General features: G+C 40.0%; 1 protein-coding gene across 2 annotated transcripts; it reads left to right on the top strand.

Annotated features, from left to right (window-relative positions):
- The first annotated feature begins 4,074 nt into the window (after window positions 1–4,074).
- LOC115781172 (chemokine-like protein TAFA-5) lies at window positions 4,075–99,099 on the top strand. 2 transcript variants are annotated; one of them, XM_030730667.1, is made up of 4 exons: window positions 4,075–4,604; window positions 38,635–38,784; window positions 60,878–61,005; window positions 99,024–99,099. In XM_030730667.1, the coding sequence occupies exons 1-4, from the start codon at window positions 4,514–4,516 to the stop codon at window positions 99,030–99,032; spliced, it is 378 nt and encodes a 125-aa protein (XP_030586527.1). In that variant the 5' UTR covers window positions 4,075–4,513; the 3' UTR covers window positions 99,033–99,099. The 2 variants fall into 2 exon arrangements, with proteins under 2 accessions (XP_030586527.1, XP_030586526.1); XM_030730666.1 differs by lacking the exon at window positions 99,024–99,099 and adding an exon at window positions 87,025–87,097.
- Window positions 99,100–104,821: the final 5,722 nt, after the last annotated feature.

The following is a 104,821-nucleotide window of genomic DNA, read 5'->3' as shown; positions in this document are numbered from 1 at the left end:
CAATTGAGTGTGTAATATTTTATTCTTTTTCTCTTACATTTTTAACAAATGTTATAGGCCATTATAGTTGTATATGCACCACTCCAAAATTTTAATACAACACTTTTTAATCGGGAACATTATGTTTCAGTCCATCCGACACTGCCAGGTTGCACCACAAACTATCTAGGACCTCAGTGATGCCCTGGTCCAGATCTGAGATCCTGCAGTACACCATCCCTCATTTAATGATCCAGCCCTGACTATAAGCTTTATCAAAAAGGAAAGTTTTAAGCCTAATCTTAAAAATATAGAGTGTCTCTTTTCCAAACCCAAACTGGGAGCTGGTTCCACAGAAGAGGGCCCTGAAAGCTGAAGGTGCTGCCTTCTATTCAACTTTTAAACACCCTAGGAATCACTAGTAAGCCAGCAGTCTGAGAGCTCTATTGGGGTAATATGGTACCTGAGGTATTTAGGATAAGATGGGGCCTGATTATTCAAGACCTTGAATGTTACCTTGTGTTCAAAATAATAGCAGTCCAACATGACTAACCAGATCAATCAATATTTTTGGTAGAAATCATATTACTACATGGCAAATAATTTACCAGTAAGTGTAGTAGAGTCATAGAAAACTGACAGACCCAACATTCATGAGATGCATGCTCGTGAGTCTGTGTAATTGAATAATTAATTGAAAGGGGCATGTTAAAAAAAATAGCAGTATAGAGTCCAATCAGTGAGGTCATTAATTCTCTGAAAAAACAGGTGTCAAGCAGGTGGCCCTTATTTAAGGATGATGCCAACACATGTTATACATGCATTTCTCACTGAAAACCTGAGAAAAATGGGCCGTTCCAGACATCGTTCAAAAGAAAAGTGTTGTTTAAAATGTTGATTAAAAAGGAGAAAACATATAAAGAAGTGCAGAAAACGATAGGCTGCTCGGCTAAAATGATCTCCAATGCTCTAAAATGGAAAGCAAAGCCAGAGAGAATGGAAGACTACCATTCAAATGGATCGAAGAATAGCCAGGATGGGAAAGACTCAGCCAATGATCAGCTCCAGGGTGATCAGAGACAGTCTGAAGTTACCTGTGAGTACTGTGACAATTAGAAGACGCCTGTGTGAAGCTAATCTGTCAGCAAGAAGCCCCCATAAAGTCCCACTGTTAAAAAAAAGGCATGTGCTGAAGAGGCGGCAAATTGCCAAAGAACACATCGACTGGCCTGTAGAGAAATGTAGAAACATTTTGTGGACTGATGAAAGTAAGATTGTTCTTTTTGGGTCCAAGGGCCCCAGACAGTTCGTCAGATGACCCCCAAGCACTGAATTCAAGCCACAGTACACAGTGAAGCGTGGTGGTGCAAGCGTCATGATATGGGGATGTTTCTATTACTATGGTGTCGGGCCTATTTATTGCATACCAGGGATCGTGGATCAGTTTGCATATATCAAAATCCTTGAAGAGGTCATGTTGCCTTATGCTGAAGAGGAAATACCCTTGAAATGGGTGTTTCAACAAGACAAAGACCCCAAACACACCAGTAAGCGAGCAGCATCTTGGTTCCAGACCAACAAAATTGAAGTTATGGAGTGGTCAGCCCAATCCCCGGACCTTAATCCAACAGAAAACCTGCGGGGTGACATCAAAAATGCTGTTTCTGACGAAAAACCAACAAATGCAGAGGAATTGTGGAAATTTGTCAAATCATCCTTGGCTGGAATACCTGTTCACAGGTGCCAGAAGTTGGTTGACTCCATACAACACAGATGTGAAAGAGTTCTCAGAAACAGTGGTTATGGTGCTAAATATTAGTTTAGTGATTCACAGGAATGCTAATTTCTAAACATTTTTCATAAAGTGAATATTTGAGCTTATAAAGAAAAATGCAGACACTGCTATTTTTTTTTTTGAATAGCCCAACATTAATTTTTCTTCATTTCCTGTAAAGTAATTGGAAAATGTATACATTTTTCTACATGTTTTGATTTAGAATATAATGTGCAGTGTCCCCAATGCCTGTAAATAAAAACTATTATAGGGATACTGAGCTTTATTCATGTTTTTGAATGCACTGCTATTATTTTGAACACAACTGTATATGTTTTTGTTTTTTTTACCCATTCTTCCAGAAGTGCATTTGTGAGGTCAGACAATGATGTTGGACGAAAAGGCCTGGCTACAGTCTCTGCTTTAATTCATCCCAAAGGTGTTCTATCAGGTTAAGGTCAGGCCAGTCAAGTTCTTCCACACCAGTCTCACTCATCCATGTCTTTATAGACTGTGCTTTCAGCACTGGTGTGCAGTCATGTTGGAACAGGAAGAGGCCATCCCCAAACTGTCCCCACAAAATTTTGAGAATTAAATTGTCCAAAATGTCTTGGTATCCTGAAGCATTAAGAGTTCCCTTCACTGTACAAAGGGGCCGAGCCCATCTCCTGAAAAGCAACCCCACACCATAATACCCCCTCCCCCAAACATTACACTTGGCACAGTGCAGTCAGACAAGTACCGCTCTCCTGGCAACTACCAAACCCAGACTTGTCTATCGGACTGCCAGATGGAGAAGCGTGATTTATCATCCCAGAGAACACGTCTCCACTGTCCTAGACTCCAGTGATGCTGTGCTTTACACCACTGCATCCGATGCTTTGCATTGTGTTTGGTGACGTAAGACTTGGATGCAGCTGCTCAGCCATAGAAACCCATTCCATGAAGTTCTCTGTGCACTGTTCTTGAGCTAATTTGAAGGCCACATGAAGTTTGGAGGTCGACTGACTCTGCAGCAAGTTGACCTCTGTGCGCCATGTGCCTCAGATTCCATTGACCCCGTTCTGTGATTTACATGGCCTACCTCTTCGTGGCTGAGTTGCTGTTGTTTCCAGGCACTTCCACTTTGTTAAAATACCACTAACAGTTGACTGTTGAATATAGCAACAAAAGCAGGAATAAAAAAAAAAAAAAAATAATAATAAACTGCCTAATTTTGGAAGTTTGGCTGTATACTCATCCTGCATGCTTGTCTCCTTCCTCTTTTGAGCACCACTTTTTGGATAATCTGTCCACTTTAATACAACAGTGTTAAAGTATATCTGTTCCATATAACATGGAGAGCCCCATTTGATAGTCATGTCACCTGGGCCTTTCCCACCTTTGGGACACCAATGTACTACCCCATAACAAACCAATGAATATAGGAAAAATTATCTTAAGTTATAAAATATCACAAATTGAAATGGTAGCCATCTTTGAATGACAAGAAAGATGGAAGGTTACATATTATAACTATTATCACTGTATAAAACTGAAATACATTATATAATTATTTTGCTTATTCAATAATGATATTGTAAATAAAACAAATTAAAACAAATACAGACATGCCAACTTTAACAGAAATTAGGCTTGCAAACAGTCCACTTGAAATGGACATATCTGTTAATTTTCCTGAATACATGAGTTTTTGTTATTTAAATGAAAGTAAATTTAAAAATTTTAATAAACCAATAATTAAAAATGATCAGTTATCATTTGGTTATCAGATTAATCAATAATAAATCAAGTTGAAGCCCAGTTGCCAGGTTGTATTTCAGTGCTGTAGAAACTATGGCTTATCCAGGTAATAAGAGTCTTGCTTGTATATACTAATAGCTCAATTATTTAATTTAAAAACAATCTTTTACAAGTGATGAGACTATTCAAACAAACAAAAAAGACATAAAGTCATTTGCAACTAAAATACATAAAATCTTTCTCATAAATTAGTTAGAATTTATTAAAGACGGATTGGTAGGCCTAGAGCCTGATGTAGCCTACTGTACTACACCGCTCTCAGTCTTTCTGTCTTAAATACTGTGGATGTTTTTTCTCCGATACACGCGTTAATGTAACTGGTGTGACGTCAGTCCGTATTTGACACAGAGAGAGAGAGAGAGAGAGAGAGAGAGAGAGAGAGAGAGAGAGAATGGTATTTACTCAGACCTGCACACAGTACCTGCTCCTCTTCTTCCTCTACACGCCTCACTTACCGCCAGGCAAACGAGGCACCGACCAGGACCACAGACCCAGCGGGGATACGTGCAGAATGCCTGCTGAGGCAGTTCCAGCTTGTTTCAGCTCTGGCAGGATTTACGCGGAGTTGCGGACCAATGGATCCAAAGGGCAAAGAGTCGTAAGTTGCAGGCGTAAAGCGGGAAAACTTATAGTTTGAAGCATATTTTGGATTTTAATCCTGAGGGGACTTCCTGCATCTAAAGCTGCTGCGCACAGCGACGCGCCGGGGAGAGCTGTGAGGACCCCGTGATTTTCCGTGTCCAAGAAAGGAGAAGAAAATTATCTTTTCTACCCCAGACCTCCTCCACTCAGGATTTTTCACTTCGGGCCCGTTTGTGGTTACATATCCCGGAGATGACACCTGTCTCCTCCCGCCGTCCTTCTCCGGGTCGGATAGGGATGGATGTGGCATCGTGAGGTGGCACCGACCTGAGGATAGTCACAGTTTGGACTTTTTACCCCACGCATCTTTACCTCATGCAGCTCCTTCGGCTGGTCTGGGCTCTGACTGTCGGTGCGGTCTGCTTACTGCTCCTCCTGCTCCTCCACAGCCAGATCTTGAGAGAAGGTACTATTCTCTATTCTGATCACAAAGTCTGGGATGATGTGCCTGTGTATATTTGTGTTCAAACTTACGGCCCAGAATGTCTCAACAGGTCAGAAAAAATGTGCAAAACGTTTTTGTTTGTTTGACTTACCCGGCACAGACTGACAAGGATAAAATACCCTGTGCTTATGTGCATGTAGTCCTATTTTGGGGGCATCTGTGCAGCACTTGTGGAGCAATGAAGTGGTGATGATATGGTGATTTAAGTCCAGAGATGGAAAACAGATGAAGCAACAGCAATAGAAACATGGGCTAAGTCGAGGTGCTCAGGAGGTTCAGCAAAGCTCTTTCTTTCTTTCTTATTTATTATGTTGAAATTCCTGTAAGCAGTGAGGTGGCTCCTCCATTAATCTGACTTGTTCTTCCGACACATCCGAGGTGCAGACTGAGATATGGGGAATTTGAAGTCAGCACCAATACCTCTGTGATGTCCCTCAAACAAGATATTAAAAAAATTAAATTCAAGTACAGAAACTGTTGTATAGAACATAAAAATAAACTTATTTCCATTTATGCTTATAAAAAGTTAGGAAAATTGCTTTCAAATGAAATGTAGGATATACCTGTTGGATGTCCTGACACAATTATGTAAAATATTTATTTTACTAATGTTTTGGATTATTTTTATTCCCTGTAAAAAAGTAGTTTTGATATGCTGAACTCTGATGTGTTAAGAAAATATAAGTTAATACAAGCCCACTGATAGACAGGCTTGTGTAAACCTCCACTCTTTTAATGCAGGGGCATTAAATTTGTATTAGAATTAAGATTAGAAATTACACTGGACCAGAATTAGACTAGATTCATCCTGGAGCCAGAAAAGTCTATTTGAAATTCTAAACGAGAACACACAAGAAAAGGAATTTATTGCTGGTACTTATTATATTATATATTACTTACAATAAAAATAATTACTTTAATGATCTTTTCTGAAGAAGGGAGTACTACTTATTTAGTCAGGGTAGAATTGTAACCAAACTCCAGAAGAACCAGTAACTACCATGTTTCACTGTGTTTTCATTCTCTCTCCTCTTTATCTCCTTACATACATACATTCTGTGCTGTTACTGCACCTAACCTCTAACTAGAATTCATCAGTAAGTAGAACTATTTCCCATCATCAGCTGTGAAAAGCTGATATATTTTCTTAGTGTATCCTAAGTGTTTGGACCTGTTTCCCCACCTGAGAAGCAGGGTTATAATAGTTTGGATTTTAAAAAAATTTACATCATTTTTTAATTAGTTTTTAGAGTGGTTTTGCTAGTTTTTATTTTTGATTTAGCTTTAGTTTAGTTTTCATTAGTTTTAGTTTTCATACTTTATTTGTCAGGCGCAAGATTCAAGGTGCAAGAGTAACTATTGTGTAATAAGACCCTAACACATTATATTATAAAAAAATTGCATTCAAAAACAAGATAGCAGCATTATGTGCTAAATGTGTGTAATATTAAGGACACACATGAACATCATGAGACACCAACATGAATTAGTCTGCTGCGCTGGGTCTTGGGCTATGTACTCAAGTGGGCAACGTCTGTTGTGTGTGTTAATTACCTTGTGGTCATTTCCCAGTGTTTTAACTGCGGTGCCAGCTGACAAAAACAAAAAATGCCAGGACTTTTTTCCCTCCTGTGGACCCCACAGACATAGACGCTGCATTGAGCCCTGAATCATACATCAACATTGCCACAATACTGGATGTGACAAACATAAACATAGAGGTGCATCACTGTGATGCTGTGTGGAATGGTTCAAACTGTCTTACAGTACAGTTATAACTGGATCACATGGGCTTACCTTTCACAGGTAAGAGGGAACACTTATTTTTTTAAATGAATTTGGCCATTACAACATTTTGAAAACAGAATTTGCAGACATTGCGGTAATAGTATGTCGTCCTGCAGTGAAACCAGCCTCCAAACAATGAAGTCAGTCTTACTTTACTACATTGCCCTGAAGTAATTACTCGGAGACCTTCTGTTTGCTGCTGTCTGCTCATCAATCTATTTTTGCATTTGTGTTTCTTGGCCCCTTGTTTCTGTGTAATAATAATAATAATAATACATTTAATTTATGAAGCACTTTACAAAAGTTGGAAATAGCTCTTTTTTGTTTTGCCTTTTTTAACCATAAAATTTTATTGCATGCATAAAACATGGATCTATAATTTTAGTATAGTTTTACTGTTAAAAGAAAATGAAGTAGATCACTGTATATTGCAATGTCTTATTTTAATTTGTAAAATTTGTTCATTTTTTGTCACTAATAATACTTAAATTGATAAAAATCACTGAATATAAAAATGCCTGCAGAAACCTGCAGATGTGATTTCTACATGCCATGATTTTGTTATTGTAAACATTTATTATCACATTAACAGCGTTACAAACATTGATAGCTGCAAACACTCATAAAAAAATTAAAAATACATACGCTGGTTTGATGCCTGCACCCTAATTATCAGAGAAAGTTATGTTATTTTTGGTGCCTCTCAGTTCCCCATTATATACTAGTGTATGTGTCAATGAGGCACATTAACTCCAAGAACTTCGTAGAAAGGCACTTTATGAAGTTCAGTCCATTTACTTGTATTAGTTTACAGCGCAGATCTAAATATGGCGGATGCGCTGACCTGCTCAGTGGTTTCCATAGGGTTCCAGGTGGACTCTGAGGTTGGTAGGGTTTTCCCCTTGAGAAAAGTGCTGCACATCTTGCCATCATCCACAAGACACTTGCTTCTGTCTGTCTCGCTATAGTACTCAAAGAAAGAAAGAAATACTGCCATTATTTTGCAGAATGGCGCGGGGAGCACACACACACACACACACACACACACACACACACACACACACACACACACACACACACTGAGGTGCCGGATGGCGCTCCCAGCTAAAACTGATAGAGTGGAAAAAATGATTTCATATCAATCCACAAGGTTTTTAAATAAACTGACAAACACAAAAACAAAGGTCATATTATCTATAATTTCAGTTTGTTTTAGTAAGTTTGGTAAACACACAATTCAGTTTCAGTTAGTTATAGTTTTTCTCCTTTTAATTATTATTTTATTTTTATTTTTTATTTATTTCAGTTAACAAAAATGTTTTTTTTTTTTCAATTTCAGTTTTCATTATTTGTTAGTGATAATAACCTTGCTGAGAACTAGTTTAAAAGCTGCTTCTCATCCTGTGAGACTGCTGCCTTTTCTCAACATGGGTCGCTGCTGATTAGTGCTTTATATGCTTAATTTAGCAAATTCTTTATCTGTGATGTTCCTTTTCTAGAATCCTGCATACTCTAAGAACTTTTACTTTAAGCAAATCTTCAGCTATTGTAGACTAAAAAGTCAGAATAATCTGTCTCATGTCAGCAGTATCACTATTTGTACCACTAAAACATTTGGACACACCAACACCAAGGTGTTTGTTTGTTTTTTTCACTGATATAACAGGCTACACAGTCTAACTGTCTTTTGTTTGGATACCAGCTTGACACACGTTTCATTCTTTTAATAAAGTTGTTATCTGGAGTTTCAAAGGAGTTCCATCATATTTATATCAGGGCTGTGTCATATCACATTGTCCACAATAATATAAAGTATATATTTTATGTGATATAAAAGTGTCATGTAATTATATTAATGATACAGCAACACCATGTGTTTACTTCTGTAATGCACATAACAAAAGATAAGCCCAAACAGTAAGAGTATAAACAGATGACTGCACAAATGCAAGAAAGCAGTCCTACAGATTTACTTAATGTGCTATGAAGGAAATGCCCTAGTCACAAATGACTTCAATATTACTCAGTGTTACTGGAGGCCAAGGTAATGTCACCCAGAGTAAGTATCTGGTTAGGCACAATGTTTCTAAGATTTTTAGGTCTGAGTACAATAACTTCAGAAAGTCCAGTGGTGTAATTTGTATGTGACAAAACGCCATCTTGTTGCCATCTCTACGCCGTGCTCGAACGCTCTAATAAAGAGTCTACATTCCAAAGGATCTCCTTTGAAGATGGGAATGTTTTGTGTGTTTTTGTTGCTTTATCAACAATTATGTAATATAATTTTGTGTATCATTGTGTTAGCCCTGCGACAGCCTGTACAGGGTGTACCCTGCCTCTTGCTCTATGACAGCTGGGATAGGCTCCAGCTGCCCCCCCCACAACCCTGAACCGGATAAGCGGAAGAGAATGGAATGAATTTTGATGTTGCATGACAGTGGGCATAGCCTCTGAACCTGCTGAACTTTTTGCAAAACTGTTGCTGGAAGAAGAGGCCACCTCATATAGCATTACTAGCTCCTTGATGTGACTGTGTGGCATTACTTATTATTAGTGGTACTGAGTTAGATGTATTTCTTGTGTTCCCATGATACTCAGTGGCCACGTTAAGGTTTGCCACAGGCTCTGGCCTAGACTGTTCATTATCCTTTTGTGAAACATCTGCTCTCCCAAACCTGTCCAAAACCTTACAACCTTACGTAAGTTTAGCATCTGTTGCCCCAAAGCTGTCTGAATCTCAAGATCTTCCTGCTCTGCCTTTAGCCTTGCTTCTTGCATAGCCAAATCTTCCTTCCTTTTCAATGTTGCTGCCTTTGCTGTATGTGCAGCCCTTTCCAATTTAGCCTTCAAATATGCTGAAGAGGCAGAGGAAGCTGAAGATTGAAGCTTACCTTTGACCTTTTAGACTTCCTAGATGATGCTTTTGATACATTATCTGACAGGTTAACATTTTCATTGGCTTTCCTTCCTCCATGCATCTGTGGACATCAGATATCAAGTATCAACTTGATCAGTGAAGTCCTTGAATGAATCAGCCATTGTTTAAACCAATTCTGTTGGTCACTGTTTACTTTCTGATGTAACTTGCTGAAACGACGCTTTAACAGAGGTCTTCAGCTCAAAAAACTCTCCAAAGAGCTTATTAAACTCCCCAACTAACTTGGTCTTCACCTTCTCCAAACTGCCTTCATCATCCATTAAATGGAGCATCTCATTCATTTCTTGCTGTAAGCTGAGTCAATATAGCTTTCTTTGACCCTATTTTCTTTTGTAAAGCATCCTCCAGAGCTTTGGCTGTAGGCTTCACTTACCATTTTTCCAAATTGGCTAAATCTTTATCCTCCTCCATGAGCCCGTATACAAGATTAGAACTTTCTACTTGCTAGCTGCTGTTAGTTTAATACAGCAAAATGCCCCAGTGTCTTTCAGACTGACTCACAAAGGATAACCTCCTATGAGTCATGAGTGGATTGTTAGATGCTAATTAGCATGACTACAGGCTGCATGCACTTACATGAGCTGTTATGGGAGCTTCTCAATAAGTGAATCATTTCCCAAATCCAGGAGGTCCAAAATATCTTCAGTCCACAAGCAAAAAACAAGAGGAGAGGGTTTATCCTATGTTGCTGCAAGATGTTAACTAGCTGATAGTCTTGGTTTACACATGTCCAGTTGATATAGTTTTCCAAAAAATCCACTTGACATTCAGGCAAATTTGGTAAAAGACAGTGTCATAAAATCCATTGACATGACTTTGCTAATGAAAAAATAAACAGAGCAGAGTTTGGCTGAAACTAGGGCTGAAAATGAACAATTTTTCTAATTTAAAATTCAAATATAAGTTGTAATTTCAAAAACATATGTACAAATTTAGCAAACAACAAATTTATATACAACTATTTACATTAGAATGCAGGCAATGTCTTAGGTATTTTTGTACAACTATTTAGAGAACAATCAGATGTCACAATAAAGGCTTTAACACACTAAACATGTTGCAAAAAGAGCAAAATGCAATTCCAAATTTTTCTCATCCAAACTTTTTAAAAGTATATACACACTGAACGGGTTATGTTTTTCTGAATAATTTAATCATAATAATAATTACACTGTGAGAAAAATGAAATCGATATCGAACGATGATGAATAGGTGAGTCGTTTTTAACGCATGAAAAATTTGCTCAAATTTTAAGTATCCAGTGTTTAAAGGCCTTAAAATGCCATACAACTTATTTGTGCCACCCAAAAAACAGTTCCTGTCCACCAGAAGACAGAGGGACGCATCACAGGCCCAACACTTCCAGAGTGTCACTCCTCCTGTTGTACACCTGGAGACAGCTTTCACATTTGAGTATGCCTTTGATGGCTTTTTTTTGGCTAGCATCTGCCTTGTCCATGACTACACAACACACTATACACACTAACAATACACTCCAAACACACTAAATGTCACAAATCTCTCAAATTCCAAAACTCACTGTCATTACTGTCTGTCTTTCACTGTCTGTCTTGTCTGTCTTTTTGATTGGTTAATGTGGTGCATTTTTCTAAGGGGTTGTCTTTTGTTGTTGTTGTTGTTGTTGTTTTTGTTATTGGGGTTTTGTTTGTTTGTTTTGCTGGCAAGCATTTTCTGCTGGCAAATATCCAGTTTGTACCATGCGTCAAACATGAGGACAATATACAGGAAAATGCAGTAAACTATTAATCGTAACTCTGGCTTTACTTGGCCTTTCAACATATTTTAAAAACTGGTACACAGTTTCAAGATCACACTTTCACCACAAGTTGAAATGGAGACTCACTGAGGCTGCTGCTGTTATGTCATCTTAAATTGACGATGTCATTTAGATGCTCTGGCACATCAGTGAACTGCAGAGGGTTCATAATACTTTTTAACCCACTATAACTTGGAGGCAAGGAACTAAATATGGTAACATCATTGGCCATGATTTTATACTTGAAAATGAAACATTTTGAAAAATGTCACAAAAGTAATTAAGTCTTGTGCATTAAGCTTGTTAGCTGGGTGAACCACCAGTGCACCTACAGTAACTCAAACCCTTTTTCTTGCTACAAGTGCATACTACAAATCATGCTACAGTTAACTGGTGGATTCTTCGTTTTCAGTGCAGCTAGCCAGCGATAAAGAACCACTTGCTGTTTAAGAGGCAGGGAATAAAAGTGGAGAGATCTTTCCTTGGCTTTTAACTGTATAAAATTTATTGCTACAGCTGAAAAACTAGCTCATGTATTTATTACTTCTAGCACAGAATATTGTAATTCATTAATCAGGTTGCCCTAAAAGCTCCCTGAAAAGCCTTCTGCTGATCCAAAATGCTGCAGCAAGAGTGCTGACAGGGATTAGAAAGAGAGGGCATGTCTTTACAATATAAAGCCCTTTAAGGCAATTATTTGGCATTATATAAATAAAATTGAATTGAATGCCCACTTTTGGCTATCAGGCCTCTCTCCTGTGAAACCAGACAGACACCCTTTCTCCTTTAAACACTTTCCCCACCAAATTATTGTTTTGAACTGTTGCTGGAATACTTCACCATTGGCAGGGAGCGTGTCACGATTATACACTGCTCAAAAAAAATAAAGGGAACACTTAAACAACACAATATAACTCCAAGTAAATCAAACTTCTGTGAAATCAAACTTAGGTAGCTTCCACTTAGGAAGCTACACTGATTGACAATTAATTTCACATGCTGTTGTGCAAACACCATGAAAACCAAAGAGATCATCATCGACTTCAGGAAGCACAGGACTGACCCAGCTCCCCTCTACATCAACGGCGAGCGTGTGGAGAGGGTCCACACCTTCAGGTTTCTCGGTGTCCTCATCTCTGCTGATCTCTCTTGGTCAGATAACATCACAGCTGTTATCAAGAAGGCTCAGCAGCGACTTCACTTCCTGAGGGTCCTCAGGAAGAACAACTTGGACTCAAACCTGCTGCTGACCTTCTACCGCTCCATCCATTGAGAGCCTGCTGATGTACTGTATCACAGTATGGTACGGCAGCTGCACTGAGGCAGACAGGGTCAGGCTTCAGAGGGTAGTCAAGACAGCACAAAGAATCGTTGGCTGCCCTCTCCCCTCCCTGATGGACATCTACACCTCCCGCTGCATCAGCAGAGCCAGGAACATCATCAAGGACAGCTCACACCCTGGCTTTGACCTGTTTGACCTGCTGCCCTCTGGCAGGCGCTACAGGTGCATCAAAGCCAGAACAAACAGACTCAGGAACAGTTTCTTCGCCAGAGCAATCACCACCCTGAACTCACACACTCACCCACTGTAACTGTGCAACACCCACATCTCTGTGCAATATTATATTATTCATACTGAACAATATCTAACATTCCTATATTGGGTAATATCCAGTATTCATTCACTAGTGCAATATTCATTCACCAAGTGCAATATTCATCATCTTCATTATTATATGTATACACGCATTTACTTTCTTACAATGTACAGATGCACCAATGTAGGTATGTATGTATATATTTTTATTAGGGGTGGGACTTTAACGCGTTAATTTCGATTAATTAATTACGGGGAAATTAACGCGTTAAAAATTTTAACGCATTTTAATCGCACTTTGCACCGTGGAACGTTTCTCAGTGCGCGAGTTCCCGGCATACAGATTATATCGACGCACAATGTCCAAATTAGGGGCCGCATCCTGCGAAGGACCCGGCCCACGTCTTTCGCAGCCCACGAACACCACAAAGGCCGGAAGTGAGCGGCTAGCCTTCATATCAGCTGTCGTCACCTCTGCGTAGCTCATGTCGCCTAGCAACCGTGAGTGTGAAGCACAGCTGTGTAAAAGCAGCTGGTTAAACGGAGAACGAACTTTTTCTCCTTTTTGTGGTTTAATTTTAAGTCTTTAATTCAAAATAAGCTGTTAAAACAAGCAGAACATATTTCAACATCAAGGAATACAGCTGAGCGAATGATTAATTTCCAACTATAACAAGTGAGACATTAATGTTGAATAAAACTATCCAGTTATGATGCTTAACTTTAATTTCAGGAGTTTGCTTATCACAGGAGCACTTCCACCCTTCATTGGTCTGTGTAGCAGACTGGTGGGAAAATAAACAAGATTTTGAAGTTTAAGCTTATGTATATTGATTTATTCATCAACTAAACTTAAATTAATATTTATCATGTTAAATATTGAAATGCGATTAAAATGCGATTAATTTCGATTAATTAATTACAAAGCTTGTAATTAATTCGATTAATTTTTTTAATCGAGTCCCACCCCTAATTTTTATACATTCTATTTTTTGTATATTTTACACATTGTTTATTTTCTGTATATCTCTTGATCATATTGATTGTACTAGATTATAATATTTTTATAATATTTTTATTTTCATTTTAGAGAGTTTGATTTTCTGTTACATGGCACTGAACAGGAGTGGCCCTCCAATCTCATTGTACATCCTGTATAATGACAATAAAGGCATTCTATTCTATTCTAAATGGAACAGACAACAGGTGGAAATTATTGGCAATTAGCAAGACACACTCAATAAAGGTGTGGTTCTACAGGTGGGGACCACAGACCACTTCTCAGTACCTATGCTTTCTGGCTGATGTTTTGGTCACTTTTGAATGTTGGTGGTGCTTTCACACTCGTGGTAGCATGAGACGGACTCTACAACCCACACAAGTGGCTCAGGTAGTGCAGCTCATCCAGGATGGCATATCAATGCGAGCTGTGGCAAGAAGGTTTGATGTGTCTGTCAGCTTAGTGTCCAGAGGCTGGAGGCGCTACCAGGAGACAGGCCAGTACACCAAGAAACGTGGAGGAGGCCGTAGGAGGGCAACAACCCAGCAGCAGGACCGCTACGTCCGCCTTTGTGCAAGGAGGAACAGGAGGAGCACTGCCAGAGCCCTGCAAAATGACCTCCAGCAGGCCACAAATGTGCATGTGTCTGCACAAACGGTTAGAAACCGACTCCATGAGGATGGTATGAGGGCCCGACGTCCACAGATGGGGGTTGTGCTCACAGCCCAACTCCGTGCAGGGCGCTTGGCATTTGCCAGAGAACACCAGGATTGGCAAATTCGCCACTGGCGCCCTGTGCTCTTCACAGATGAAAGCCGGTTCACACTGAGCACATGTGACAGACGTGACAGAGTCTGGAGACGCAGTGGAGAGCGATCTGCTGCCTGCAACATCCTGCAACATGACCGGTTTGGCAGTGGGTCAGTAATGGCGTGGGGTGGCATTTCTTTGGAGGGCCGCACAGCCCTCCATGTGCTCGCCAGAGGTAGTATGACTGCCATTAGGTACCGAGAAGAGATCCTCAGACCCCTTGTGAGACCATATGCTGGTGCGGTTGGCCCTGGGTTCCTCCTGATGCAGGACAATGCTAGACCTCATGTGGCTGGAGTGTGTCAGCAATTCCTGCAAGATGAAGGCATTGAAGCTATGGACTGGCCCGCCTGTTCCCCAGACCTGAATCCAATTGAGCACATATGGGACATCATGTCTCGCTCCATCCACCAACATCACGTTGCACCACAGACTGTCCAGGAGTTGGCGGATGCTTTAGTCCAGGTCTGGGAGGAGATCCCTCAGGAGACCATCTGCTACCTCATCAAGAGCATGCCCAGGCGTTGTAGGGAGGTCATACAGTCACGTGGAGGCCACACACAATACTGAGCCTCATTTTGACTTGTTTTAAGGACATTACATCAAAGTTGGATCAGCCTGTAGTGTGTTTTTCCACTTTAATTTTGTGTGTGACTCCAAATCCAGGCCTCCATTGGTTAATAAATTTGATTTCCACTGATGAGTTTTGTGTGATTTTGTTGTCAGCACATTCAACTTTGTACAGAACAAAGTATTCAATGAGAATATTTAATTCATTCAGATCTAAGATGTGTTATTTGAGTGTTCCCTTTATTTTTTTTGAGCAGTGTACTTAAAACTTTTCTTGTTGCTGTTGTAGGCTCAGGCTACTGGGGGATGTCCCATGATACACTGAGGACTTGTCCTCCACTTCTCTCTTTTGTGCTGCTTTTGCACATTAACTTTTCTGTTCTCTCCTGTAATTTATGTTTGTCCTGTTTGTTTTTGTGTTCCTTCATACAGTCCTTTGGATGTTTCATCCTATTAAAAAGGAGTTCTTTCTTCGCACCATCACTAAGTGCTTGTTTATAGGAGGTTGTTATGGTTCTGTTTAATATATATATATATATATATATATTTTTTTTTTTTTAACCACACAATGAATTGAGATAACTAGTTGTTAGCTGTGGTCTGCACATTGATGGCCACCCCATGCACATGCTATATAGAACTCATAGTACCATATCACCCCAACAGAGCACTTCGCTCTCAGACTGCTGGCTTACTTGTGGTTCCTAGGATACTTAAGAGTAGAATGGGAGGCAGAGCCTTCAGCTTTCAGGCCCCTCTTCTGTGGAACCAGCTTCCAGCTTGGATTCGGGAGACAGACACCCTCTCTATTTTTAAGATTAGGCTTAAAACTTTCCTTTATGATAAAGCTTATAGTTAGGGCTGGATCAGGTGACCCTGAACCATCCCTTAGTTATGCTGCTATAGGCCTAGTCTCCTGGGGGGTTCACATAATGCACTGTTTCTCATTCACCTTATTTACTTTGTTTATACTCCACTCTGCATTTAATCATTAATTGATATTAATCTCTGGCTCTCTTCCACAGCATGTCTTTCTCTCCCCTCAGCCCAACCGGTCGCGGCAGATGACTGCCCCTCCCTGAGCCTGGTTCTGCTGGAGGTTTCTTCCTGTTAAAAGGGAGTTTTTCCTTTCCACTGTCGCCAAGTGCTTGCTCATAGGGGGTCGTTTTGACTGTTGGGTTTTCTCTGTATTATTGTAGGGTCTTTACCCACAATACAAAGCGCCTTGAGGCGACAGTTTGTTGTGATTTGGCGCTATATAAATAAAATTGAATTGAATTGAATTGAATATTAAACAGACAGACAGGCATGCAAGCACATCTCTTTAATGTGAATGCACAAGGAAAAGCCTTGGTTAACATAGCGAGTAAACAGCTTCATGTGACTTCTTATCCTGATTCCTTGTGTTCAGGTAAGTGAATGCAGATAACAGAAAGACCCTGGGATGCTGAACTCGCTTCATAGTGTAGGCATCAAATTGTACATGAGACACTGCCCTTGATTTGTCATATCCACTCTGGCTCTTTGTAAAAGTGATTTTTAACCTCCCTGATTTGAACCTAGACTTCACAGTGTTGAAAACACCTAGAATTAGTCTGGTTTCACAGATGTTTAGTAAAATTAAGAGTTTGTCTAAGGTGTTATATGCTTCATGTATTATTGCAGCTTCCTTTGAAACCTGGTTTTGTCGGGTAAAATATGACACTTCTGAGGCAGCCAGATGCCACATAACACTGGAACATTTAAAGCTCTCCTTAGTCTCTGATGTATGTTGAACAACAATAAAATCCCTTCTGCTCTCCATGAAGCAGAAATTCCATTTTTTTGTGTTTTTGTTCAGCAGCTGCTTCTGAGTCTCATCATATGCAGATGTTTCAGATAATCAGTGCTGCTGCAAAAAGAGGAAAATCATAAAGTCCAGCAGCTGCTCATTGAAATTCATTAGTCATAGCTCAAACAGATTCAACTGAGCAGCTGCAGGTTTACAGCTGCAGAAACTCTTATTTTGTAAAGAGGTTTGTCAGTTACATGACATCAAATCATCAGAAAAAAAAAGCTTAATATAAAGAATTGTTTCAGAAGGTTGTGTTGTGGATTGATCATTGATCATCACAGTGTGAAAAGCTTTAATGAAGACAAACTACAGACCAACTTAAATTTCCTTATGCTCGTGTTTACTTTGTTTTTCCTTTCTTTTATCTGCCTGCTCATAAAACTCATTTAGATCCTGGAAACAAACCTGTTACACAACACACACTGTTGTGCCCACGGTGTTGAAAGCCTAACTAAGGAACCTTCAGAGCCCAAATTAATTTTCAACACTCCATTAAGTTGAGCATATATTCATGGGAATTATAAACACACTGCATCTGAATGAAAAAACACACAAATAGAAATTAAGGAAGCAAAATGCTGCAGAGGGTGTAATTGGATTTGAATAAATGCGTCAGGAGGAGAAACATCAGCGAGTGATTCAATGATGAGTGTGAAAGTATGACAAAAAGAGATGGGATCTGCACAAACATTTATTTGCAGCATAAGAGTCTTTGCAGCAGAAAATAAGAGCTCGAGCACTAAACTAAAAACTTAAGTTAACAAAATAACTCATGTTTATGCAAAACATAATGAGGAGGAAAATGCCCTAACAAATGCTGAAAAGACACCCAGTTGACCTATGAGAAGATTAGCAACATGATATGATACAGAGAGAAGCTAAACAATGAGACAAAGGACAAAGTTGATCTATATGAACACAAAGAATAGTCACTTTTTTTGTTCAGTTTGTGGTCAGAGCCCATTCAGGCCTGTGGGACTCAGGCACTCTCAGCCACTGAGCCATGGCTCTGTGATATGTGCAAACAAACATTTTTTTGCATTTCTTGCCCTCAAAGAATACTTTGTATACACTTTATTTTATTAAATATTTAATACATAAATATTTTGTAATTTTTCAACTATATATTGCAATTTATATTTTACATCTCATAGTACTGAATACACAATTATAAAGTATAGTTTTACTTGATAGTTAATGTATCGTAATTATGCAACACTTTGTTGCAAAATTTCAAAATGGTTTCTGAAAGCTGAGAAATTGCACTTCACACCCAACATAGGGTTATTATGGTAATTGTTGCCAGAAGTCTGCCAACGGCGGGACATTTGAAATATGTTGTATTGACAACAACACAGTCGATGTTAAAGGGTTAAAGACCTATAGTGCCATAACACCCAAGTAAAGCACTTCACTCTCAGGCCACTATCTTACTTGTGGTTTTTAGATTTTTTTTTTTCAAAAGAACAGGAAGCAGAGCCTTCAGCTTTCAGGCCCCTCTTCTGTGGAACCACTCTACAACTAGAACTTCTGTCTATAAAATTTATGAATGTAATCATTGACAAAGGGCAGCCCCGGAGAAGTCCAGCACACACAGGGAACTAGTCTGATATATTGCCAGAAATGCAGACTATTTGTTTAATTACCTCAGTAACCTCCCGCCCCACCCATACTATACACCATGTGAGTAGAGCACCGCTTTCCTCTACTGAGTCATCTGACAGTTTGCCAGAATTGCTCTGAGACTATCCAAAAGGCCCTCACTGAACTCCTCAAACCAAAATTTTTGCTTCAGTCACCATTTCAGCTGTGTTCCACTTGGCCTGCCGTTACCCAGCCCCACCCTGGAGCCAGGCCTGGGGTCCTATCCCAGGCAGGGTAAACTGTCCCCTTGATGTCTTTTCAATAAGGATCGTTGGAATCGCTCTTTGTCTGGCCCTTCATCCAGGATCAGTTTGCCTTGGTAGACCCTAGAAGGGCGCAAAAGCCTATGGACAAAATGACTTAACACAATTGAGTTTAAAGAAATACTTGGCTCAACGGAACTCTGACTCTAACAGTGCTAGAGAGCTTAGCTAACAGTGGCTAAGCTACAAGACTAACCACAGGGGCAGGCTAGGAAAGGATTTTCAAGTGTGTGAACCCAAGTCTCCAATTCACTGAGCTTGGCCTCCAAAGCTACAAACAGGCTACAGTTTTTACAAGTATAGTTATTGCTAAAGAAGGCCAAGAAGCAGCTAAACATTTCAATTCAATTCAATTGAATTCAACTCAATTTTATTTGTATAGTGCCAAATCACAACAAACAGTCACCTCAAGGCGCTTTGTATTGTAGGTAAAGACCCTACAATAATACAGAGAAAACCCAACAGTAATAACAACCCCCAATGAGCAAGCAGTTGGTGACAGAGGAAAGGAAAAACTCCCTTTTAACAGGAAGAAACCTCCAGCAGAACCAGGCTCAGGGAGGGGCAGTCATTTGCCACAACCAGTTGGGGCTGAGGGGAGAGAGAAAGGACAAAAGACTGTGGAAGAGAGACAGAGATTAATAATAACTTGATTAAATACAGAGTGAAGTATAGAATAAAAAAAGGTGAATGAAAAGAAACAGTGCATTATGGGAACCCCACAGCAGCCTAGGCCTATAGTAGCATAACTAAGGGGTGGTTCAGGGTCACCTGATCCAGCCTTAAATATAAGCTTGATTATAAAGGAAAGTTTTAAGCCTAATCTTAAAAATAGAGAGTCCCGAATCCAAGCTGGAAGCTGGTTCCACAGAAGAGGGGCCTGAAAGCTGAAGACTCTGCCTCCCATTCTACTCTTAAGTATCCTAGGAACCACAAGTAAGCCAGCAATCTTAAAGCGAAGTGCTCTATTTGGGTGATATGGTACTATAAGGTCTTTGAGATAAGATGGGGCCTGATTATTCAAGACCTTGTATGTGAGGAGAAGGATTTTAAATTCTATTCTAGATTTAACAGGGAGCCAATGAAGAGAAGCCAATATGGGAGAAATAGGCTCTCTCTTTCTAGTCCCTGTCAGTACTCTAGCTGCAGCATTTTGGATCAGCTGAAGGCTTTTCAGGGAGCTTTTAGGACAGCCTGATAATAACGAATTACAGTAGTCCACCCTAGAAGTGATAAATGCATGAATTAGCTTTTCAGCATCACTCTGAGAAAGGATGTTTCTAATTTTAGAAATATTGCGCAAATGCAAAAAAGCGGTCCTACATATTTGTTTAATATGTGCATTGAAGGACATATCCTGGTCAAAAATGACTCCAAGATTTCTCACAGTGTTACTGGAGGCCAAAGTAATGCCATCCAGAGTAAGTATCTGGTTTGACACCATGTTTCTAAGATTTGTGGGGCCGAGTACAAGAATTTCAGTTTTATCTGAATTTAGAAGCAGGAAATTAGAGGTCATCCAGGCCTTAATATCTTTAAGACATTCCTGCAGTTTTACTAATTGATGTGCGTCATCTGGCTTCATTGATAGGTAAAGCTGAGTATCATCTGCATAACAATGAAAATTGATGCAATGCTTTCTAATAATACTGTCTAAGTATGTATAATGTAAATAAAATTGGTCCTAGCACAGAACCCTGTGGAACTCCATAATTAACCTTAGTGTCTGAAGAAGACTCCCCATTTACATGAACAAATTGGAGTCTTTTAGATAAATATGATTCAAACCACTGCAGTGCAGTACCTTTAATACCTATAGTATGCTCTAATCTCTGTAATAAAATGTTATGGTCAACAGTATCAAAAGCTGCACTGAGGTCCAACAGGACAAGAACAGAGATGAGTCCACTGTCAGAGGCTGTAAGAAGATCATTTGTAACCTTCACTAATGCTGTTTCTGTACTGTGATGAATTCTGAAACCTGACTGAAACTCTTCAAATAAACCGTTCCTCTGCAGATGATCAGTTAGCTGTTTTACAACTACTCTTTCTATCTCTTTTGAGATAAAAAGAAGGTTGGAGATTGGCCTATAATTAGCTAATACAGCTGGGTCAAATGATGGCTTTTTAAGTAGTGGTTTAATAACAGCCACCTTGAAGGTCTGTGGTACATAGCCAACTAATAAAGACAGATTGATCATTTTTAAGATTGAAGCATCAATAATTGGAAAGACTTCTTTGAACAGTCTAGTAGGAATGGGATCTAACAAACATGTTGCTGGTTTGGAGGAAGTAACTATTGAAGTTAACAGATCAACTGGAGCGAAAGAGTCTAAACAAGTACCAGCAGTGCTGAAAGCAGCCGAACATGAAGATAAATCTTTTAGATGTTATGAATAATTTTTTCTCTAATGTCTAAAATTTTATTTGTAAAGAAATCCATGAAGACACTACTAGTTAAAGTGAAAGGAATACTCGGCTCTACAGAGCTCTGACTCTTTGTCAGCCTGGCTACAGTGCTGAAAAGAAACCTGGGGTTGTTCTTATTTTCTTCAATTAATGATGAATAGTAAGATGTCCTAGCTTTACGGAGGGCTTTTTTATAGAGCAACAAACTCTTTTTCCAGGCTAAATGAGCATCTTCTAATTTAGTGAGACGCCATTCCCTCTCCAGCTTTTGGGTTATCTGCTTTAAGCTGTGCGTTTGCGAATTATACCACGGAGTCAGGCACTTCTGATTTGAAGCTTTCCTTTTCAGAGGAGCCACAGTATCCAAAGTCGTACGCAGTGAGGATGTAAAACTATTGACGAGATAATCTACCTCAATGCTGACACACTGACCAAGAAAGTGCTGGAAGGTGAAGAAACAGGTATTTTTAGCCTGATGTAGAGCGTGGCACATTTAATGAAGGGCCCACAAATTATTGATAAGACTAAAACAGATGTGGCGTTGTGGTGCTTCATTTTTGTTGCATCAAATTTGGTGGAGTTGAGTAGTGGTTCATTAATATTAGTGTTCAATTCTTTTCTCTCTCTGTTCTCCTTTCACCCCACCCAGCTTTGTGCTTGGTTTGCATTTAAAATATGTGAATTACAAAAAGTTCCCTGAGATGGCTTTTTGCATTGTTTGGTGGTGTATGTTGTAATGGAATTGTAATTTATTTTCTAATTAGAAGTTTTTAGGTAAAAAGGTAAAAATTGAGTTTTTCTAATCTTGCTGTGACCTGGTAATGGGGGCTATGGTCACATTTATTTAAAACTAAACTAAAAACTAAAACTAGATGTGAAAAAACATTTTAATTAAATTAGCCAGACAATCCTGCATCTCCCAACTGATCAACAATAATCAGTCTAATTCTGCTTTTCTATTTTTATCCATTGATAATTTACTTAATCATTCCAAAATCCTACCAAGTGAATTTCTTTCAACAAATACGTGTGATGAAATTGCTTCTTTCTACAAGAACAAATTTTCTAATATGAGAGGTAATATCTTAGCCTCTCATAGTAATTTATCTAGTGCTGATTCTTATTTTGATCAAGGAAGAAGTTAATCATCAGTTAAAGTCTTGCACTTATTTACTTGGACCCCATCCTCACCAAACTATTAAAATCTGTATCTAATTATTTTCCAAATTATTTAGTAAATACTGTCAACAGCTCTTGACAGTCTGGCATTTTCCCAGTTTTGCTCAAATCCACTGTGATTACACTGCTGCTCAAGAAAATAATTTAGATCCAGTGGTAATTAATCATTTTAGACCTATTTGTAATCTCTCATACCTCAGTAACTGAATGAATCCCTTTCTTCTTACAGTCTTTACAATAAGTACCAATTAGTGTTCAGATCCAATAATAGCACAGAAACAGCTCTTACTAAAGTCATCAATGACCTAAAGATCAACAGTGACTCACAGAGTTTCAGTTTTAGTTCTTATTGTTCTCACTCCTGCTTTTGACACTGTTGATCATGACATTTTAATTCAAAGGCTTCATGACTCAGTTGGTTTAAGTGGTCAGGCTCTCAGCATATCTAAAGGGTGGAAATATTTATGTTACACTTAGTAGATTTACATCTGCACAAATAAAAAATAAATCAGGGGCTCCTCGAGGGTCTGTCCTTGGTTCATTACTCTTTAAACTTCATATGATCCTAGTTAGTACTGTCATTAAGAATCATAACATATCCTACCATTCTTATGATACACAGTTGTACTTGTGATTTTCGTCTAATGAGCTAACCTCTGTTCACAAAGTGAGTTGCATTGATGACATTAATTGCTGGATGTCTCAAAACCTTTTTAGAACTGAGCAGAAACGAGACATAAATATTTTTTGTTGGTCATAAAAGTTGAAAATTTGTTCATTTTTATCATTCCTCTGAAATGCCCCAAGCAAGTCAGGAATCTTGGCATTGTTCTGGACAGTGATTTCAGTTTTGATAATCACATCATCAAGGATATCAGCTTTCTACCTGCTTTCTACCACTTAAAATATGTCCAAGGTTAGAAAATTCCTATCTTAACCTGACTAAGAAATTGGTTCATGCATTCATATTAAGTAGTTATATTATTGTAATGCTCTGTTTGCTCGATTATCCATATCAGAATCAGAATCAGAATCAGAATCAGAAGGTTTTTATTGCCATATGGGTGAACAGGTTCACAGCATTAGGAAATTGCTGCGGTACTTCGTGCTTACAGAAAAAAAACAAATAAGTATAAAAACTATAAGACAATATACAAGTATACAAATTGCAAATATACAGAGATATTAGAGCTATAACTATAGCACAATATTACAAAATTACAAAATATACAGTGCAGAGACTAATTAAAAGATAAAAGAATGTAGACTATATTCCACTAATATGTACATCAGTGCAATCAGACAGGTGCATAGACATAGGGTCATCAGCGTTTGTGGAGGGTGGTGGTAACAGTCTTAGGGTAATTGTTCATGAGTCCAACAGCAGAGGGGAAGAAACTGTTCTTATGGCGGGAGGTTCTGGTCCGTATGGACCGTAGCCTCCTGCCTGAGGGGAGAGGGTCAAAAAGTCTGTGCCCAGGGTGAGAGTGGTCGGCTGTGATCCGACCTGCACGCCCCAGTGTCCTGGAGGTGTACAGGTCCTGGAGAGATGGGAGGTTACAGCCAATCACCTTCTCAGCAGAGTGCACAACGCGCTGTAGTCTCTGTTTGTCCCTAGTGGTGGCTCCAGCGTACCACACAGTGATGGAGGAGGTGAGGATGGACTCAATGATGGCAGTATAGAACTGCACCATGGTCCTTGCTGGCAAGTTGAATTTCTTCAACTGCCGCAGGAAGTACATCCTCTGCTGGGCCTTTTTGACGACAGAGGTGATGGTGGGCTCCCACTTGAGGTCCTGGGTGATGGTAGTTCCCAGGAAGCGAAATGAGTCCACTGTGGTGATGGGGGTGCCAGTCAGGATGATGGAGGGTAGAGGGGCTGTGTGCTTCCTAAAGTCCACTATAATCTCCACTGTCTTCTGGGCGTTCAGTACCAGGTTATTGTGGCTGCACCAGGACACCAGACGTTTGACCTCCATCCTGTAGGCCGACTCGTCCCCGTCTGAGATGAGTCCGATGAGAGTCATGTCGTCTGAAAACTTAATAAGCTTGACAGACTGGTGGTCAGAGGTGCAGCAGTTGGTATACAGGGAGAAGAGCAGAGGAGAGAGGACACAGCCCTGAGGAGTGCCAGTGCTGATGGTCCGGGAGTCCGAGACATTCTTCCCCAGCCTCACGTGCTGCTTCCTGTTCATCAGGAAGTCAATGATCCACCTGCAGATGGGATCTGGCACGTTCATCTGGGACAGCTTGTCTTGGAGGAGATCAGGGATGATGGTGTTGAAGGCAGAGCTGAAGTCCACAAACAGGATCCTGGCGTAGGTTCCCTGGGAGTCCAGATGCTGTAGGATGAAGTGCAGAGTCAGGTTGATGGCGTCGTCCACAGACCTGTTGGCTCTGTAGGCAAACTGCAGGGGGTCCAGAAGGGGGGCTGTGAGGGACTTGAGGTGGGACAGCACCAGACGCTCAAATGACTTCATGACCACAGAAGTCAGTGCCACAGGTCTGTAGTCATTTAGTCCAGTGATCCTTGGCTTCTTGGGGACAGGAACAATGGTAGCGGTTTTAAAGCAGACAGGCACGTGGCAAGCCTCCAGTGAGGAGTTGAAGATGTTCGTGAACAATGGGGCAAGCTCGTTAGCACAGTGATGTGATCTAGCAGTGGCCACTTCCTTGCTAAACCTGTACTTGGCCTCTTTGTAGCAGTCTTTGTCCCCACTTTTAAAAGCCTCCCTCTTCTCTATCCACAGCTGCTTCAGTTTGGGGGTAAACCAGGGTTTGTCATCAGTAGGACAACTTCAGCTCATTTAAAATGCAGCGACCAGAGTCCTTACAGGTACATGATAAAGTTCAATATAGAAATAACTTTAAAATACTTTTATTTGTTCATAAAGCGCTCAGTGGTTTGGCTCCCTAGTATGTCTCTGATTTGATGACTGTCTACAACCCAATTAGATCTCTCAGGTTATCAGGTGCAGATCTTTTAAATGTTCCAAGAATTAGCTCTAAGTGTGCTGAAGGTGCTTTTGTTATTGTGGTCCTGTTCTTTGGAACAAGCTGCCTGCTGTCCTGAGATCAATTACAACTAACCCACCTACGTGGGTTTTTGTGTTTTTTATCTTTGGTGTTAAGCGCATTGAGTTTGCATGTAATGAAATGTGCTATATAAATAAAATTGCTTTTGCCATCACTTGTTTCCTGTCTGAGAACAAACTGCTTCAGAGACTTTGAATCTCACCCAATGTTGGATTCTGAATTTGTCTCCTGCTGCACAATAATAGGCTCATTAACTGTCATCAGAAGATCAGCAGACAGCTGCTGCATCACGTCAAAATCAATTTCAGCCTCATCATTAATCCTCTGTCCTTGCTCTCACTGCAAACAATGTGACTTTTCAATTTGCAGGAAAATGGGAAACAAACTGTAGATAATAAAAGCTCATATCCCCTAGGTGTCAGTTTATCTTTCTTCTTGTCAACTCCCACTGGTTAAGAAGCAGCAGTACAAGTGGAGAAAATGATGTCCTGTAATTGTTATTATTTTTCTGTAATCTGAGCTGATGTGCTGCCACAGTTGGAATGCTGGGTTTAAATTAATTCATTTGGCCGAGTAATGGAGTAAAAATCATACAAGAGTTTCACCGCAGAGAGAAACTGCAGGGTTTAGAGGAAGGACCTTGCAGGTAGGAAGTCTGCACATAAAGTATACTGCTATAAAACAAAGGGTGATAATAATTATGAATGAATTATACAAAGATATAAAATTTATAAAATTTTAATATGGAATCATTTGTGAGGGAGACCTCATTATGAAGGTTCGAAAGATTTTCCTGACTGTAGTCCTGAGCAGGAAAATGGGACACAGATCCAGCTATTTATTGAAATGTGTAAATGTACATGGCAATACAGTATATAAGGGAAAAACAGAGATTGTTGCCAATCAGACATGTAGATAGAGCAACTGAAGGGCCAGATGTATTTTTTAGGTCTTGTGTTAGATGTTTGTGTTTTTTTTTTCCTATTTATTACAGAAATTACTTTCAGATACTGTTCATTTGTTGTATAGTTTTTTTAAGCCTGCCTGAGCAGCAACATATCTCAGCAACATGCTGAGATATGCCAAGTTTTCAGCTTTGGTGATAACTTGGCGATGGTGGAATGATTATACAACATACACCTTTACTGACTTTAGAAAAGAAGAATTGGGTGCATAAGTTTGAATTTTTGGTTATTCTTTAATCCACAAAGGGTTGGACACATTCACTTAAATCTGATTATTATTGTGGTTTCCTCTGTATTATTCTAGGGTCCATATCTTACAATATAAAGCACATTGCGGCAACTATTGTTTTTTTGTTTTGGTTTTTTAAACCTTGAGAACCAGTTACAAACATGACCTGGCCGAGAGGGCCCAATAGAAATAGGTCCCCGACACATACACATAAACATAAGCATATAAACATAGCAAGGATAAAAGAAAAACACATTATGTTAATCACAGATTAACATGGAGCAAGCATGTAAATCATGAGAACTGAATACATGTATGAATATATGTATGCTTAGGTAAATGGACTAGTTCTTGTATAGCACTTTTCTACTCTGTCTGAGCACTCAAAGTGCTTATACAACATGTTTACATTTACTCATCCACACAAGCATTTCCATATGAAACTAAGCTAAGTGCTTACTGTCTAACATTCACACACATTCATGATCCATTCATACTCCGACCAGCTTGTTTTGGAGAGCACCTTGGGGTTCAGTATCTTGCCCAAGGATACTTTGGCACGCAGCCCAGAGCAGCCAGGAGTCGAACCACCAACCTTCCAATTAGTAGATGACCTGCTCTACCTCCTGAGCCACAGCCGTGTGTATGAATTATTGGGGAAAGTGTGTGTGTGTGTGTGTGTGTGTGTGTGTGTGTGTGTGTGTGTGTGTGTGTGTGTGTGTGTGTGTGTACGTTAGTGTAATTTGTTGTGATGAGCAAGAGCAACAGTCAACTATAATCTATTCAATTTTAAGCCTGAAAGTAGTACGAGGTGTTAAAGTTGCAAATTTGAGGGTGCTTTGCAAAGTGTTCCAGTCATTTGGTGCTGCAAAGCGAAAGGAGTTGCAGCCAAAAATCCTAGAGGTATTGGGGATGGTGAGCTTGATGTATTCACTTGACCTTGTAGGCTACATGAAGAAGAGACAACAGATAAGGTGGTGTCTTGCCCAGGATTGTCTTATAGTGAAACCCGTGATGGAGCCGCCAGGTATGAAAGGAGGGCCAGTCCACCAGTTTATAGAGGTCACAGTGATGAATGAATGAATGAATGAATGAATGAAGTTTATTGCCATGTGGGTGAACAAGTTCACACATTGGAAATTGCAGTTACAGAACACCATCCAAGAATACACAAAACACAACACACACGGGGGGATATGTGTCCTGGGGTCATGCAGCCGACTTGCAGCGCTACCTTTGGCAGGAGGAGAAAACAACACATCATGGGGAAGTTAGGTTAAAAAAAAGTCATCTGGTACAGTGCTCAAAAAGAGCACTATACCAGGGTCCAAAAAAACTTGCACATGTAAAGCTAGGACAGCGGCGGTAGATGAGGTCAGGTCAGGAGGGAATGCAGACGGAGACGAGAGGTGGGGGCATTGTGGAGCCAGATGCCAGGTTCCAGCCAAAACAGTTCGCTGATAGTGATGGAATTTCATCAGTGGCTGTGGTACACCAGACCGAGCTTCACAAATCACAACGCGGAGTGGGGGGAAGAGCAGCCGCACACAGAGCCCTGGAGAGAGATATGGTTGCCAACCCAAGGCCGGCAGGGGATGAGTGTAGAAATGTGCATTAGTGGAAAAGCGGGTGGCTGAGTAATGAAGAGTGTCCAATTTTCCGAGAGCAGTGCTTGATGCCATTTTGTAGATGATGTCGCCATAGTCCAGAATTGGGAGAGTTGTCATTTTGACGAGAGTGTGCTTGTCAGCATGAGTGAAGGAGGCTTTATTGCGGAAGAGGAAAGCTAGTCTGGTTTTGACTTTTGTCTGAAGATTTTTGATGTGTGTGGTGAAAGGCAGAGATGAATATAGCCCGATGCCTAGGTGTTTGTAAGATTTAACATATTCCAAAGCAGTGTCATTGGCATGGCTTATCTTGGGGGGTTAGAGGCCTCATTTTTTGACCAAAGATGATGCATTTGGTTTTATTGGTGTCTTTTTGGTCTTAAGGCAGTGATGGAGGTTGTGAAAGGACTGTAGAGTTGAGGCTGAGTTGAAGAGTAGATGCTGCAGAATGGAGTGAAGGGCCGACTGAATATAGGATGGTGTCATCAGCATATAGATGGATTTTGGAACTGCCAGCAGCTTTGGCTACATAATTAATATAGATGAAGAACAAGGCTGGCCCCCAGATGGAGCCCTGAGGCACACCTTTGGAGATGGTTAATGGTTCTGACAAGATATTTTCTGTTTTCAGCTGCTGGACACAGTGAGCTAGATAGCTGGCAAACCAAATCAATCTTTACTGGCCAAGTATGCTACGCATACAAGTAATTTAGTTTTCGTTACAGGACCTCACAGTGCACAGTATCAGAATAAAAAAATAAACAAATAAACACCAGGTGGTGGACAGACCAATGCTGGAAAACCAACATAAGAGGATCCTATGATTGACTGAATCAAAGGCAAGGTCAATGAAGGCAGCTATGCAGATCTACTTGCTGTCTAATGCTGTAATTTCATCAAGGACCTTTGTGATGGCAGTCATACATCCATGTTCAGCACAAAAACTAGAATCAAGGTCAGACAGGATATCGTTTTAAACACGGAAGTGGCTTAGCTGTTTATAAACCAGCAATCTCCAGGACTTTGGCTAGTCGTGGTAAAATGGAAATGGGTCGATAGTAGTTGGGGTCTGAGCCAGAGCCACCTTTGAAGAGGGTAAAGATCATAGCCGATTTCCAGTCACAAGGGAAGACAGAGCTGTAGAGAGTTACATATTCTTGTGATGGGAGCAGCGAAGATTTGAGCAGATGCTTTTAAGGACATGGGATCAAGTCCATCAAAGCCAGCAGATTTGTTTGGGTCCGGTTTAGTGAGTTCATCCAGCACCTGTGAAATAGAGAGAGATTTGAAGGAGAAACCAATATTGCTGGAAGGGGAAGGCTGAGCAATAGACAAGGCAGTGACTGGTCTGGAATAGTAAATGTTTTGTTTGAATTAACAAAGTGATGGTTGAGGAGTGAGGCTTATCAGTACAAACAATGTTGTTGAATACCTTAAAACAGGGGTGACAAACTCAATCACAGGATGGGCCAAAACTGAAAACATAGTCTAAGGCAAACAAGATTAACATTTCTTGAACAGTCTAAAACTGAAAATATTTTAACCAGCAATATGAATTTGAATGGTCAGAATACAGCAAATTTTTCCTTAACACATTAATTGAAATATAAAATTTATATTTTTCTTCAAAAATAACATCAGGGAAAAGGAGAGGAGGAAAATGAGAATATTTCAAACTGATGAAAATGTGCAATTTTTTCCAGGTGAAAACTGAATTTTTGCGCTTCAATGTCAGAAAAAATGTGTCCAGTTTCTCAGCAAAAAGAGCAGCTGCAAACATACTGGTGGAGACCTAGTCTGATTTTTTTTTGGCACCATTGAAAGTGATATAAATTCCCCTTTTGCATCTGCGCCTCTTGCAAGCTGCAAGTTTAATGCATTAAGATGCTTCATTATGTCGCTCAGAATTTCCGACTCACACAGCCACCATTCATCCCGGAGCCCTGCTGAGTCTTTTCCTTTACTTTCCATGAACTTGACAGACTTCATCAGGCAGCTCATTGCACCTGTGTGGTAAGGCATGTCACCAAATTCAGAAGCTATTTCCTCCAGAAAAGACCAAAACTGCTGGTGATTTAAACCTTTGCCTCTGTCTTCAGTACTTTGCTGCCCAGTGTTTCCTGGTGTGTCGCGCAGTGATGCACTGTCAGCTCACCTCTGCAGGTCTCCCTCTGCATCTTTTAACGCATCTGTCCCACCAATACACTCTTTTCCCCGCCTATTGCAGGTGGGGAAAAGAGACAAACGTGTTTACCTCCGATATCAGTGATCAGGTCCTCTGCCTCCCACCTGTTTTGAAAATCTCTGTTTTCCACTTTTTGTTTGGTCATTTTTGGGGGACAGGCTAGCTTAAATGTCACTGTAACGAGTGCTGACCGATGTTTTTATCTGCTGATCACTGTGTAATTGGCAATGTGGGAAAATGGGTTAGTGCACAGGTCTTGGCCTGCTGTTGCAGTGCATAGTGGGATTTGTAGTATAAGTGGTGGGAGCATTATTTACCAGCGTGCCATTAATAATAGCCATATAAAATTATCTCATGGGCTGAATATTGAGTATATGTTGGGCCTTGAGTTTGACACACGTGGCTTACAGATTGGCAGGTGGGGAGAAATAAGTTTGTTTTCCATGGACATGACTGTTTTCCAGAACTTCCTTGCATCAGAGCCACAGGTGGTGAATTTCTCCTTAAAGTGGGATATTTTGGCATTGATCACCTGTGTAGCTTTATTCCGACAGGCAAGCCAGACAATGGGAGACTGAGAGAAACGGGCTTTTCACCAAAGGTTGTTCTTTTTATGGATAAGCTCTGCCAAATCATGGGAGAACCAGGGGCTGTAACAATTTTTAGTCCTAAATCTTTTCATAGGGGCATGTTTATCGATGATCAGACTAAATTTATTCTTAAAATAGGACCAGGCATCATCTAAGGAGTAGATAGAATTGATTGCATCCCAAGGCACTGCCACAACATCAAGAAGAAAGGCCTGTAAGTTTCTTCAGAGAGCGCTTTGTCACAATCACTGGTTATTATTTAACAAAGCAGCCAGAGCGTTTACATGCAATGATCACTCATTTGGCTGAAAACTCCAGATTGGTCATTAGATGGGGTATTAGTGAAAATGAGAGCTATCAGTGTGGAGGATGAGCGAGATTTGGGGTTGGGTCTGGCAGGCACAGAAATAATTTGGGAACGGTTTAGAGCATCAAATTGCTGCTGAACTATGTCTGTGTGGTTGATCATATCCCAATTTAGATCACCCAAAAGAACAAATTCAAAGGCGATAAATGGTGCTAGGACTTCACTAAAGGCTGTTTGTGAATGGGTTGGGGCAGAGAGTGTTCTGTAGCAGACACCAATAATGAGAAAGAAACTTGTTGAGAGTTTACTACCAGTAACTCAAATTGCTTGGGGACTGACTTCAAAAGAGCAACAGTGCAATGGAGATGGTCTTTAACATACATAGCTACACCACCTCCCCTGGGGGCTCTGTCCTGATTAAATATCTTGATACCAGGCTACAAAATCAGTGTTACTTTTCTTAAGCCAGGATTCAGAGATAGCTAAGACATCAAGGTTAGAAGTATGTACCAGTGTTTTTTAAATGATCAAAGTCCCTAGAATTCAACAGACTACAGATGTTTACATTTTAAAAAACCCAAAGATTTACAATCACAGAAGTCACTAAATATCAAATGAGATGCAGTGGGCTTACCTGAATCAGACCCAGGATTTGGGTGAACATTACCAAGGATAGCAAGTAGCATGAATGTGATTAATATGTGCCTGAGAGCAATATCAGAACAATCCAGTTGATTATCTTTTACAGGGCCATTTCACAGGGTGTGAACACAAGCAAACAGTGAGAACCAAACAGCTGCTGCAGTAACATGAGTGGATAATGTTGTGTTAGATGAGACACCTGAATGGTAAGAAGTCTAAGAATTTTGGTGATCCAGCAGGATGAGACATTTCTGAGGAGTAGACTGAAGTCCAGTGTGCTGCTGCTATGGGATACAGTAGCAGCTCTAGATAAAAGCTTACCGAGAGGCTTGGGAGCATGGGTCTGAGTGTGTAGCCAAATGACTAACAGCAATTTACAGAAAGCCAGCAAAGTTTTTGTTTATCTGTGCGTGTTTATCTGTGCGTGTGCATGATGATGTCATTTGGCACACACACATACACACACACACACACACACACACACACACACACACACACACACACACACACACACACACACACACACACACACACACACACACACACACACACACAAAGGAAAAAAAAAGGGCTAATGTTGTGTCAGAAGAATACCAGGTGACAGGTATCTCAACCTCTAGCTGGTGGTGCATATGGCATCTCTGCTGTTCCATCTACAGGATCAGGGCACCTCTCAGTATTTCCCCGAGGCCCTTAAAATAAGAGAAAAAAAAAGTACAGACTAACATCACTAATGTCACATAACTTTGCTGACATGTAGCCAGATTTAATGTTTTTATGTTCTTCATTATTGTAACATTTGTACCTTTAAATAAATAAGTGAGATAAAACCCAATACTTACCTATGTGAGGCTGAGGGACTGTACATCTGAGACTGTGATCAGCAGTGCTGGTGCACCACAGGGGACTGTCCTCTCTCCTTTCTTGTTCACGCTGTTCACAGAGTTGTACTTCCAGTACAACTCTGAGATGTGTCATATGCAGACATTCTCAGATGACACAGTCGTCGTCGGGTATGTCAGGAGTGGACAGGAGGATGAGTATAGGAGATTGGTGGATGACTTTGTGGATTGGTGCTAACTGAACCAACTGGTGCTGAACACTACCAAGACTAAGGAGATGGTAGTGGACTTCCGTAGATCTGGACCACTCCCACAGCCAGTCTCCATTGGGGGGATTGATGGGGAGATGCTGAGGACCTACAAGTACCTTGGTCTGCAGCTGGACAACAAACTGGACTGGTCGGTGTGCACAGACACACTGTACAGGAAGGGGCAGAGGTGGCTTTATTTCCTGAGGAGATTGGGGTCCATCAGACTCTTTAATGCTTCACTTGGGGGACGATAACATACATCATAACATCATTACATATGTTGATATTTGGCACTCTATAAATCAGACACTTTATCACTTTACTGCTGTATATTACTGCACTGCATTGTTTGCACATCTGCCTCTGCATATTTATTTGTATATTGCACTACCCGTCTCATTCATATCCCTGTGTTCTTTGTTTTGTTTCCTTGTCTCAAAGCACTAAGCCCCTGTACAGCTTAGTATAGTATAGTATAGTATAGTATAGTATAGTATAGTATAGTATAGTATAGTATAGTATAGTATATTATAGTATAGTTAGTATTATTTGTTAGTCTGTATTGTTAATATTGTTTGTGTAATTTTTTTTACCTCAATTGTTTGGATTCTATTTATTGTACGTATTAAGCTGCTGGATGCCCCAATTTCCTTCAGGATCAATAAAGTATTTATCTATCTATCTTTAAAAGTTTTTCCTTGGCTCCTTTGTTGGAGCTGTCTTCCATTTTTGGGAAAAAAAACAAAAAACAAAACATATCTTGGGATAGGGATAGACCTCGAAGGATACACCTGGTGTGTCTTTTGAATCTGGGCGAAAAGAGGATGCATTTGTGGGTTGCATTTTGAGGAGCCTTCAAACTGGAACAGCCTTTGTCACCTTGCTGTGACATAATCAGCTTTCAAAGAATGCAGCATATATTGTAAACAGCACTTTAAATAACGTACAGGATTGAGTAGAAAAAAGACCTAATGGGTAACCAACCAATCATATGCGCCCAGTGTACCTATCCACCATTCCACTTGTGTCATTGCACTGAAAAAAAAACACAGAAAAAAAAAAAAATTAAACACCCAGTTGTCTACATCCAGCATGCCCTGGGCTGGGCATATAGTCATGTGACATAAGGTCAACTGGGGAGTAATGTCAAACCTAGGTATGTTTAGTACTTAAACAGGAAGATTATATATTTGTCTTTTGACCACTCAAAGTTGAAACTACAGCCAATATGAAAGAACGAGAAACTTGCTGTGAAGCAACAGTGCTGTCCCCTAATGTACTAATTCCACTGGGCCATTCATTTGCCTTCTTAACAACTTAGCCAAATTGCAAAGGGTCGCGGAGGGTTGGCGACTATCCTAGCTGTTATAGATGGGGTAAGCCCTGGAGAGGTCACTAGTCTGTCACAGGGCGAACCCAGAGAGATAAGTATTAATGCTCACATCCATACCTACAGCCAATCCTAACATGTATGGCTTTGGACTCGGGGAGGAAATAAGAGCACAGGGAGCAGAACATGCAAACTCCATGCAGAAAGGCCCCAGCTGACCAGGTTGTGGTGTGCTATTAATGTAGTAGATTTATGTTTTAAAATGAGCAAAAAGCAGCAAAATACTAAGTAACTGAAGCTTTAAAATAAGTAGTCGTAGAATTAGAAAGTAGCACTACACAACACAGAAATGGTTTTACTAACCAAACTTGCTATAGCATTAGCTGATAACTTAGCACTCTACCCTTTCATCCAGATATTGTCACTTTATGTGTTGCAGCCAGCCAGAGATCAGGCAGACACTCTGGTACTGTGCAAGTGGGATGAAGGTTGATCTGTCATCGGCCCGGGATGATCTTTGGCCCTTCGAAAATTGAAAGTAAATCAGTAATTTGACATATCTTACAGACTACCTGAATTCATACACAGAAGCAGAAATAAAGAAGCAGTGATAACCCCTATCATAACAACTTTCAGGCAGTGATCAGAGTTTATCAGCTTCCATGCTGCCCTGAGGCTAAGACAAGTGGGAGGACATATCAGACGGAGAGCTGGAGTAGTATTAATACAGGCTGTCAGATGTAATTATGAACTTCATTAAAACTGTAGAGTCTCAACACAAAGCTCTGTGCAGTGTTAGTGTTGTACTCTAGCAGTGTAACATACATTTAATGATAAAACAATCACATCAAGCTCCTGTCAGATTAAAAGTTGAGGAGAGATTCTGTTTTGTTTTTAGACCTAACAAACGTCCTCTGGAGCTACTGGCTTGTGTACAAGGATTTAATGTGTAAATAAAGTTGAAGTAATACAGCAGGCCTCCTCTATACCAGAGGGGTAATTTGTTTGCATACTGACATTTTTTACAGCCTATTTTATGTTTTCATACATTGTTTTGATTATGCCATTTTCCTGGATGTGAAGGAACCTGTGTGTTTTGAAGAGAAGGTATGCCTTGTTACAAAGACTCCTGAGCGATTACTTACCTGACAGACAGCAGCAATGACTCTGAGCTGATAGAAACAACAGCACTGAGCCTTTATTCATGTTTCATAAAAGCTTTGCTGACAGCAAACACTGCTTGCTGCCTCAAAACCTCTGAGCTCCCAAATGCTTCTGAGACTCATTCTGAGCTCATGTTTCAGTCTGACAGACTTTTCACCCCAACAGCCAGCATTTTAAACAGCTCCAACTACAGAAATGACAGACTGAATACAAAAGCAACTGAAGGACAGAGTGGCCTATGGGAGAAGCTGTAAAAATGCTATAGAGTTATTTATACTTAACAAAATACTGCATTAAAACCATAGACTGTTTAGAGAAAAGGGATCACCAAAATCTTGGAACTGATCCCTAAATTTTATGGGAGAGCGAGTGTAAAGAGGACCTTTTAGATGATGAGGCACAGGAATAAGCAATTAGAATAATTGTGCTGTGATGAAATGAAAGGATGCATGATTATTTCCATGTCAGATTGAGACAACATATTTAAAATGGTCAGTGTTCCACAGATGATAAAAACAGGATTGTACAAGAAAACTAACATGGTTATTAAACTGAACACCTGATCAAATCTAACACCTCAGTTCTGGGCAGCTGGGAGAACTGAAGGTGAGATGGGTCCAAGATTCTCATTCACCATGGGGATAAAATTATTAGGGGCACAAATAAGTACTTCAGTTTTAATTGGCTAATTGTCTGCCATTCTGTAATTCCAAAGGACAGATAATTTGTACATTCTAGGGTTTGAATGACATATACAACTGAATATCATCTGCATAACAATTGTATGAAATGTCTTCAAAAGTGGAAGCATATCTAAAGCAAACAAGATAGGTCCCAAGACTGAACCTTGGGAATGGAAGAAGAGGAGAGATGGAAAGCGAACCATTCTAGTTCTGACCCAGAGATGCCCACCCACATTCTAAGTCTGTCAGTCTGGATATTATGGTCAACTGTTTTAAAGGGAGCAGAAATTAATTTAATATTTGGAAGCACTTGGTAAAATGGATAGTATTTATCATTATGTTTTGGTTCATTTTTGATAAAATAGGTGTATGTACAGAAAAACACACAAAAAAGAACCATAAACAAAAGGTAATACTTAAAAAAATATACTGGGGTTAGCACACATGAATCAATTATTACATTGCAGAAGGCCCTTCAAAAATTGCTATATTGTATGGAAATCTGATCCACTTCTCTATCCCCCACTGTTAAAACCTCATAGAGAAGGAAAAACTTCTCCTTCCTCCGTTTTCTCTTTTCTACTGCTGGTCGACTGCTTCTGTCGACAAAAGATTTTTCCTGGCAGACAGAAAAGGCCAACTGCCCATTAATGCTGCTGAACCTGTGGAGTATGTGCACTTTTGAGAATGCTTTATCCTTAATGAGCTTCTGCCATTGTTATTGTTGTTGTTGTGGTTGCTGCTGCTTTTCTGTTTTTGTTTTTCATACTCCGACCCCACTGACCCCCTCTCTCAACTGAGCCTTGTGTTTTCTCTTCTCTGAGCTTCTGGCTGTTGTGAGTCAGGACCTCTCTGGAGAGGGGATGGTCCATCCATAGCCCTATTGATGACAGTTCATCAGCATGCAGGGGGGGCCTGCAGCTGTCACCACAGAAAGCAAATATAGTGAGCCTCCCCAACTCCCCAGGCTTTAATCTTCTCCTGTGATTCAAACTCCTGTTTTCTCCTTTCTTGAGAAAAAATAGATGTCAATAACAAACAGACCATGTTATCATAATAAAGGAAGTATAGTTTTATTATCAGGATTAATTATTTATATGCATATATGAATAGGGTTCAGGTGTTCTCTTTGAGATTGTATAGTTCCTGAGAATTTTCTTTAGGGCTTTGATGTTAACGTAGGTGCTTGAAAGCTCATTTCTCATATAGCAAGTGTACCTAACAAAGAGTCACTTTGTTAGGTACACTTGCTAGTACCAGGTTGGGCCCCCTTTTGCCTGCAGAACTGCCTTAATTCTTTGTGGCATAGATACAACAAGGTGTCGGCTGCACATCTAATCTCCCATTCCACCACATCCCAAAGATGCTCTCTTGGACTGAGATCTTGTGGAGGCCCTTTTTGATCATCAGCACAGAAACTCAGAGAGAGAAACTTTGTAGCAAACTTCAGACTCTTGCGCTAAACCCATGAGAGCAGGTTAAAAAACCTTGGGTTACTATTTGACTCAGAACTTACATTTGAATCTCACATCAAAAACATTACAATTGCATTTTATCATTTAAAGAACATTGCAAGAGTCTGACCCTTTCTCTCATGGTACATCATGGTCATAAAGGGATGAACACGGTCAGCAGCAATACTCAGGCGATACTCTAGCTAAAGCTAAACATTCAAACATTCTTAGCTGACAGTACTGTGGTCTTCTCCTTCTGTAGCCCATGTGCTTGAAGGTTTGACGTGTGGTGTGTTCAGAGATGCTCTTCTATGTACCTTGGTTCTAATGAATGATTATTTGAGTTACTGTTGCCTTCCTATCAGCTCAAAGCAGTCTGGCCATTCTTTTCTGACTTCTGGCCTCAACAAGACATTTTAGCACAGAGAACTGCTGCTCACTGGATATTCTCTCTTTGTCAGACCATTCTCTGTAAACCCTAAAGATGGTTGTGTGAAAAAATCCCAGTAGATGAGCACTTTCTGAAATACTCAGACCAACCTATCTGGTGCCAGCAATCATATCACATTCATAGTCACTTAAGTTCCCATTCCCATGCTTGGTTTGAACTTCAGTAGGTTTTCCAGATAATATCTACATGCCTAAATGTTTTTAGTTGCTGCCAAGTGATTGATTAAATATTTGCATTAATAAGCAGTTGAAAAAATATACCTAATAAAGTGACCTGTGAGTATATTTGGACAGTAACTTCATTCCGTGAAAATAAACTGGCATATCATTAAAGATGTAAAGAGTAAATGTAAAATTGTCTTTATAGTAAATAGAATATAAAACACTCTCATCAAAATAAAACTGATTAAAATTAAGTTTGTGATTTTGCCTGCTCGTCTCCCTCAGGCCAGCTGGTAGCAGGAAGCTGTGAGATTGTTACTCTGGACCGTGACAGCAGCCAGCCCAGGAGGACCATTGCCCGGCAGACGGCTCGCTGCGCCTGCAGGAAGGGACAGATCGCTGGGACAACAAGAGCCAGACCGGCTTGTGTTGACCGTAAGATGCTCGCTGTCTTTTGAGGGCTGCAGCTGAATAATGCAAAATAAATGAGTTTAAAGCTTTGAGTTTGAATAGCAACCTGTAAAATAGGTAGAAATGTTGGCCTGGTTTCATTTGACACCTTTGTGGATATGAAAAATTCACCTAAAAAACTTGTTTCTCTCATCTTTCCAGTTTATTTTAGTCATGTTTAAGGAAGTATACTATGAACATAACTCCTTGTTTAAACCAGCATTCCTCTCTGTCCAGGATGTGCACATCCTCGTCATTGAAAGAGCGGCAACTTTAGGTGTAAAAAGACTGTCAAGTCCTGGCCTGACGAGGTAGCTTTTATGTGTTGTGCCATCTGCTTACCCAGTGGTTGTTTGGTTTCCCCAATGTATTATTTTACAGCAATCCTCTTGGCACTTAACTGTGTAAACTCTACTATATAAACTATATTTTGTTTGTACCGGGGGGACCTGATCTTTGGGACAGACCAATTTTTGATGTAGCATATTTTGGGGTTTCAAAGCCATAGAAACTCATGGCCATTGATCAGTGGTCATGACAATTTGCATATTAATGATCATGCAAATGACTCAATGGGCTATTGTTAGTCAACGGTGCTTGTTTCAGTGATCATGCAAATGTACTGTTTATAAGGTTGGGGAAACCTGCAGACAGTTGAGACTGAAGAAGTCACTTGGATGAGTGATGGAATGTTTCTTCCATTGATAATGTTATATCCGGATGAACAGGATCAACTTTCTGGGATATACAATGAATAGTTCATGGGAATACATTTTTCCCGTGTTCAGATGATAATAGGTGTATCGGTGTAGTCTTTAAGATCTGGTCCCCTTTCCTACAAATATTTGTATTAGATTGACAGCGATTAGGATTAGGTGTGGTAGATCACAGTTGGAGAACTTCACAAGGTTAGCATTCTTTAATAGGAAAGCAAAGTTGTGATGGTATGAGTGATCTCACCTACTTTATTTTATTCACTTTATCTATAATCTTTGATTTCTTTTTCTCTGTTTTTATGTTAAATGGTCAGCCCTCTGATTTGTTTGTCATTTCCTTTTTTTTGTATTGGTTCATACTGGTGTTCATAATGAAGTGTTGTGCATCTTGTACTGCACAAATGAAAGTGCAAAACTTTGGTGCTTACTTTGTGTGTCGGGTGTGACTACATTTTGCCATGTGTGCAGTGTGCATTGAGACGCTGTTTAAAAATAACTTTACGAGTTTTATTTACAGATCACTAAAATAATTTCCTAAACTATAGTTTTTATTACAACTGGCTGTAACTGTTTGATAAAATAGACAATACCACGGAAAGTACAGTTGTGCTCAGAAGTTTACATACACTCATTTTAATTATTTCTTTTGCCAGGGTGGAATGATTGTGACTTTAGGAAACAAGAATTGGGTGCACAAGGTTGAATTTATTTTGGATTTTCCTAACCCACACAGGGTCAAATGTATATATATACATAAACGTAAATTTAAAGGTACACTTTTTAATCAGAGTATAGCATCAAGTCAATTAAACCTCCAGGATATTGATCTGGTTAGTTAAGTAGAACAGGGGGTTGTTAATCAGTTTCAGCTGCTTTGGTGTTAATGAAAAGGTGGTGAGGGGCAACAATGAGACAACCCCCAAAACAGGAATGGTTTTATAGGTGAAGGCCACTTTTCACTGGTTTTGCATTTGCACTGCTCTGCACCATGGCATTTACCATAGAACACCAGAACTGGCAGCTCCACCACTGTGCCCTGTGCTTTTCACAGACAAAATCAGGTTCACCCTGAGCACATGTGACAGATGTGAAAGGGTCTGGAGTTTACTAGTGGGTCAGTGATGGTCTGGGAGGCAGATCCATGGAGGGACGCACAGCCTTCTGCAGGATAGGCAATGGCATCCTGACTACCATTAGGTATGAAATCCTTGGATCTGAGACCCTATGCTGGTGCAGTGGGTCCTGGGTTCCTCCTGATGCATGACAATGTCCGGTCTCATGTGGTAAGTGTATGCAGGCAGTTCCTGGAGAATGATGGGATTGCTACAACTGACTGGCCTCCTGAGAGTCTTAAGCAAAGACTTAAATGTAGAAACAGCGTGGGCATTTCTAATATGAAATGGTAAGGCATTCCAGAGACTCAGTGCAACAAAACTCAGTCACCTCTATTTTTAAGTCTAGATCTAGCTGTGCTCACATGTGCTCAGACCTCAAAGCTCTGACAGGAGTATGAACATGAATAAGATCTGGCAAATGGTGCCAGCCCATATAAAATCTTTAAAACAATCAATATATTCTTAAAATGAATCCTAAAATTGACAAAAAGCCAATGAAGTGAAGCTAAAACTGTAAAAACTGAGTAATATGTTCACACTTTCTCATCCCGAGCAGCAGCATTTTGGACAAGCTGAAACCAACAAAGAGATGACTGTGGTAAACCTACATACAAAGAATTACAATAATCCAGTCTTGTCATAATAAGATCACGTATGACTCTTTGAAAGTCATTATAAGAAAGATAGGTCTTTACTTTTGGGCAACAATGGCCAAAAAATAATTTTTACCACAGAACTAAACTGTCTATCAAAGTTGTCAGTGATCACATCAAGATTTTTAACAGACTGATGCATGACCCAAGGTGGCCAAAAGATGCAGCATTGTCCTTCAACTGTTCAGCACAACCAAACAAAACAATTCTGTTGTGCTTTCATTAAGATAAAGACAATTTGTAGTTAATCAATTCTTTAGGTCATTAAGGCAGTTTAATAAGATCTACAATGAATTGGCATCAGCAAATTTCATGAGAAAAATGAATCTGAACATCATCAGCAAAACAATGAAAAGAGAGCTTATACTTCCTAAAAATTGACGTTGAGGTAAAATATGTAAAGAAAACGGTACAGGGCCTAAAATAGATCCTTGAAGTACACCAGGGGAAATTCACCCATTTTTACAGAGAAACTTTTGTCACTCAGATAAGATTTAAACCAATCAAGCGCGATACCTCTAATGCTCACACACTGTTCAAGATAAGACAGAAGAATAAAACTAGCAACAGTGTCAAAAGCTGCTGTTAAATCTAAAAGCACTAACATAGCAGGGTTTCCTGATCGACAGCTAGGAGAAGATCATTAAGAACTCTTAAAAAGGCAGTTTCAGTACTATGGCGAGACTTAAAACCAGGCTGAAAATCTTCATAAATGTCAAACTCAGCTAAAATGTGAGATTGAGAGAAGCGTTGACCAGAGTTAAAATAATAGATCCAATAGTGCTAAAAACATCATTAAATAAAGGAGCAGGGATACTGTCAAGAGAGCAATTTCCAGGATGTAGTTGCTTGACTATGTCTGATAAATAAGGGAATGTAATTGGCTCAAATACAAACAGCAGGACAAAAAGTGGATATTAAGGGGTCAACAGCAGCAGGTGCTGAATGCACAAGGCCAGAAATTTTATCTATAAAAGCCTTAGAAAGTTTCACACAACATATTAGATGATGACACTCGATGTGTGTGGCCAGAGGGTTAATAAGAGAATTAAATACCCTAAAAAGAACTTGAGGCCTATGGCTTTTAATAGCAGTGTGGTTCGATAAAAACTCAAATTTTGCCTGCTTTATAACACTCTGATAAATAATGTGTCCAGAAGAATTTTATAAGAGACTTGGAGTTTGTCCTTTTTTCCATTTTCTCCGTGCTTGTGTGCAGTTACGTCTGAGAGCAAAAATATTCTCATTTCACCAAGATTCAAAACATGCTTTAGAGTGTTTCTCTCTCAGAGGAGCAATGCAATTGAGAATCTCCTGACAAGTGCAGTCAAACATAGTGGATAACTCATTGACACCGTATTCATAGTGATCAGGGCACACAAATTAGTGTCCTTAAAAGCAGCAGAAAACCTGGAGGCAGTGGAAGAGTTAAGTGTGTGTTGCCAGTGTGCAGGAGGGAGTAAAATCTCAGAGCAGATGACGGTAAACAACACAGGGAAGTGGTCTGAAATACAGGAATTACAAATTTCACTGATGTCCACACATGGGCACTAAAATGACACAAGGTTCAATGTGTGTGCTTTTTCATGCGTGGGACCGTCGGCAGACTGAATTAAGTTAAATGAATCCAAAAGATTCAAAAACTCTCTTACCAGAGGTCTAGACTCACAACATACATGTATATTAAAATTACCAACAATTAAGACATTTTTCTGTGCAATTCCAGTGATAAACTTTAACAAAGTTTTTGTTAAATCTTGGAGGACTATACAGAACAGCACACAGCACAGTCAGAGAAAATCTTTTCCTCAAAAAGATACAGGTTTTAACTTCATTTTTTTTAGAACAGGTCTCAATTTTATATTCACTAAGGTAATATTACAGACAATCGTTAAGTCATGTCAGAACATCAGTTTTACCATAGATTGTATCCATAGTGTTGTATTGTGTCAGACATTCCAGCATGCTTTTTCAGACGCTATTAGCACAAATGTCTGCAATTTTTCATTACTAATAGTCTTTTCTGTCTCAGCTTTTATTACATGTTCAGCAGTTTCAGATTCTTTTTTGCTTTTGTAGGAGTATAAAAAAATTAATTAACAATTCTGTGAGCGATTGTTGTTTCACAGATTGTACCCAGGATGCAGACCCTTCTAAGAGTACAGATCACTTCATAGCCCAGTACTTCTAGTTTGTGGGACAAACATGTAACTGCAGCTTCCTTCTAAGTTCTTCAAGTCTGTTCTTGAATATGACATTCAGAGAGTCGCAGCCTAGACAGAGCAGAATTGCATTTTATCACCAGATGTATCCTCTTTCTTTTTCTGTCTTTGCCATCTGGAAACTATGACAACAGCTGGAGGGACTCTGTCTGCTCTGCAGGAATTACAGGCTCTCCTGGTGATTTTGTGAACAGCTGTTTTTGCAGACTTAAAGAAATTTTCCAGTGTCTCCTTCAGAAGGAGAACATTTGCCTAAAAGAACTTAAAATAATTTCTCATTCATAGTTTTACTTACTTAAGCACCAATTTCATGCAGTCGAGATAATCACACTTAGGAGAAACTATTCAAAATTATCACATCTGCAAGATGTTTCCAAAATAATACTTTCAGTGAATAAGCATTAAACCTTGTTTTTTGTTCCAGTGGATCCTAGTGGGTGCTTCAGTTAATTGCAATCTGGGGAATGTGGAGGATGGGTTAGAGAATTGGGCTCTTTGTCTTGTTCCTTAAGCAATTCTTGAGCAGTTTTTGTCGTGTGGTAAGGGGGTATTGTTTAAAAATTCCTTCAAATTATTTAAGTCTGGAGAGACTGTAAAAGTTGATGGATTAGTGAATACACAGACCAGCGGTGTGTTGATTCTAGTTATGCAATGAAATCCTGGCAAAGATTTCGACATGTCCCATTTTACTTTGCTAGGCCAGCAGTTGCAATTTGTCAGCTAGCGACAGCTAATGTGTCATATGTACGCTGTGTGGCAGACAGGAAAGGACCCAAATGCAGATATAAGGAAACAGGACGTTACTTGACCCTCAGCTTTATTTGCAGGCAAACATCTGACTTAAATACTCAGCAGGTCAGGAGCCAATTACACTGAGAACTACAACGCAAAATGATTCACACAGCAGGTGGGGTGCCAACAACGCAAAAAAGAACAGGAGGAGGAACCAGACTAAATGGAGATAAGGACATACACAATCCAAAAATGTAAAAAACTGGGTGCCCTAACAAACAACTAAAAATTAGAGTCCGCACACCAGTGAAAGCTCCTGAATAATTTTTAATACAAAACCATACTACGTTTCAGGCCACAGCTGAGGAAGAGCAGCTGTCGACTGAAACGTCACACATATTATGGTTTTGGTCTTTTGACATGGAAACAAACAGCAAGGAGGCAGGTACACTCAGAAAATAATGTAAACAGAACCAAAATTTGGGAATATAAAGAAACAAACCAGGAATTACAATACATACAAAACCCATGACAAATGGGCAGCAGATTTAAGTTTGTGTTTTTGGAGTTCAACTACTTAAAATTTGTGCTTTCTGTATTCAATGTGAGAGCACTCCTGAGCAGGGCAACCCTGTTTTCTAAACATATATTCTGGATATCTGTTAAAATCTTAGACCAAACCTGACTAATTTTATAGGATTGCTGCTGGTGCTGACACCCCAGCAAAATCACCATTTTTGAAAGCACAGATAAAGCTTTCCTAAAGTACTCAAAGCAAAGTCAATAGTATTTATCTGAGCATCTTTATAACCTGCATATAAGTTTGTATTTTCTGCAGCAAACACAGGTTTTCAAAGACTCTTGAGACCATTAACAAAGATTCTTCAACACCAGACACTGTCCATCACCTGCCAATAGTATCCCTGTAGTAAATGTTGGAAATACCATCATGTTATGGGAATACTTCTCAGCAACAAGAATGGGAGGAATGGCTAGACCTGAGGAACAATGAATGCAGCCAAATGCAAAGAGGTCTTTAAAGAAAACCTGCTCCACAGCGCAGAAACTTGGGTGATGATACACCTTTCAGCACCACAGTAACACAAAGCATAAAGCCCCAACAATTCTAAAGAGGCTTCAGGACACATCGACTCAAGTACCCTCGACTGACCCACAGTCATGATTTAATCATCAGATATGGAGGGACCTGAAGATGACAGTTCACAGACATTTCCCATGTAGTCTGACAGAACTTTTGAGAGGATCTGTCAGGAGGAAGGGTATAAAGTGCATAAATCCAGGTGTGCAATGCTTGTAGAGACTGACCCAAGAAGACTCACAGCTGTTTGTGATTCTAATGGAGCTCCTAGAAAATACTGCATTTTGATTTCTAATAAATGTAAAAAACACACAAAGACTTTTTCAATTTACTGTTGATGAGAGCAAACTAAAAAAAAAAAATGCCCATTTTAACCTTTTGAAATAAAATCTGCAGCAGTCAGTGTGCAAAAATTTGAAGGAGTCGCAATGCTTTCTCAAGCAAATTGCAATTAATGACATTTGAATATCCTTTCTGTTAACTTATAGAAATGAAGCAGACTAGTTTGTTCAAGAACTTGTTCAGAAAAATATATAAAGTAGTAGCTCACCCTGGCTCTTAGTGACCTTTACTCTGCTGGTGCATGTTGAATTTTGTCAGTTTGTATCTAAAGCAGCCACTTGCTTTTTATTTTGTTTTCTGCTGCTGAAATTCACCAGCAGAGCACAGAGGGGAAATCAGACCGCAGTCTGTTTTTCTCTGTCCTATCACATCTCATAGCTCCAGCTCAACTATCGAACATCAGCCCGAGTCCTGATTCATGAGCAAAGGTCACACTCTGTTCCAGGGAAAGATCAACCTCCAGAGAGAGCTTTCATATTTACACATATACAAACTTCATCAGAATGTAAAAATCCAAATGTAAAATGCAGGAGTTAAAAAGTCTGTGTGAGTTTGATTTTACAAAGATGTTTTCTGACTTGGGAGTTTCACTGAAATCATAAAAAAGTAAGCAGGCAACAGTTGTTGCTAATTCCTCTAATTTTCAGACATGTTCTAAGTTATAAAATGAAAAGATGTTACTTTTTGAGAATAACACTTGCTGCTGCTTTGTTATAATGAACTTTAGACTAATACCGATGAATAAAAAACAAATCATGTGGCTCTGAGCCATGCTGCAAAATGCAAACATATGAGAGAGAAGCCTTCTTTTGGAGACAAACTGAAAAGGGCAGACAGGCAGTGTTTTCAGTGACTCCAAAAACAAGTCCTGGACTCTGAGATGTTGAAACCTGAACTAACCTCGGACCTGAAGACAAAAGAAAGCATATAGAAGAAACAGTGAGAAAGAAAAAACTTTTGCTGGAACATTTGCTGGAATTCACGGGGTTGTTTGCAACTGAAAAACAAGAACATGTAACATTGGTGTCTGTGTCCACTTAAAAGTTTAGCACATTTTTTAATTTTTTTCTCCTCATTTGCACTTCATTCCTACCTCGTTCTTTCCAGTCCGATTATTTCATTCTCTAGAGACGAAGGAGCAACCCTCCTTCCGGTTGCAGTCTTTGATGAATGATGCCATTACAAAATGGCCTCCACTTTTTCTGGATAAATGAACTGTGCTCGGTGGTGGTGGATGGATCTGCATTGCAGTCATTAATTTGTCAGAGTAGTGATGCAGCACTCACAGGTGTTCAGGTACTTACTGATACATGCTATTAATCCACTGCATCTCCATTACGTAGTATTGGTTCAAAGTCTCTTTTCTGTTTTCTACATTCTGCAACATGCTTCACCTTGAAAGAGTTTCATCCATCCTGTGTTGTTATTGGTCAAACATTAAGATAATTTCAGGTGAATGAGGTTTACATGATCCCTAAAAAATCTTCAACTATTCCCAAGTCTGTGTAGGTTCTTAATCATCCAGGTCATGGTAATCTTAAGAGCTTAAAAAAGGCAACTGGACTTCTTTAAGTTTTTTTGAAGATGTTTCACCTCCTACTAACACGCACTGAGATAGTGAAACCGTTAAAGCGCCACCTGTAACTGGTGTGAAGGCTGAAAAGCTCTGTTTTTTCTGTCACAATCAGAATCAGAAGGTTTTATTGCCATATGGGTGAACAGGTTCACAGCATTAGGAAATTGCTGCAGTACTTCGTGCTTACATAAAAAACAATAAGTATAAAAAGTCAAGTCAAGTCAAGTCAAGTTTATTTATAAAGCACATTTAAAACAACGACGTTGACCAAAGTGCTGTACAAGATCTGTAACCCCAAGGACTATACTAAATAAAAATAAAAATATATAAATAAATAAATAAAATAATAAAATAAAAATAAAATAAAAATAAATAAATAAAAACATTAAGAACAATAAATAACATAAGAAAATTAAAAATTAAAACGTTTAAAACAAGTACCATAAAATACCATAAAACAATCATCTAAAAGGAGGTAGCACTGCAGCCAAATGCCAAGGAAAAGAAATGTGTTTTTAATAGAGATTTAAATGTGTGTATCGTCTGAGCTGTGCGGATATGGAGAGGTTTGTAACATTGTCTTTCTGGCCAAAGACAATGTTACAAATATACAAATTACAAATATACAGAGGTATTAGAACTATAACTATAACACAATATTACAAAATATACAGTGCAGAGAATAATTAAAAGATAAAAGAATGTAAACTATAGTCCAGTAATATGTACATCAGTGCAATCAGACAGGTGCATAAACATAGGGTCATCGGCGTTTGTGGAGGGTGGTGGTAACAGTCTTAGGGTTATTGTTCATGAGTCCAACAGCAGAGGGGAAGAAACTGTTCTTATGGCGGGAGGTTCTGGTCCGAATGGACCGTAGCCTCCTGCCTGAGGGGAGAGGGTCAAAAAGTCTGTGCCCAGGGTGAGAGTGGTCGGCTGTGATCCAACCTGCACGCCCCAGTGTCCTGGAGGTGTACAGGTCTTGGAGAGATGGGAGGTTACAGCCAATCACCTTCCCAGCAGAGTGCACAACGCGCTGTAGTCTCTGTTTGTCCCTAGTGGTGGCTCCAGCGTACCACACAGTGATGGAGGAGGTAAGGATGGACTCAATGATGGCAGTATAGAACTGCACCATGGTCCTTGCTGGCAAGTTGAATTTCTTCAACTGCCGCAGGAAGTACATCCTCTGCTGGGCCTTTTTGACGACAGAGGTGATGGTGGGCTCCCACTTGAGGTCCTGGGTGATGGTAGTTCCCAGGAAGCGAAATGAGTCCACTGTGGTGATGGGGGTGCCAGTCAGGATGATGGAGGGTAGAGGGGCTGTGTTCTTCCTAAAGTCCACTATAATCTCCACAGTCTTCTGGGCGCCCAGACATGTGGTGGCTGTGTTTCTGGCTCTAAAGCTATAAGCAGGGGTAGCTGCTAAACAACCAAAGGGAATGTGTTTAATCAAAACCATTCAACCCCAAGATCTGGACAAATGCCAAAAAGTGGGGCCAGTCATCTTTGATGGAACAGTGTCGCTAACAGGGAATACGGGGGATGAGCAACCCATTAAAATCCTGAGAGATACTGGTGGGTCCCGATCCCTCATTTTGTCCGATATCCTCCCCTTGAATGAGGCTTCCTCCTGTCACACCAGTATTCTGGTACAGGGTGTAGAGATGGGGTATGTCGCTGCTCCCCTGCATCAGGTGTATGTTAATTCCAAGCTAGTCAGCGGATTATGGTAAATGACATAGCTGGGGGAGAGTGCTCCTGATCCCCGAGGTTATAGATACACCAGTGTCAGGGCTGGACGAGTTGTCCAGTAGTCACCTGTCTGTGTCTCCTGCTAACATGCTCACTCAAGCTCAGTCACGCACAAAGGCAGAGGACACTGATTTGGCAAATTCATGTCTGGCATCAGCGTTTGTTGGGGTTGGTGGCTCAAGTGATGGGGATGGTGAGAGTGACTGTGTTAATCAGTTTCTGTTAACAATGATTTATTTTGCCACCTGCTTCCCAGAAGCAGTCCCTCTTTGGAGTATCACTGCTCCCCTGATTGTTTTGACCAAGAATTTTCACCACCTTTGGACTTCCCAAAATAGTCCAGACAGACCACGACACTAACTTTATGTCCCAACTCTTTAAACAGAGTATGAAATCCCTGGGAATCAAGCATGTGGTGTCTAATGCTTATCACCCTGAGAATCAAGGTGTTTTAGAGCGGTGGCACCAGACCCTTAAATCCATGCTCCAGAAATACTGTTTAGATTCTGCCCATCCCTGGCAACAAGAGCAAAACTCCCAGACTTCCAGACTGATGGGCATCAACAATTGCTTCTTTAACATCATTACATATGTCTTTCCTCCTTGGCAGTCTTGTTAACATGCACATGAATACTGCAGACCAGCAAACTGCCATAATGTCTGCTTTTGAAGAGGTGGTCACACTTTCTGATGATTTAATCAAATCATCACTGATTAGCAGTGCCTGGCTCCTAATCACCCTCTAAATTCCCATGGAAGCAGTAATGGGGCACTTAGCTTTTCAGACAGTGCTTCTGCATTTTGGCTTAATTTTTGTCATGTAAATAATGACACAGTACAATGTGTCATGTGTTTTTGTTCTTCTGAGGTTATATACTAAGGACTAGGGTTTTTTTTTTTTAAATCTTCAAATGCGTAAAACCTCAAACAGACTTGATATGGATGTACTTTCTTTTTCATGACTGTATTTCACTCCCACAGACATATTGCAAATCCTTCTGAAGTTCTCTATACTTCTCAACACTTTCAAATCAAACACATCTGTGGTGCTCTTAGTTTAGTTTAGTTTAGTTTATTACTGTTATATACAAGTAACAATCGCACATCTTTAACAACCTCTTCCTTTCCACTCCTTTCCTTATTTTTTTTTTTTGATCAATTATTTTTATTTTAATTATGAATCCACAAATGTGCAAACAATTACAAAAGGAGAGAAATAAGGCACTTAAATATGACTATAGAACATACATGCAACCCCCCAAATCAATCCATGGCGGCCTTTCCACTCCTTTCCTGTGTCCACCACCAAGCCTGCCTGCCTGTCTTCTTTTCTTTTTCCAGAGAATACTTCAAATACCTTGGCAGTTTCCCTCACCAGTTTAGGGATACTTTCCTAGTTCCTGGTAACTTTTCACTACCACTCACAGCCTGTCTCAACTCTTCCCTAAACTTTATGCAACATTCTTCCTTATTCACCTTCCACCATTTAACCCTTAGCTTTGCCTTCACATACTTTCTCTTCTTAGTTTACAGACTCTGCATTCTCCCCTGACACCACATGCAATTTCCTGTATCATTCCAATTGCTGCTTTTGCATAAGACACAGTCCACCTCCATTCTTAAATGTCACTCTGTGTTCCTCTCTGTTCTTGAAATATGTTGATCAACAGCAATTTCCATTTTTTTTGAAAAATCCACTACCATCTGTCTTCTACATTCTTCATTCTACATTCTTCTACATTCCTCTCCTTAATACCATACCTACCCAACACCTCCTGAATATCCTCTGTTCCTTTCATTTACATATCCATTGACGTCTGCTCCAATCACCAGCCTATCCCTCCCGGAGCGGTCTTTGCCACCACATCCATCATATTTCCTTTTTCTCTCCTAGCTGACATCCAACTTGTGGGCCATATGTACTGACAACATTCAAAATCAGATTCACGATCTTGTCTGATCGTCTCAACCTCTAGAACACTGTTCGCACACTTTTCCAACTACTCCATTTCACTTCCTATATACACCATGGTAGAACAGTTTGAAGCTACCTCCAGTGGTCCTGGCCTTGCTTCCCTTCCACCTGGTCTCTTGTACATATAACTACCTTCCGTCTCTCCATCATATCTGCCAGCTTTCTCATTTTCCCAGTCACAATCCCCACATTTAAAGTCTGTACTCTCACCTCTACCCTCCTGGTTTCCCTTCCTCTTTGCTCCCTCCAAATACACCCTTCCTGCTCCTCCTCCTGTATCTTCAGCTAACAATAGCCTACTTTCCACTAGCACACTGCTGGTCAACAGTTGACTTGTCTGATATGGAAATCTTATTATTGATCTGTATGTTTGATTTCGCAAATGCCAGTTGCCCATCCTGATGCAACCATTCCCATTTATCTGGGCTTAGACTAGGAGTAATACTGGATGGTGCCCCCTCTTGGCTGGGTTCTCCACTGTAGCAAATAGTTTTAGAAGTCAGTCTAGCCAAGCTTTTACTGCTACTGTACATCAAATATAAAATCATGATTTTTCCCTTGCCCTTCTTATTAATGACACCAGGATCAAGAAAACCTGTTGTACTTCCAACAGAAATGTAAGATTTTTAATTTATATTTTGTCCTAAACATTAATTCTAAAAACAACTTTTTTCAATAAGATGAACTGCTGCAGCTGAAGTATTTCCTCTTCCTTAAGAATCTCTCCATCTTGATAGAGGTTTGTGAGAATTTAATTATTAAGTATCATGGCCAAGCAGTGCTGCTGTTGTTAAATAGGAAATTGGTTTGATAATTGGGGGCTTACAGGCTATCACATTCACAACACTACACTGCCTCTCCAATAGGAGAGCTGATTACCAGGTTATGTATTACAGGCCTCTAGAGTATTTCATTTTCTTCATGTTTCCCCAGACCTGGCTCAGAGTGCAGTTTAGTGCCAGGAATTAGAGCGAGGGTGGAAAGCTTGTTTCAGTAAAGAATCCCTCCACACAGCAGGAAAAACCCTGTAAGTGATAAATTTATTTCCAAATGGGATACTGAAAAAGAGAGAAGACATCAGCTGAGGATCATCTGACTGACAGACTCCCTCACTATATAGATAGTGTGTGAATGTGTGTGGCTGATTTCCACATAGTGGCGTTAACTCAGGTCATTCCATTTTATGCTGTTAAAGTATATTATATGGTATGGTATGTGTCACGGCATGTGTGAGCTGACTGTGTGGCGTGTGTGGAGGTGAAGACCCAAATGCTGGACTCAGGAGCGGGCAGTGATGTATTAACAAAATAAGCCTTTATTATGGCTGATAAGCAAGTGAACAAAAGGCAGGTTACAAAACTAAGGCAAACTAAACTGGGGCAACTAACTAAGAACACTAGCAGCACAGGGGAACACAAGAACAGAGCACAGCCACAACGACAACAAGAATCTGACAAGAGATAAGGAGAAGACTGAGACAATAAATACACAGAAAGACAATAGAGGAACCGGCAACAGGTGAGGGGCACAGGTGATCAGAATACACTAATGAGACACAGGAAGCAAAAATAAACTTAAAGCACAGGAACTGTCAAAATAAAACAGGAAGTGACCAAACATGACACAACGAAGACTTGACATATGGGGAGGCTGGCATACAGAGGGAATCTAAATATATAACTAAACGGGGAAGACACAGACACCAGAAACACAAACACTGAAGACTAGACCCAGGAGGGATAACATAGACACTGGAACACAAGAACACGGGGAAGACAAGAACAAGGGAATCAGGAACTAAATAACTATAACAGAAAACTATAATAAACTAAGAACCTAAACCATGAGCAAACTTAGAAACACAACTACAGAAATTAGACTTCAACAGACTTCATCTACAAAAACATAAAACACTGACCATGACAGTATGTCATGCTACATAACATTATTTATTTATTTAATCTTTATTTATGCGGCTAGTCCCATTGAGACTCAGTGTCTTCTTTACAAGAGAGACCTGTTTCAAGAAACATAATAAATATTCAACAATAAAATAGAAACAATAAATAGTGAATAAAATGCCAAATGTTTACACAGTCATATTAAAACAAGAACAAGTTCCCAGGAAAGATTTCACAAAATTGTTTATACATTTTTTAAAGTCAACGAGCAAAATCATTTGGGGGAGCTGCAAATCCTTCTGTAGTGTATTCCATCACGATGTGGCAGAAAAGGAAAAACCCTTTTTTCCAATCTCTGTACGAAATGACGAAAGTAATAAAATCCAGAGAAAGCAGATTATGACTTATCTGTTTACATGACATGCAATCTGATAAATAAGAAGGAAGTAAGTAGATTTATAGATAAAAGGAAACCAATAAACCATCCTGCATGAGGTCAATGAAGACTAGTTGACCAGTGAATATAAAGTACAGTGGTGTGTTAGGGATTTATAGCCAGTTATAAATCTTAATGTCCCATGATAAACAGTCCAACAGACGTAGAGAATGAGCAGGGGCGTTCATGTAAATTATGTCACCATAGTTCAGGTGACGTAAAAAAGGGGCATCAACAAGTCTTTTCCTTGCAGTAAAAGAGAAATATGATCTGTTTCTGAAAAAGAAACCCAGTTTCAGCCTCAGTTTCTTTAACAGTTGGTCAATATGTGACTTAAAGAAAAGACTGTCATCGATCACAGTACCTAAATATTTATATGAGGCCACAGTTTCAATAATAGTACCTTGAAATGATACAAGTGAGGGAAGTACTGCTGGCCCCCTCTTTCTATTTGAAAACAACATGACCTCGTTTTTTCTGTATTTAAAACCAACCTGAGCTGAAACAGCTGTGACCGAATACTGCTGAAAGCTAACTGCAAGTTTTCGAAAACCATGTCAATCGTACGAGCACAGCAATAAATAATTGTGTCATCTGCATAAAAATGGGCAGAGATTATGGCACACTGTGTTAGATTACATTCATGTTACGTTACCAACATTAAAACCACTTGCCTGGTATTGTGTAGGTCATCCTTGTGTTCCCAGAACTGGTCAGTATCAGGGAATACTACTGCTGTTAAGGGGCATTTGAGATTAGCTACAGTGTTTAGCGGTACGTACTAAAGTGACTTCTGCTCAGAGTAGGAGTGTCACAATAGTCCAGTCCAGTCCAGTCCAATTTTATTAGAGCATTAAAAAAAAACCAAACAAACAAACAAAAAAAAAGACAACAGAGTTTGACAAAGTGCTGTACAAAGCACCAAAACACCACACTGAAAAACAATAAAACATCAAAAATAAATACAAGGTAAAAACACCCAGCTCTCATTCCGAGTTAAAAGCCAAGGAGTAAAAATATATTTTAAGATGTGTTTTAAAACAGGCTAAGAGTGGGACCAGATCTTTCCAAAGTTCAGGTGCTATACCTGAAAAAGATCAGTTACCCCTAGTTTTCAGTCATGTTTCTGGGACTACCAGGAGCAGCCTGTCCATAGACCTCAGTGACCTCAAGGAGACGTACGGAGTCAGCAGTTCAGATATTTACAGTAAGGTGGATATTTAAGGTGGTGCTGATCCATTAAAAGATTTAAAAACAAATAATGAAATCTTAAAATCTTCCTCTACATCCCGGTTCCCTCCCAAGTGGAGGGAGACCAGGATGGGGGAAGTGTGCTTGAATTTACAAGTATCAGTTAAAAGACTAGCAGCAGCATTTTAGACTAACTGCTGGCAAGCAAGGTAAGCATTGTTAAGGCCAGTGTAAAGTGCATTACAGTAGTTCAGACACATTGTGACAAAAGCCCCATAAGACATTAAAAATGGGAAAAAAAAATTAAATAATGCAGATCTGACCTTCCTCTATGAGAGGAACAGCAGACACCAGTGGGTCTGAACACAATGACCTGAATCTTACTTTCATTGAAATTTTAACAATTTAAGGCCATCCATTCTGTGATGTCCTGCAGACACTCCAGTGGTTGTTTACATCATTTATTTTTATTGGTATATAAATTTTGGTGTCATTTGCATACAAATGATATGCTAGGCCATTTTTTTTTTTTGTTATATCAACCCCAGGGGGAGAAGACAAAGAGAGAAAAGGACTGGCCAAAGAATTGAAACTTGTGGGACTTCACATGGCAGAAAAGCTGAAGAAGATACAGTCATCAGGATGAACTGAAAATATTGTCTGTGATAAATAAACAACAGTCAGATCTAAAAACACAAGAATGGCAAAGTCAGTAATTCCTAAAAGATCATTAATAATTCTTAAACGTGCTGATTCAGTGCTGTGGCGAGTTTTAAAACCAGACAGTAAAACATCTAGAATCCTATAAAACTCTAAAAATAACCCTATTTTTAGATCTTCTCTCAAAATGCAATTGAGCCCACCCACCAGTTTAATTTAGTGTACTCTGTGATGCACATCTGCAGGTGGAGTTGTTAAAAGCCTAACAGACAAGTTTTTGCTGTTCCAAAAAGCAACTCACTGCTCCATCTTGCAGTAACTTTTTACTGGTCAATGGGAAAGTTTCTCTGATGCCACAAAAACAAATAAAAACATTTTTCCAGTGTGAGAAAAATAAAATTTATGTTTTGATTTCAAAGGGGAAAAAAATAAATATAATTTGTTTGACATTATATGGATTTGGAGTACTAAAAAATGTTAATAAATAGATCTGACTCAATATAATAATAATAATAATAATAATAATAATAATAATAATAATAATGTTTATTATTATTTTTATTATTATTATTATCTTTTATTATTAGTAGTACTATTTTTTCTATTATTATTACTTTTATTATTAGTATTACTATTATCACTGTTACATAACATCATTGTCTATGTTGTACACAAGCAAAGTTATATCGGAAACATACAGGAACAGATTGCATTTTGTTAGCAAACAAAACATGACAACATTATAAACAGCCCTCTTTTGTATATGAGAGAAAAAACACACAATATAGTGGTGAAGTTTTTCACTAAAAAAATGTTTCATCACAGACGGAAATGTATCTTGTGAGTTGCCAAACCAAAAAAAAAAGAACCCATGCTTGTCTTTTGTGATATAGAATGTCACCCAATGCTCCCCAGGTAAGGTAGCTGGGTCCGTGTTCATTATGCTTATGCATGGAAATGTATAGATAGTCTTTGTTGGGAGCTGGTCACACGCTAAGACACCCAGAAAATGTGTCCACTTAATAATTCTTCTTTTAACAGTGCTGTTAATTCTACAGTAGTCCTGTTGACTTTTTAGTAGTAGTCCAAACATCTCTGTCTCGTCTTTATTAATATTTCAGTAACTGAATCCAAAACAGAATCCAAATAGGATATATTGTACGATCCAGAGGATTTGTGAAACGGGTTTCAGTGTCTTATGTTGCCCATTTTAATTAATGACACATTCTCTGAATGCCCTTCATTGAATCCCAGGCTGAAGCAGAATAATCTGTAACCTGCACCAAAATCCTCATGAGTTATAGCCGATGACCTGTCCTTTAGGTGGCACCCTGTGGTCTATGGGTATTCATCATTAGCATGCTGTAGAGCCTTAATGTGTCCCAGCCTGAAACTAGGTGAGACTTTCATCTTTTTTACAAATATGTTTTCTGACACAATCTTAATGCGGTATTATGCATTCTGACCAGCCATGAGATGAAATTCATGTTTTTTATTAATTGTATTATGAATTTTAGAGATAAGCTAACACCATTAAGCAGCACTTATTCAAGAGAGTCTTTATCATTTAAGAAAATGAAGAATTCCAGAGTTCCACTTGGTTATTGCAGATACTGGAGATATTTTAATAACTGTGCATTTTTCAGTGGACATCTGTGTGTATGGTACGGTGAACACGATGACTTCTGTTTTCAGACATTTAATTATCCTGACAGGCTCTGGATGAGTGCCATAATTGTTTAGCCTCAGAATATGTTTTTTGATCATACCCTGAAGCACCTCACTGATGCTCCTGTCCCTTTAACTTGCTGTCTCCCTCTGACATCTCTTCTTGCTTTGACAGCTTTATTGGCAGTTGGTTTACATTCATTAGAGGCACTTGTGACGCACATATCTTAGGGGAGGTCTTTTTGTTGGTCTGTTAGTGTGCACCAACAATTTATTCCCTTCTTGTTTTCCAAAGTTAACATTTCTCACATCGTTTGAAACTACATAACTCACAATACCTGTGGCAGCTGATTCCAGATGAGACTTGGCAATAATAAACCCTTTTTTTAACAGCAGTACAGCAAACCTAAATAGAGCAAGGTGAAACAAGATCATCAAGAAACTCATGGAGACAGCAGTGCTGAAATACATCACTTTGGATTGAGCAGTATAAAGCTGCTGTTGGCAAGACCAGAAAACCGGGTTTAAGCAGAAATGCACCAAAGCCCAAGAAGCAGCTTTTGGGAATGTCACCATAACTAAAAGACCTCTCAGGTGTTTGGAAGGCATAGCCTGCTGTGATTAAGGACAAGAATGGAAAGCTCCTGCTGACCAAAGAAGAGCAAGATGTTTGCTGGGTCGAACACTTCTGTGAAAGACTGAACCAGCATGTATGACTTCAATCAAAGAGGTGCAAGAACTACTGCATGTGGAGAAAGGTGATATTTTCGAGCAAAAAGTCCACTGGCGATTAAAATGCAAAAGATAAAGAGACAACTGATAAGGACAAAATCCAGTCAGAGCCGTGATATTTGTAAGCATGCTGACAAGACTATTCAATGAATGTTGGCGAACAAACCATCCCAAAGACTGGGAAAGGCAACAACATGGAATACACAAACTGGCAAGGCATCACCTTGCTTGCAATCCTGGGGAATGTGTTCTGTGCTGTTGTCTTACGACAACTGCAAGCTGCTGCTGATGAACACCTGTGTGAAGAACAGGCAGGTTTTCAGCAAGGACGATTATGCATCGACCAAATATTCACCTTGAGGATGATCATCGAGTGGTGCAGAAATACATACAGCCTCTTTCCATCAACTTGACTGACTTCAAAAAGGCCTTCAGTAGCATCCACAGGGAGTCCCTCTGGAACATTCTCCACCTGTACAGCACCCTGCAAAAGTTCATTTTGGTCTTTAAGTTTCCCAAATGTAGTACAACCACAGAAAGAGTCAGATGGTGGAGATGAAGCATAGAAAAACTCAGATCTCAAACAATTAGCTGTATCTGACCAGGATGACTGAGTTCACAGCTGTAGCATAACTCTTTTTAATGTGGTTTGCTGTTTCCTCAGACAGATCTGGGGGCAAAAATGTGTCTTACAAGTCATGAGGTTGTGGAGGTGGAGGAGTGGTCTGAGGGAGAGACTCAGGGGACCCCACAATGCAATGGGTGTTGTCTGTTAAAAAAAAAAAAAAAAAAAAGGCCATACATCCTCTTTTTTTAAATGTGCTGTCATCTCTCACACACAGCCCCCCCCCTTCAGTTTTCAAGGCCTCTGGCCTGTCTTTACACATGCTCAGAATAATAAAGTCATCACCAGACCGGTTGAAATGATGTGCCTCCACACAGTACAGCCTACAAAATTAAAAAAAGGCTCACCCTCACCTAAATCTACACACAGCATAACTTTCCCATCTCTATATTTAACTGAATAGACATACGCACTCCAATGTTCTAACTTAAATTCAGGATTTGTAGTGGCAAGCCTCTTCACTTTTATTATCAGAAGTGTTTTCTTTTGTTTTTTGTTTCATTTTGTTTTTCACTTTGTAGTTCGACTGGCCAATTTTTGCTGATCAGCTGGCCCATTTTACCCAAACACTGCTCATCTAAAAAAATGTGGGACAGCTGATGTTTCAAAAGCTGTACAGCCTGAACAGTTATATTTTTTACATCAATGCAAAAAAAACCAAAAAAACACTTGTTGCTATTCATAAGAACACAGTTAAATGTCACACTTTTTTGTGTCCCAGGTGATTAACAAAATCGTGGCCTAGTTTATCACAGTTCACCATATACCACAAGTCAGTATCAGAGAATAAGAAAGGCTTGATGTTATACCCTAAGTGTAGTATTTTTTGTATGAGTATCTTCAAAAATACTGCATTGTTGTGTTGAAGGAAAAAAATTGAAAAATATATGAAGAAAAATGTGTATCCTGAAGCTACGAGGCCTCAACAATTAACACTGTGCAACGCTGCATAATGTAGCTTTATGTTTTGTGGCACAACAGCTTATTTTGATTATGCCAAATTGGACATCTCTGAAACTGTCTTGAGGGACAAGCCAAAATCTTAGAAAAGATTCTGCATGTGTCTTACCTATAATACTAAAATTGTTATCCACCTCATCACGTGTTAATATGGGCTGCTTTATAGTTGTCATAGAATAGAATAGAATAGAATAGAATGCCTTTATTGTCATTATACAGGATGTACAATGAGATTGGAGGGCCACTCCTGTTCAGTGCCATGTAACAGAAAATCAAACTCTCTAAAATGAAAATATTATAATCTAGTATGATCAAAATAATCAAGAGATATACAGAAATAAACAATGTGTAAAATATACAAAAAATAGAATGTATAAAAATATATACATACATTGGTGCATCTGTAGACTTGTTAGTAATAATATTTTGCACAGGAGACAGGCCTTTCATTTGTGGATGAATATGTGTTTGAACAAGGTTTTGGAAAAGTGATTACCTGCCAACTGTCACAGTTTTAACCCGCTGGGGTCGACGAACACGCCGGCGCGTCCAAATGACATTGTCAGTTTAAGATAACATGCACCTGATAGTGTACAGCAGCATTTGTGTTAATTCTATGCAAACACAGAATACTATTGCAGAATATAGATTACAGATTATGAGGAAGGTTCAAATAAGGTCATTTAACTACAATGAGATTGCTCATTATTTCTTCAGTGTTTATACTCTAAGAGTAAAAGGAGTAACATTAACAAGAAAAAAAATTGATATTTATGATAAAGTGAAAATTTTGAGGAGGAACTGGGTTGTTCAGCACTGAGGTGCTGATGAATGAACAAAAATGGCTTAACCCTCTGGAGTCAACAGACGTGCCGGCTGCTGTGTTATTTAAGATGATGTAGCAGCAAGACATAGAGTTGCTGAGTCTTTGTTTCAACCTGTGTCTAAAGTGCAGTCTTCAAACTTTATAAAGGTTTTTAACTCATGTTGATAGACTAACTTAAACCTCACTTATGAGAAATAATTATAATTATGAAAGTTCTATGAGTGACAGAGGTGTAAGAGAGACAGCAATATAATTGCAAATTTTGAAATGTGAGAGATTTGTGACATTTTGTGTCTAGTTTAGTGTGTTTAGTGTGTAGCAGGTGCTAGTCAAAAAGCCACCAAAAGCAGACTCAAATGTAAATGCTGTCTCCACGTGTACAAACAGGAGGAGTGGCACACCTGGAAGTGTCAGTCTTGAGTGCCCCTCTGTCATGGTGGACACAAACTGTTTTTTTTGGAGTGGCACAAATAATTTGTGTGGCATCTTAATGTGACACCTGATTGTTCTTTAAATAGTTATACAAAAAAAAAAAAAAACGAGGCATTTTGCATTAAAATGCAGGCAATGCCTCGTGTTTTTTTTAAGTTATGAAAAACGCTCATTAAACATGTTTGTGGATTTTACAGAAAAAATCATTTTCTGACTTTATGATTTTTTTTAGCTCTAATGTGTTAATACAGTATGTCAAAATGAAAAAAAAAAAAAAAACTGTACAGTCACATGTGAGGTTATGCTGAAAAAAATTATACCAAGCAAGGCAAGGTAGTATTTAAGATGAAATAAAAAGGTAAAATCAAAAGCATTCAAAATAAAAAATAAAAAAAATTGACCCTAAACCCCAGAGGGGTAAAGCTGAAATATACTCACCTCTTCTCCTGTTGTTTTCCTCCTCAGTTCGTATCATCAGGAGTCGACAGTGGTGTGAGATGACTCCATGCTTGGATGATGAAGACTGCAATCTCCTGGTCAATCAGTCAGGCTGGACCTGCACTCAGCCAGGAGGCCGAGTGAAAACCACCACGGTGAGAACTCAACCTTAGATGACAAATAGAAACATGCTTCCACTGAAAATATGTTAGGAAATTGATTTAATTGATTTAACTGCAAGTGTGAACAGACAGTATAGAAGCAAAATCTGCTGCAGTGTCCAAACAGTATCATATCATATTTCTGCATATTTTGTATATTTTTTTGTGGCACTGTGAATTACAAATTTTTGGTGAGTGCCATTCATGTTCACATAACTTGTACGAATGAAGAAAAAGAGCTTAAATGAATGGAAATAAACAACAAACAAATTAATGATTTTGTTATGATTTGAAACAAAAACTGCTCTACAGAACTCAAACAATATTGTGAGGGAAATTTTTGGGTCAATTTTAAGAACGTGTTAGCTTTTTTCAGTCTTTTTTTCTTATTTTTTTTGTCCTTTGATTTACTGTATTCATTTTTGAATATAATGTTGTAATCATTGTATCTTTATTAATTCAAGTTACAAATCTTGTTTTTTTTTCTTCCATTTTTTATTTATTCATTGTTGAAAAAATAGCAGTTTTATTTAAATTCATTGACTCAATTTAACTTTCTATATTTAGTATTTATTTGCTCACTGGGTTAGATGGTGCAGTTGTTACAGATTGTTCTGCCTTCCCTCAGTTGTATAGTGTGTGGAGTGTTTATCGGTGCAGGCTGCTTGTGAAGGAGGAACTTTTTTTTCACCCAGCTGTGATGTCATCCAACAGATGTGAATTGGATTTTTTTTTCTGTTTACTTTTTTTTTCCTCTGTTTTTTTTTCTCTGGCATTTAAAATCCCCTACAGTTCATCAACAGTTCATTCAGATAACTCCATGAAAAATAGAGCTTCAAGTTCACAATCTTTTCAAAAAGCCATTTTGAGAATTATATTATTGGTTCTTCAACCAGAAACTGAAAAAAATGACAATGATAATGAGTTGAAAAGGGAAAATTTTTTATCTTAATGTCACTTAATTATTTCTAATTTCTAATTATTTCTAATCAAGATCTAAATTTAAAATCGGTTTAATAACATCTTCATATAAAGAGGCTGCTGTTCTTTGCCGGTGTGTGTGTGTGTGTGTGTGGGTGTGTGTGTGTGTCGGCAATGGCGGCATCTGTTCCACAAAAACTTTGGCAACCTAGGATTTTCAAATTCCCACATAGATGCAGCTACAAAAAATCTTGAACGAGTTTGAATCTGTCAGATTGACATCAAGGCAAAGGTCAGAGGTCAATTTTTCTGAAAACTTGTGAATTTAATGGGACTTTAGCCAGTGTCATGTATTCATGTGAGCAGAGCCTCCTCCCCGATGCTCACAAATGTACAGCTCAGTGGACTATTAAGTCTCATAATTCATGTAGTCATTGTTTATTTATTTATTTTAGTCTTACCTTGTGCAGTGTTACATGCAAAAAGCTGAATAAAAATATGATTGTTTATACATGGGTGAAAAATTTAGCTTTAAATCAATTACTTCTAGTTTACATGACAAAAAAAAAAATCACATCAACTGCTGAAAGATGAGTGTAAACAGTCTGCTATCAGAGCTGACAGTTTCCACTTGCATTTCTTACAGCTGGCCATCAAACCTTGCTTTGTTTTTCTTTCTGGTTTTCTCGTTCTGCTTTGAGATCCTTCACTGAAAATGTACTCTGCACACCCTTGTTTGACTGTGTTCGAGCATATTCGGACACACAAAATGCATTTTTATTTCTAGTGAACACCATTCTTCAACCCTGAAAAAAACATTAAAAATTAAACTTGGTTTCATTCAGCTTACTTCACTTCCAACTCTAACTCTACTACTACCCGCTGCAGACACCATTCAAACTTTAAAACAATGTTAAGACATTCAACTATTACTCACATGCATTTTTTTCAATGTCTTGTATGGGCAGTTTTCAGGGTATTTTCAGCCTCTTTCAGAGTTTATAATGGATGTGTATTGCATGGAACATTGCTGGTCAGTGGGAGAAATCCAAAGATTCATCTGAAAGTTCTGTGTTTCAACTGCTGCTGAGCCCACAATTTTCACTGTATAGGTGTCATTTTATATTCAGGTCATGGGAAAATTTCTTCTCTCAGAGCTCACAGATACACAGATAACAGAAGGAGTACCTTCTGAAACACAGAGAGACATTGTCTTTTGAGTGAGGACTTTCCATAAAAAGCAGAAAAACACCTTTTTAAAAAAAAATAAAAAGAGGTCCTTTTACCACATATTTGAGACCAAGAACATGAAAACAATACTACTGGGCTGGACAAGTCACTGGGACTACACAGTTTGAAAGCATTTTGATAGCAGTTATGGTCTTGAATAGGTGTGTTTGTCCAAAATTTTACAGGAATATACCCCAGAGTGGCAGAGAGTGAAGATGACATCATCATGGAAACAGTAAATGCATCTCAGCTGAAAGCTGTGGGCAGTTATTATCAGTTGATCAATTTAATTTTATTGGAATTAAAGATCATTCAGGTTGACACTTACTTACACTTAAGGCTTTTTAATTATTGCTTTTTTAATAGTGGATTTCTCTTCAGCAGGCAGGTGTTTCAAATGTGGAGACAGTTGTGTCGGCTGATGACCTTCAGATTATTGAATGAGATCTTATCTGACTGAATAGAACTGAAACTGTTTCATGTAAGCTGCCTGTCTAAAGTGGATTCTCCCACATTTCGACTCATTTCAACTTGTCTGTGTTGTTAGAATCACTTTAAAGCATAGGATATAAAACACAGATTTTTTTTTTACATAAAACCCAAAGAAAGTTATAGCTTAAAAGCCATTTCAGCTGAATTGAATTTATTTCTCTCTGACACACACACACACACACACACACACACTCGCACTGACACATGCACATGCACACACACACACACAAGCTTATAGGAGGCATTAGATAAAGATCAGTATGAAGTCTTTAAAGCATGTGAACTTGCATTCAATGATCTTTGATTCTACTCTTTTCTTGTCACATTTTTTTTTTTAAACCCATTGGTATCAAACTCTTAAGCCAATTTCAAGCCTTCCATGTTTAACCTTTTTGATGCAGCCTTCTGCAATTATAATTTGCTTTCAGTTTTTTTCTAGTTAGTAATGTCTAAGTTTTCCATCAAATTGCAGATAAAATGTGGACTCTCTTCTTAGGAAATAAACTTCAACTTTCAGTTGTTTTTCAAATTTCCTTGCAGGACAACAATCCTCTGCATTTCAGTAGCTTCAGCCAAGATTCAGCAATTATAGCAGTTCAATTAAAAAGAAAAGTCAGCTTTCAGCATTCACTCTGTATTTTCTTCAGGAAATTGTTGTTGCTGAAAAATTATTATTATTAATGCCTATTTTAAATTCCTAATTTATTATTAATGTGAATACTCTTTGAGCATTTGTACTTGTATTTTTTGTGTTTCTAGTTTTTGTTTTTATATTTAGGTTTTTATGACATTTTTCCAAATGAATGATGTCACCTAATGCAGAATTTGAGCTCTGTTATTTTTCTGATGTTTTTTCTATTCCAGCTCTTTTTGTCTACCAACACATTTTATAAACTCCAAGGAGTTACTAAAAACTGTAAATTCAAATTGTAAATGTTTCTGCCATTCTTAGTGTTATCATACTGAAAATATATGTACTGCTCAGTAAAATCTGTGCTTACAGTGAGCCACAGTCTTTTCCTGGAAGGATATTATTGCATCCATATATTAGAAATCTATATACTAGAAATTCTCAGCATACTTTTACTCAGATTGAATTATTGGGTACATTTGTGCCCTAATAAAGCCACTTTATTAAATACATCTTTAGCTACTGTATTTGGTGCACTTGTTATGGTGTCATTAGATACCCTTCTGATCATTTTATTAGGTACACCTGAAGTCACCTTGGTTGGTACAACAATGGTCACTTTATTATGGCCTTCCTATTAGGTACACCTTTAGCCATTTCATTAGGCAGATTTGGGGTTATTTTATTACATACACTTTTTGGCAGTTTTATCAGGTACACCTGTTCACCTAATAAAGTACCCCAACATTTCTTAATTGTAATGCACTTCAGATCCATGCTCCTGGGAAAATTATTTAGGTCCTAAACACTTTTGATGTCCTTCAGTTCCTGGTTATGCATGTCCACAGGCAACAAAATCTCTGTGACACTCTCCTTCCCTTACATTTGGGCTTTGCTTTTCTTCATCACTAGTATGAAGTAATCCACTTAGTGAGATAAGGTAAGATAGGAATTTCTAAACCAAAACAAGGAAATAAGGTCTCCACATGTATGGCATCTCTTCCTCTGAGGTTCTGTTCTTTTAGCTACGACTAATTTCTTTATATTTTCCAGAAAATAGGTGCTGCCATTTACTGAAACATGCAAATATACACAGAAATGCAATGTATAAGGTTCAAACAGAGGTTGAAAGTAAATATTTGCTCTGACCACCTTGAATCTTAAATGCAGCCTGAACTCTCTTAGGCAGCTTTCTTTTCATTTCTTTAAGTAGTCTTCAGGAATAGTTCTCCAGGCTTCTTAAAGGACACTCAAGGCTCTTCTTTAGATGTTGGCTGCCTTTTGTTCCGTTCTCTGTTAAGAGAATCAATAATCATGAGGTCTGTGCTCTGGGGAAGTCAATCCGTAACTGACAGTATTCCGCTGTATGTTTTTCTATCCAAGCATTGGCAGTGTGTTTGGGACTTTTCTGAGCTCATAATTCCATGAATTTTGACAAGCTCTCCAACACCACCGGCTAAAATGCAGCCCCAAACCATGACAGAGTTTCCACTATGTTTGACAGACAGCTGTAGATACTCACTGTTATACCTCTCTCCTGACCTCCTCCATACATATTAATGACAATTTGAGAATAAATTTCCACTTTTGATTCATCACTCCATAAATCCCATTGTTAAGCGCCTTTTTAAAAAATAATTCATAGTTCATTGTTAAGTGGTCAAAGTTTTTGTGAAGAAAGCACCATCTCCTGGTGACACTCTGCAATTGAGTTATAGTGGAAAGTAGATACACCCCAGGAGAAGGAGGGGGTCCACCTGCAACCGGCTCAGCCTTTTATGCTTTTTAAATTGTTTTAAAACTCACAAAAAATCATTAAAATCCCTCCCATTCAAGTTAATGAGAAGGCCAGAGTACAAAGACAAACTGTCACAGTGGGCAATGCACAAAAGTTTTAATTAAAAAAAAGTTCTTTTCAACCTGCCGATGTGCCTACTATTTTATTCTACGGTCATCATACTGCATTACCCCCAAATAATGGGAAAATTCATCTTCTTTCCAATAAGGTCTACCTGAAAGCCAACAGATGTAATAGTTTTGAACTGAGGCATTTGAGTGAAACGAGTGCCTTGTACTGTAACTGCATAATAAAATTCCATTACAGCTTCATTAAGGAATTTTGGTGAAAAGCTGAAACAACCTCCGTTTTTATCTTGCTCCAGAACACATTTTAGGAGCTAATGCTAAATAGGCTGCATTGCTACAGCTGGGACTTTTGTGAGTACAACAATCATACAAACTACATTCACAGCCAGATCCACAGTGTATTTTAATGTATTTTAAAGTACATATTTTTCTTTCGGATGAGAGGTGAAATGTCTTCAAGAAACAAAAAGAAGTCCAGTCACTGTTTTTCAAGCTCCAGAGACCTGGATGACCTGGATGACTGAGAATCTACACAGACATACATATTTTTCTGCTATTGTTATCAAACAGCAGAAGGACAATGAAACTGATGAAATTAACACATATATATTCACATATGTTAAAAACAAAGATTGTGCTGAGAATTTGGCTGTATCAATAATGTAATGGCATTGGTCAGAGAGAAAGGGAAGGAGCTGCCTTCTGGAACAAACTATTAGAAGACAAAACACCCACACAGACAGGGAGGGAAAGAAAGGCCAACACGGGACGACTAGGGGACTGTGACTGTGATGGTGTGATAAACTTTCACTGTTGTTCTTTTACACAAATAATTAGAAAAAGTACTTGATAATAAACTTCAAGAAATGACCTCTGTGGCATTACAGCTGTTGTTGTGGGATGGTGTCAGAATGACCCCTCACCTGACCATTCACAATTTCTAGCTGCTCCTTTCTGGACAACAGGCAACATTACAAAGACCCTGACCCTGCCTGAGATGAATTATATGTCTCTCAATGGAAGGCATATTTTTAAAAAGGGCAAATTTCAAACCAACAGTAGACAAGCAACAGACCAAGTCCGGCAGTAGAACCAATCTTCTTCTTTTTGATGCTCCTTTTAGGGGTTGCCACTCATTTCTAATCCTTTCCATCTTCAACTCTACCACTTCCAGCTCAGCCGCTTGTCTTTTTGTCACTGGTACTATCTCCAAACCATACATCCTAGCAGGTCTCGGTACCATCTTGTTAACCTTACCTTTCACTTTTGCTGTTACGCTTCTGTCACAAATCACCCCTTTCTTCCAAAACGTTTGCACTTAACTAGTCTTGCGCTGGTTGAATTACCTTTTAAACATCAAAACAACCATCTTGATTGTGCGATATGTGCTTCTATCCACATTATGCTGTGCCATTTTCAAATTATTCAATGATTTGCCACAAAGCAATCACATTCATTTAATGGGCAGAATGTTGGGAGGCAGAGTGGAGAGCCCAGCTGTGAGTGTAAGAAAAGCAGATAAATTCATCTGAAAAAATGTTTTCTACCTGCTACTGAACCCACAGCTTTCACTCTACAACCATGATTTTACCTACAAATCACAGGAAAATTTGTCTTCTTTCTCATAAGGTCTTCCTGAAAGCCAACATGGATACTTTTTCAACAGGAGGCATCTGAGGGAGAGGAGTGCCTTGTAACTGCACAATATAGTTTGATTATATTTTTATTAAGGATTTTTGGAGAAAAGTCGAAACAACCTCCTTTTTTAAATCCTGCTCCCCTGACTGCATTTTAAGATATATGTGATTCATGGTTTGGATTTCATAAGCCATTTTGTGAGAGGAGTGCCAAACCCATTTAATAGGAATTTAGCAGTTGATTAAAATCAGTCACAGAATTCCCATGCCCATTACCATGGTAACTTCAGCTTCTCTTAGCTGATGACTCATATGAAATTGATCACATTCATATTTATTGTGGTTTTATTTGAATAATAATAATAACATTTGGGGGATAAATAGTTCCAAAAAATGTCTGCCAAGATATCTTAAAAGCATGTTAGTTTAGCTTTCTGGATCATGATATCAGCTCAGCTGGGAATGATGGGAGAATAATGTTTTACCCTCTGAGCCCATCTCCTGGCTGATGAACATCTAGCCAGACTTGGTGACACAACAACAATCTTTTTTTGCTTGTCTCCCATTTGACTGAAAGATGGTCTCCATCTCAGCTCTGAATACATTGAAGGGAAACATTAAAAAAAATAGCTTCACACAAACAAGCCGTTCTGCTAATAAGACAGCTAATCTGATTGCTTTGGTGGAAGAATAATTAAATTACAGAGACATGGCTGTAAGTGGACGGACCAACATTAAACTTGTGTTCAAGCAATGAGAGGAGTCTAACTCTAAAGATGACACTGGCACAGTACATTTTAGATGCACTTATTAACACGGCTGCTAGGGGTCACTTTAATTTAAAAACATGATTAAAGGATGAAAAAACAAGGTTAAAACACACAACTTGTGGGATAGATTTTTGGAGTGTGCAAGTGTGCCAAGTGTCTTCACTTAAAGTCTTACCTGCACATCTCATACATATAACAAAAGTACTGGGTCTCTTACATATTACACCTACAGGACCTGCTCAGCTACAAACCCACGCCATGAAGCTGCTGACACAGTTTTTATGCTGATGTCAATGCCAGAGGAGGTTTGGAGTAATTCTGCAGTTATTGAGTCATTAGTGCATGGGCGACTTTTGTGCACTATGCGCCTCAGCAGTCGGTGATCCTGCTCTATAATTGGTTTGCCACTTCATGGCTCAGTTGTTGTGATTCCTAAACACTTCCACTTTGCAATACCAGCACATATAGTTGATTGTGGGATCTCTAGTAAGTTGCAATAGTGGAATCTTATACCAATATCTCTCTTGTATTTACTGAGTTCTTTAGAGTGACCCATTCTTTCACAAATGTTTGCAAAGGCATACTGTATGGCTCTGTGTTTGATTTTATACATCTGTGGCAATGGGACTGAAAACAACTGAATTCAACGATTCAGAGGGGTAGCTCAATACTCTTGTCTATATAGGGTAGCTGGACTGATCTTTCTCAGGAGGGTTTAAACATATGTAGGTTGTGTGAATCAAGATGCTGCAACTGTGTAATATTAATGGGACAATTTGTGGCTTGTTTTTGCTTTGGAGGTGAAATAAATAGAAACAGAACTCACTGTTACTCACCACCGGCCACAATTTATCATAAAGCAATTATGTCGGAAAAAAGGCCACCTGCTTTCCAGTTTACACTCAGCAGTGGTGTTTATCATGGAAATGGCAGATAGTAAGACACACACATACACTCTAATCACTGAAGGCAGTATCTGCCATTGTAGAGCAGCAGTATGTTTTAAACTGATGTAAAACTAATAACATGGTTAAACTCATTTCTGTCATCTCTGTCACTGATATAATGCTTTTCTTTAATGTTTTTACCCCATAAGAGACTTTCCAGGATACATTCTCCTCTTATCAGTCTCCGGTGATATCTGGTACTCAAATCATTTTCCTGTTGTTTCTTTGTGAATTAAGTTACAGATGGTAATTTTTTAATATGAACACATGCTGCAGACTGCTACATTTAAACTTGTTTTATTGCATCTTGTAAATTTGCTACATTATTAGGTTAACTGGTGATTCTTATTTGCCCATAGTTGTGAATGTGAGCATGAATGGTGGTCTGTCTCTCTGTGTTAGCCCTGTGACAGACTGGCGACCTGTACAGGGTTGTACCTTGCCTCTCACCCTATGACAGCTGGGATAGGCTACCTCGAAGTTTCACTCTTATTTTCAAACTGACCCACATTTAGTGTGAAGGGTCATTGTTTATGATGAGTGCTGGGTTTTCAGCTAGAACCCAGCAGTTTTCAGTAGAAAATCCATAGTTTCCAAAACAAAAGGCATCAGGTCAGACGAGGAATGAGTAAATTGGTCGATTCAGAGGAAATGGCTTGAGCTGTGGTGTGATTCAACGGTCAGCCCAAAGTTCATTATAAATGCCTGGGTTTTTATGACCACACCAACTTGATCTTTGCTTACAGCTTGGACCACTCACCAGATTTGATTCCATGCAACTTCATCTAGGTCTTAAAAATGAAGATCAAGTTGAAGAATCACCATTTTAGCACACTGGAAGAGATCCAGCAATTACTACAGAAGCACAATTACAAGAGGACTTAACAGGATTTTTACTGATTGATCAAAAAATAGCAGGCACCCTGATAACAGTCTAGAGGTGCAAGAGAAAATGATGTTGAAGAGGCGATTAACCAAATTAACCAAATACAGATTTGAGAAATGAATTAATTTTTTTGAGACATAACATATACCATTTATATATTTTTCCATTACAGCCTGAATGTATTGCTGAAGTAATAAGTGTCACATGACCACTAGAAGTCAAGAAGTAGTCAAGTGTAACTAAGGGTTTTTTTTTTTGAGTTGTCATTTTGAAATATTAAAGTGCTAAACATGAGACATTTATGAGAACTCTGCTTTTTAAAATTTGTCTGTATTTGCTTCATTGGATCTGAGGAACCCAGCTCATCCCACTTGCTGATGTAAAGATCCCCATCAGTTTGTCCTTACATTATATCAACTTCCTGGTTTACTATGTTGTCTCAGTGAACACAGGAAACAATGCATGACACACACCACAATTTGATCTTATTCCTGTAATTGATCCCATTGGGCGGTCAGGCTTTAGCAGGAGTCAGTTGCAGTGTGGATTTAAACTTTGCGTCAATAATGAGAGACAGGAAGCGTCTAAAGATTATCAGGGTCAGCACAGCAGCACTGATTAAAATGAATTCAGTCCTGCTGAAACTGAGATCACACTGATAGCTTCACATACTTTTCAAAATATTTGATCTCAGAGGATTCCATGCTGTGATTGCTAGATGAATATTTAGTAGTGTTCACTCTGCTTGTTTATGAGTGGATTTGTGCTAACCTATTTTGCAAGTCTCTTTACTTGTAAGGTTCCTAGAAAAATGTGGTGAGCTGTTATTTTTACACAGAATTATTGTAAATTAAACCAAAAATTATATAATATATTAGTTTTATTATGGGTTTGGTGGGTCTCCTGATTTCTGGTCTAGTGTATGAGCCAAAGCAAATTTGTCTTCTTTTCCTAATTCAGTTACTACCACTTCACAAGTTCAAAGTGTGTAACACAAGGCTTGATGGACGAGAAAAATTTTGAAGAATTTTTCATTCGCCTTTTTAAGGACAAGGTCAGAAATAGATGGAGCCACAAGTTTTGCAGGTGGAGTCGAGGAGAAGGTTAAAGCTCTGGTTCATCCAATTGTATTAAAAACAGGGTAAGAAGCACAAAGTTTTCATTTTATTCATGCACAGTGACTACAGACTGTGGTGCACAAGTTTAAATTGCCATTGCAAAAGTGTGCATCACAGCATAAAACAGAACTCATTTACAAGCCGCTGCATTGGCACTGCCTGATATTACCTGTCAGTTTTTTTTCTCAAATTGGAACGTATTTCCCCCGATGCACCTAAATTTATTCTGGGTGATTTCAATCATTGCTCCCCTGAGAAAGTCCTCAAAGGTTTTCAGCAGTATATTACGTGTACCACACACAAGGAAAAGACGTTAGACAAATGTTTCGGGTCAGTCCCAGATGCATATAGGTCAGTCGTTCTTCCTCCGTTAGGTTCTGCTGATCATAACACTGTTCTCCTCATCCCAGCATATACTCCAATTATAAAAAAAGTTAAGAAGGTTGTGCGTAACATCAAGCAGTGGACCAATGATAGTATATTGGCTCTTCAGGGATGCTTTGAGTCCACAGATTGGAACAACCTTCTAACTTCTTCTCATAATATTGACGAACAAGTTGATACTATATCTTCATACATTTCATTTTGTGTCGACAGTATTATTCCAACAAAAACTGTCACCATTTTTCCTAACAATAAGCCCTGGGTTACAAAGGAGCTTAAGGAAATCCTAAATAAAAAGAAGAGGATCTTTTTTACTGGCTCCGAATATGAAAAAAAGGAAGTCAACAAGGAAGTTAAACAAGCCATAAAAACAGCAAAACTGAACTATAAAGATAAGGTTGAAGAACAATTTACACAAAAGAATCTCTGTTCAGCTTGGAAAGGGCTTAGGAACATGGCGGCTGTGAATATTGTTACTACCCATAATACTATTCAGGTAGATGGCAGTACTCAGGCATCTCTTCCAAATGATCTCAATCACTTTTATAGTAGGTTTGAGAGAGATAATTCAGTCTGGCTGGAAGAGATCAGGGCTATATTACAACCCAGGAATAGTGCACTCACCTTTGGCTATGATGAGGTGGTACGAGCTTTACGTCAAACTAAAGAGTTCAGTTCACCTGGACCGGATAACATCAGCGGTCGGGTGTTAAAGCACTGCGCAGAACAACTTGGTGGTGTTTTTCAAACCTTGTTCCAAAGCTCTTTGGAAAGTTGCAGAGTTCCACAATTATGGAAACATTCGACAGTCATTCCTATCCCTAAGAAAAGCACAGTCAAGCTCCTCAATGATTTCAGACCTGTGGCTCTGACCTCTCTGGTGATGAAAGCTATGGAAAGGATCATTAAGCGTTACATCATGAATGCCACCAACTCACAGATGGATCCTCTCCAGTTTGCCTATCGTACAAACAGAGGCGTTGATGATGCCAAAATATTTATAGTGGACACAATACATAAACATCTGGAGTGCCCAAACACCATAGTCAGACTTCTGTTTGCAGACTTCTCTTCGGCTTTTTTTCTGTCATTGTTTCATTTGGAGGACCAGCTTATCCTATGGATACTAGATTTTCTAACCCATAGATCGCAGAGAGTGCTAGTCAATAATACTTATTCTGAAGTACTGTATACATCTACTGGTTCTCCTCAGGGTTGTGTTCTCTCGCCGTTGCTGTTTATTCTATATACTGATGACTGTAGATCCACTCAATTGAACTCTCTTGGTTAAATATGCTGACGATACAGTTCTTTTATCCATGTTATCGGGTATGCCTTGGACTCACAGTACTGCGCTTCAGGAATTTGTGGACTGGTGTGATAAATCATGCCTTGAACAGAATGTCAGCAAGACCAAAGAGATGGTGGTGACTTTCTCAAAGAAGCGACTGGAGTCGGCTTCAATGGCTACTACTTCAGTTCATGGTTTACCTGTTGAACTGTTGGAGGAGTTTAAGTACCTGGGGACTATCTTCGACAACCAGCTGAAATTTTCAGCCAACACGGATGAGATTATTCGGAAATGCCATCAGAGACAGTATCTTTTGAGGAAACTTAATTCCTTTGGTGTGAATAAAAAAATTATGAGGATGTTCTATTGCTAATTTATTGAGAGTATTATAACCTTCTCTATCACCTGTTGGTTCTATTGAGTCAGTCTTCAAAACAGGAACCACTTGCAGAGGAATATCACAATCTGTGGGAAAATTATCGGACTGCCACTCAGGAATCTGTTATCAGTATACGAACTTTTAACACGTAGACTAGCACATCGGATCATCCAGGATCCTTCTCATGTTCTTAATTCAGTGTTTGAATGGCTTCCCTCAGGTCGTCGGTTACGTTGCCCGGCATGTAAGACACAAAGGACGATGACCTTTGTGCCCAGAGCTGTTCAGCTTCTTAACATGTAGTCATATGCAGTCCTAGGCTGAAGGAATTAATTATTTATTAGTATTAATATTAGCTGGAAATGTTGGATTTACTGAGTTGTTAAGTATTATTTATTATTATTGCAGTAATTATTAAGCAGGATTTTATTGTTAGCACTACTTTATTGGTATACCTGCTTGTGTGTGTGTGTGTGTGTGTGTGTGTGTGTGTGTGTGTGTGTGTGTGTGTGTATGTATGTATGTTTGTATGTATATATGTATGTATATGTATGTATGTATATATATGGGAGGCAGAGCCTTCAGCTTTCAGGCGCCTCTTCTGTGGAACCAGCTTCCAGCTTGGATTCGGGAGACAGACACCCTCTCTATTTTTAAGATTAGGCTTAAAACTTTCCTTTATGATAAAGCTTATAGTTAGAGCTGGATCAGGTGACCCTGAACCATCCCTTAGTTATGCTGCTATAGGCCTAGTCTGCTGGGGGGTTCACATAATGCACTGTTTCTTCTCATTCACCTTATTTACTTTGTTTATACTCCACTCTGCATTTAATCATTAATTGATATTAATCTCTGGCTCTCTTCCACAGCATGTCTTTCTCTCCCCTCAGCCCAACCGGTCACAGCAGATGACTGCCCCTCCCTGAGCCTGGTTCTGCTGGAGGTTTCTTCCTGTTAAAAGGGAGTTTTTCCTTTCCACTGTCGCCAAGTGCTTGCTCATAGGGGGTCGTTTTGACTGTTGGGTTTTCTCTGTATTATTGTAGGGTCTTTACCCACAATACAAAGCGCCTTGAGGCGACAGTTTGTTGTGATTTGGTGCTATATAAATAAAATTGAATTGAATTGAATTGAATTGAATATATATGTATATATATATGTGTGTATATGTATGTGTGTATGTATTTGTATGTGTATGTATGTATGTATATATGTATATATGTGTATATGTAAGTATGTATGTGTGTGTGTGTATGTGTATGTAGATATATATATGAGTGTATATGAGTGTGTATACAGGTATATGTCTATGCATATGCGTATGTATATGTGTATATATATTATTATACTAATTATTATGCGTTATTGTGCTCTATGTGCCATAAATTGCCTCTCGGGGATGAATAAAGTTTTTTGAATTGAATTGAATTGAATTGATGTTTCTGTAAGTGTTGTTGTGTTGAACCTCCCATGTGGTGAAAACCTGCAGAGGTATTTTGCATCTATGTTTGGTCACACAGGGAGGAAAAGACAGGAGAAAGTCAGACAGAAATCCTATTCTCTTTAAAAAGAAGGTGCATCAATTTACTTTGGATGTGAAAGTGGCACAATATGATTTAGAAACAAATCTTTTTTTTGCGGGGGGTGGGGGGTGCAGCTGCTTGTTTTCAGCTTTTTAACAGTTACCTTGCTGTAAGCTTTCATAGATAGTTTATAGGAAAAAAGTGACGGACAAGTACTGTATTAACCTGATTATATGTTGGACATACACACATTTAAAAAATATACACAATTCACCACTGGCCCCACAGGCATTTTTTTTTGTGTGTTCATCAAGCTCAGTTACTCTACCAGAGGCCTGGGAGTTTGAGGGTCCTGTGCATTGCCTTAGCTGTTCCAAGGACTGTGATATTCTGGACAGAGATCAGGGATGCCGTCCCTGGAATCTGCTGGAGTCACGTTCCCATTTTAGGGGTCACTGCCCAGAGTGCTGTGATTACCACGGAGACCACTGCTGTTTTCACCATCTGCACCATCTCTAGCTCTTTTCTCAGGCATTGGTATTTCTTGAGCTTCTCGTGTTCCTTCTTTCTGATGTTGCTATCATTTGGTATGGCTACTTCTGTCACTACAGCCTTGTTCCTCTGCTTGTTCACCACTACTATATTCACTAAGCACATGATCAGTTATGGCCATCTTCCTGATGATGATGATGATGATGATACTTTATTGATCCCACAATGGGGAAATTACAGTTAACAGAACACCCATCCAAGAAGATTCAATTCAATTCAATTCAATTTTATTTATATAGCGCCAAATCACAACAGTCGCCTCAAGGCGCTTTGTATTGTGGGTAAAGACCCTACAATAATACAGAGGAAACCCAACAGTCAAAATGACCCCCTATGAGCAAGCACTTGGCGACAGTGGAAAGGAAAAACTCCCTTTTAACAGGAAGAAACCTCCAGCAGAACCAGGCTCAGGGAGGGGCAGTCATCTGCCGCGACCAGTTGGGCTGAGGGGAGAGAAAAGACATGCTGTGGAAGAGAGCCAGAGATTAATATCAATTAATGATTAAATGCAGAGTGGAGTATAAACAAAGTAAATAAGGTGAATGAGAAGAAACAGTGCATTATGTGAACCCCACAGCAGACTAGGCCTATAGCAGCATAACTAAGGGATGGTTCAGGGTCACCTGATCCAGCCCTGACTATAAGCTTTATCATAAAGGAAAGTTTTAAGCCTAATCTTAAAAATAGAGAGGGTGTCTGTCTCCTGAATCCAAGCTGGAAGCTGGTTCCACAGAAGAGGGGCCTGAAAGCTGAAGGCTCTGCCTCCCATTCTACTCTTAAGTATCCTAGGAACCACAAGTAAGCCAGCAGTCTGAGAGCGAAGTGCTCTATTTGGGTGATATGGTACTATGAGGTCTTTGAGATAAGATGGCGCCTGATTATTCAAGACCTTGTATGTGAGGAGAAGAATTTTAAATTCTATTCTAGATTTAACAGGGAGCCAATGAAGAGAAGCCAATATGGGAGAAATATGCTCTCTCTTTCTAGTCCCTGTCAGTACTCTAGCTGCAGCATTTTGGATCAGCTGAAGGCTTTTCAGGGAGCTTTTGGAACAGCCTGATAATAATGAATTACAATAGTCCACCCTAGAAGTAATAAATGCATGAATTAGCTTTTCAGCATCACTCTGAGAAAGGATGTTTCTAATTTTAGAAATATTGCGCAAATGCAAAAAAGCAGTCCTACATATTTGTTTAATATGTGCATTGAAGGACAAATCCTGGTCAAAAATGACTCCAAGATTTCTCACAGTGTTACTGCAGGCCAAAGTAATGCCATCCAGAGTAAGTATCTGGTTAGACACCATGTTTCTAAGATTTGTGGGGCCGAGTACAAGAATTTCAGTTTTATCTGAATTTAGAAGCAGGAAATTAGAGGTCATCCAGGCCTTAATGTCTTTAAGACATTCCTGCAGTTTAATTAATTGATGTGGGTTATCTGGCTTCATTGATAGGTAAAGCTGAGTATCATCTGCATAACAATGAAAATTGATGCAGTGCTTTCTAATAATACTGCCTAAGGGAAGCATGTATAATGTAAATAAAATTGGTCCTAGCACAGAACCCTGTGGAACTCCATTATTAACCTTACTGTCTGAAGAAGACTCCCCATTTACATGAACAAATTGGAGTCTATGAGATAAATACGATTCAAACCACTGCAGTGCAGTACCTTTAATACCTATAGCATGCTCTAATCTCTGTAATAAAATGTTATGGTCAACAGTATCAAAAGCTGCACTGAGGTCCAACAGGACAAGCACAGAGATGAGTCCACTGTCAGAGGCTCTAAGAAGATCATTTGTAACCTTTACTAATGCTGTTTCTGTACTGTGATGAATTCTGAAACCTGACTGAAACTCTTCAAATAAACCGTTCCTCTGCAGATGATCAGTTAGCTGTTTTACAACTACTCTTTCAAGAGTCTTTGAGAGAAAAGGAAGGTTGGAGATTGGCCTATAATTAGCTAAGACAGCTGGGTCAAGTGATGGCTTTTTAAGTAGAGGTTTAATTACAGCCACCTTGAAGGCCTGTGGTACATAGCCAACTAATAAAAACTGATTGATCATTTTTAAGATTGAAGCATCAATAATTGGAAAGACTTCTTTGAACAGTCTAGTAGGAATGGGATCTAATAAACATGTTGCTGGTTTGGAGGAAGTAACTATTGAAGTTAACTCTGAAAGATCAACTGGAGCGAAAGAGTCTAAACAAATACCAGCAGTGCTGAAAGCAGCCGAACAAGAAGAATAATCTTTGAGATGGTTATGAATAATTTTTTCTCTAATGTCTAAAATTTTATTTGTAAAGAAATCCATGAAGTCACTACTAGTTAACGTGAAAGGAATACTCGGCTCTACAGAGCTCTGACTCTTTGTCAGCCTGGCTACATTGCTGAAAAGAAACCTGGGGTTGTTCTTATTTTCTTCAATTAATGAAGAATAGTAAGATGTCCTAGCTTTACGGAGGGCTTTTTTATAGAGCAACAAACTCTTTTTCCAGGCTAAATGAGCATCTTCTAATTTAGTGAGACACCATTCCCTCTCCAGCTTTCGGGTTATCTGCTTTAAGCTGTGCGTTTGTGAATTATACCACGGAGTCAGGCACTTCTGATTTGAAGCTTTCCTTTTCAGAGGAGCCACAGTATCCAAAGTCATACGCAGTGAGGATGTAAAACTACTGACGAGATAATCGACCTCACTGGGAGCAGAGTTTAGGTAGCTGCTCTGCACTGTGTTGGCACATGGCACTGAAGAGCATAACAATGAAGGAATTAGATCCTTAAACTTAGTTACAGCACTTTCAGAAAGACTTCTACTGTAATAAAACTTATTCCCTACTGCTGTGTAATCCATTAAAGTAAATGTAAATGTTACTAAGAAATGATCAGACAGGAGGGGGCTTTCAGGGAATACTGTTAAGTCTTCAGTTTCTATGCCATATATCAGGACAAGATCCAGAGTATGATTAAAGTGGTGGGTGGGCTCCTTTACATTTTAAGAGAAGCCAATTGAATCTAACAATAGATTAAATGCAGTGTTGAGGCTGTCATTCTCAGCATCTACATGGATGTTAAAATCACCCACTATAATTATTTTATCTGAACTGAGCACTAAATCAGATAAAAAGTCTGAGAAATCAGACAGAAACTCTGAGTAGGGACCAGGTGGACGATAGATAATAACAAATAAAACAGGTTTTTGATTTTCCCAATTAGGATGGACAAGACTAAGAGTCAGGCTTTCAAAAGAATTAAAACTTTGTCTGGGTCTGTGATTAATTAATAAGCTGGAATTGAAGATTGCAGCTAATCCTCCTCCTCGACCTGTGCTTCAAGCATTCTGACAGTTACTGTGACTCGGGGGTGTTGATTCATTTAAACTAACATATTCATCCTGCTGTAACCAGGTTTCTGTAAGGCAGAATAAATCAATATGTTGATCAATTATTAAATCATTTACTAATAGGGACTTGGAAGAGAGAGAGACCTAATGTTTAATAATCCACATTTAATTGTTTTATTTTTTGGTGCAGTTGATGAAGCTGTATTATTTATTATTTTTGAATTTTTATGCTTAAATAGCTTTTTGCTGATTTTAGCTTTGTTTTTTGGTGGTCTGGGAGCAGGCACCGACTCTATGGGGATGGAGTTTTGGGGGGATGGCAGGAGGAGAGAAGCTGCAGAGAGGCGTGTAAGACTGCAACTCTGCTTCCTGGTCTCAACCCTGGGTAGTCAGGTTTTAGGAGGGTTAATAAATTTGGCCAGATTTCTAGAAATGAGAGCTGCTCCATCCAAAGTGGGATGGATGCCGTCTCTCCTAACAAGACCAGGTTTTCCCCAGAAACTTTGCCAATTATCTATGAAGCCCACGTCGTTTTTTGGACACCACTCAGACAGCCAGCGATTCAAGGAGAACATGCGGCTAAACATGTCGCTCCTGGTCTGATTGGGGAGGGGCCCAGGGAAAACTACAGAGTCCGACATTGTTTTTGCAAAGTTACACACCGAGTCAATATTAATTTTAGTAACCTCCGATTGGCGTAACCGGGTGTCATTACTGCCGACGTGAATAGCGATCTTACCAAATCTACGATTAGCCTTAGCCGTTTCAGATTTCCATGAATGTCGCCTGCTCTGGCCCCTGGAAGACATTTGACTATGGTCGCCGGTGTCTCTAGCTTCACGTTTCTCAAAACAGAGTCGCCAATAACCAGAGTTTGTTCCTCGGCGGGTGTGTCGCCGAGTGGAGAAAAACGGTTAGAGACGTGAACAGGTTGGTGGTGTACCCGGGGCTTCTGCTTAGGACTACGCTTCCTCCTCACCGTCACAAACATGGGGAGATAGGTGAACTGTGGCCATGCTGCCCCCTTCTGGAGGTGCTGCCATTAAAAAGACAGAAACAATAGTGAAAACATAAAGGGATGAGTGAGGAAAAAAAAATCATCTAATACTTTGTATACATACACACATACACAGTATAAGGTTACAAAAACCTCTGCGATAGTGCAGAAACATATAGCATGGGAGCACTACGGTGGGGAGGGATGGAAAGGGGAGCCAGCGGAGGCAAGGGGGGGTTGGGCTACTGTGGGGCTGACTCAAACTCCCCTCCTCAGCTAACAGTTCTGATAAGATGTAAAGTTCCTCAGCAGTTAGGGCAGGGAGATCAGTCCAACACAGGTCAGAAGAAGACAGGATGGCGGGGGCATAGAGCATCTGTTTACAAAACATCCCGGAGACAATTTGATAAGCGGCAGTCCAAGGCCGCCAGGGAGTCAAATTTCTGATTCTATGACTTGTTTTGGGTACAGACTGTACTGATTAATTTGTTGACAGCCTTTAGTCTTTCTGCGACCTCTCTGTGGCGAAAAAAAATCCAATTAACCGAATCTTCTTGGTTCGTTCCTTCGCCATGCAGAAACAGATACATACATCTCCAAGATCTTACACCTCTGAATCAGCTCCAGATTCTCCAGAGTCTGAGTTTGAGTCTGTACCTTACTGCATTCCCATCATAAGCGGCCTTACCAAGGCCAGACAGCTGCCTAGACTTCCTGAATTGCAACAACAATCCAGGCATCTCCAGGTCCAATTCTGAGAAACCCCAGTGTCAATAAGCCAAATGTGTGTGTCCTCCATTGACAATACAGCCAGGCACGTCATCTTCCACACCACCCAGGAATCCATAACGTAGCTAGATAGAATGTCAATTAATAAGAGGGAATAGGTTTCTCCTTCCCCCAATCTCCTCATGGTGGAAATTTGATCAAACCAATGGCATTGAGAGACCAGCTGACCAAATCCATAATTATAAATTCCAGTTTGGAAGTTGTGTGAAGAGAGGCTCTAAAGCAGCAAAGCAGGGGAAAAAGGAAGGGTTGGGGAGAGAAGAAAAGTGTGACCGTCTCCGCTAAGACCTGAAGAGAAAAGGGAGAGAAAAGATGTTCTCGTAGATCTTTGTTGTTTCATCCTGGATAGTGGTTCTGATGCTCAAGAGTTCTCAGCCTCCTTTCTTCCACTTAGTGTATAGTCTCAGGGTGCTGGATTTTGGGTTGAAGCCATACATGCATGGTAAGGAGCTTTACTGTCTTGATGTCAGTGGCTTCGGTTTCCTGCTTTGGCCACCTTATTAACCCAGCAAGGTATCTGATGAACGGCATGCTATAGGTGTTTATTGCCCAGCTTTTGTGCTTCCCATTCAGCTGATTCATCATAACTTGCCTTACTATCTGCAGGTATTTGGTGGTTGCAGCTTTCCTAGTGGTCTCTTCGTGATTCTCATTTGCCTGCTGGATTCTAAGGTTGTTATACACTCCCCTCAAAAAATATTGGAACATGAGGCCAGTCCTTTTATTTTTGCTGTAGACTGAAAACATTTATGTTTGACATCAAAAAATCAATTTGAGACAAAAGATCAATGTCTCTGCTTTTCTTTACAGGTATTTACATCTGGATCTGATACACGGTTCAGAAGATTGCACCTTTTGTCTGAACCCACCCATTTTTGACAGGTGTGTCCCATTACATTGATTATTCAAACAATAAATAGCACTGAAATAGCACTCAGTTTCAGATTTGGGTTTTATCTGTACACACTGTGCATTTATAGTTAGAGGAGTAACCAACATGAAAGCCAGAGAGCTGTCTGTCAGTGAAAAACAAGCAATTGTGAAGCTGAGAGAAGATGGAAAATCAATCAGTGTCATTCCACAAATATTGTCATGGCCAGTTTGGAATGTCCTGAAGAAGAAAGCTGTCACTGGTGTACTAAGTTACAGATGTCAAACAAATAGACCAAAGAAAACAGCAGTAGTTGATGACAGAAACATTGTAAGTGCTGTAAAGAAACACCCTGAAACAACTGTTAGTGACATTAACAATAAACTCCGGAGGGCAAGAGTGAAGGTGTCACAATCTACTGTTCACAGAACACTTCATGATCAAAAGTACAAAGGCTTCACCAGAACATGCAAAGCACTAACTGGATGGTTGACTTCAGACAAAAGATGCTATCTTCTGAAGAGTGCATCAGATCCAGATGTAAATACCTGGAAATAAAAGCTGAGATGTTAATCTTTTGTCTCACTTTGATTTTTTTTTTAAATGTCAAATCCAAGCGTTTCCAGTCCACAGTAAAAATACGGGGATTGGCCTCACTATTCCAATACTTTTGGAAGGGAGTGTAGCTGTCCTCAGTGTCTGCGATGTTGCCTTCTGGTAGTGCTATACCTTCAGTTCTGACTACCTTTCCTCTTTTTATCATCCAACTACACTTCTCCACCCTGAATGACATTTCAGTGATGTTGCTGTAGATCTTAGTGGTGTGGATTAGTGAATCGATATCATGTTCACTCCTGGCATACAGCTTAAATTCATCCATGTATAGGAGGTAGCTAATGTTTACTCCATTACATAGTCAGTATTTGTAGCCAGCCTTGTTAATGCGCTGGTTGAGGGGGTTCAGGCCTATCCAAAACAGCAGTGGGGACAGAGCATCTTCTTGGTAAATCCTGCATTTGATGGTGACTTGTGCAGTTGGCTTGAAGTTGGCATATAGTGTTGTTCTCCACATTCCATATGGAGTTCCTGATGAAGGCTCTTAGGGTCCTGTTGATCTTCTACAGTTCTAGGCTTTTCAGGCTCTCTGCGTGAGGCACTGAATCATAGGCTTTCTTGTAATCAAGCCAAACAGTGCACGGATTGGTCAGTCTGGTCTTACAGTCTCAAGTAACTGCTCTATGGTGTTTTGCTCCTCTGCTGTTGCTGCCAATTCCTTTCTGGTCCCCGCTCATGTATTAAGCCATGTGCCTGTTCATCTTGGCCACTATGATGCCTGACAGACACTTCCATGTTGTGCTGAAGCAGGTTATTGGTTAGCCGTCCATCCACTTTACTCCGCTTATCTGGGGTCGGGTCATGGGGGCAGCAGCCTTAGCAGAGAGGCCCAGACCTCCCTCTCATCCAGAGGGACCCGAAGGCATTCCCAGGCCAGCCAAGAGATATAATCTCTCCAGCGTGTCCTGGGTTTACCTAGTCAGATGCCTGAACCACCACAACTGGCTTCTTTCAGTGTGGTGGTGCAGCAGCTCTACTCTGATCCCCTCCCAAATGACTGGACACCTCACCCTGTCTCTAAGCGATAGACCAGCCACCCTTTGGAGGAAGCTCATTTCTGCCGCTTGTATTCGCGATCTCATTCCTTCGGTCACTGGTTGCCTGTCTATTTTAGAATTAATTTAAAAATTTTATTGTTTGCTTTTAAAGTTTTGAGTGGCTTGGCTCCCATATACCTGGCAGACCTCTTACACACATACACCCAAAGGTCCCTCAGGTTGGCTGACCACCTACTTCTTGTTGTCCCCAAGTCGAGACCGAAACACCGGAGCGACCAAGCGTTTTCTGTGGTGGCGTCCAAACTATGGAATGAGTTGCCCCTCTATGTTTGGCTGGCCCCAACACTAGAGGTCTTTAATCTTGCTTAACAACACACCTTTTCTCTAAGGCATTTCAAAATGCCAGTCTCTAGTTAGTCTAAGTCATTTTTGGGAACTGTTTTTATATTTTTATTTAGTACTCCTTTTATGGTTTATCCTTTTTAAATTATTATTTTTTATGTGTTTATTTTTTTGTGTTGTATTGTATTGCTGTCTTTTATCTGTAAAGTGCTTTGTTCAACTTTGTTGTCTTTTAAAGTGCTGTATAAATAAAGTTGAATTGGACTGGATTGGACAAACCAAAGGTCATGACCATAGGTGAGGGTAGGGATGTAGACTGACTGGTAAATCGACAGCTTCGCTTTCACACTTAGCTTCCTCTTTACCATGACAGACCAGTGCAGCGTCCACATCACTGCAGATGCAGCCCCAATCTGTCTGTCAGTCTCCTGCTCCCTTCTCCTGCCACTTGTGAACAAGACCCCGAGATACTTAACCTCCTCCACGTTGGGCAGCAACTCATCCCTAAGCCAGAGTGGACACTCCACCCTTTTCTGGCTGAGGACCATGGGCTCAGACTTAGAGGTGCTAATTCTCATGCCAGCCACTTCACACTTGGCTGCGAACCATTCCACTGCAAGCTGGAGGCCACCACCTGATGAAGCCAACAGGACCGCATCATCCGTAGAAAGCAGAGATGAGATTCTGAGGCCACCAAGGTGGAAGCCTTCTGCCATTTGGCTACACCTAGAAATTCTGTCCATAAAAATTATGAACAGAATCGGTGACCAAGGGCAGCCCTGACGAAGTCCAACACCCACAGGAAACGAGTCCGACTTACTGCAATAGGGACAATGGGGACAAAACTCTTGCTGTAGTTGTACAGGGACTGAATGGCCCACAATAGCCCCGAGTGATACCCTGAGCGACGCAGTTGAATGCCTTCTCCAAGTTCACAAAACACATGTACACTGGATGGGCAAACTCCCACGCACACTTGAATATCCTTGAGGTATGAAGGGCTTGTCCAGCGTTCCGTGACCAGGACGAAAACTGCATTGGTTCCTCTTAAATCTGGGGCTCAACTAACGGACGGACTGTCCTTTCCTGCACCCTGGCATAGACCTTACCGGGGACGCTGAGGAGTGTGATCCCCCGATATTTGGAGCACATCCTCCGGTCTCCTTTCTTAAAGATGGGGACCACCACTCGAACTGTCATTTGACACATAATTACAAACAACAGGCAGGACCCATTCCTTGTCCCGAAGGTGCAGGGTAGCAACCCTCTTGTCCACCGGTGAGAACTCCAATGTACAGGCAGAAAACCGAGGGGATACAAGAATACCCACCCCAGCTCACTGCCTCTCACCGAGGGCAACTCCAGACTGGAACAGAGTCCAGCCCCTCTCCAGGAGACTGGTTCCAGATCCCAGGCCATGCATTGAGGTGAGCATGACTATATCTAGCCAGTATCTCTCAACCTCACGCAGTAGCTCAGGCTCCTTCCCCACCAGAGAGGTGACATTCCATGTACCAATCGCCAGTCCCGATAGTCGCTTATATGTCCGCCAAGGCCTCCACCCTTGGCCACCGCCTGACGCACAATGCACCCGACCCGATACAATGCCTCCTGCGGGTGTTGGGCCTGCAGGAAGGCAGGCCCATGTCTCCTCTTTGGGCTGCGCCAACAGACACTTCCCTCAAGCTTCCTTCCCAGGCCTGGCTCCAGGGTGGGGGGTAACCCTATCCCTGGCAGAGTAAACAGTTCCCTTGTTGTATTTTTCATAGGGGTCTTTCGAAAGACCGTTGGTTGGGGGCACCTGGGTAGCTCAGTGGTGGAGCAGGCAACCACATATATATGCCGCATTGCGGTGCGTGTGTCGTGGGCTCAGGTCCCGGCCTGTTGCCAGCTTGCCCGCGTGTCTTCCCCTGTATCTTCCCCCTGTTTCCTGTCCCCTCCACTATCAATGAAAGCCGCTGTGGCCAAAAAAAAAAAAAAAGAAAGACCATTGGTTGGATGGAGTCACGACTGTCCAGCCTTTGGTTAGCCATTCCGGGTGTGTCTCATCCATTAGTAGCTGGTTCATTTGTGCCACCAAGTGCTCATGGAGTGTAGTTAGCTTCTTTTGCCCAAAGATGTGAATCATATAAGGGCCTGACTTTTCATATTTGAGACTCTTTCTTGGACATCTGCCACTGTGACATCTAACACTGTCTGTTATTGTATCCTGTTCAGAGCTGTGGTCTGGTCTTAGATCCGCTAGCCACTGAGCATTGTTGTTATGTGTTGCATCCTTCTCCCCTATGCTCTTCCAGTATTTCCATCTCCAGCCTGGGTTGGGCTGTTCCCATTTTCCCCTGCCACTGAGAGTACACCTTGAATGGTTCATTGGTGACCATCTGGCTTTTTCTCTTGGTTTTTATATCTCTGGTATACCTCTTCAAGCAGTTAGCCAAGCCCGTGAGTCTTTCCTTGGCAGTTTTAAGACCTCAGGTATGGACAGACTGTATGGACAGTAACTTCTCAAGAACCCCTTTCTTCATTACACCTTTCCACAGCTCTGATAGTTATAATGCCTTAGGCTTATATAGTGCTTTTCATGGTACTCAAAGACGCTTTACAATTCCATGCACTATTCATTCGCACCTCAATCATGCTTGGTGGTGGTAAGCTACTAATGTAGCCACAGCTGCCCTGGGGCAATCTGACAGAAATGTGGCTGCCAATTCCCGCCTACAGCCCCTCCAACCACCACCAAATACCAACCACACAACCACATTCAAACCAAGGCAAAGTGGGTTAAGTGTCTTGCCCAGGGACACAATGACAGCATGCGCTCAGATGGGGACTCGAACCAGCGACCCTCTGGTTGCAAGGTCAGCACCTACCCACTGTTGGATTACCCATAGTTGGATAACTTCCCTTCATGCTGTCTTGATATTGGTCGCTAGCCTTATCTCTATAATCTGTATAATCTCAATAGTGGGATTATGTAGTGGGATTATGGTCCTTAAACCAGGATATTCTAGCACCAGTAGAGTATTAGGGGCAAAATAAACAGAATAATATACTCATGATGGTTTCCAGAGAGGATTAGGAATGCAAGTGTGGTACAATGAGTTACCTTAACCTTAAGGCAGAGACTTGAAGTGGCTCCAGCAACCAATCCAGAGAGATTCCTAACTGAGAAGCAAGGCTTGTGTCCAAAAAAGCTTTGATCTGCACCTGAATCCAGAAAAGCTTGGAAAGGAAATGAGTCAGAATCCTTACATATTTTAGCTGGGACAAGCAGTCTTAATAGGGATTTTCCACCAGTTATTTTGCCTGCCATTGACCCCACCTTTACAGTCAGGCACAATCTTTTGGGTGCCGAGAACGGGAGTTAGCATAACCTCCCTTTTGTCCATAATAAAGGCACTCACCCATAGTCATTCTTCTCTGTCTTTCTTCAGGAATTAAGTGTATTCTTCCCAGCTGCCTTGGCTCAGATTTAGTGTCTGCAGGAGTCTCAACCCTTCTCACCGTTACTTCCGGAATGCCACTCCGGAAGCAGAAGTTTGCCCTATCATGGCCTGACGGGAGCTGTAGTTCTTCAAGTGATGGCACTCCCAAATGTGATCATCCATTTTAATGCAAAGAGAGAATGAATGCAGAGATACAGGTAATTCTTTAGCAGCCAATTCATCATGCATCTAGTCACACAAAAAAAGGCTCCTCTAAGGGCTTTCTCCACCCAGCCAGCCTCTTCAGCCACAATCCAAAAAAGTCCACAGAATCATCTGCCACACTATTTCTTTGTCACAAATTAAACAGCCTCTGAGCTGCCATATCAGAACTTCCTTTTTTCTCAAACACACACTGAAATTTGTCACCAAAATCCTGATAAGTCAAATCTTATTACTGTGTAACTCTGCCTGGGCCCGCCTCAATGCTCTGAGAATGTTCACTGTATAGCCTATTTTAGCTTCATCTGAAGAGTATAAACAGCTGTGTTGTCTGAACACCAGAAAGCACCATGTGAGAAATCCTCAGCACTTCTCTAATTCACCCGATAAGACCTCAGAAATAGAGAGTGACTTCTCTGCCCACTTGGCTGGTGGTGAAGTGGCATGGTGGACTCTGGAGGTAATGGTAGATCTCCTGATACAGTTTTTAACTGTGAACAAAGAGTCTGCAACATACCTCATACGTCAGCAATTTGTTGGAAGATTGTATCCTGTCATTTGAAGAGGTAGCGAAAGGCTTGGTCGTGCTTGCTGAGAAGAGCTTCTTGGCTGGAGAGCGCCTTCCAAATAGGATCCATGTGTAGCGCTTCCTATGTACCCCTTGAACTGAGATACAGCGCCCTGGGTCCGTTCCCTTTAATAACACACAACTAGGGAAATTTTCACTCTCTTGGATCTGACAACTGAACGTAAAATTATTTAGCAAATTGTTGTGTGTTTTTACCTTTAAGTTCTCGCGCTGTAAATCCCTCACACTCAAATAAACCTCTTATTAATACCACAAATGAACGAAGGAAATAGTGCCCAAAGTACAGTATTTATTTACAAACGTCAGCGGCACATTAACAGGAAACCCACCCACTTAAACAAACTGAGGGTGAAACTCCATACAACTGCAAATATTTGTGAAACTTCAAACACATTTACCTGTGTGGGCCCACATGAAGTGAAAAACAAAAGAAAACATTAAAGAAAAAAGCCGGCAATACCCTAAAATAACCCGTTGCAGGCCTGATCCTCAGATAATGGCGGATGATCAGAGTTAGTGAGTTCACAGTCTTAGCTAGTGTACGCAATGTGAGCGTGCAGATAGGGTTACTCACTCTCGGCAGTCCATACTCCCTTGTTGCTGCTAGAAGTCCCACAGGCCACGTAGGAGCCTCGTGGTAAAAAAAAACCTTAACTCCACAAAAGTCCAGTCCTGTACACAGCGGCAAAAACTTAATCCAACTCTGCGTCGGCAAAAAGTAAATCCCAACTCTGCGTCGGCGACAACACAGTCCAGCTCTTTGTCGAACAAACCAACAGCCCCAGCCTCTTACTGACAGGAGAGGCTACTGTATGTGATGTCCTCAACTGGAAACAGTCTCTCTGCAAAACTGTTAGCTAATCGCTATCAGTAGATATTTGACATGACACTTAATGTCCGCCGGAGAGCACAAGCTGCTTCTCGCTTCGCCCTCACGTTTGCTTCGCTCTCTCAATCTCCTCCCCCCTCACGTTCGCTTCGCTCATCAGCCAATCAGAGTTCACATGGTATAACTTTACACCAAACACTTCACAAACATTAACTTAATCCATCACAAAGTAAATACTTGCAGACAGTATGCATAATACAACTTATTGTTATACATTGACACCCACTATGAAAAAGGGAAAAAATCTTAACACAATTTATTAGGATCTCAATCAAAATTTCACATTTTCACCAAAACTTTAACACTGGGGGGGTTTACCCCGGGGTTACATCCTCCCCCTTCTAAAAGTCTGGCTGTCCCAGCCAGTCAGTTCTCCCTTTCAGGGAGAAACAATGGTCATCAGGTGACCTTCTCGAGGTTGTCCCCGCTGCAGGTGGGACACCAAACTGTGAAACTGTACAAAGGCACAGGTACCTTAGCAATTTCGTTCTCTGTCTCGCTGGCGATGCATAGTCTCATCCCTCTCTGGACTATGACCAGAGGTTTGTCCATAGGTTCTCCTGGTTCATCATAACTTAGACGAATGACTGGCCTTACAACCCGTTTAGCAACTGGACCACTGTCAGCATCCACTCCATCATTGGGCTCACTAGGCATTGGGACGTCTCCCATATCCAGTCCTGTGTCCACCACAGGGTCCTCTGATGGTGGTATGAAACTATCAGTTCTCCCTCCAGCCACTAAAACTGGGTCAGCAATCCTTTCATCGCTGCCAACGGCACCTTGGACATCACCTTGGACATCACCTCCTTCCAGGTCCACCACCTCCGGCTTACTTCTAGCCCGGTTCAAGGGACATAATAAAGGGGACAGATCAGACCAATCAGTATTCATAGTTCTTCTGAGGGAACAGTGAAGATCCTCCTCCTCGCTCTCTGGATCACTGTGCTCTTTCTCATCAGTTCTTTGCTTTGCATTTTGTTGCTCCCTCCTTTGACTCAACGCATTAGCTGCTCTAGTGCATGGTCTCTGAGGTGTATACTTCTCGTCTCGATTTTCTGGCATCCTAACCCAGAATCCTATGGGTAAAAGATGGTTTCGGTGAAGAGTCTTTACTATCCCTCTCCCCCTTTCAGGCTTTACTCGGTAAACTGGGAGATTTGGAAGTTTCCCCATGACTATATATGGTTGAGGATTCCACTTTTCTCGTAACTTGTGTTTTCCTGGAATCCCGAGGGCTCGAACCAGCACTCTGTCTCCTTCTTGCAGGTCGTGCACTCTGACCCTCATATCATAGCCTCGCTTGTTTTTCTGATGATTCTTTTGCGAAGCTTCAGATGCTAGTTGGTAGGCATGACGTAACTTCTCTCTTAACCTGCCCACATACTGGTGGTAGTCTTTTACCTCTCTGCCATCCTTGGATATGTCGAAACACACATCAATGGGCAGACGGGCCTCTCTGCCAAACATTAAGAAATATGGCGAATAGCCTGTCACTGCGTTACGGGTGCAGTTATAGGCATGCACCATACTAGCTACATGTTGGCTCCAGCTCTGCTTTCGCATTGGGTCAAGAGTCCCAAGCATGGATAAGAGAGTACGATTGAAACGCTCTGGCTGGGGGTCTCCCTGTGGGTGGTAAGGAGTGGTTCGGGATTTCCTTATCCCCAACATGGTCAAGAGTTCTTTTATCAACAGACTCTCAAAATCCCGCCCTTGGTCAGAATGTATGCGGGCTGGCAGGCCATAATGGACAAAGAATTTCTCCAGCAGCACCTTGGCTACTGTTGCGGCCCGTTGGTTAGCTGTGGGAAAAGCTTGGGCGTACCGAGTGAAATGGTCAGTGACCACTAGGATGTTACAGACTCCTCGTGAGTCTGGTTCAACTGACAGAAAATCAATACACACCAGGTCCAGAGGACCGCTACTGGTTATCTGATGCAGTGGAGAAGCCTTTTGGGGCAAAGTCTTCTGAACCACACATCTCCCACAGCTTTTGATGTACTGCTCAATATGAGCAGCCATTTTGGGCCAATAAAATCTCTCTCGAACCAGCTCCATGGTCTTCTCAACACCTAAATGTCCAAAATTATCATGCAGAGACTGCAGTACAAGTGGCCGGTGTTTTTCGGGAAGAACCAACTGGAGCATTTCCATACCATTGGGCTTCACAGTCTTCCTGTACAAGAGCCCATTCCGCAGCTGGAGCTTTTCTCCTTCTCGCTGAAGAAGGGCTATCTCTGGGTGGCTGCTCGAAATAGTGCAGGGCCACTTTCTGGCTCTCATTTCCTGTTTCACTTTTCCAATGGCTCCGTCCAAATCCTGGTCCTGTTGTAGGTCTAGATTACTCAGCAATTCCATCGGGGGTTCACCCAGTTGGACTGGATACACATATAGGTCTGGAATGACTGAGGGTGATGCACCAAGTTGAAGAACACATCCACTTGGGATGTCAAAAGGCTCACTGACCCTCACAGTTTTGCAGAGAGCCTTCACTCCAGAAGGGGGTATCCACCCCTCATCTTCAGGGTTTGCCTTCCTGGACAACAGATCCGCATCTACATTTTCTCGGCCTGGCCTATACTGTATGCCAAAATCATAAGTAGACAGGGCAGCTAGCCATCTATGCCCTGTGGCACTGAGCTTGGCTGTAGTGAGAACGTAGGTGAGTGGGTTGTTGTCAGTTCTCACGGTGAACTTAACGCCATATAGGTAGTCGTGGAATTTATCCACCACAGCCCATTTTAGCGCCAAGAACTCAAGCTGATGGACTGGATAGTTTCTTTCAGAGTTCCTCAGCTTTCGGCTGGCAAAGGCCACCGGGCGCAAACCCTCCGGGTACGCTTGGTAGAGAACTGCACCTAAGCCCTCAAAACTGGCATCCACATGCAATATGTAAGGCTTGATTGGGTCAGCGAATGCTAGCACTGGAGCATGTGTAAGACAGTGGATTACTTTCTGAAAAGCAGCGGTGCAGGTTGGTGTCCATCGGTCTCCAAAAGGCTGCGACTTCTTAAAATAGGTGGTCCCTTGTGCTACAGCTTGCTTGCCCCGGTTGGTTGGTTGGTAACCTTTTGTCAGATCAGTCAGAGGCTTTACAATAGCTGAGTAGTTGGCGATGAAGCGTCGACAATATCCGCAGAACCCCAGGAAGGATTGTAGGGTTTTGAGATCAGTAGGCTGCTGCCAGTGAGTGACTGCTTGTATTTTCTCCGGGTCGGTAGCTATCCCATCAGCAGACACAATGTGGCCAATGTACTTGACCTGAGGCTGGCAAAATTGGCACTTGTCAATGGATACTTTCAGGCCATATTCCTGCAGGCGGTCAAGCACTTTGAGGAGGCGTTCCTCGTGTTCCTCCAGTGTCCTACCGAACACTATCAGGTCATCGAGATACACCAAGCACTGGAGCAGGTTCATGTCTCCCACGGCCTATTCCATCAGTCGCTGGAAGGTGGCAGGAGCTCCGGTTATGCCCTGAGGCATACGCTCAAATTGGAAAAATCCAAGTGGACATAGCAAAGCTGTTTTCTCCTTGTCTTCTTCCGCCATTGCAATCTGATAGTAGCCGTTTCTCAGGTCCAACACAGAAAACCATCGACTCCCAGTCATGGAGTCTAAGGCCTCATCTATTCTAGGGACGGTGTACTGATCTGGGATTGTCCGGGCATTGAGGGTCCGGTAATCAATACACATCCTGATTGTGCCATTCTTTTTTCTCGCCACGACAATGGGAGACGCATATGGACTGCGTGACTCCTTGATTATTCCAGCCGCCAGTAGTTTTTGCAGGTGGCGCCTCACATCATCTATATCTCCTGGTGCAAGACGTCTGGATCTTTCTCTGAACGGTCGTGTGTCGCTAAGGCGGATTGCGTGTTCTACATCTTTTGCCAGCCCTACATCCCATTCCCCCAGAGAAAAAACTCCAGCTTTTTCAGACAATTTTTTTATGAGTCTCTCTTTCCAGGCACTTGGGATTGGAGAATCTCCAAAGTTGAATAATCCTGGATCTATAGCTTCAGAGGGGATCTCATTCCTCTTAAGTGCAGTCACTACTCTCGGAAGTGGGCCTCATGGTTTTGGCTAGCAAGTCTCCTACTGCTCGTATAATGGACTCCGCCGAGTTCCCTCCGGCTAGATCTGAGAGTTCTGGTTCTGGTTCAGTGGTTGTCCTTGGAGCGCTGGCAGGGGTCTCTTCCCCCTCACTGGGGCCATGCAGGGTCCAAAGCTCACCTCCCTCCCCAGCAGGTACATCCAGGGGAATGGTTTTAGTGTTCACTCGTTCACTACACTCACACAATACCATTAACGAGTGTGAATCTGGGTCAAACATCCGCCCCTTAACTTTCACTCTCCCAAGGGCCTTAATAGCTCCGACAGTCGCTTCAATATGCTCTACTGTGGTGTCTATGGGGACCCGTTTAACCACAATGGAATGGTTTAGGTCTACCCCTTCCCCTTTACACCAGTTCTGCAATAGAGACATGTTTTTTCTTACTTAACAAGTTATTACAATAATAGCCGCAAACATGGGGTTGGCGTTTAACAATGGCAAGGCATGAAAACAATAACCATTAACTCACACAGTTACTAAAGGGTTTACATGCAAAGAACATCATGACATAAAACACTTTCAACATTAAAATCCCAGCAGTGCCTCCATTTATGTAGCGCTTCCTATGTACCCCTTGAACTGAGATACAGCGCCCTGGGTCCGTTCCCTTTAATAACACACAACTAGGGAAATTTTCACTCTCTTGGATCTGACAACTGAACGTAAAATTATTTAGCAAATTGTTGTGTGTTTTTACCTTTAAGTTCTCGCGCTGTAAATCCCTCACACTCAAATAAACCTCTTATTAATACCACAAATGAACGAAGGAAATAGTGCCCAAAGTACAGTATTTATTTACAAACGTCAGCGGCACATTAACAGGAAACCCACCCACTTAAACAAACTGAGGGTGAAACTCCATACAACTGCAAATATTTGTGAAACTTCAAACACATTTACCTGTGTGGGCCCACATGAAGTGAAAAACAAAAGAAAACATTAAAGAAAAAAGCCGGCAATACCCTAAAATAACCCGTTGCAGGCCTGATCCTCAGATAATGGCGGATGATCAGAGTTAGTGAGTTCACAGTCTTAGCTAGTGTACGCAATGTGAGCGTGCAGATAGGGTTACTCACTCTCGGCAGTCCATACTCCCTTGTTGCTGCTAGCAGTCCCACAGGCCACGTAGGAGCCTCGTGGTAAAAAAAACCTTAACTCCACAAAAGTCCAGTCCTGTACACAGCGGCAAAAACTTAATCCAACTCTGCGTCGGCAAAAAGTAAATCCCAACTCTGCGTCGGCGACAACACAGTCCAGCTCTTTGTCGAACAAACCAACAGCCCCAGCCTCTTACTGACAGGAGAGGCTACTGTATGTGATGTCCTCAACTGGAAACAGTCTCTCTGCAAAACTGTTAGCTAATCGCTATCAGTAGATATTTGACATGACACTTAATGTCCGCCGGAGAGCACAAGCTGCTTCTCGCTTCGCCCTCACGTTTGCTTCGCTCTCTCAATCTCCTCCCCCCTCACGTTCGCTTCGCTCATCAGCCAATCAGAGTTCACATGGTATAACTTTACACCAAACACTTCACAAACATTAACTTAATCCATCACAAAGTAAATACTTGCAGACAGTATGCATAATACAACTTATTGTTATACATTGACACCCACTATGAAAAAGGGAAAAAATCTTAACACAATTTATTAGGATCTCAATCAAAATTTCACATTTTCACCAAAACTTTAACACTGGGGGGGTTTACCCCGGGGTTACACATGTACAGAGACTCCAGAGACTACTATGACCTGGATGACTGAGAACCTACACAGACATGCTACTACTAGTCAGTGCAACAGTCTGGCAAAGGCAGAGGGGAATCTTCCTCCTCATGAATCCAGCAGGTAATTAGCAAACAGCACACAGGTGGGTAATCAAACAACCTCCAGGTGTGTGGGCAGGAAAAGTTACAGTTCTTGAACACACAAACAGGTTAAACACACACACACACACACACACACACACACACACACACACACACACAGAAGAGAAGAGAAGAGAAGAGAAGAGAAGAGAAGAGAAGAGAAGAGAAGAGAAGAGAAGAGAAGAGAAGAGAGAAGAGAAGAGAAGATAGAAATAGAGCAAAGGATGTAGAACAGATAGAGACACTGAGTTGAGCCAGGAGGACTAAGGGACCATGACAGAAAGGAACATTAATTTCTACAAGGAGAGTGCTGTTTCATGCACTCTTTGCAGGCTATAATTTAGAACTTATTTATTAATGCTACCTTTCTTACCCACTCAAAGTACTTTATATCAAATAGGATAGACCGTTCTTTGTATTAATAATGTAAAACAGAACTGTTTGTCATATTTTGTCCTCAGTGAAATTAATATTGTTTTGTTTTTCACTATGACTGTTATTATTATTATTATTATTATTATTGTTATTATTATTATTATCTTAGTCTACTCAGTCCATCTTGTGATGGACTGAGTAGAGGGTGTTCTCTGCCATTTGCCCTATGACAGCTGAGGGGCAGATTTGGCAAGTAGGGTAGATGGTGAGTTATGACGGCCCTTGAGAGACCAAAAACACATGGTGTGTTTTTAATTTATTGTGGTCCAGTTATTGCACGCAACACAAAATAAAGGAATTCTGTTGATAATCTGACCCCAGGACAGCTTCACATTGCACAAGCCAGTGAATGTTCATGTTTCTGACCTGATATGCCAGCTTTGGTCTTGAAAACTCCCGATTCTTCCACTTAAAACTGCTCTTTGGCATCTGGGTCATAGGCGTAGACCTAGCCCTTAACACCACAGATGATCCACAGCACAAAGTCAGGTCAGTTACAAAGATAAATTGCTCTCTGTGCAAGCTGGAGATCCATGATTATTTCATATAGATATGATGCACAAGTGGTCAGAATGCCCAATGGTGAGCGGTCATGCTACAAGGTCCTTTTTTTTATTATTATTATTTTATAAGAAGTATATAGAGGTTTATTATCATCATTATTATGAAAACAAGATAACTGAGATAAAATGATACATTTTGAAGTGATTGTTTTGCATTATGCATTATAACACCTCATTTACATTTATGATTATTACTTCTGCAATTCCAGCAGCCCTATTTGGTTTCAGAAAATGTCAGCCCACTGATAATGTGGCACTGTTTAAAGTTTTTATTGTTGTTTTTTCTCATCAGAAATTGTGTATTTACTGAAAAAAATTGGTTGTAGTTAAAGTAATATTTGAGCAGTGTACTTTGGCCTTTACACAAGAAAATCCAGTACCATGATACCTAAGTAAGGATGGCTTTCTGAGCTCAGTTATCATAGCAGCAATGTAAATATTGAGTGTCACCTCCTCCCCATACAAAAATGTTTCATGCTTACTCTGAATGTAGGCATCAGATCTGAAATATTCCAAACACACCTTCACCTTCACTCAGTGTTTAATCAACTCTGAGCAGAGCATTTAGGGGCAGTCTGGATGGTAATGTTTCAGAGTTATATATCGTTCTCAATGTAATCCAGCTCATCCTTGTGTGACTCCTCTAGACGATTCCAGCTGCAGTCAAACAGGATGGACATGAATAATTCAGAGGTGAGCTGTTCAGCGGTAGCCCTGCTGTGACTTCTTTGTTGCCTTCTTGTGAGCCTTAACTTGGAAGCAATTACAACAGAGCTTCTTCTCTACAGTAGAGACAGGAATCAAATTTCCCTGTTCCCTGAGTTTTGAATCTCCCATCTTTCGGGATGGCATGCCTACTGTATGAAGTTTACTCTACATGTACTGTAGAGATAATATTCAGCATCAAAAGCACTTCATGATTGACTCTCGTGATGCTCTCGGTTTTTCTTACTGTCAAAAAATCCAGGGAAAAGGCAAAAGTTACAGTTACAGTTCATGTAGAGTCAATACAGTCAGGTCTATAAGCATTTGGACAGTGATAGTTTTTGCAATTTCTTCTTTGTATACCAACACAGTAGATTTTATATTACGCAATATGTGATTGAAGTGCAGACTTTCAGTTTTAGTTTAGGAGATCTAGCAAAAGTATTGCATGAAATGTTTTGGAATTGTTGTGGTTTTTATACAAACACTAATTATACCTGTTCAACTGTGGGTTAACATAAATATCTAATCAGCCAATGACATGCATTTAGGCATGTTGATGTGGTCAAGACAATTTCCTGAGGTTCCAATCATGCATCAGAATGGAGGAAGAAAGGCGATTCAAGTGACTTTGAACATGGACTGGTCACTGTCATTGTCATCATCATCATAATAATAATAATTCAATTTTTGTTTGATAATCAATTGAGTTTCTGTTTGGAATTAATTTGAATATGGCTGTACTGGACACAAAGAGAGTAATGGATATGACTAGATGAAGGATTTTCATGTGGAACTGAATAAAACTTCATTCTAGATTTCAGAACTAACTATGAAACAGCCTTGAAGAATAAATGGCATAACCTTGTTTGCATTCTGAGGTCAATGAAAACAGACCATCACTGACACACTACTAACCTGGTCATGCTGAACATAGACCATTTCATGTCATGTGTTCAGGGTGAACCTGCTCTCAACAGTGAAAAAACCAGGCGCCAGTGGTGGATCTGCAATTTTTGATATTCTATGGCAAATGCCTGATATAATTTCCTTTCTTTTTTCCTTTTTTTTTTTTTTTTTTTTTTTTTAACTTTACTCTGATGTTCCATAGTGCCAGACAGTGAGCACAGGGATCACTAGAGGACATCAGGCCCTCAGGCCACTCTCATGAAGTTGGTTTCTGGTGGTTTGGTCAAAGACATCTATACCAGTGGCTGGAGGACAATCTTTAGGGGTCTGGCAGTGCTCATCCTGTTCCTCCCTGCACAAAGGAGCAGATAACAGTCCTGCTGATGGGTTAAGGACCTTCTACAGCCATGTCCAGCTCTCCTAGAGTAACTGCCTGCCTCCTGGAATCTCCTCCATGCTCTTTAGACTAAGCTGGGAGACACAGCAAACCTTTTGTGGTGGTTGTGGCTCAGGAGGTAGAGCAGGTCACCTACCAATTGGAAGGTTGACGGTTTGATTCCTGGTTGCTCCGGGCTACATGCCAAAGTATCCATGGGCAAGATACCGAACCCCAAGTTGCTCTCCAATGCTAGTGTCGGAGTATGAATGCATGTGAATGGTAGACAGTAAGCGCTTAGATTCATATGGAAGTGCTTGTAAATGGTAAATGGTAAATGGACTAGCGCTTTTCTACTCAGTATGAGCACTCAAAGCGCTTATATGAATGGATAAATGTAAACCTGTTGTATAAGCGCTTTGAGTGCTCAGATAGAGTAGAAAAGTGCTATATAAGAACTACTCCATTTACCATTTTGTAAAATGGCACATATTGATCCTGGAGGAGTTGAACTACCTGTGCAACCTCTGTAGGGTCCAGGTATCACTTCATGCTACCAGTAGTGAGACTGACCTAGCCAAATGCAAAACTAGTGAAAAAAAAATAGTCAGAAAAGATGAGGAGGAAAAAAATGTCAATGGCCTCCACCTGTAAAACCTATTTTCGGAATTAAATCATTCTTGCCCATCTAGTGCATCTGTTGTGATTTTAATTGCCAACAAAGCTGCTGAAACTGGTTAATAACCCCCTCAGCTACTTAGCTGACCAGATCAATATTACAGAAGTTTAATTTAATTGCTATACTCAGATTAAAATGCTTTCCTTTAATTTTTCTGAGTAGTACAGTATATCTGTTATTGTAGAGCGGCATGCTGCTCTCTGGATGTGCCTGTTTTTGTCTGCATTTTCCCTTCTGTCAGTTCTACTAAGTTACCTATCCATAGAGGCCTACTGAGAAGACTCCCTGTAGCACAATGCCCCAGCATAGGATTGTTATTAGCTATGTCAGGAGCATTGTCTGGTGTACTCCAGAAATAGTTCTTAGAGTTCCACCCACCCACACATCATCAGATCCAAATTTCTTTCCCCATTCTCCCATAATACTTTCAAAAGTCAGTTTGACAAGCTGCAGTCAACTTCAATGCTCTTTTACTTAGAAGTCTTCTCCCTCTTATTGCTAGAATTTCTGCTGAGATCCTTCAGCCAGATTCTCCCATCTCTTAAGAGAGCTTCTGAATGTCTGTTATAGTTTGCAGTTTCCTCCTTGACTGAGGGCCCTTCTTTATATCTTGCTGTGAGGGGAACTTTCCTAATGTTGCTTAAATCTGTCCTCCAGGTCTCCTGACAGTGGCAACTACAACAGATGCTCACCAGCAAAAGCCTGGTTCCCATCATCCCCTGCCCATCATCGCCTAGCAGACCATCTGCTGCAACTGCAGTTGCTGAAGACCTATCACAGCAGCCTTCAGAGTCGCAGGTCAAAGTGCCAGAACTTCCTGTTTCATGCATGTGTGAACTATGGAAACTGGAGCTTAAAGTTCTTTTTGGGAAAACGGTGACTGTGTTCATTTTCCCAGAGATTTGAAAAGCAATTTATGGTGCATTGAATGGATATCTTTTTTGTGGCACAAAACTCTGTTTCATTTTTACACACCAAAGATGAACAGGGCCCATGAAGAGATATTTTTAGAGATGCAAAGACATTCAGAATGCGACTACTACAAACACTACCATATCCTTGTAAAGAAATGAACATATTGTGATATTATATAGTAAGCAGCTTAACTAAGAAAAGTACAATATGACTTCTTAATGTATTTGATGAGGAGAGACGAAGCTGTTGTTTTTGTTAGGACACTCTGGCTATGTGCTGAACATCAGTAAAGTTTAAAAATAATAAGAAAGGAAATTATATCAGGCATTTTTATTACATAAAACACCCAAACTTGCACTTTAAGCAGGCAATTGAAATGTTATTTTAAAGATAAAATTTTACATCATCCAGGCAGAAACAACATTACATCTGGTAACAGGTAGAAAAATATATACAAAGTAACTGTTCATACAGATGCACACACTTTACACATAGGAACTAAAGGACCCTCAGACAGTAAGATGTATCATAGTACTTGATTTTGAGCCGCTTTGGGTTCACATATATGTTATTTTACACATAAAATTGTCAGTTTCATTTATTAATTCTGCAGATAATAACTGAGGCACTGAACTTCACCCCCTAATTTGATTGAGACATAAATAACATCAGATTTTTGGGGAATGTTAGGTTGTCTCTTTTGATGAGACAATATAAACAACCTGCAGTATAGCACCTTCCAGTGGTTGGGTTTCACTTCCCCTTATCATAAATAATGCAGATTTATAGTAGATTATACATTTCATCATTTTTCTGTGTTTGGCCAACATGCAACCATGCAACATAGTATATTTTAATGAAACAAGGAATTTCAGACTGCACTCCAAGCTGCTATTTTTGTTTGAGATCAGGATACATGACACAAAGTATTTTCAAGTCTAAAGTTTTAAATTGAACAATTTTATATGTTGTATCTTTGTTGAAATCCTTGTTTAACACATGCTGGTCATCATGTTTAAACACTGCTGTTTTTCAAAGCTTGTTCTGACAATTGTATTGTTTCTGAGCAGGGACTGAGACAGAGGTTTTGATACCACTTTCTGATAGGTTGTCTTTACACCCCCCTCCCCAGTAGGTAAATGTACACCAACTCCTGGAATTCCATGTCTCTGTAGGTCATTACCTTTTCTCATCTCAGTCTTGTTCAGCTGTGGGAGATTAACTCACTGCCTCTGTTTGATGCGTTGCCATGACAGAACCATGTTTTTCATTAAATAGTAAATGCAAATTTCATTGTCTGGCTTCATAAAAGGTTTTCTTCTGGTGACAAGTAATTTTATATGGAAAATAACAACTGCAGGAAACAAATCTACAGCTATTATCTCAATATTTTCTATTTTCAGGGTCATGACGTGAAGTGGGAACAATGTTAGCTTCAAGTTTACAATTTTAAAATATAATTGCAGATGAAAGAAAAAGGCAACATTGGCTCTTTGCCTTGCAGTCAATTTAAATGATAATACCAGGATAATACTTCCATGGAACAACCAAGCAGAGATGATTGTGCAAAGATGAATATGTATGGTGAGCTGATGACAATGATTTGTTTTTGATTTCAAAATCAAAAACAAGATGTGTTTTTCTTTTCAGAGATAGCTTGTGCTTTTTGTAGCCCAATATATACTGTCCAACTCATTCTACAAAGAGTCACAATATAAAAGGAAACCTTCCAGGCTGAAATAGAATTTCTCATTTAAACACATTTTACTTGAATTCTCAGGATGATCAGTCATTGTTTCCAATTGTTTCCAACCTAAGTGCTTGCATTTTTATATATGCATTGTATATGTATTTATTTATTTGAACTGCAGAAATAACTGCAGACATTAAGTTTGTATGTTATTACTATGCTCATTTTCAGACATATAAAACAGTTGGCAAATGTCTACTTATGCCCATTAATTAAGGCAGGCTAATTTATTGTATGTGTATGAGTGAGCTAAGCTGTTATTCAGTGCACAGGTTTATGTTGCTTTCTCTTCATGCTGGAAGTGCGATATAATCTCTCAGGAATCTCTCTGTCTCCCTCCTCTCTCCTTCTGTATGCACAGTTACACATACCCAGCACTGCTGTTAACAATTACTAGCATTATAGTGGGTGTATAGAGCTGCATGAATTGAGCTCAACAGTGAATATGATATCCACACCAAATTTCTACTGTGATTTGCCAGCTGCTTGGAGGTGAGACAGGAGTTTCTTTCCAGCTCTCTTTATTCATTTCATACTCATTTTCATGGCATTTTTACCGCCCAATGCAACATTTTCATAAGAGACAGTCTGAAAACCTGAGTCGTTATCCCCCATTTTTAGAATCTTTATTATCAACTGGCTTTCTACTTTGCCTGCCAAGGACGCTGCCTGACTGAGTCTCCATTTAAATTTATGTCAAAAGTGGGGACTTCAATCCATATACCACTTTTTAAATTGTGTTGACAGGCTAACTAAAACCACTTGAACAACCACTTGAACAACTTGAATATTGTTCTCACATTTGATGCATGTTTGGTGCAGGAAGAACTGGTAAAAAAAAAGGGATATTTTCATGGAGAAAGTGCTTGCAAGTAAAAACAAACAAACAAACAAAAACAAAAAACAAAACCAAACAAACAAACAAACAAATGTCAGCTTTTGGCGTTTGGTTGGCAGTTTTATTGTGGCATCTTAGTGTGACACCTGATTCTTTTTTTAGAGACATAGATGCTGCATTTTAATGTAATAGTTGTATATAACGTTGTTGTTTGCTAAATATTTACATAAGTTTTTGAAATTCAGTTTGTTTTTGTATATTAAGTTATAAAATTGTTTGTTAAACATGTTTGTGGTTTTCACAAGGAAAAAAACATCTAACTTTCCTCTAATCTTTTTTATAATATTTTTATGTTTATGTTTAGATCCAATGTGTTAATACAGTATGTCAAAATGAAGACAATAACTGTACAGTCACATGTGAGGTTGTACTGGAAACCTCAAAATGATACCAAACCAGGCGAGGTTAACAGTTTTTAAGCCAAGGCTGGCCTTGGTGTTCCCCTGGACAAGCTGGAGGACATGGCTGAGGAGAGGGAGGTCTGGGCTTCTCTGCTTAGGGTGCTACCTAAGCGTCCCAGCCCTGGATAAGCGGAAGAGGATGGCTGGATGGATGGATGGATGGATGGATGGATGGATGGATGGAATTTACAGAAAAAAATTATTAATATTAGTGATACTTGACTCTTACCAAGCCTCTAGCTGCTCTTGCTTACATGATCGCTTATCTAGAACTTTCTAGGAGTGTGAGTGTGTGGGTGAGGGAGGGGTTGCTGGGCAGAAATCAAAGTAGAGGTGGAAAAATCAAAGCCTAGTCTGTAGATCTGGTTTCTGTCTGAATGAAAGAACTAGCAAAGTCTAGCTCACTACCATATCTTTGGTGTATTAAAGAGCACAACAGCATCACATATTTAATGTAGCTTAAGCAAATTCAAGACACATTACACTAAATGTTTTTCTCAGAAGGTACACATCACTTAACTTCTATAAGGCTGCCTTTCATTTTTCCATCATTTGTGTTAAATCATTGTAGTGAAATTTTGTTGGATCAGCTCAGAGAGAGGGGTTGCAGTGCTGTACCAAGGTCAAAGGGGAGATAGAAAAATGTTTAGTATCTGCCCACTAGTTTTTTTCTGACTTCAATAAAAATAAATCTTGCAATTCTGTCTGCCGGGTATTCTGATAATATCTATAAAACCAGAGGACTAAAACCGCCCTAAAACTGCAGCTTATATTAAAAGAAAATAGGTTGTAGTATTTACTTACAAAAAGCAACGTACTTGTTTGTTCCTCTTGTCAAAAGTGTTGCTTTCATATGTTCTCGTAAATGGATGAGCCAGCCATCTGGTTTTAAGTAAATAGCTGGCTCAACTTGAATTTATGTGTTCATTTACGATGCATATCCCAGGATGGTAAGAGTGCAATATAATGTGTTGATTCAACTAAATGAGTCTTAACAGGATAGGCCAACAATAGGCACTTAGAGAAATTGTTGACACAACTTGAATTTATGTGTTAATTCATTATCTATCTTGACAAATTTAAGGAACATATTACTTTTTTCAACTAATTCACTTAGAAAAAGTTGAGCGAACAACAAAAAAAGTTGATGTTTTTACAGTGTGAATGAAAAACAATCCACTGAAAATCATCAGGTACAAGGACTGGACTAAAAATGAGTGAAAAAGCAGCCAATGTTTAAAGAAAAGCCTTAAAAGACCTTCAAAATTCCAGTACCAGATTAATTTGTATACAGGTTATTTGTTTCCACAGCTCAATCCTCCAGCCCTCAGACTGAGGTGTTACAAGCTCAGCTGTGTTTGTGTCAAACAGATGCCTCCCTGTGAATTTACTAAGTCAACGCATCAATTTTCAGGGTTCAGATGAAATAAAAATACTGAGAATGTAGGCTGAACTCTCTGAGGCTTCACTGCTCTTAGATTATCCTTTATTCATCAACTTTATATTCTGCCCTACTTCTGTTCTTCAGCAGTGTTAACCCAATTTAATAGACAGAACAGAAAGTAATCAGAAAGCTGCTTTTCTTTATTATCTGTTTATTAAAATAAGGCCACGTGAGATCTGATGCAAAATCATCACTGGATGGTATTTTTTTTTTTTTTTTGGAACAGCAGCTGGAAAAAACTGTCAACATTTAGCCAGTGAATTTTGTCTTTTATCTCATACATGAGCTGAATACTGATGTCCAGACTTTGCAGCCCCTGCAGACGTGTAAACTTCACAGGCACATTTCTGGCAAGTCTGAGTCTTCAAGGAACCTCAAGTTCACTTTCTCTGGACTTTCATAACTGTGCTTGGGGTGCAGACTTCAGAAGAATTGCATTGGTAGATAATTCTTAATTCATGTAACGGTGACAATATAAAAGTAAGTTTTACTCCAACAGTCAGTTTACAGCATCAAAGAATTATATTTTGAGATATTCCATCTCCATCACAGTCTGCAATTTGTTGTTGATTGATGTGTATGTCATTTAATATGAACTTGTCAGAGGCCCTTCAGTGCAATGTTAAGCAGTTAGACTTCATCTCAATTTAATGCAAATTTTCACTGAATTAAAAAACAAAAACAGCAAAAAAATATAAATTAATTGCTTTTTGTGCCCACTGCAGTATTTAAATATTAAATATCTGTTCATTAAATTGAACAAGATTACTTAATTAAAAAAGCACAGATCAATATTGCATTTTATGAATTATTTTGAGAAGGAATCTGATATCTCTGTGCAAGAGAGTTGATTGAAGAAAATAAGAACAATCCCATGTTTCTTTTCAGCACTGTAGCCAGGCTGACAAATAATCAGGGCTCTGTCGAGTCGAGTATTTCTGTAACCTTAACTAGTAATGACTTCATGATTTTCTTCACAAATACAATTTTAACATTAGAGAAAAATCATTCATAACCATCTCACAGACGTATCATTATATACAGCTA

The sequence above is a fragment of the Archocentrus centrarchus genome, chromosome 6 (genome assembly GCF_007364275.1).
Source record: "Archocentrus centrarchus isolate MPI-CPG fArcCen1 chromosome 6, fArcCen1, whole genome shotgun sequence".
NCBI lineage: Eukaryota > Metazoa > Chordata > Actinopteri > Cichliformes > Cichlidae > Archocentrus > Archocentrus centrarchus.
The sequence above is the reverse complement of the archived record's forward strand: the minus strand, read 5'-3'. Positions and strand labels throughout refer to the sequence as shown.

Bases quoted from the DNA above. Each gene is read 5' to 3' on its own strand.
- LOC115781172 (XM_030730666.1), top strand. From the start codon at position 4,514: ATGCAGCTCCTTCGGCTGGTCTGGGCTCTGACTGTCGGTGCGGTCTGC. The intron at 4,605-38,634 runs GTACTATTCTCT...CGTCTCCCTCAG, and splicing joins CAGCCAGATCTTGAGAGAAG to GCCAGCTGGTAGCAGGAAGC. The intron at 61,006-87,024 runs GTGAGAACTCAA...GTCTTTCTTCAG, and splicing joins GCCGAGTGAAAACCACCACG to GAATTAAGTGTATTCTTCCC.